General features: G+C 36.0%; 1 long non-coding RNA gene across 1 annotated transcript; it reads left to right on the top strand.

Annotated features, from left to right (window-relative positions):
• Nucleotides 1-79,557: 79,557 nt before the first annotated feature.
• On the top strand, nucleotides 79,558-137,114 carry LOC112652716 (uncharacterized). Its single transcript, XR_004815098.2, has 4 exons — nucleotides 79,558-79,876; nucleotides 90,437-90,498; nucleotides 126,990-127,078; nucleotides 130,486-137,114. It is a non-coding gene; the product is annotated as an uncharacterized LOC112652716 (long non-coding RNA).
• Nucleotides 137,115-144,179: the final 7,065 nt, after the last annotated feature.

Raw genomic sequence — 144,179 nt, 5'->3', positions numbered from 1 at the left:
GTCCCTGAAGCTAAGAAAGCAATTCTATGCCCCAATCCCCGTTGAAAGTGCAAAATAATTCATATCACCTAAACATAAGAAACAGAAAAAAGATCGAAATTGCATCTGAGATAAAGCTATTGTAAGAAAAAAGGCCAAGAAGCAGAAGAAGGTCCCTCTAGACAATGAGGACTCATGACAAAAATGTGTCCATAAAACAGGAGAAAATTATAACCTGCCAAAGCAAAAAATGTACATAATTCAGTTATACAGGGAAGAGGCACTTTAGTTAAGGCTGCTGCAATGAGAGAGAGATTAGGCCCTGTTCTGATCTCCACTCCATTCAATCAAAGGGCCAAAGAGATTTTAAGAGTTGTGATCGGGAGGGGTCTCAGGTTATCTACATTTGCTAATCGTCTTACCCACAGAAAAGTAAACTTTCTCTTTTCTTCATGATAGGAGGCAGGTTTATAACTTGGAGCAAGGTAGCCACTGGAATTAGGCTCCTACCCTCCTACAGAAATTGGGACTTAGGGCCACTATATTCCTTGATGGCATATTTCAATGGGATGACTTTCAATTCTTTGAAAAAGACAGACCCGGGTTATAAAATTGGGAAGACGATTTTAAAAGAGCGAATAAATGACAATGATTTGTTTTCAAAAGTAAATGCTCTAAAAACAGAGAAAGAAGGGACCTCTGTGGACAGAGGCCATTTGGGTTCTGTAAGGGCCAGGATGGGATGGATGTCAGAAGTCTTGGGGTAAAATGAAGCCCGGGTACATTTTAGTCCGGCTGAGGGGAATGTAAAAGTCCTCTCAGTGACACCTGATGCTGTGTGGAGGCTAGCTACCATTTCTGATGAGGAAGAATGGGGAAGCTGCCTCACCTAGGCTTCCTGATTCTGGATCGAGCAGCACTGATCCCACCTCCTAGCCTCCTGGTCACCTTCTCCTCTCAAGAACCATCTCCACCTCTAGAAGATGGTCTCCAATGGCTCTGAGGACTGCATCGAGAGAGTCAGGCCCCTTGCTACTCCCTCTCACAGAATATGGACCCTGGGCCCTGAGAGAATCTTCACTGAATTTCTTTCCATCCCACTCACTTCTACTGCCACTGAGAGTGGGTTCCCTCAAGAGGAAAGAAGTTCAGGCATCTCCCAAGGGAAAAGGGAGGGAGACTTGGTCACACACTCATCAAAGCTCTGCACATCTGTGGCTCCACCCCTTGGGCTGTTGCACACTCACTGCCCCCTTGAAATCCCTAGACTCCCACTCTGACCTGCCCCACACACTTCTTGGACCTAAGGGCTTCTCTCTCAAGATCTCACACTTTACCACCCACCCAACCTGGGGCTTCAGCCACACTGGTGAAAACTGGAGCTGGGGTGCTCACAGAGCCTGCTCACTATGCTCAGTTTCCATGCACAGACATGACACTCCTCACCTTCCCTGCTCCCCAGAGATAGATGCAGACACACACAGAACATCATGTGGAGCGTCAGATGTGTGTGTTGCAGCATCAGTGGTGAAAGGCAGGCTATTGCTCAAGAGACCAGGACTAGAGGGGCATCTGGGTCATTTGATAGGTTAAGAGTACAGATTCTGATTTTGGCTCTGGTTGTAATCTCGAGATCATGAGACAGAGCCCCTCGGGGCTCTGTGCTGGGTGTAGAGGCTGCTTAAGATTCTGTTTTAAAATATCTGATAATGCCACGTATCATAGGTAATGGGTAATGAATAAAATGTTTATGACCATCATTCCAATAATTTCTTTCTCAGAAAGGGAAGAAAAAAACATGGAGAATGATGGGAAAGGCTTTTTCCAAATGGCATCAATAAAAGCACCCTGGGAAGGATATAGGTGTGGAGAAGAAAGCAATACCAGAGAGTGAAGGTCTCTTGAAAAGATATGATTACCCACATTCAATAGTGAAGGGATTTCAGGAAAGGAAGAATTGAAAAGAAAGTGACAAAAAAAGAGAGATACTATTATATACAAACAGCTCATAGATTCCATAAAGAAAAGTTCCAAACTATTTCTCTGAACCAAATATAACATTTATGTCACAACCCAACAAATGCTGCTCCAGAGAGAAAATAAAGTCTTATAAGACATGTAACTGTCAATGAAATAAATGCTAAAAATGATATTGGCAGAAAAAAATCCCAAGGCACTTTGCAATAATCCACTCATCACAGCCAATTGTAGTTTATTCTGAGAACACAGCTGTGAAACTCTGTTAGTATAACCCATTACATAAGAACAAAACTGTACTGTCACCTCCATACATATAAACAAAACATTTGACAAAAGTCATAACCATTCATGTTAAAATCACTTCCAAAAAATGTACACAGATATTCCTCAGTCCAACAGACATCTTATTTCACAAGGAAATATTAGTGTCTTTCCCACTAAACTCTAGAGCAAGAAAAAAATCATCCCACATCTCTTCTAATGTTCAAAACCATCACCATTTAGAGTAGAAAACATAGATAGAAAACAAGATAAGCACTGCTAAATAAGAGGTAAACAAATCTCTCCTAGGAGTTGATATGATCACATATGTGGAAGACCCAAGAGAATCAATTACAAAACAGTGCACCAAAAAGAGAATTTAGTATATAGATGTTTTAAAATTAATACCTAAAGTCAAACCTCTGCATATATGGGAAAAATGGCTTGATATTATACCAGAAGAAGATATCTATTTATGGTAACAAAAAGAAAAATCAAACACCTACGCAGGAACTTAATATGGAATATGGAAATATGAAAAATATATATATGTTGGTTATTTGAATCCAATGACAATCCTGGAAAAATATGTATGTGCGTTTATTGTAATATGAATAATAGCAAAGGATTTGAAACAGCTTGAATAACCCATAAGAGGAATCTAGGTAAATGATATCGCATAACCATCAGTGGGATGCTTTGCAGCCATACAAAAAATAAAGAATATCTCTTTACTAGTATTTCTAACAGTATCTAAGATAAATTGTTATGTTTTTAAAAAAAGTAAAGTCAAATATAAATAAGATGCTACTCTTTCATATAAGAAACATAAATCTAAAATGTAAATTAAAATAAAAATATATAGGGGTATAGAGTGGAAGCATAGTTACATTTAAGATATTTAAAAAAATATTTTGTTTTGTTGATTAGGCTTTGGATCCATGTAAATATTTCACGCAAATATAAAACAATTCATTTTCAAAATCTAAAATATAGATCTATATAAAATAATAAATTATGTTAATAAGAAACTACTATAACCTAGATGGCAATAAAATGCATAAATGAAATTCACAAATAACTTTAAAACACAGTAATTTGACAAATATTCCTAATAAAATAAACCTTGAAAAAATAAACTATAATAATAATGAATTTTTTCTTAATTATGTTGTTGAAGATTGTAGCTGTTTTGTTATATTAAAGCTGTTATATGAATGTTGTAGATTAAGCAATGAGTAATTATACCAAAATGTCAGCTTTTTATTCACAGGAGAAAGGTGACACTAATATAAGAGCTCTTGTAAAAACTTGTATTATGAGCTTGAATTAGAATTACTTTTATAAATGCATTATGCATTTTATTTTTCATAAACCACACTGATTTCTTAATTCTGACCATGGGAAATGTTCACCAGTACCCAGGTTACAGTATCTAAACTTCCCAGAAGCTATCAGAGACTGAGAATTTCCAGGACTTGGGCTACAATCGTAGAAAAGCCAAAAAATACCACATTGTTTCAGAAAGTAAGGAAGCTTTCAAAGACCCCTGGATCATGTCAAAGGATTTCTATGGAGCCAACTGAGAAAAGCTCCTACAGGCAACAGTTGGAAAATTGCACATCAATATGAATAAAGAATGCAACAGATGAATATACTTCAAATATATTTAAATCCATCATTGATACAAGGAGAGAGGAAAAAATGCCCTCATTGCCTAACTCTGTAGGAAGCTAGAGAACCAACTTAACTTTCTTTGAAAACTCATATATAGGCCATGAATTAAACATATATGCTACTCTGCTGTGTGAACAACACCTCAGAGTAACCAATAGTTAATGACGAACATTCCATTTTTTACATAGAGTTGTTCTGGGTTATAATGGACATGGGATGGATAATTAGAATATTACCATTTAAAAGCATCTAATAATCGTAGAGATTTTGGCATCTTCCAGCAACAAGAGAGATAGTGGAAGGGAGGGAAAGAGGAGAGGAGGAAGGAAGGAAGGAAAAAGAAGAAAGAAGAGGAATACTAGGAGAAAGCCCTGCTAAATACTCAATCTGAATGTGATCATGTGACAATAAGTTCATGGAAATGTAGAGATTAGAGGAAAATATTAAATGACAAAATGATAATAAAGTTAGCAAAATGAAGATTATCAAAAAATTCTTGAGGACAATCAAACCAATTTTTTCAGTAAACTAATTTCTAGTTAAAAGAGACCAAGAAGACCTATCAAGTGACTATAGCATTTGGACCTTGTTTGCATTCCTATTCAAACAAGGAACTGTAAAAAAATGTTTATGCGACATTTGGGAAAATCTTAATATTAGTTAAATATTTGATTATTTAAAAATATTATCAATTATTTATGACTGATAATGTTATGTGCTTCTGTGTGCGGGGACTCTTTATCTCCTAGAGATACATGTCAAGATATATCCTTTTATAAAAAAATATTGCTTGATATCTGGGATTCCCTTAAAAAGGGAATTTTCCAGAAGTGAAAGAGGGTTTTGAGTATAGAATAGAAGAAATAGTGTTACCATCAACTGATAATCATTGAAAGTTGGCTGATGGGTAAATGGATATTCATTCTGTTAATACTTTGATTTTTTTAAAAGATTATTTATTTATTTATTTATTTATTTATTTATTTATTTACTTATGAGAGTGAGAGAGAGAGAGAGGCAGAGACACAGGAGGAGGGAGAAGCAGGTTCCATGCCGGGAGCCTGACATGAGACTCGATCCCAGGACTCCAGGATCACGCCCTGGACCAAAGGCAGGCACTAAACCTCTGAGCCACCCAGGGATCCCAATACTTTGATTTTTATATAATATTTTAACTTTGTATCACAAAGGTGAAAATAATTATTTTACCAGAATTAGAATAATATTTGTCATTTGAAAGTAATATTTATTTATTTAGTACTATGATTTAGAAAAATCAACAAAAATTATCATCAGTTGAAATAATTACTAAGGAGAGAAGCAAACTATCTTTTGAGCACCAGCAATGGACAAGTCATGTGACTTCACATGTTATCGTAGTTATTATATGTATTATTGCCATGAGATTGTCATATTTTAAAACATTTTACAGGATGGGAACAAAGTATTGGAAGTTTGTGAATCAGCTGGATACAAACCACACGGATTTGAAGTCTATTTTATTATCTAGGGCCAGAGAACAACCTCTCCATAGACGTTGCTCCTGCCCTTCTTTACATCATCTGATGTTTGTGTCTTATGTTTGAAATGCCATTGAATTTAAAAGTTCACATAAACTCATGTTTCTAAATACATAGAGACTTCTATTTTGAATAATTTTGCTCATCAAATAATCTTTGACTATTAGAATCATCTCAAAATTTTATTTCCAGGAAAACATTCAAAAAAATATAATTCATGTTTAAAATGTTCCCAGTAAAAGACAGCAAAACCATAGGGACAGGAACTTACACACACACATACTCTTGGCATAAGCATAAATTGACAAAATCAAACATTACGAAGAATATATTGTTGCTACCAATTAGATATGACAATGTGCATGGCCTTCAACTGCAGATTTCTAGTTGCTCGTGCATATCCCATCTATGCGTACAGACAAGGATTGCATGTACAAGAACGTTCATAGTTGTGCTATTTGCAATGAGAAAACTTTGAAATATTATCCATGAATAGGATAAATGATTTGATTTATTCAATTCAAGAATATGGAGGAATGAAAACTAACTTGATTCATGTGATTAATAAAAACAAACCTACAAATTACTATTCATACACACATTACAGAAGTATATGTGCAAAAAGATACAATTTTCATAGGTTTTTAGAGATTATTTCTTAATTTATTTGAGAGAAAGTGCAAGAAATGGGGGGGCAGAGGAAGATAGAAAGAGAGAGAATCCTCAAACAGAGTCCCCACTGAGCACAGAGCCTATAAGGGGCTCCATCCTGGGACCCAGAAATCATGACCTGAACTGAAATCAAGAGTTCAATGCTAACCTGTTGAGCAACTAGTTGTCCCTCACAGATTTTTAAATCCACACAATTAGTACCTGATGCTTTTATAGCTACCTATATATGAAAATGTGCAAACAATAATGAGAAAGAAATATATTCCCACTTGAACACGGGCAAACTGGTGAGATGTAAAAGGTAATAAAATCAAGGATGGATTAAAAGAGATATTTTAATGGCATCTCTAATATTTTATAGACATATTTATTGATGTATAATTCATATGCTCTAAAAATTCACCTGTCTAAAGTGTACAATTCTATGATTTAAAAAATATTTATGGAATTATGCAACAAGCACTATAATTTAAGTTTAGAGACTTTTCATCATTCTAAAAAGAAACTTTATACACATTTTAGCAATAATACTTTATTATTAAAATCAAAATGATATGAAGCCAAACATGGTAAAATAGGTCATGCATGTGTTATGCTTTGGGATGTTGTGTTTATTATTCTTTGCATCATTTGCATGTTAAAATGCTTTCATCTAAAGCAAATCAATACAAATCACACAGATGGGATAGATGTAAAGTTTTGGTCCTCAAGGCTACTACAAGGCTAAGGGAGAAGTTGATAGGAATAGGCTCTTTTTCTTCACTCTGTCCTCATAATCTATAATCCCTCTCACTGTACAACTAGAGTCAGATACCTGAACAGCTTCAGGGCCAATTCCAGCGTCAAGCCCTGAAACATAAGTATTAGACATAATATAATTTCAAAACTTTGTTAAATTTATTTTTTTCCAATATACGTGCAAGAATGAATTCTAAGACTAAAGAAAAACTTGACTTTTTATTAGGCTTAAAACTGCATTTAGTCATATAATTAGCCTACGGCATGATTTTTTTATTTCAGTTTGTTTCTAACCCTTCGACCTGTTTTTGCAAAAATGTAGGCTCAGGAGTGGCCCATGATCAATGGAATTACAATGTCAATTATTCATTGGGTTCATCAATAATAATGTTGGAGTATATTATCTCTGGGGACACTTCTATCAGTCTCTGGATTATGTCTACTCACAGAGCCCAACAAACACTCCTTTCATGAGAAGCTTGAGAATTACTTTGGTGAAGCTCATAACGTAGTTGGGTTGTGCTCTAATGATCTGGAGTTATCATAGAAGGCATTGCATTTCAGTTGGCCTTTCTGGTTTTCAGGGATAATAGACACCAAAAGCCAGAAGGAACAATATTGATACAACTCTACCACAGGATGGATTCAGAATTATCTGACCATTATAATTGTTGATGCTAACTAATACATTATTGTGCCTCAACATCAAAAAAGATAGAAATAATCTAATGTCCTTCCCGACAGGTATAAGTATGAAAATTCCAACATTATTTTGAACCAATGTAACAGTCACCTAATTCCTACACCTTTGCCTTTACCGTCATCAATTCGTGAATAGAAGAGGGCTTAAGCACTCTTCTGGAAACATGTATATGTTTCCACATATATTGTTAATATCCCCACTAGATTTCTCAGAATTATGGCAATTTTACAAGAAAAATAAACTCTAAGGGTGTTGAGACAGTAATTTTGATCTTGCACTTATTATAGGAGCAGGGTGTTCCCAAGGAGGTCTAGCAGTCAGGGTGGAGCTTTGTAAAGTTCGGGCGATATGTGAACCTTTGACAAGTACAACTTGATGGTATTCTAGATAAGATCCTTGCTTGTTTCTTAGTTTTTAAGTTCAGCATTATAATACATATCATAGTAACCAAATAAATCCATCTACTGTCTTGTTGGGCCATAAAATTAAGAACAATTTTGATAGGAAAGAGCATATTAAATCCTTCGACTTTCTCCTCTTTTCTAAAATAATAAACCCAAATCAATACTATATGACAGTTTCCAAGGAAATGAGCTCCATCTTCTAAAATGAATTCATGGGTCTTGATTAAAAATAAGCAATCATTTTTAAATGTAAATATTTCTAAGCAAAAGTACAAATTACAATATATTTTTATAAGTTTAATCACATCATTGCTACAAAATGCAGCTCTTGCCAGATGTAGTCTTTTTATGGTTCATATCAGTAGAGCTTTAGGAACATAATGGGTAGTTTTGTAACTAATGAATGTCTATTTTTTTCTACTAAAATAAGCCAAAAACTCTAGAAATGCCTTTACTCCCTAAAATCTTGCAAGGAAGTACAGTTTCCCTCTCTCAGCACTGAAATTATATGACTATATTGGTTTTCCATTGCTGCTGTAAGGAACTATCACAAACAAACTTAGTGACTAAGCATGATACATGTTTTTTTTTAAAGATTTTATTATTTATTTAAGAGAGAGCATGAGCAGGGTTGGGTAGCTGAGGGGGATGGAGAAGCAGATTCCCTGCTGAGCACAGAGCCCAACTTGAGACTCCCGTCCTGAGTTGGACCTTGAGATCATGACAAGATCCTGGGATAGAGGACCCTGGGTCCTGGAATAAAGGCAGATGCTTAAGCACCCAGGCATTCCAGCATGACATATATTATCTGATAGTTCTATAGGCTAGAAGTTTGGATTTCCTTTATTATTTTCCTACCTCATGATTCAGAGGCTGAAATCCAGCTGTGGGCTCACCTGAACTCATATCTAGAGCTTGTAGGGAAGAGTGTGCTTCTAGGCCCATTCAGGTCATTGGCAATATCTATTGCTATGTTTGGGAAAGCGGAAATCCCCATGTCCCTGATGGGTTTTTCCATGAACTTTCTTAAGATTGCCTGGAATCCACATTACACTGTATTCTCTGTCTTTAAACCAACAACAATATTTCTGCATTAATAAAAGAGAGGGTAAGAACCCTATGACCCTCCTAAGAGGTACAGAAAAAAACATTAGACTAAGTACAACATCCATTCTTGAAAAATCCCTCAACAAAGTAGGGAGAGAGGGACCATCCCTCAACATCATAAAGGCCATATCTGAAAAACCCACAGCTAACATCATCCTCAATGGGGAAAAACTGAGAGCTTTTCCTCTACATTAGGAACAAGACAGGTGTGTCCACTCTCACCATTGTTATTTAACATGGTACTTGATGTCCTAGCTTCAGCAATCAGACAAAAAAAAAAATAAAAGGCATCCAAACTGTCAAGGAAGAAGTCAAACTTTCACTATTTGTAGACATGAAACTCTATGTAGAAAAACCAGAAGACTCCACCAAAGAGTTGCTAGAACTGATACATAAATTCAGCAAATTTGTAGAACAAATTAATTCTATGTATGGAAATCTGTTGCATTTCTATATGCCAACAATGAAGCAGCAGAAAGAGAAATCAAGGAATCAATTCCATTTACAATCATACCAAAAACCATAGATACCAAGGAATAACTTAACCAAAGAGGTAAATGATGTGTACACTAAAAACTATGAACACTTATTTAAAAAATTAAAGAAGACACAAAGAAGTGGGAAAAAAATTCATGGTCATGGATTGGAACAAAAAATATTGTTAAGATGTCTATATTGCCCCAAGCAAACTACACTTTTAATGCAATCCCTATCAAAATACCAATAGCATCTTTCACAGAGCTAGAACATTCTTAAAATTTGTGTGCAACCACAAAAGACCCCAAATAGCCAAAGCAACCTGGAAAAAAGAGAAGGAAAGAAAACCCGGAGGCATCACAATTCCAGACTACAAGACTGCAGTCAACTGGCACAAAACAGACACATCAATCAATGGAACAGAATAGAAAACCCAGAAATGGACCCACAACTATATGATCAACTCATCTTTGACAAAGGAGGAAAGAGTATCCAATGGAAAAAAAGTCTCTTAAACAAGTGGTGTTGGGATAACTGGGCAGCAAGATGCAGAGGAATGAAGCTGGACCACTTCCTTGTACCATACACAAAACTGAATTCAAGAGACCTCATTCTTTGGGTCTCTCTGACTTCCTCAGCTATATATTCTGTCTCCACCTGGAGAAAGTTCTTTGTTATGGCTCTTATGGTTATATTTGGTCAATGCAGATAATCTAAAATAATACCTTTTTTCATGAAGACCATAACCACTTCAGCAAAGTCTCTTTTCTTATGCAATGTTGCATATTTACAGGTTCCAGGGATTAGGACATGAATATCTTTGAGGTGGGAAGAGGGACGTTTTTCTGCCTACTGTGGTGGCTTTGGGCTCTAGGACACAATTTCAGTCACAGGGATCTTAATGGCTAAGCATTCCAGACGTTATAAATTTTCTGCAGAGCAAAAACAATCAAATAGCACAACAACCGCTACTATAGTTCCCTTAGTCAGAACCTTAAGGTGGGAGACAATCCCAACATATTGCAACATGCACATCATAATATATGATACCTAGATTGTGTCTTCTAGAGGTCACAATATTTTGGGCAGGAAGAAGCACGGAGGAAACTTAAATGTATATTACTAAGTGAAAGAAGCCTATCTTAAAAAAAAAAAAAAACTACATAGTGCATGATTCTAATTATATGGGCTTTGGTAAAGGAAAAAGTACAGAGACAGTGTAAAAAAAAAACTGGTGGGGCAGCCCGGGTAGCTCAGCTGTTTGGCACCTGCCTTCAGCCCAGGGTGGGATCCTGGAGACCCGGGATCGAGTCCCACGTCGGGCTCCCTGCATGGAGCCCGTTTTTCCTTCTGCCTGTGTCTCTGCCTCTCTCTGTTTCCCATGAATAAATGAATAAAATCTTTAAAAAATATGTTATATTGGGTAAATGCGGTGCTCTTAGTTATATGCATTTCTAAATTTTGAGCCCCCCGCCCTTAAATTAAAAATGCAATGCTTGCAAAGACTTGAGATTTTGGAAGTAACATATACACAATTAGATATGTTGCTCTCATAGATTTACTGAATGATTACCAGAGTTTTGAGACTTGATAGAATTTGAAAATAGAGAAGTTTCTTTATTTAACCTGAAATGCATTCGGCATCAAACATCCCACTGTCAGATTTAGAGGACCCAATGTTGCATAGGAAGTCTGAGGCAGAATAGGATATGTGTGGATCCTATGGTAAGTCATGACACAAGACTCATAAAAATAGTCCCCTAAAGCTTTATTCTGAAACTAGGCTCTCAGGAAAGTAATTATTCTTCTTTTGACACATAGCTCACGGATTGGTAGCCTAAGTGAAGAATGAATATCTAAACACTAGGGAAAAGGTAGCTATGTGATCTGAGTTGTCTGTCATGAAATAGACACTATCTCTGTACCTCACACAAAAATAAGATACAACCATTGTTTACAAATCAAGTGTAGGTGGCAATATGCCAAACCAGCTCCTGGAGCTTTGAGTTGCGTGAATACCTTGCTCAGTCTGTCAGTATACATACTCTGGCTAAGATGCCACTTCTCTCTTAATCAGCATCCAAATCCTCCTATGACCAGTTAACTTAATGTTGAAGCTAATTTGCATATCAGTCTGTAAGATACAACCCAAGCTGGCAGTGACCTGTCACATCTTTCTCTGCTTCAGCCTGGGAAGGCTTGAGAGGACAGTGGAATGAAGAAATTCTCCAAGATTAAAGAATTTGAAATTGTACATTTATTTTCAACTCATAATGGAGATAAGAGGTGACCTAATGTAAAGATTTAGGCTGATTTATTGGCAGTTTCTAAAAAGCACTATGATTTTCTGTAATTGCCCTTTATAGAATATTCTATCCAAAAAGAGCAAACATACATTCTTCCCAAGCACATACAGAACATTCACCAAGGTAGACCGTATTCTGACCCATGAGACATAAATGTAAAAGGATAGAGTTGTGAAAATATACACTCAGGCCTTACTGCACTGAAATTAGAAACCAATAACAGAAATATTGCTGTAAAATGATCAGCACTCACCTAGCATATAACGTGAGTACAACATTTGACATATGAATCAAAGACAATGTCTTGAGGAATTTTTAAAATACCATCTATACAAATCTGTAGGATGAAACAAATAGGAAATTTTAAAAAGCTTAAAAGAAATTAAAAGCATCAAATATATATATTAGAAAGTTAAAACTACTAAAGTCAATAATTGAATCTTCAGTTTTAGAAGACTTGGAAGGATAAGTGATATAAGGCTAAAGTAAGTAAAAGGAAATAAATAATAAAAATTAGAGCAGAAATCAATGTAATTCAAAACAGAAAATAATAGAGAAAATCAACAACGAATGACTACTTCTTTGAAAAGGTCAATAATGTTAATAAAAGTTTAGTTTGACTAAATGAGAAATAAAAGAGAAGACACAGAGAACCAGAATCGCATAAATTAAAGAGGAGTCCTCAATTTAATTAACTATAAATATTAAAATAATAATATATTAATACTATGAAAAACTTGTGCCCTGGAATTTGATAATTTAGGAAAAAAAATAAGTAAGAGCAATCCTTGAGAGGCACAAACACCAAAGCTTGTAATAGGAGAAATTGATAATCTAAATATATCTCTTTCTATTACAGACTTCGGATTAAAACTAAATAATCTTTCAAAAAATAAATTTCTGGGTATAGATAGATTATTGGTGAATTCTTCTTTAAAGAAGAAACGATTGAAGAATTCTTTTCAATCTCTTCCAAAAAAATAGAAGCAAAAGAAGCACTAATTCATTCTAAAAGACTAATGTTCCCCAAATGTTAGCTATTACTTCATATTACAAGATATGAAGATCAAGGTAAAGGTATTATAAGAGAGGAATATTACCAATGAATATTTCTCATTAACATAGTTGCAAAAATATTCAACGAAATCTGAGCAAACCCAAATATATAAAACAAGGCAAACTTGTTTTACCACAGACAAACTTTGAAAACTAGTCATAACTATCACATTAACAAAGCTAAAGAGTAAAAATCATATGAATGTATCAAATTATGAAGAAAAGACATTTGAATAGCCTAATACCTATATATGATTAAAGCTAGGAATAGATGGGAATTTCCTGGACTTGAACAAGAACATCAACAAAAATATACACAGTTAAAATCATGTTTAATGGTGAAGGATTGAAGGGTTTACACATAAATGAGGAATATAAATAAAGATGTCCTCGCCCATCACTTCTATTCAGCATTGTATTGGAAGTTTTAAGTAGGGTAATAAAACAAAAAAGGAGGTAGGTATATACCGATTAAAATAAAAGAAAACCTTCTTTATTGTTGATGACATTGTAATGTAGTGAATTCCAAAGAGCAGACAAAAATCTCCTGAACTCATAATGATAACAAAGTGAGTATGCACAAAGTATACAATAAATATTCATGAGTCTATATTGATATACATAAATTATTAAGTAAATAAGCACATGGGGAATAGAGACAAAATTCCTTTGCAGAAGAATTCTAAATTATTTATGCTGATACAACACACTCAAGATGGAGCTCAACTCCCCACTACACGTAGTGACTTCCTTCTACAAAGTAAAGTATGAACAGGGGAATAATAGAGTAAATTTATAATTGAAAAACTGGTAAGAACTACCGTTAGTCATGTAACCAAGGCTACGTCAACAATGAAAATCATGTTGATGATATGATATGATGAAAATGATGCTTTATCTCTGGGGTTTTCCTCTCCCAAATCCATATTACTAGTCTACTCATGAGAAAAGCTTCCAAAAAATCCTAACTGAGAAATATTCTATAAAATACCCAAATAGTACTCCTCAAAATCGTCAAGGTCATTATAAGCAAGGAAAGTGTGAGAAACTGTCACAGCCAAGAGGAGCCTAGGAAGAATGACAACCCAGTGGAATACGGAAACTGGATGGTATCCCGAAACAGCACTAAGGATATCTGAATAACATATGGGCTTTCACAAATACTAACTTACCAGTATTGGTTCATCAATTGTAGCAAATATACCAGAATACTTTAAACAACCGGGGAATTCATTTCATTTATATAATTTTCTCAAAAAATAAAATAATAAGTTTTGGAAGATATATATTTATTTATAATATATTACACACTAAATGCTCTACACACTAAATGCTATATTTATATATACATATAAATATATATACATATATAATAACAAATATAAAGTGTTAGGACTTTTCTCTGTATGTTTTATTTTACATGAGTGTTAATAGAACATTATAAGCTGTTAGATAATAGTTGGAGAAAGTGGGAGTGTGATACATGGAAATGCTGTACTAGCTTGCTCGTCTTTCAGAAAAATCTTTAAATGTTCTAAATTTTTTTAAAGTGATTATTTAAAGAGTGACAGCACATGCCTATGATTTATTCCATTTACTATGTATAATATACAAAATATAGATATTTTAAAAGCATGTCATGCAAATAATTGTGTTGTTCTTGTGCATGAAATTCAAAGGCCCATTTATTTATATGTAATTCAGTGACTATGTGACTGTAGTTGTTAAACTGTCTTTAATTTTGCACCATGCAGCTAAATTTTCCTAGTCAGGAAAATAATAATTCAAAATATAGATGTCTGTATCTGCAAGAGCTGTGATATTCCAGTCATGATTTGTCTATCCACACTAACAGGTAAACTGTCTTTGTTTCTTTGTTCCTTTGTTTACATGTAACTTCTTATCATAGATAACCTCTATCATTTATATAAACAAAATCCTAAAAACAACTTAATAAAATCAATATATTTTAAAAATCTTATGTAGTTTTGAGAACAGAGGCATTACTACAAACTATAGGCTCTCAATTTTCTCCACCAGGCATCCTTTTGATCAAATTGTTTAAACAACTAGGGAATTCATTTCATTTTTATTTTTTATTATTATTTTTTTATTTTTTATTTTTTATTTTTAAAGATTTTATTTATTTATTCATGATAGTCACACAGAGAGAGACAGAGAGGCAGAGACACAGGCAGAGGGAGAAGCAGGCTCCATGCACCGGGAGCCCGACGTGGGATTCGATCCCGGGTCTCCAGGATCACGCCCCGGGCCAAAGGCAGGCGCCAAACCGCTGCGCCACCCAGGGATCCCTCATTTCATTTTTATAATTTTCTCAAAAAATAAAATAATCAGCTTTGGAGGATATATAAAATATATAATATATATTATGTTATATAATATATATATATATATGTTATATAATATATATATATATATATATATTTATAATGACAAATATAAAGTGTTAGGACTTTTCCCTGTATGTTTTATTTTACTTGAGTGTTAATAGAACATTATAAGCTGGTTTGAACAAATGCAGAAAAAAGATCGTTAATGCTGTGAATCCAGAAGCAGTAGTATCAATTTGGGTAGAGACAATCTGATAGAAGTTTCATAAATAAGAATTAAATTAAAATTGATTTTGAGGATTTATTTTGGGGGAGGCAGAGTGTAACGATTCCGAGGACAAAATAGGAAATATACATATATGGTTCCAATTCTAGAGTCTAATAAAACCAAAAATAAATGCTAATAAAACAATATGATAAAAAATCAGAGTGAAGACATGGAGGGTGTCATGTATACGTAGGCAGAACAGTGAAGTCAGAGTTGAGTCTGCGGGAACAGAGCATCTCTCTGGGACAATTTAATCTTATGTGAAGGCTTAAAGAATGAGTTGAAATTAGCATGGCAATGGAGGAAAATAATGTCCTAAGGCAATAGAATCCTATGTCTGTAACCCTGAGGTGGGTCCATCCCTCTATCTGCAAATCAGGAGCAGTAGAGTGAGGTGGGTGGCTAGTGCACGCTGAGCTGATCAGGCTATCACGGGCTATAGGACTCGTGAATCTGATGTAGGGCAACTAACATTTTTCAGCAAAGAGGAGGCACAGAGAGCATTCAGAGGATTTTGCAGAACTCAAGATTATAAACAACGATTATAGATAGGCCACAACAGGGTCATGGCAAAGGGGACTGTAGGAATTGTGCGGGGATGAGAGACTGTTATAAAAGAAGCCTAATTGGTAGTATTTGATTAGGTAGGAGGTTGAGAGAGATGTAAATTGAGCACGTTTCAAAATAAACTCCCAGATGTCTGGTTTAAATCATTGATCAGATCATCATGGCTGTTACTAATATATGGAACACAGGCAGAGATGGGTATTTGGGGTAGAAAGTCAAGTGCCCCCTGGGGACATTTTCATGAGACACATTATAGCATCAAGAAAGTGATAGCATAATAAGATCTGTTTCTTAAAACAGCAAATAAAGCTCAGGATAGGATTTGGGAGTCCTCCTTCTGGCAATAGTATATGAAGTCACCAGAGTTAAGTGATATTGACCCTACTAAAGGCAGAATAAGAAAAGTAGAGGCATAGGTCTCATTTCTGTAAAAGTCAACATTGTTATTTGCTCACTAAGAAGGAGGACATGGGTGGGGAGGCAGAGAAGGAGCAAGTAAATGAGTAGAAGAACGTAGAGGAGGCTGTTCCACCATGAAAGGCAGAGAGGAAGATACTTAAAAATAGTTTGGTAGGGACACAGTGTGGCCATGTTAAAAAAAAAACAAAAACGGTATGCTACGTGGTTAAGTAAGAAGATGTATTGAAACCATGCCTCTCAGATTTAGTAAAAGAAACCCACTAATATCAGCAAAAGAAATTTTATTGGCATATTGAGACATTCTAGAAGCACAGACAATTTGGAAGGCAATAAAAGGGTCTTAAGAGGAGACATAATGGGGCACTTGGCTGTTTCGTGACTATGAGGGTATGACATAGGGTGGCAATTTGAAGGAAAGATGTGATGGATGAAAAACTTTACAGGAGGCACACAAGCACATGCACATATTTATTTATTTATTTGTATGTTTATTTTTACATCCACTTATTTAAATGATCTACTGATATGAGGGAAAATAATTAAGAGATGTTAACAGGGAGCATAGAGATGCTGTATAAGGGAATGAGTGTTAATTCGTCAGGACTTCCCTGATTTTTTTGTCATTGTATTAATTCAAACGAATGAGCCGGAGTCTCTCAATGTCAGTATTATTGGCTCTGGGGGCCAGACAAGGCCTTGGTACAGGATGCTTGCTCCTGTCTGTTGAATGTTTAGCAGCAACTCTGATCTCTACACACTAAATGCTAATAGCACCACCCCCAGTGATGACAACCAAAAATATCTCCAGACATGGCAAATCTACCCTGGGTGAGGGCACAGTTCACCCTATTTGGGTCACCCCTGACCTAAACTAAAGAATACCTTTCAAAACAAAATTCTGATAGAGTTCTCTACCTTTGAAATGCAATTCTGAATATGTTTTACTTATAAGTAGTGTCTAAAACCTGAAAGGAGCACCCATTTTAATATATATATATATCTTATTTGGGAATGTTTTGAGACCTGAATTCTAATAAAATGAAATATTTTTGAAAGTTAACCTAGTACTTTATATTAGTTAGAGCTTGCAACTCACTTTAGAACGTTTTTACTGTGTGGAAACTACGGTCATCCTCGGAGAAACCTAATTTAGAGGTTCGCGTTCAAGTTATGTATATATACAGCCTCAGGAAAAACACGGGGTGAGAGATAGGGCCTATCTTCTGGAATTTAATGTTACCTATGGAAATGAGACTATCCAGTATAATTTGAAGGAAAGAGGATTATAGCCTTAAAGTAGTACTTTGGAAGAAATAAAGAATTCCGAATGAGTAGATCTTTTAACACTCACAGGTGATGTTTCCCACAAAATATCCATCATAGATCCTGTCAAATTCTTTATCAAAAAAAAAAATGAGTAGGTATACTATTATTGAAAATGTTATTTAAAAGAAACATTTCTTTCCAAAGATATAAACATTTGCCTCACTCTTGACCTAATATTCTCTTTTTAGTTAGCAGATTCCTCTAAATCAAGAGTCCTTAGTTATTTTGTGTGACATGGATCCCTTCAGCAGTTCTTTAAAGCAGAATGGGCTCCCTCTTGAAATGTATGAATTCATTTAAATCTGTTAATAGATCACAAAATAATTAATTATATTAAAATACAGGTTCAAAATGTTTACATAAGATACTCATAAGTAACCTATAAATGAAGTGAAAATAGTGGCAGATATAATAATATCTTTATCTCAAAGCAGAGATTACATATATGCTATCTGGCAACCTATACAATATCTAATATGACAATATTTGTGGTCTCTGTTTGTTACAAAGCCAAAGGATCTGCCATTACTATGGTTTCCCTCTGTAAGTGAAGGAAGTACTAAAATTCATTCAGAGGTTACTTAAAATTAAGATTTTTTTTTTCCAAAGTGAGTTCATCTCCACCTAATTTTTTTTTTAATTTTTTTTATTTATTTTATTTATTTATGATAGGCATACAGTGAGAGAGAGAGGCAGAGACATAGGCAGAGGGAGAAGCAGGCTCCATGCACCTGGAGCCCGACGTGGGACTCGATCCCAGGTCTCCAGGATCGCGCCCTGGGCCAAAGGCAGGCGCCAAACCACTGCGCCACCCAGGGATCCCATCTCCACCTAATTTTATCCTTTGATTATCGGGGTTCATTGGAAAACCAGATACTTCAAGATGGCATGTCTATGCTTCTCAGAAAAATTGTATTAAATATTATAAAAATTATAAAAATTGTATTATTACTGTTTCCATAGTTTAACAGTAGAATGGAAATATAAAATTGACTCTATAACACTCTTATTAATGATTACATTGAAAGACTCTTCAGCCTTGTTCTTTTTTTTTTTTTTTTTCAGCCTTGTTCTAATTAGATCCCAGACGTGTGCCAGACTGTGCTGTTCAGTGATGAAAACAACTATACATTTGCTGCTTGCTTGCAGTGGAGCCTTAGGAGTAGTCACAAAATCAGCTTAAACTTACTTGTGAAAAGGATTATAATAATTTTGTAGTCCCGTTGTGTTTTTTTTTAATTTAAATTCAATTAGCCATTGTTCTCTTATGATTTCAACATTTCAATAATCTCCACTCATTTTATTATACTCATTCAATTTTCAATATCATTCACTTGTATTTCATGATAGAAAAAAATTGTAGATGGTCTGTCATCAGAATTTCCTGGTGTTATAAAGTGCTTTGGCAGGTTTTCTCAACTTCATTTGTCAGGCTCCTTCATCTAAATACTCTTCCTCAAGTCTAATGAACAGATTTGTTTCTCTTCAAGAGTTCCCATCTCTGGAAGGACCCACCATCCATCCCATTGCATGACTCAGAATACTGAGGCCCTCTCTTTTATCCCTTATCCGGGTAAGCTTTGGTGCCCAATGACCTTACCACAAAAATACATTTCTTTAATCTACTTGCTTGTCCTTATCACCACTGTTAAGTGACTCTAGCAGAGCCTGTTACTTGTCCTCTGCTATGTTTTTAACTTTTTTGGTAGAGACAGAATTTTTAGCTGTACAGATAAATGTTCATAAGGAGACGGTGAATTCCTTAGAGTTTGATCTGGACATGAGATTAAAATTGGTGCAATATGTTCTAAGGAAAAGTGATGTGTGCAACCCATAGGCCATGTATACCAAAAATGCCCTGTGCTCCTTCTTCTCTTGTCCGTGTCTTGCTTACTGGAAGGAAGAGAAGAGTGATGAATCACTTTGGGCAGCATAGACAAGAACAGTTTAGAAAAGACATAGACACGGAGCATTGCATCTTTATTTAATATAGCTATTTTAATGTTCTCTGTGTACTGTACTGTGTCGACACAGACAGATGTTGGTTAGTCCTCCTCCTTGAACAGGTGATTAAGTCCACACTCCCAACTATTCCACTGTCTGGAGCTTTCACACTCCAGGCCACTATGCACCTGCCTAGCTGACTCAGGGCCAGGTACCAGACAACTAGGGACAGACTTTATATTTCAGAACCTACTGAAATTATTCAATTCATCCAATCCACAGGGATCCCCTGATACCGAGCTAACACTACTCCATGTGCTATATCTACGTTACCTCTCACATGTCCAGGGTGCTGGCCTTGCCCCCGCATGTAACCTTCTGTGTTGTCCTCCTTGGCAGACCTCTTATTTAAAGCTGTAAATAGGAAAGAACCTTGCCTTTCATCTATCCAAATGTCATTGTGTTGCTTCTCAATATCAAAAGATACTTGAAATCATATAAAACATCTTTACACTTTGGAACCTGATACTTTGGGTTATAACTCCCTTTGACTATTTTATGCTCTGACCCTTACACGCATGAGAAGTGGGCTTCTATCGTGTTTCAGTGCTGTTTGCGTTTTGATCTTTGTTAAAGGGGCTGACAATATATTAAGTACTATACGCTAGTAAGCATAAGTTTGGCTTCCAAAGTAATTTAAGGCCCCAGAAACTTTGAACCTGTAATTAAAATTACTGAGTAGTTGGCATTAAAACAGAGAGATTATCTTGGAATATCTGAGTAGTCCCAATGTAATCACATGAATCCTGTGATGATTAATTTTATTTCTCAAGTTGGCTAGTCTCTGATGCCAGATGTTTGGTAGCATAGATGTTGCTGTGAGGGAATTTTGTATATGTAATCAGTAGACTTTCAGTCAGAGAAAGACAAATACAGTATGATTTCATTCCTATGTGGGATTTAAAAAAACAAAACAGATGTATGTAAGGGAAAGGAAAAAAAAAGGGGTGGGGACAGAGAGCGGGAAGCAAACCATAAAAGGAACCATAAACTATACAGAACAAAGTGAGGGGTGTTGGAGGGGAGGTAGGTGGGGTTATGGGCTGGATGGGTGATGGGCATTAAGGAGGACACCTGTGATGACCACTGGGTGTTATATGTAAGTACTGATGAATCACTAAATCCTATTCCTGAAACTGATATTACCCTATAGGTTAACTAATTCGAATTAAAAAAAAAAAAAAACAAACTTGAAACATAAAAATGTAAATGAAATTACATTTTATAAATATAAAAAATCAGTTGACTTTAAGGATATTAGTCTTGCTCATGTCGGTGAGCCTTATTTAATTGGTTGCAGGCCGTAGGATTACAAGTTTCTCAGGAAAGAAGGAGTTCTTTCTCATGGGTATAATAAAGAAACTCTACCTGAGTTTCCAGTGTTCTAACCTGCCCTATGAATATCAGACTCAAGACTGCAACTTCAATTTCTAACTAAGTTTCCGGCCTGCCAGCTAGTCCTACAGATTTCCGACTTATGAACCTTCTGATCATGTGACCCTGTGAGCCAATTCCTCAAAACTTCTCTTCTTCTCTCCTTCTCTCTTTCCCTAATGTAAAATATAAAATAAAATGTAACATAATATAATTAACAGAGCACAGCACAACATGATGTCATAATATAACGATATAACATAATGCAACATGACAAAGCCCTGCAACGTATTGTGGTGTGATGTTATATGATGTAATGTAACATGATGTAAATTCTGTGTTTCTGGAAGACCCTAGCTAACACATGCATTTCAAAGCAGGGCTGAAGGGAAATCAGAGAGATTAGAGCACAAGAATTTGAGCCTCTACATAAAAGATTTGTATTGCTTTGGCATCATGTTTATGAAATAGTATAAATTAATGAAAAAGAGTGTAGTACTTGTAAAGCAATTTCAATTACATATGTCAATATTTCCCAACATTTTAAATAAAATGTTAGTGTCTTGAAATATAATCACATATATTTTGAGAAAAAACTATCTGCAGATGTCAAAAGTTCTTTTTCCTCTGTTATTTAACTGTGAGGCTGGAATTTAAAATAGTTGAAACTAGAAAAGCAGCATTTTTTGAACTTGCAAGCCGTGTTTTTATTTAATAGTATAAACTAAAAAAAATTAAAAAAATTAAAAAAAGAATATAAACTGTGTCCCCCCCCTTTGTTTTTATGAGGTTTTCAGTTAAGCTCTTATAAAATAAGTATCCATAGCTAGAATGACTCATCGATGTCTCAATGCATCCTGGTCAGCCTTGTCTTGAATGTAATACGAGCAAAATTACTAATAGCATTCCTCTAACTTTCAGAAGTGCCCCAATTTTTCCAAAAAAACAAACCCATGGTCATTATTCTTATCATGCAAAAAAGTCTCAGGGCAGCCCTGGAGGTGCAGCCGTTTGGGGCCGCCTGCAGCCCAGGGTGTGATCCTGGAGACCCGGGATCGAGTCCCACGTTGAGCTCCCTGCATGGAGCCTGCTTCTCCCTCTGCCTGTGTCTCTGCCTCCTTCTCTGTGTCTTTCATGAATAAATAAATAAAATCTTAAAAAAAGTCTACTCACTGTGTATTTATACACACATTTATGTGTTATTGTATGTATGACTCTAGATAAGGAAAGGCAAATGGAATGTATGTACATATGTTCCCAAGAGAACCTCAGAATACTAATTTGAACAGAGATGAAGACACTAACTTCATGCTGTTGCAAGGAATGCAAGGTCAGAGCTAGTATAGTTTGACCGTTAACTAAAATACAGCCTATATTTGTATCTAATTTGGAGAAATAAAGCATCCCAGCTAGATAGGCGGGTAAATAAGTAAGTGGATGGATGGATGGATGGGTGGATGGATGGATAGATGGAAGGATCGATAGATGCCTGGATAAAAGGAGGGAGGGGGAAAGAGATCACAGAATGCAGATATAAACCTAAATAACAGGATCCCTATGATTTCTAAACATTGAGTTCACCAACTGTTTTACATTAAAACCAAGCTAAATTCCAGAACATAATCTTGTCAATTCCATCTACTACTGACAAATATTAGTGATGGTTTATTGTCACTTTTGTCTCAGCCATCTAGTTGTTATTCTTCAAGTACTGATATGTTTTGCTGAGTTTTGAGAGATTTCACAAAAATTATTTATTCCATCATTTCTTAAAAGGGCAGATGCGATGACAAGAATGAAAGGAGTAATAACAAGCCTAGGACAAGGATCACATTGAAAGTAAAATAAATTAAATTGATGAAAAAAATGATTAAATGTACCCATGTGACTGAAACAAATTATAGAGTAGGAAGGATGTTGAGGGACAAGAAATAAATAATATCCAAGGTAGAATGTGCTGTGAGTACGTCATTGACAATGATTATCAAGACAAATATATGATGAAAAGGAAGACATAAAATAAGGGGGAACAAAGAACACTTTATAACTAGGCATGAGCCCTAGACTTTTATCAAACAAAGCAAAACAAAATCTTAGTTACCTTTTAAAGCAAAGGAGCCAAAAATAAAAAAATAATAATAATAAAAATAAAAAATAAAATAAAATAAATAAAATAAAGCAAAGGAGCAAGAGGAGACATAGCATTGCAGACTTGCTCCAGATGGATTTAGAGGTGTAAAACTTAATTGTAATCCACACAATTTCCCTGTTTTGGTGGTAAAGACAAATGCCATGACCATTAAGGGACCCCAGCAGCATTAGAGACGTTATTAAAGAGGCTATTGTGGGGGCAGAGAATTGAACAAACATTTAGCATGAATAAAATTGATTCACTCTGGGAAAATATAAGTAAAAGAATGAATATCACAGAGATTAAATATTATTGTTTAAAGCCTTGGAGGAGCTTACTTTTGGAAACTGAGGCTTCATCTTTCTTGTGGCTCAGTTCCTATGTATGTCTCAGGTGATGGATGGGGAAAGAAAGAACAGCACCTCGGAGGTTTTGGTGGGTGAAATCTAGAAGAGCTCTGTCGTGTAGATCCATATTTCAATGGCCAGAACTCAGTTACAAGATCACATTCAGTTGAAGGGTTGAAGGGATATGTGGTCTACCCGAGTGCCCAGAGCTGAGAGAAATCAGGTGTTAGGGACACATACTCCTAAATAGGTGCTGACGCCATTTTAAAATGTATGTTTGACAATAAAGTTGTTTAGAAGAAAGTATTTAACCTTCACTTCTCTTTGGTTTCGTCTGGACATTCACTGTTAGATACAGCTGGTCTTAAAACATCATAAAAACATCTGCTGTTAACATCTGTAACTTGGGGGAATTCATTGAGGTTTGCTTTTAAGCTATGATAATGCTTAAATCTGGTCAGCGTTTCCATGATACATGAAAAAGGGGGTAGTCTCAGTTTTATAGTTTAAGTTTCAATATATCAAATATGCTGCTTTTATTATTGAAGCTCCATGTCCTTTACTTTTTCTACTTCATCTGTCAAACAGTATTATTAGTCTTTTATATCAAAATGCTATTAAACTGTCCGGTTTTTATAGCTGTCCATTATTTATGTAAATAGATATTACATCACATATTCTAATACTTATGCTATAGTGTGTATAAATCTTCTTAAATTCACTGTGGATTATTCAAATATAGTTAGTAAAATAATATGAATTATTCACTTAGTCTCACGTTTAATTGGATGTGATTTTGCTAGTAATTTTGTCATTCATTTAATGCTCTGTATATTTATTTGATGTATCTCAGTCCATTTTATTTTATATGTTTACTTTGAAACATTTTTACCAGCGTATTTTTGTGTGCCTCATCTAAGCGCCGTTTATAGTAAGTTAAGCTCTATTTTTGTCTTTCCCTTTACTAAGACTATGTAATGTATTATATAGTTAAATAGATGTTATTATTACTGTTTCTGTTTTATTTACCATATCTCCATTTTATTTCAGTTTATCTTATGGTTCAGTAGCTATTTTCATATTTTAGTTCCATATTTTTAACGAAAACCTTATTTTTGTTTGAATTTATCTCTATTTCAAAATGCTAATGGTTTTCTTCATTTTAATATTTCTATCCGTGTTATATAGGAAAGCAAAGTACTATGATTTCTTACACAACATGGAATCTGATATACTGTTTGCTATTTCTCTTTATTCTCCAATCCCTGTTCTCTTACCTTTCTGGTCTACATTAATTTACTTGGGTGAATTGAGCCATTCAATATATGTATCATATTTTGACAAAAAGTGGCCTCTCGGGGTAGGTAAATTTTTTTCCCCCATGTTTGCACAATTCTTTTACACTTAATTTTGTCCATTGACTTTAATGCACATAAGTTTTTATTTGTTCCAAATTTCCCATTTTAAATTAATTACTTTTGTTATTTATGAGTGAATGGAGAGATTGTTATAATACATTTTTCTCACTGGCGTATTCATTAATTGTCTCCAAATTGCTCGTAAAGCCGTTTACCAGACATCTTCATGCATCTGACAAGTGACAGTCAGGATTTGAACCTAGGAGCTGGGGCTCCAGAGCCTATTCCTGCCGCCCCTGAGCTGTGTGGCCACATTAACTGGCGATATACCAAAATGGTTTTGTGGTCTTTATACATGAACAATATCTTACGTACATATCAAAAGTTAGGTAAAACATATTCTATATCAATGCCCTTTAATGTAGAGCACATATCTAAGATACACTTTTTTTTTCCTATGTTGTTAAAAAAATGACAAAACAAAAATTCCCTGGCTGTTTTTGTTTTGTTTTGGTTTGGTTTTCGAGGAGGAGGAGGAGGAGGGTAAGAACTTTTCAGAGTAGGACTCTTCATTGTTCCATTCACATGCATTGATTATTTTTCATATACCTAAATTATTTTCCTAGCTTTTATTTATTTATTTATTTATTTATTTATTTATTTATTTAGAGAGCAAGCATGCCCAAGCAGGACAGAGGGGCAGAGGGAGAAAGAGAGAGAGAGGATCTTAAGCAGGCTCCATGCTCAGCATGGAGCCCGACATAGGGCTGTATCTCATGACCCTAAGAATATGACCTGAGCTGAAATCAAGAGTCCATGCCTAACCATCAGAGCCACCCAGGTGTCCCTAAATTAATTATTCTTACTGCAGAGTCTGCTCTTGCCAATGACAGTGTGGATGAAGTGTCCTTTGTTTCTTTATTGTCAGGTGGGCACTTGACGTTGCCATGCACATTTTAATAGGAAGTTACTGATGCCACTTATATGGTTGTTGGCCCAGGAGTATTTTATACATTTTACAGAATTAAATTAATAGATTATTCCATACATCACCGGGTGTTCATCACAACTTGTACACTCCTTAATCCCCATTCTCTATTCCGTGCATCACTCCACTCACCTCGTCTCCTGACCGTCAGTTTGTTCTCAACAGGTAAGAGTCTATTTCTTGGTTTGCCTTGCTCTCTCTCTTTTTCCTTTCCCTTCACTGATTTGTTTTGTTTCTTCGACATATGAGCGAAATTATATAGTGTCTGTCTTTCTCAGCTGACTTATTTCACTTAGCATAGTACCCCCTACTCTATCCATGTTGTAAATGGCAAGATTTCACTCTTTTTAGTGTATGAGTACTATTCCGCTGATTTATCCATTCATTAATTGATAGGAAGTTGGGCTGTTTCCATAAATTGTCTACTGTTGATAATGTTTCTATATATATCAGGGTGTATGTATCCCTTTGAATTATTACTTTTGTATTCTTTTTTTTTATAATTTTTATTTATTTATGATAGTCAGAGAGAGAGAGAGAGAGGCAGAGACATAGACAGAGGGAGAAGCAGGCTCCATGCACCGGGAGCCCAACGTGGGATTCGATCCCGGGTCTCCAGGATCGCGCCCTGGGCCAAAGGCAGGCGCTAAACCGCTGCACCACCCAGGGATCCCTACTTTTGTATTCTTTGGATAAATATCTAATAATGCAATTGTTGGATCATAAGATAGGTCTATTTTTAACTTTCTGAGAAATCTCTATACTCTTTTCCACAGTGGCTGCACTAGCCTGCATTCCCATCAACAATTCAAGGGGGTTGCCCTCTCTCCACATCTTCAACAACACCTGCTGTTTCTTGTGTTGTTGACTTTAGTCATTCTGACAGATGTGAGGCGATATCTCATTGTAGTTTTGATTTATATTTCCCTGATGATCAGTGATGTTGAGCATCTTTTCATGGGCCTGTTGGGTATCTGTATGTTTTCTTTGGAAAAAATGTCTAGTCATGTCTTCAGCACATTTGGCAAAAATGTAAATTCTCTAAAATGATAGTTCTGGCTCTCATTTCCCTTTATTTTTGAAAAAAAATGTAGAGATGACTGTCTAGCACAGACTTTTATTTGTTCATTTACTTATTCTATCACCCAGTAGTTATTATATGTTTGTCCTACTTGCTTTAGAAATGCACAAATAGGCATTGTTCCTGGTCTCTCAAGGGCGATTTTACCAAGCGTTCACAAAATATTTTAAAATTAATGAGAGAGATAGAAAGTAATAAGAATCCTCAGAGTATAGTAGTACTTAAAGTGGGAATTTAGAACAACTGAATGGAACAGGAAAATCCTATTTTTAGAGATAATCCCTAAGTTTACCTCTAGTACTTAAATTGAATTTAGATATATGTCAATATCAAAATAAGACATTTCAAGTTAAGGGTTGGTGGCAATGGAAATTCTGTTTCACACTCTTATATTTTATCATTTCTTTCTTTATTCACTGTGTTTCACTCTAGAGATACACAGCCAAAACAGACACAGAATTTGTGTGCCTAAGATTTTAAGTAAGATAATCTGTATATATATATTTTTTTCTTTTTAAAGTTTGTAAACTCATTTCCTGCCAGGGCATTCCATACTCTGATGTTCCCAGTAATCCCAAAATATCCTGAGAAAAACAAACTGAGACTCTCCTAGCAAATAACCTTGAAAAATGTCTTTCATAATCAACGGGTTTATCCCAGATGGGCAATTATTGTCTCCCTAGTCTATTTGGTAATGAAGACTAATGTGTACTTTGATTTTATGTTGTTGTTGTTTTTTATCATTGCCTATTAAAAAAAATATATGTAAGCAAATATTTTATGTCACTGTGACATTATTTCGGGCCTACCTTATATCTGAAACATAAATGTTATTAGTTTTATATGACATTTTGATAGCAATAATTCAAGGGTTAATGACAGTGAAAAATGTAACAATATAATTCATTCTCAGAGCAATATAGAAGTATTATTAAGTGACTGTTAAAAACACATTTGTATAATTCCATTGGTAAAAAAAAAATGTTGATGATCAAACCTTAGGGAAAACTAGACAGTTTCCATAGTAAGTAGTTCTGTGGAAACAAATTTAAAATACATACACTTTGTTCTACTGGGATTTTGAATAACTCAACAAAATATTTCAGAAGAAGCCACAAGTGTGTTAAGAAAGGAAACTAGTGCATGGTAGATGCCAGACTAATCAAGGAAAACAGTGCTAGAGCATATGTTGTTTTCTCTGTAGAAAAATCCAAATGGGACATTCTGATGATTGAGGCTGAAATTAATTTTATAGGCATTAACATTTGTGGGTGTTTCACACATGCAAGTACAGAACATTTCCCTTGATGGTAGAACAAAATGTGGGCATCAAGAGGAACATAAATTGAAACTCACAGCTCTTTAAATCAAGAGTTTTACATCAGCCTTGATTTGGCTATTCTCACAAAATTTATACAAAACTCATTGGTTAAAGTAATGGTTGGTATTTTTAAACTAAATGAATACTAACTGGTTGTCAGTATTGCTCAACCATTTATTTAACCTTAAGAAGTGTCCTATCAGGGATCCCTGGGTGGCGCAGCGGTTTGGCGCCTGCCTTTGGCCCAGGGCGCGATCCTGGAGACCCGGGATCGAATCCCACATCGGGCTCCCGGTGCATGGAGCCTGCTTCTCCCTCTGCCTGTGTCTCTGCCTCTCTCTCTCTCTCTCTGTAACTATCATAAATAAATAAAAATTAAAAAAAATTTTAAAAAAAGAAGTGTCCTATCAGTTTTGTTTGTTCTTAAGAAGCATAATATTGGCATACCTACAGAAAATCTGCTTTCTATTCTTCACATTTATGAGTTGTTTGGTAAAAGTAAAATATGGACCTATATTTAAATTTAATCCACATATTTAAGAAGTGAAACATCTAAGAATCTTAATTAATAGTCACTGAGGTTTAGAGAATGAGTAGTATGGTGATCAGTGACCACATCACTGAAAATATGTAAAGGTTAAGTTGTAAGTTATTTTGTGCAGCCGTGATCTGTGTTCCTCAAGTATCCAGCCAGCCATTCATTGATTTAGGTCATCCATCCTAGTGTTTTTTTTTTTTTTAATATTTCATATTTTTGCCTTTTCTCTTGTCTTATTTCTTTTTTTTTAAGACTATTTACTTACCCATAAGAGACACAGAGAGAGGCAGAGACACAGACAGAGGGAGAAGCAGGCTCCTTTCAGGGAGTCCAATGTGGGACTTGATCCCAGGACCCTGGGATCACACTCCGAGCCAAAGGCAGACACTCAACCATTGAGCCATTGAGGTATCCCTCTCTTGTCTTATTTCATCTTTCTCTTTATCTTATTCTCATTTATTCCTTTTATTGGGATTATTATTTACATCAAATTTTTACATCTACTTGCTAAAAAGTTATGCATTGTTATTAATAATTTATTTAGCCCATAAATTTTAATGGGCATGCTTAGCATATCAAATGAAATCTTCACTTTTAGCAAACATAGATCATATCATCTGACTTAGAATGCTTTATCTTAGCTATTTTCCCATAATATGTATGTTATTGTATTGTATTGATGCATTTATTTGTATTTTCCCTTTATATATTATTGTCTAATACTGCCAATGTTTGCTTAGAATTTGCAACATACTTACCACTGCTTTGTTCATTATTTCTTCTATAACTCAGAACTTTATGCCTGAGGAAGAATATTTTGAAATGTTTTTGATTAGGCTCTATTTTGGGAAAACTTTCCATTTTTTTTCCAATTCCATTTATACATTATTTATATGAAAATACAAAGGACTGAGAATAAGGAAAATATGAATAGAAAATAGAAAATAACAGTTCCTATCAGAAGTAAGATAACAATAATAAGTACAGTGTAAGAAAAATATGGATCATTAAAATAGAGTCCAAAAACAATCAACAATGTATAACAACCTGTTTTTAACAAAGATATCATTGCAGCTGAAGGGGGAAACAATACATAGTTCTGGGCTATTTGATGATCCATGTAACTTGAGATGGATTATATGTCTAAATGTGAAAGGTAAAACAATATACTTTCAGATAAAATTAGAGGGAAATATGTATATGGATTCGAGTTAAATAACTGTCTCATAAACATGATAGTATGAAGTCCCTAGCGCTGCCACAAGAATGACCATAAATATAATGTCCCCAAACAACACAAATACATATCTCACAAATCTGGAGGACAGAAGTCTTAAAATCAAGATTTAGTCAGGATTTCATTTCTGAACACACTAGGAAAGCATTTGTTTTCTTGAATTTTTCCCCGTTCTAGGGTCACATTCATTACTTGGGTGAAGGCAGCTTCGTCCATCTTCAATGTCAGCACTATAGAATTGTTAAGTCTCTCTCTCTCTTCTCTGTCCTCTTGATTCCCTCTTCTAAGGACACTTATGAATACATTGGGCTCATACCACACAATCCAGAATAATCTCCGTATCTCGAGATCCCTAACTTTATCAACTTAATCACTCCTGAAAATGCTTTTTGGCCCCATATGGGGACAAATTCATAGATTCAGGAAATTTGTCTATGGCTATTTTGGGGGATGACTTCTGGTCCTGAGAGATTCATGTCCATCTACACATGAGCATTTAGCCATGCTGACATTCTGAAAAGTCTTAACCCATCATAGCATCAATTCATAGTCTAAGATTTCACTTAGTTTCTAGCAGCTCAAAAACCTCAAGTCTTGTCATCCAAATCAGGTGTGAATGAGACCAATATGATTGTCCCTGGAGCAAAATTCTGCTCCATTTGTGGCTGTAAAACTAGAAAATATATCAACTGGCTCCAAAATACAATGGGGGGACGGGTATAGTACAATAGTTATAGACAATGCCCTTTAAAAAATGAAAATAATAGAAGGAAAAAAGGAGTCGTTTATCAAGCAATTTTGAAATCAGACGAGGATTATGTTCCAAGGTCTAGGAATCATTCTCTGTGGTTCATAGTCCCATCATCTAGCTCACACTTCCATGCTGGGAAACATCCTTCCTTTTTCAGGAAGAATATTATGAGGTTACATATGATAAAAAATGTTTTGAGCTTATTTCCCTCATGTAGAAATTTGAGGCTCTTACAGCCTTCTTTTATTTTATGTTCCTTCTGTCCTTTTTAGTCCACAATGGCAGTATCTCTGTTGGTGAAACATTTGCAATAACTTTCTGGGTTTCCTGTGTATTTCAGAGGAATTCATTTGTTTAGACAAAAGGTTCCTCTATTAATCTTTCCCAGATAATTCTATCTCTATTTCTGGTTTCTGCGCTAATATGGCTAAGGAGATCCATAAATCATATGTTTAGTTTATTAAAAACATGCTTTATGACTGAAAAACCTGATCCTCCCAGGCACTAGCCAAAGGCTGTCCAACTACATCCTTAACTTTCTCTATAGAGCATTCTTCTTGACAGTGAATCTCCTAATTTTAGCATTTTTAAAAATTTGTATAAACTGTGAATTTTCATAATCAGCAAGTCTGGCTTTTTTTTTTTTTTTTTTTTACTGTACTGTTCTTTCCTCCTTTCCTATATAAGCAACATTTTACAGGTAAGCAGCAAAAAGAAACTAGACCAGACATTCAACCCTTTATTCGGAAATCTCAGCAAAATATCAAAGTTCCACTTTGATGGTGGAACCGCTTGCAGGTTTCCCCTCTTACTAGCTAGTCTCGTAAGATTTCTTCCACGGTGTCAGAAGGATTCCTTCTCATCCAATTTCTGATAAAGTGTTCCTCATTTCTTTCTGAACCTTCTCCAACTGCTTTTTTTCTTCTTTTTTTAAGATTTATTTGTTTCGAGAGAGAGAGACAGAGAGAGAGAGAGAGAGAGCACAAGTTGGAGGGGCAGAGGAAGAGAGAGAGGATCTCAAGCAGACTCTGTACTGAGGGCAGAGTCCAAAGCAGGGTTTGATCTCAAGACCCTGAGATCACGACCTGAGCCACAACCAAGAGTTAGACAGTTAACCAACTGGGCCGCCCAGCTGCCCCTCCAGCGGTTATTTTAATGTCCATATTCCTACCGAATAGTCAGTTCATGATGGTTTATGTGTTCTCTAGACAATGTAGTTTTTTCTCTGCCATGCTCCTCATTTTCTGAGTTCTCACTAAGCAAAGTTCTTAATATCCATATTTATTAACCCTCTGTTCAAGGCAAACTAACCTCTTTCTATTCGGCTTCTCAAAATTCTTCATGCCCTACCTTTTACTCAATCCCAAAGCAAATTGTGAATTTGGAGGTGTTCGCTACAGTGGCACCCCACATCTGGATACCCAAAATATATATTTGTTTCCTACTCCTGCTTAACAAATCACCACAAATGCAGGAGCTTAAATTACACAGATTTATCATTTTACCCCTATGGAAGTCAGAAGGTCTATAATGAGTCTGTGAGCAGGGTTGCCATCTTTCCAGAGGCATCAGGGAGAAGCAGCTACTTAGCATTTTCCAGTTTCTGCAGGCCTCTTGCAACTTTGACTCATGGCCCCTTCCTCCATCAAAGATGACAATGTAATTTCTTCAGGACTCTCCCTTCTCCTGTGTCATCTTTTCTGACTCATATTAGGTCTTCCCCTTAAGAAGATGTTTGTGATTACATTGGACCCATCCAGATACCCCCAAGATAACCTTCACCTCTCAAGACTTTTAAATTAATCTGCTAAGTCTTTTTTGCTAAGTAAGATATTTATTGTTTACAGGGTAGGATGTAGTTTGTGTGTGTGTGTGTGTTTGCTTGTGTGAATGGATTGGGCATTTTTCTACCCAGAGCACAGTCTAATTATTAAAAATTATTATGAGCTAGAAAGGACAGATTCATTCCAATTCATTAAATTGAGAATTTCTACTAATCAAATGCATCATAAAGTCAATGAAAAATAAAGAAAAACAGGCAGGGTGACACCTTGAAAAGGATTCAGAGTCACTATACGTAAAGAACTCTCACAGGTTAATAAGAAAGTAATATTTAAAAATGACCAAAGTCCTGGATAAATCATTCATAAAAAGAATATTTTTAAAACAGAAATACATAACAATGAATCAAAATTATTGGGGATTAGGGAAATACAATTCCATGTTGAGATAACATTATACACCCACAAATTTAGCTAAAATTTAGTTATTTGATTGTCAGTATGCAGTCTGGGGCTTGCATATTTTTATGGGGGTGGAGAGGTGGGGGATCTTCCACTATTTAAAATTTGTTCACCACAGACTTTTTCACTAGCTTTGCTTCTTAAAAATACTGCAATAAAATATTATTTTGCTGATCACTGATGTTTTTGGACCACTTGAGTGCCCTTATATCACTTAAGTCCACTCTTATCTCAAGTGCAAAAACAGACAAAAATCTATCGATAATGATAGAGGTCAGAATACTGGTTACCTTCCCTTATGTTCATCTGTTGTGTTTATTAAATTTCACATATGAATAAAATTATATGGTTTTTGTCTTTCTCTGACTTATTTCACTTAGCATAATACTTTCTCCAACCTCATTGTTACAAATGGCAAGATTTCATCCTTTCTGATGGCTCAGTAATATTCCATTGTATATATACCACATGTCCTTTATCCGTTCAATAGTCGATGGGCATCTGGGCTAACATAAGATAGAAACAGAGAGAGAGCCAAACCATAGGGGAGTCTTAACTACAGGGAGCAAACATACGATTGTTGGAGGGGAGGTGGGTGTGGGACAGGGTAACTGGGTGATGGGCGTTAGGGAGGGCATGTGATGTGATGAGCACAGTTGTCATATACAACTGATAAATCACTAAATTCTACCTCTGGAACTAATACACTATATGTTAACTAAATTGAATTAAAAAAATGAAAAAAAAATGCTGGTTACCATTTAGGAAGGTGGCATTGATCAAGAATATGTATGGGGCGGGGGGGCTTTGAGTGCTATTTAATTATTGTGAACATTGGTTGGTGGGTGTATAACTATGTAAAAACTCATCAAACTATACGATCTGTACATTACACTGTCTGTCAATGCAATTGTTAAGAATCTGGATATGTAAAAAAAATGGTTTTTCAAAATGTGTCCTACTGTCTTGATATCCCTTTTTTTATTTTCAGTAACTCATTCTGTACCTCCAAATAAGTTATTCTAAACTTTCATGTCTCTCATCAGGGGATAAACTTATATTATTAGAGGGATCCCTGGGTGGCTCAGTGGTAGAGCATCTGCCTTTGGCCCAGGGCGTGACCCCAGGGTCCTGGGATCGAGTCCCACATTGAGCTCCCTGCGTGGAGCCTGCTTCTCCCTCTGCCTGTGTCTCTGCCTCTCTTTCTGTGTCTTTCACAAATAAATAGATAAGATCTTTTAAAAAAACTTATATTCTTAGAGTGCTTTTATATTGTGAATTTAGATTTTGGTAATCATAATTCTGTGGGAAGTGGTTTCTATTAGATTACAGAACCTGTATGGACTCTATAGTTTGTTTCATGCTCTCAGCTTCTTGAAAAGCCATAAAAGCTCAACTCAAATTTTCTTGTGGTAAAAACCGACTTCACTTAGTGCTCCTTTTGCTTTGTTGTATTATTAATCCATCCTCCTTAGTTCTTGGTCTCTGATAAATTCTTTTTTTCTTTATACTTTATCATCTCATTTGAAAAATATTAAAACAAAAACATTCATATCCATCTGTTATGAACAATTGCAAGGAGATCCGATCATGATCTCCAGGATCACTCCCTAAATTCAAAGGCTGAAAATTCTAATCCCTAAAACCTAGGAATGGGATTTCACTTAGGAATAGAGTCTTCAGAGAAATCATTAAGGACAGATAGGGCCATGTGGGAGGACCCATACCTGAAATGATTCATAACCCTATAAGAAGAAGAAAAGATACCAGGGATGCGTACACATAGATAGGAGGTTATCCGAGGACACAGCAAAAAGACAGGTATCTACCAACTACTGAAAGAGGCCTCAGGAGAAACCGGTCATGCCGCCATATTGATCTTGAACTTCCAGATTGCGGAACTGTGAGAAATATATTTCTATTCCTTAAACCACCCAATCTGTGTGATCGTGTTGTGTCAGGCTTAGAAAATTAATACACCATTATTCTTTGGTCTTTTTTTGAGGGGAAGAAGGTATATTTTAACTACTGTAGTGCAGGATTATATAAAATTATGAAATCTCCATTTTGAAAATATATGTTTAAAATATAAAATCTGGGGGCACCTGGCTGGCTCAGTGGTTGAGCATCTGCCTTAGGCTCAGGTTGTGACCCCGGGGTCCTGAGATCAAGTCCCACATCGGGCTCCCCATAAGGAGCCCGCTTCTCCCTCTGCCTGTGTCTCTGCCTCTCTGTGTGTCTCATGAATAAATAAATAAAATCTTTAATTAAAAAATTATAAAAAAGGAAAATATATAATCTAAGTCGACATATGGATTTGGGGTTTAGTTTGAATTTTTATGTTTGACTGAAAAATCTGAGTAGACCATTGTTCAAATGGTTTTTGTAGAACTTTGTCTCAGACTGTTTGGGATCTATCAGGATTTTGCTTTTTCAAACCTTTGAGTTTTTAAACTTTGAGTATCTCTTTACTTATTTCAATTCTGCCCTTGAATAAGTCAATTATTTTGTGAGTTTTCTTGTTTTCTTTTACAGCTATATGCAGCTATACTCCTGAAAATATTCCATATATATTCCTGAAAAAGTTTATATTTTCTGAAAGAGTGAGCAATGAATAAACTCTGACAGAAAAATAGGCCAACCAAAATCTCTGTGACTTTGTAAACAAAGCAATTTATCCCTTAAGACAACAGCAAAGTCTAAAATGTTGTAAAGTACTAATGAAGACTTTCTTTGGTAAACGTATTAAGTTCATCTTCAAACTTTTGGTAAAGGTAGCTTGATGAAAATGTATGCAAAGGAAGCTGGAATAAGCCAAATGTGACAAATACACAAAGATTCTTACGTCAATGTGGCAAGCACTTGGACCATGTGCGTGAAGAGGGAGACAGTGAGCTGGAGGGCTGTGATGAATAACCCTGCGTCTCTGCTGTACTCAGCATTGTTAATATGTGTGCAGTCAGTTGCTATCACTAGGTGGTTCAAATTATTAACATGCTAGAAAATAATAAAAATCATTATGCAGCATGTCTTCTGCATTATATTGACATCACCCCCATCTGTCATTTATATATGAAAAAATCTGCATCACAGAGTCACATGTTTGAACAGAACAGAATGCAAAAGCTTTCAGAATCCAGCAAGTAACCATCAGCATCCAATAACCTTGTCCTTCCATCGCTTCCCCCAGCCGCAGGCTATGAAGGCTAGATCTGTCTTCGGCATTATCTCGAGAAACAGTTTTACCAAATGCACAAGAGTATCCACCTCCTAAGCCTTTGATAAATATTTCTTTGCCACTAGCTGTGTGAATTGGTAAGCACTTCTTACAACTCCTATATCAGGAAAGATAACACAAGCAACTGTAACAACCTCCACACTTCCAGTGGATTAATATGTAAAAGTTTATTTCTTATGCTCTTAAAATTTCAAAATAGAAGCTTGGGGCCAATGTGAGGGTGAATCATTTCTGCTTTACAAACTCAGATAGGGACCCATCGGACAGATACTGTTCCATCTTTGTACATGACTCTAAAAACAACTTGGCATTATTAGTATTCAGCTTCCAAGAAAGACAAGACAAAATGGGAAAGGCACACTCGCTTTGGATCATTTCAGCCTTGAAATGAAAGCCTCTACTTTCACTCACATTTCTTTGGCAAGGATTAGTCAAGTGGTCCCATCCCTGTTCTATGAAGTATAGTCTCTTGCAGGAATGCCACTTCCAAAATCACATTTATATGAAATGGAATGGGAAAAATTTTCTTTCCTTTAAAAGAAATCAGCTAACATTCCTACAGTTGTGCTTGAGGATTCTAGAGAATCATTGAAAACCTTCAGTAATTGTTTTCTGATTACGTTCAACATAAATAAGAGTTTATTTTTCACTTTACGGAAAGTAAAATGGCTAAGAACATGAACTGTGAAACCAGACAGCCTGTGTGAAGCCTCAATGGGCCCCTTTCAATCTCCTTACCAAAAAGAATACAAAACAAAGCAAAACAAGACATCTATGCATAGGGCTTTCGGTGGTCAAACCTAACAAACTTTCAAAGAAGAAATGACAGCTATTCTAATCTCCTCCAGGTAATAAAAGATAAAGCAGTACTTCTCTACTCATTTTACAGGAGCATTATCCTGATACTAAAAAGCCGAGGATGACAAGGAAATATAACTAGAGAATAATAATTTTCTTAAACAGGGGGATCCCTGGGTGGCGCAGCGGTTTGGTGCCTGCCTTTGGCCCAGGGCGCGATCCTGGAGACCCGGGATCGAATCCCACATCGGGCTCCCGGTGCATGGAGCCTGCTTCTCCCTCTGCCTGTGTCTCTGCCTCTCTCTCTCTCACTGTGTGCCTATCATAAATAAATTAAAAAAAATTAAAAAAAAATAATTTTCTTAAACATAGATACAATCACCCTTACAAAATATTAGCTATTTGAACTAGTGATACATATAAAGGGAAGATAGAAAGAAAAGAAAAGAAACAAAAGAAAAAAAAGAACAGAAAAGAGAAGAGAAGAGAAGAGAAGAGAAGAGGAGAAGAGAAGAGAAGAGAAAAGAAAAGAAAGAAAAGAAGAAAAGAAAAGAAACGAAAAGAAAAGAGGAAAAGAAAAGAAAAGAAAAGAAAAGAAAAGAAAAGAAAAGAAAAGAAAAAAGAAAAAAAGAAGATAAGAGAAATGGAAGAAAGGAAGGAAGGAAGGAAGGGAAGAAAAAAGAAAAAGAAAAGAAAGAAAGAAAGAAGAAAGAAAGAAAGAAAGAAAGAAAGAAAGAAAGAAGAAAGAAAAGAAAGAAAAAAGAAAGAAAAAAGAAAGAAAGAAAAGAATGGAGAAAAATAAAGAAGGAGAGAAGGAGCAGAATGGTGATTGTTGGGGGTTGGGGAAGGGGTCACGGCTGGCTATTGTTGAATGGGAACAGAGTTTGAGTTTTGCAGGATAAAAAGTTCTATAAATGGATGCTAATGATAGTTATACAGTAGTATGAATATATGTACTTAATACCACTGAAGTGTGTACACTAAAAAATAGCTAGGGCAGTATATTTTATGAAAAATATATGAAAAGATAATAACTAAGTGTAATTCATCACAGAAATGCAAATATGGTTCAATAATTGATTATCAGGGAATATGGTTAATCATATTAATTTATTAAATTAATCTGATATACACCTATTACATTAATAAGTCAATTATTATATTATTTAATATTAATTAATTTTATATTAATGTATACCTATTACATTTTATATATGTATATTTTTTTCTTTATTCATCTGTCACTGGATACTTAGGTTCTTTCCTTATTTTGGCTACTGTGAATAATGAACATGGAAGTGCATATATCACTTGGAGATAGTGATTTCATTTCCTTGGGATATATACCCAAAAATAGAATTGCTAAATTACATGATATACCGTAAATGTATGTAAGTTTTATTTGTTGATTATACCTTAACACATCTGGAAAAAAGAAAAAGAAAAGAAAGCTATTAAGAAATCTTTAAAAAGCTGAGTGAAGTCAGTCAGTCGGGGAAGGACAAACATTATATGTTCTCATTCATTTGGGGAATATAAATAATAGTGAAAGGGAATAGAGGGGAAGGGAGAAGAAATGTGTGGGAAATATCAGAAAGGGAGACAGAACAGGAGAGAGTCCTAACTCTGGGAAACGAACTAGGGGTGGTGGAAGGGGAGGAGGGCGGGGGGATGGGGGTGACTGTGTGACGGGCACTGAGGGGGGCACTTGACGGGATGAGCACTGGGTGTTATTCTGTATGTTGGCAAATTGAACACCAATAAAAAATAAATTTATTAAAAAAAAGAAATCTTAAAAAATATATACATGTATGTAAGAATCATGTTGGTAGGGCAAGGTTGTATATTACGCGCTATGTGACAGTGGTCATATTAGGACAGCAGTTGATATGAATGAATGGTTTAATTTTTTAATTACCTTTCATGTAGGTCTTTTGTTGTTTAATCTGAGCCCCAATTTTTTTCTAGGTGCTTGTTTCTGTTTTTATTGTTTAAGTTATAAAGTTCTCAGCCAGGTTTCTTATGAAGCAACAGTAAATACAGTGTATGTTGATGGAAAAATATAAATCTTTTGGTCAACAGAATCTAAATATGTGTATTAGCCTCACGGCTGTCCCGCCTCAACATTCTTCCAGTCTCCTCATTCCTGACGCTAGAACTACGTCCATATTTCTAAGTGTCATAGCAGTATCCTACTTTCTGCTACTAAAATCTGTATTTGTTTCCTATCGCTACCATAACAAATGACCACAGATTTGGCTTAAAAACAACAGAAATCTATCCTCTCACTTTTCTGGAGACAAGATCCTAAACCAAGATGTTGCAAGGACACAGTCCTTCTGGAAGCTTTAGGGGAGATTCCATCCCTTGCCTGCTTCTGGGTTCTGGTGGATGCTCACATACCTGGGTTCATGGTCACATCACTCAAATCTCCGCCTCTGTCTTTACAAAGATTCCTCCTCTGTGAGTGTCAGTAGCCCAGACTCTGCATTTGGGACCAATCGTGATGATTCAGGGGAGACTCCTCCTCTCAAGGTCTTTTACTTAGTCACATTTTTTTTCCCCACATGAAATAATATTTACCTCTTTCCTTATCAGGCAATATTCACCAGTTTTGAAAATTAGGATGCTAATATATCTGTCGGCTACCTTTCAGCTTGCTATGATATGTATATTTACACAGTGTAAATGAAAATTAATTAATATAATTTGCTTTTTGCAATGAATCCCTCACCGTATGTATTTTTATACATTTTTCCTATACATTTTTCCTATAACTAACTGCAAGTTAGTTTTAAAAAATGAATCTAAACAGGACACAACAAATGTTGAAGCGGATGTGGAGAAAGGGGAAACCTCTTGCACTGTGGGTGGGAATGCAAGCTGGTGCAGCCGCTCTGGAAACAGTGTGGAGGTTCCTCAAGAAGTTAAAAATAAAGCTACCCTATAATCCAGCAATTACACTACTGGGTATTTACCCAAAAGACACAGATGTAGTGAAACAATGGGACACCTGCACCCCAATGTTCACAGCAGCAATGTCCACAATCCCAAACTGTGAGAGGAGCCACGATGTCCTTCGACAGATGAATGGATAAAGAAGATGTGGTCTATGTATACAATGGAATATGACTCAACCATCGGAGAGGATGAATACCCACCATGTGCTTCGACATGGATGGAACTGGAGAGTATGATGCTGAGTGAAGTAAGTCCATCGGAGAAGGACAGTCATCACATGGTCTCACTCATACGTGAAAGATAAGAATAGTGTGAAAGGGACTATAGGGGAAAGGAGGGGAACTGAATGGGAAAAATTAGAGAGGGAGACAAACCATGAGGGACTCCTAACTCTGGGAAATAAAGGGTTGCCCCCCAGATGGGTTGGGAGGAAGGGGTAACTGGGTAACAGGCATTAAGGAGGGCAGGTGATGGGATGAGCACTGGTTGTTATACTAGTTGGTGGCAAATTGAATTTAAAGAAAAAAAAAAAGAAAAATGAATCTACATTTATAAAAATACATTGTTGTGTTGGATTGTGATTAATTGAAATTTGAAGCCACTTTGCCAACCTCAACATTTTATTATCAGTTTGGGGAATGATTGCTTCACTGTTGACTTCATCATGAAATCCAATGATTTTCCTCTGCGCTCTTTTAGGAACTGAAACTATTTACAGTCACTGCTCTTTTGCCACCATAAGCAGCGATTCTTTACTACTTGCCAAGGTATGCTCCTGCCTGAATGGACCGCCGAGCTTCTTCTCCACATCTGATACTCTTCTCCATGTAGCATTTTGTCACTTCCCAGAGGCACAGTGCAAGCAATTTATTTTTCTTTGAAACTCTCATTCTAAGAGAATCCAAAATCTTGTCACAAGTTGAAGGCAAAGGGCAGAAGGATGCTTCAAAAGTGAGAGGTGAGCCAGGGGGCAATACAGCAGAGTGAGGGAGCAGAGACTTTGAAGTCAGGCAGACCATTAGCCATGGATCCTTGGGCACACACAGAACTCTCATGAGCTTCAATTTCCAGAACTGTGAAATCCGTGTAATTATCCAGGCAATGCATGTGGTTTCTATGAAGGTGATCACATTCCACACGCATGTGTTAATGTTGCTTATCTAACATTACTGAGCTCAGGTGTATGAATAGCCTAGCACAAGGCCTAGCATGAGATTTTTAAAAATTTCATTTTATCAATTTATTTCTAGCACCATTGAGATATAATTGACGTATGGCACTGTATAAGTTTAAGGTGCACAGTGTACTGACTTACTATATTGTGAGATGATGACTACAATATGCTTAATTAACACCCATCATCTCACACAGGTAGAAAACAAATAAAAAAAAGAAAAAGAAAGAAAAAAGAGGTTTTTTTTTCTTTTTTTTTCCCCTTGTGGTGAGAACTCTCAGGCTCTAGTCTCTTAACCCCTTTCAACTATACCGTGTAGCCGTTAACTACGGTTATCATGTTGTGCATTATATCCCCAGGATTTCTTTTATTTCTCTTATAATTTATATCAAAGTTTGTACATTTGATCATCTTTACTCAGAGCTGGGGAGTAGGGGGATTGGATGAGGAAGACTTTTTTTTTTTTTTTTTTTTTTTTTTTAGCAATAGCTACTATTTTATTAGCTATGGGACAGGATATTCTCCATTACGTCATGACAGGTTGCAGTAAAAATGCCCAAATCTCAGGCACATAGCAAAATAAAGGTTTTATTTTTTCATGTAGCAAGCCCAGTGTGGAGTTCTGGGGTAGTTTCTGCTCACAGAGTTCATGCTGGGGCTTCGGGGACCCAGCTAGTTGGAACATGAGACTCAAAACCACCCACAGGTCATTTGCAGTAGGATGATAAGAGCTTGTCTTGTGATATGGTGACTTGTTTTCTGGATTTTAAAATCTCTACCTTAAAATTACTCGTATTACTCCCAATCTGGGAGTATATCCAAGTTCAAAGAGCATCAGAAAGTACAATTTAATCACATCCCCGGGAGAGAACAAGAATATTTGTATGATGCTTTCATAATTATTTCCATGCATATGAATAAAGGACCCAGCAATTGGGAATGCTTTTTCACTAATCAAATCCTAAATGTAAAATAGGAAAATACTGAAGTAGAAATAATGCAGTGGGATTTACAAGAATGTGACAATGGCAACTTTATGAAATGTGTGAAATGCGCTATAGTTCTCCAACTTCATCTCAATCCATGGGGAGATCTGACCAGAAATAAACACACCCACGTGATGAAAAGATACCAGGTTATAAGTGTTAAAATAAAAATTTCCACAGACACTCTACTGATCTAGTGGGCACTCTTCAGCAATTCATGAGTTGGTCAAGACCCAGTGTATCATGTAGAAAAGAGCTCCAGGTGAGCTGTACAAAATGAAAGATTTGTATGGACCAAAGTGAGCAGGGATAAGGAAGTTATATTTAGGCATTTGCTGATTGGCCAAAGCAGAGTTACTTGCCTTATATGGAACAAAGGGGAATCTGGGAGCTGGATCAGATCACCTGCGCTGAGCTAGCAAGCGCTGATTTATTGACCTATGCCTTCCTCTTCCGAGAGCCAAGCACAGAAACAGTCAAGTTTTGGTTTGCTGACACAGGGCCTAACGTGAGCGAGTCCATCTTGAGCCTAATCTGGTTAACTTAACATAATGCACAGGGAGCAACTTGAGAAACGAGTATCTGGCGCTCAAACTCAAAGGAACCAAATAAAAAAATATTTATGGAACAATTAATATGTGTCAGACACTGTCCTAGCGTGGCCTGGGCATGGTAGTGAATTAAACACACAAAGCCCAGGTGTGATCACACTACAGGTCATTTGTTAACGTTGGTTATTTTATTTAATATCAAAAGAGAGAGAGAAAAAGGGGGAGAGAGAGAGAGAATGTGGCTTTTTGTGATATGGACGAGGCATCCCGAACTACTTCCATGAGATTTTTCCCATGAGTGAAAGGATACAGGGTAGATCCAAGATGCTGACCTGTGACTCTGTGACTCTTCTATGACCACATCCCGGGGGGGCTCACTGAGGTGTGCCCTGCGGGGAGACAGCCTTCCCACCAGTGACCTCGACAGGAGATACACAGACAAGCATCAGCCCTAGGACCAGGCTTCCGGGGATCAAGTGTGGACACAACTACCACACGCTGGGACACCTCTGACAAGTCACTTTACCAATCTCCAGCTTTGGGGACTGGCAAGTGTGGCTCATTGATGACATGAGTGAAGTCTTCCTCGAAGCCTACTGTTCATGGTCTAACGACCAATACGTGGTCTGATACGTGTGAGAGCACTGAGCACAGTGCCTGGCATAAAATATTAGTGCATCTCCCTTTTGGGTGTTTGGGAATCGCAGAGGAATATGTAAAGTAACAGACTTCTCATCCATAAATAAGGTCAACAGGAGCTTCTATCACTTCCTCCTCAACATCACCATAAAGGAAAATTTCCATTGAACGTAGGGGTGAGGGTCTGGTCACAGTTCGTTGTTAATCACCAGTAAAAGTTGAAAACTTCTCAGAGATTCTCTTGCGACCCTGAACATTTCTTTTCGAGATTAAAGCCAGTTCCCAGTCTTTCAGCAGTAGTTGGATTGATGCTCCCTTAAATTTTTTCATCAGCTTATTTTGCATTATGTGTATTAATTGCCTTTTTTGTTTATTGCAATATCTGCCCAGCGAGAATATAAGCCCCAGGAGGGCAGAAATGTTATCTTGTTTTCTTCTGTGTACCCTGCACCTGGACTACTGTCTGATACATATATGTTAGGTCATATTTTTAATTTCACGAATCAGTGAGTGAATTAATCTTTCTGCTTATCAGCCTTTTATGGAGATGACCTCCTGGTAAAGATTCTACCTGTAAAAATCTGATTTGAAAATTTCCCAAAATCTATCAGACTGTTTAATTTTCGGCGATGATAGTTCTTCCTTCTTTTTAAGTGATGGATTGCCACCGATGCCAATTATATTTTCACAAAGAGAAGAAGCTGGATGTACAGGGAATTTACTTTGAGTTGGATTTCTAAAAGTAACTGTTTATACTTGAGTTTTATTTGGTTTCCCTCCAAGGGGAGGGGTATAATAAAGTATATTTTAAAAATTCGGTTCATATAAGGTAAAATTCACACACAGTGAAGTGGAACTTATTTTAGATGTAAAGTTCTGACAAATGTATAAAATCGGGAACTGCCACCATCATGAAAATGTAGCATATCTCCATCACCCCAAGGTACTGTGTATCCCAGTCATTCAGATTCCTCTTCCCACACCTACCCTGCAACCACCTTGAACCTCAAAACAGTTCTCATAGTTTTGTCTTTTAGTATGTCATGTAAATCCAATCAAACAATATGTAAATTACGTTTGGATTCTGATTCTCTTTTGAACTTCCAAGTGGATTCAGGATTCTCTATTGAAAAAATGTTGTGTGTGTGTGTGTGTGTTTATATCTATATGTGTACGTGTGTCTATGCACACATGAGAGAGAGCACAAACACGTAAGATGAGAAAAATACCAACGTATTGCACATGTTTTTATATTGTTGTGATGACATTTGTTTTTTGTCATGAGTGTTTGATCCTTTTCCACATGGTTCCCTTGTAAATCATCCTTTATTACATGATTTAACAATTCATGACTAAAATATTTGAGGTAGAGACCTGAGTATGACAAATATAATTTTTAAAAATATTTTTTCTTTCTGTATATATACACACACACACACACACACACACACATAAACAAGCAAACAAGAACTAAGCAATATCCTCTATCCACCTCCCCCCCTACCTGCACATATCAACTCCTTCCCATGGTTTTTGGTTTCAGTAGAAGCATTCTTCCTAAGTCACAAAAACTTGACTTTTTTTATTTTAATATTTTATTTATTTATTTGAGGGCGAGAGAGAGCATGAGCAGGGAGGATTGAGAGAAGCAGACTCCCCAGTGAGCATGGAGCCCAATGCGGGGCTGGATCCCAGAACCCTGAGATAACGACCTGAGCCAAAGACAGATGTCTACCCGACTGAGCCTCCCAGGGGCCCCAACTATTTTTTTCTTTTGATCAATATTGACACTTGTCTCTCTCATGACTGATATTTTACCTTTCATTAATTATTTACTAATATAGCATTTCTTTGGAGAAAACTGTATCCAGATTTCCAAAGCTAGTTTTCTACACATCAATTCCTTGCAGACAAATAATTCACTTGTTTTCTCAGACTATGGAAATAAAATAAAAATGCATTTTCTTTGGAATCTGTGCTTTCCTGCTTAATGAGATTGCTCTGCAAATCAAGTGATAAAACGAGAAATAAGTCAAATTAGGAATCATTGTGCAATTACAGAGTGTCATTTTCTCTGCCACTATCCTAACTCTCCCTTGTTCTGCTCCAGATTCATGCCTTGCCTCTTAGTTTTTATCTTTTTAAAACACAGTTCTAATCCTATTATTGCCCTGCTAAATTTTTCTTGATAGTCTCTCACCATTGACCTGACTAAACCCAGATTTCTTATCCTGACACTTAAACCCTTCTGTAAGATGGTTCTAAAAAATATTCTTTGTTTTATCTTCCCACTTCATCCCTGCATATCTTTACGCTCTCATTATACTGCATTTTGTAGTATTTGCATATTTGTAGAATGAACCCAAACTAACTTTGTCTTCATTTAAAAGATCCTAGCACATTTGTAATGCAAAGTAAATATTAATTTCCTTCAACTAACTAGGAAAGGAAGTAGGCAATATCAAATCTACAATTTTAAGAGGCTTTTGAGTTAAGAAATAAGGAAATAATAACTATACTATTATCTTTACTTAGTTATTATAAATTACACTTGGATTGGGGTGAATTTTATTAAGCATCTTCTCTACACCAAAGTTGTGTTTTGTAAGTGATTATTGTAACAAAAATTATTACAATATGATAAAGTTAGTATTTTATGGATTGAATGTAAATTATAATCACTTTGGTAGCAAATTGTAAAAACTTCTCTGTGACCATGAATTTATCAAAATTGATTTAAAAATTAGAGGGAGATTGGAAACCAGGTAAATTATGCAAAGAATATTTGTTGACAGTTAATAGCTGAAGTCTAAATCCTTAAAATCTAGGCAAAGCTGTTACCAAAAATTCCTCTACCATGATAACTTTTAAAAGATGAAATCTAATGAACCCCTTTTTCTCTCTCATACATTGGTTTATACACAAAACTCACATGCGTGAAAATTTTGTAGATGGGATTGAGGGTTGTGTGAAGATTTTTAAGCATCTATATATGCGTTGTGGATTCACAAACTTTGGAATCCACTCAAAATACTGGGCTGAGTCCTCAAACTCTAGCTCCTGAAATCAAGAAACCCTTAACTGATAACATATGTCATATAATAAATTTCATAATCATTGATTGGAAACAGGTCTAGATATTATGCTGAAACTAAAGAACATATAGATGATGAGCCATAATTTCAGAAAATAAACGTAGGCATATTTCAAGTGAGTGAAAATACCTAATTTAGAAAGATCTGTATCTTCTCTAATGATTTCCATCGCCCTTTGCAAAATTATAAATGCTCATTGGCTGGTGTGTCTGTGGTTAAACTAAAAGATTGCTTCTCTGAATAACTTCACTGATTGGTTGTGAACATAAATTAAATATAAAGAGAGGAAAATATATGTGGTTAAGACTTCTGTTTTTTTTTTTTTTTTCTAAAGGTTTTATTTATTTATTTGACAGAGAAAGAAAGAGAGAATACAAGCAGGTGGAGCAGGAGAGGGAAAAGCAGCCTCCCGGGGAGCAGGGAGTCGGATGCAAGACTCGATCCCAGGACCCCCAGGATCATGACCTGAGGCAACGGCAGATGCTTAACTCACTGAGCCACCCAGGTGCCCCTGTGATTAAGATTTTTTGATTAAGGTACATGCTAAATATCTGTCCATGATTTATTTTTTTGTTTTTCTAAATTTGTTTATTGGAAGTTATATTTTTATATCATTTTGATATATAGCGACACATACTCTTATGTTTGTATATATGTGTAGATATGTATCAATATGCATAATTTCATGACAGTTGTTAGTGCTGCTTTAGTATCTTCAATTTGATTAGTCTACTAAAGACCAAGGAGCCGTCATTCTGAAGCAATGAACAATAAAATACATTTATATTTCACTTCCTCATGGCAGGTTTACTTGATGTTATGCTAATTCACCAGCTAATAACAAATTGGATACTTATTTCTGTTAAATTTTACTGATGTCCATGATATATAAGCAGCCAACACTATCTTTTTTTCACTTTAATATCCTTGTGTTTAGATATTTATATGGGGCGGCATGGGTTAATGGTTTTAACTCGTGAAAGCTAGGGTCTAATTACCCAAGTTCAATAGTGGTTTCACCACTTCCGAGCTGTATGATCACTAACAAGATACTTAAACCTTCTGTGTTTAATTTTTTTTCATATATAAAATGAAGCTAACAATCTGACAGTATGAGATCTAAGTAAGTTAATATTTACAATATACTTAGATCAGTAACAGTAGGCAGTATTATATAAATATTTGTTAAATGAAATAAAATTATCCATTTTATTTCTTGTGGGTACTTAAGAAATTGAAGTTTTTCCATCACCCCCTGTCATATAATTTTATGAGATTATATTTTTTCCAACTCCTTTGCTTATCCTTTTACTAGACTATAAGTTCATTTCTAATCATCCCATTTATACAAAAAATCTTTCCTATATTTAGAGATGGAAGACCTGTTTTTTTTTTTTTTTTTTTTATTTGGGGGATAGTACTTAGTATTTATTTTTGTACCTATGAGAGAGAGAAAAAGAGACAGACAGACTTTTAACCCTAAAGTATCTGTAATACTATTGGTAGATATTTATTGATATCCGATCTGATATTTGCACCAGGGAGAGAGAAATGATAAATAAAGACATGGTCTATGCTTTTAAAGAGCTTACATTGTAAAGTTTTTATATAATCTAATCAATACTGAGGCATCAAAACAAATAACATTCCAATAATTGCTAAATCAACTTGATCTTCTCTCTATTACTATTTAATGCATCACTTCATAGACTGATTTTTTTTAAATCAGGAACAAAAATGCACACTATCATTTTTTTTTTCAAAAGAATCATTTAAAAACCAATGTACCATTATATGACTCCACAGAAAGGGAATATAGCTTAATAATAAAAAAAGGAGCAACATGCATCAAGAATAAAAGGCAATATTTCACAGAAATAAAGTTGCAATTAGTAAGTGTCAATTTATCAAAATGCCAATTTTAAAATAAATATGGAGGGATGCCTGGGTGGCTCAGCGGCTGAACATTTGCCTTTGGCACAAGTGTCATCCTGGAGTCCTGGGGATCGAGTCCCACATCAGGATCCCGCAGGGAGCCTGCTTCTCCTTTTGCCTGTGTCTCTGCCTCTCTCTCTCTGTCTCCCTCTCTCTCTGTGTCTTTCGTGAATAAATAAATAAAATCTTTGAAAAAAGTATGGAACTTTAAACGGAAAAGACAGAAAACATAGTTAAAGTGTTGATTAGGGCTTTTTGATATATCACCTATTCTAAAAAAAATACCTCTTCTATTTTACACTGTTAGTTAGACAGTAGATGGGAACTCCACAATTACAAAGCAATGTTTACAAAACACAAAAACATTGTAATAAATTACAAATTTATTCATTAGATACCAATGAATAAATGATAAACTTTGATGGGAAAGGAAAAAAAAAATCCAAAATTGTGAGATCAGAGAAGGAAAGTGGGACCTGAAGTTGAAGATGAAGAGGTAGGTTAGTGTGCTTACAGAGCAATTAGTGCAAACAAAAGACCTCACGTAGTGCCCTGGCACTAAGGAAAGATGAGGAGCAGGACACAATGGCTACAGTTTCCATTTGCCCCTCGCACACCATTTTCTTCCTGTCTGTTCTCAGCCTAAAGAGAACACTGTTGGCCTAGAAGCACTAAACCTGTACTCACAGCTACAATACTTCTGTTCAGTCCCACTTTCTGAGCAAACGAACAAGGTGAATAAGCTTGAAATGGAGGGATCTAGACAAAAACAATCAATACTTCAGAGAACAAAGGGAAACAAAACTTCCATCATTACATTTAGTGTGTATGAAAATGTTTATGCATAAATTAAAACTGGACGTTTTGACATAATACAATCAGAACAATTAGGAGATCTAGGAAATTGAGACTTTGTTTATTGAAGTTTTACAAGTCCATTTTAAGCATCATAATGTAATATCAAGGTAATTATCGAGAGTGCCAAGAATACCTCCACTGCCACCAGCAAATAAAGGAATCAAAATAAAAATGGCAGCAGACTTTTCAATAGGAACACTGGATACTAGAAAACAACAAAACAGTGCCTTCACATCTTTGAAGAATACATTATTTAATGTAGAATAGGAATCCCAGAATATTAATTGATTATAAGAGCATCATGAAAGTATTTGCTTCCAGGAAGGGACTCCGACAATGTCCTTCCTGGATTTCCTTTCATGAGGACTGAATTTGCTCCAGCAAAATGAGAGAGTAGCTTAAGAAGAGAGATGTTCAGAGTAAGTGGAGTGAGCATGAGAAAGTAGAAGAGGAAGCCCCACTGTGCCCTCCATGACACTGGCCTTAATGAACAGAGGAAGCCGCTAACATTCTGGGCTTGATAGAATGGAGAGCAGCGTAGAGAGGAACTTGCCTTATAGCTTTAAGTAATGGAGATGCTGATATTAAGGACACTATTGAGAAAAAAAAAAAAAACATTATATGCGTGACACTTTAGTTTACAAATTATAAAATGTGTCAAGTGGAAACATGTTTAGCGAATAAAGATTGTGCTTAAAGTTTTTATGTATTGAATATACTTTCATTACCAGAAAACAGAGGAAAGTCTTAATATGAGCATATTAGCCAAATAATTTAGCACAATACCATGTATTTTAGTCTCACAAAACAGGAGGAGGAAATGCAAGTGATATGAACAATAACTAGAATATAAAATGATCTTATTAGCTTGAATTGGCCTTTAATTATGGTTCAGTTCACATTGTTTTGAAACACTGGAATAACGCAAACAAATTATAAGGGGAAAATGGGGAAAGAGCAGTGAGTGAAAGTGTTTGTATTGCTTACCTATGACTTTCTGACCTTTAAGATGTTGAGGGTTATTATTTTTAAATGCTTGGGAGAGAAATAACAAAAAAACACAAAAGCATTTCTAGCGTCAGTGCCGTCAGGAAAGATCAGTAAAATTATGCACGCTTCTCATCTACATTGGTAGAGAAGAGAAGAACCCTGAGTTGAGTCACCCTAGTCCTTATGGACGTTAATCCATAATAGTGGAAGATCAAGAGCATATTTATAATGGACTGCAGTCATTTTATGTTTAATGGGATATTCAGATTCATACAGATTCGTCTTTCCAAAGCATAACAGGAAACAGAAACACTTCTGGTTGTTTCAATACATGTTAATCATATGTCAAAACTCTACTCTAGTGATAGCTGTTACTAGGCAGCGCTTGCTCGGGTTTGTTTCCATGTAATCATCTTACTTATTACAATATTCCGGTGCAAGTAGAGATTACTTGGAAGAAGATTGTTCTTGTATGACTAAAGTTCTTATTAAGCACTTTTCCCCCTGTTTAAAATTCGAAGTCTTGTACCTACGCGGGATTAGGAAATGTCTATATCCCCTGGATGTCTTCATTATAATCGAATTGAAAACGACCCACTCATTTTAGTCATAATAACTTCTGTCATCACATTCTCTTTCATCACCGTTTCTTGACTAATAACTACAGGGAGATTAGGAGTTGAACAAAAAATAAAGGATTTATAGGATAATGATTTCAGTCTGAATAAAAAGGCTGACAGCAAAGTCACTTGGATGTCATCACAATAAAAACAAACAGGTATTTGTTGCCTCATGCATTTTCTGTTAAAGTTTCAAAAATTTCTACACACTTAGGAGCTTAAATGGCCACATGTATTGTCTAAGAATCACCTTGAGTCTTCTGCTGAGGTCTTCTGGGGTCTTCCGGGTCTTCTGCTGAGGTCTCACCAAGAAGAAGTGAATGTGTTGGTCAGACCTCTGGTCTTCTTTAAGACTGAGGCATCTCTTCTGAACTCCTTCAAGTAGTTGGCTGAATTTATTTATTTGAAGCTGTAGAACTGAAGTTCTGTCATTTTGTGGGCTCCCGGCCAGGGTTTGTTCTCAGCTCCTATAAGTTGCCTTCGACCCTAGTCATAAATCCCTCTCAAAACATGACTGCTTGTGGGGCACGTGGGTTGGCTCAGTTGGTTAGCCCCACATCAGGCTCCCTGCTCCGTGGGAACCCTGCTTCTCCCTCTCCCTCTCCCTCTCCCTCTGCTGCTCCCCTACTTGTGCTCTCTCTCTCTCTTTCTCTGTCAAATAAATAAATAAAATCTTTAAAAAATGATAGCTTATGTTTTTATACCTAGAAGGAGAATCCCACTGGCTTTAAATTTCTCTACTCAATCTCCTAAATTGGAGTCTTATCCAAGGGAGTGAAAGTCCCAGATTTCACTGGGATGTTTATATGAGACACAGGGAGTCTTAGGAGCCACCTTAGAAATTTGTCCAACAAACATATCCGAACGTCAACAATATTTCAGTAATTAAGAACTGTATTGATACTTTATTAATGGCCTTAGTAATTCTCAAAACTGGTATCTACTCAAATAAAATGTTAAACTTCAAAATATAGCAACAGTCAATTAAAGTAGACTTTCCGATAATGTAGCCAGAGTAAGATATTTTTAATATTTTTCAGGAGATTCTAATATGCAACCAGGGTCAATAGCCACTTCCTTAAATACAAAAAGCATGAGCATCTGTGTTAATATAGCCTACATGTTCCCATGTGTCTTAGGTTTGCTTTATTTTTTAAATGCATCTGCCTTTTTTTTTTTTTTAGTTTTTATTTAAATTCCAGTTAGTTTACATATAGGGTAATATTAGTTTCAGGAGTAGAATTTAGTGATTATCACTTACATGTAACACCCACTGCTCATTACAAGTGCCCTCATCCATCACTCATTCAGCTCATCTCCCCATTCACTTGCCCCCCAGCTACCCTGTTTGTTCTCTATAGTTAAGAGACTCTTACTGTTTCCCTCTTCCTTTTTTCTTTCCCTTTGTATATCTGTTTTGTTTCTTAAATTTCACATATAAGTAAACCATATGGCATTTTGGCTTCTACCTATCTGGAATTTAAAAGTGTCTTTATCTGAGGCAAACTGTTTGTTTGATAGAAAATTAGCACACGGCCCAGTGTATCTTAAGAATGAATCATATATTCATTGGATAAATAGTAAAAGGATATTATTTAATTTATGGGAAGATATTAGCATGTAGTAAAAGCCAATGGAATAGATAATAGGAAGAGGAAGAAGAGAAAGAGGCAAAGAAAATTATTAAAGTGCGTGCGTGTGTGTATGCACACACACACACTTGTTATAATATTGAGCACACCCAGCATAAGGTAAAGTCAGAATAATTAAATGACTAATTACTAGTTTTAACAGAAGAAGACAATGACATTTTGAGAAATTTACATATTGTTAGGATCTTCTAATTAAAAAAAAAAGTAGAAGGGTATTCAATCTAAAAGTCTCAAAGCCCATGGTTCATTGATGCAAAGAAGCCCTCTGTTAACATTACATTAAATGAGAAATTCCTTTCTAGTCTTGCACATTTAGGTGCGGTTTGTATTTTATTGCTCAGTTTCTATCGCTAGCTGCGATTTTATGGGGAAAACAACCTAATTTTACTCTTCTGCTGTGGACTTTATAGTATTAATGAAATGGTATATTTGGAGTGTGGATTTAAAACAGTCTGAGTCCATGAATGGAAAGCAGAAGACGTAAATTTTTTATATTTCAGAAAATATAGCATTTTATGTTTCAGGAAATATAGCATTTCATGTTTCAGAATGTATAACAGGGAAATGAAAATACCTTTAAGCTCATCGACTGCTTGATATTTAAGTTTCAGGAGATATCACTGCAGAATTTATAAATTTAAATTCTACACGAATTGAAATGGTAATCTCAGGGGCATGTGTATGTAGAGATGGTAATTATCTCACAAAAAATAGGTACCCTGTTTTGCCTTTAATTTAGGAAGTATTTAGATTTGGGTGTATCTCTTTATTGTCTCCAGAGAGATTCTTAAATATTGCTGCTTCAGAATAAAAAGCATATAAGAATCCTTTGGAGGTACTGGACTCTGGAGTGAAATTCTGGAGTGGCTCTCCAACTATGTCCCACTTTTTAGTGTCTGATGCCTGAGTATACGATGCTGAGTAATTTATAGAATCAGAGAGAGTCTCAAGTATGACAACAGCTCCTACTGGTGATAGTAAATATACATGCTCATGTTGGGGGTTACCAAGCAAATAGAAAAACGTGTCTAGCAAAATTCCTGGAACATCATTGTAAGCACTCCCTAAGTCAAAATCATTTTAGTCATTTAAAATTGTATACATTATAGGCTATTTAAGACTTTTATAATATTTATTTCATTTGCCATATAACTTACACATTGTTTTGTAGTATTGAGAAGTAGTTGAATGTGATTGGTTAACATAAAGAAGATGTCAATTTAATGCAATATTTGCATTGATTCATATCTTATTTTTCCCAATTCATTAAGGTTTCACATCATAAAGTAACATCAGGTGGATTCAGAAAACACCAAACAACTAAATGCAAACAACAGCAGTAGAATTCAGACACTTACATGTCCATTCACCTTGTATTCCTTCTTCGGTGCCCAGTTGACCTCAAGCTTTGTGTGAATGAATCTATACCATTTTTGTGCATTTTGTGCTTTTTTTTACCCCCATGATTCAGAAATCTCAAGTAATTTCACCTGTTCTTTAAAGGTTATGTCCTTTTATATTATAGTGTTTATTTATTAAGAAGTTAACATGTTTCTCTATTAATTTTATTAGGGTTGTTTTATTTTTCTTAGTGCTCTTGTTACAAATTTGCATTTATTCTATAACGGCCTTCCCCTAAATCAAATTTCCTCCTATAAACCCTCTTCTTTGTAGGGTAAGTTTTGCTGAATACAACACCTACAGAAACATTTACATTGCATTGTCTCTATTTATGCCTTGTTATATATCGGATAAATAATTATCCAGTAGAAAACACAATGTGGCTTTATGATGGAGCAAATGAAAATCAAATATCTGAATACTCAATATTCATATGCAAGTTACCAACTTTATACTCAACCTATTTCACTTACTAAATGTTTTTCAAAACCCAATCTGCACCGGCCTCTGTATTAAGTGCTAGGATTATTTTTTTTAAAGGAGTTGGATTTATCACCTGCCATTGTGAAATTTATATTCTAGCTAGGGAGATAGCAAGAAAGATAGGAAACTGTAGCACAATACAATAAGGAGATCTTAGTAGCGGTACAGTGGATTTGATGGGGCATAAGAGAGTAATGCAATTATCATTTCTGAATTGAATATAGCAAATCCACACTAGCTAGTTTTATTAGGGAAGAGATTTATTAAACGACATTAAATCACATGCAAATTTTCAAGGAAATACAAAAGAATCAAGTTTGGCAGGTGCTCAGCCAGGAATGTTGTTTAAATTGCATCACAGGACTATCACCATGAAGAATTTTTGCTGCTTCTTCTGGGCATAGACACCATCAATTTCATCATTCAGGTTGGGCCCAGAATATTATACCATTACTGCCACATTCATCCAGATAAACTTAGAGATTTGTCTCTACATGGCAGTAGTTTCTGAACAGAATTTCCGTGAAGAAGTGCCTAGTTGAAGTATTAGACAAGTAAAGTTCTGGTTTCTACTCTTGAGAGTCATGAAACCACATGAGTTAAATTTTGTCTAGGGAAAATGTATATGGAATGCTGGTCAACCAATTACATTGACAGTTATCCAATACTGCCCACCTCTTCACTTGCCAACATAACTCATCTAAACAGATTAAACAGACACAAGACAGCAGCAATGACAACAACACCATAAAAAACTGCAGTGTTAGGGCAGCCTGGGTGGCTCCTCGGTTTAGCACGACCTTCGGCCCAGGGCGTGATCCTGGAGTCCCAGGATGGAGTCCCACATCAGGCTCCCTGTATGGAGCCTGCTTCTCCCTCTGCCTGTATCTCTGCCTCTCTCTCTGTCTCTCTCTCTGTGTCTCTCATGAATAAATAAATATAAAAAAAATAAATAAAGAGCAATGTTAGAATGTTCTGAATCAATTGAGAATTATCTAGTTGTGAAAAAAATGAAAGCATGCTTATATTGTGTTCAAAATATACAGGAAAGAGGCAGAAGTCAGTTTAAATACATACACACATATATTATACGGACAAGGAAATAACATCTTCAGCGAGCATTTAGCACCCTCATCTTAGGGTGTAATAACACTTTTCTACCTTTGTCTAGTTTTACCTACCTCCACAGTTTGCTGTACAACTCCTTTAACTTCTACCTCATAGACGTGATGAGAGTTTGTGAAGCATTCTAGGGATTGTAGGTTCATATGCACCACACAGCACCCACATGTAGAGCAATCATTTGGTATCTAGATCTACGGATACATCACAATCTACAGATTGTGCTATGGTCTCAATGTTTGTGTCTCCCAAAATTCAGATGCTGAAATTCTAATGCCCCTATGTGATGGAGACTTTGGGAGGTAATTAAGTCATGAGGGTGGAGCTCTCATGAATGGGGTTAGTGCCTTAAAAAAGAGACCCCCACCCAACAGAGTTTTCCAGTCCTTCTACACTGAGAGGATACAGTGAGAAGGTACCAACTATGAACCAGAAAGAAGGTTCTGCACTTATTCTTGAAATTCCCGACCTCAAGAACTATGAAAAATAAAATTTTGTTGCTTATGAGCTAACCAGTCTGTATTATTTTGTTATAGCAGCTTGAACAGACTCTACAGTAGATAGAAATGACATAATTGATAGGTAATAGGTAGAGGCTTATAGTGTTAGTAGCAAAGATGCCAAAATGTCAGTCTGAACTTGTTAGTCAATAAAATGTTTTGCTGTTCCTTTTGTGGAATTATTTCTTTTGAGAAAACCTAAGATTTCTAATTCAGAAGAGACCATAATTGGGCAAATGTGAAGTAAAAAAAATATGTATGTTTTAATGTATATATATGTATATACACACATGTATACACATACACACATACATTAGGCACATATAGACGCCTTTCATCAAATAAAATATTTTGGGGAACCATCCATACACTCTGGCTGTCAGAGTAACTATGTCCGTGAAGCATATTTCTTTCTGGTTCAGAACATCCACCGTATCATGTGGGACATGACCTCAAACTTATAAGGTTTCAAAACCTATTTTTCAGTTTCGTAATAAACCCAGCTTCTTGTAGGTGACACAGCATAAACCAAGATCAGCAAATCTCAAGGAAATGATCTGTTTCCATCGTTCTTCACCACAAAATAAATACTTTAGAAATACTAAAAGTTAGGCATAAAAATGTGTGGTGAATATGGCATTTTGGTGGCTTCATGAGTGGCATCATAAACGAATACATCATGAAGAGGGAAGACAAAAATCAAATTGCAATGCAATTTGGTGAGCATGTTGTGCCTTCTATGAAGGACAGGATCCGATGGAGTCAACTGGCCCCATTAGCTCTTGGTACCAGGATACAGCATCTAGTTTCACTTTAGCTGTTGCCAATATTGAGCTCTCACCAGGACTGGTACCCAGATCACTAATTGAGGCAGGAAAATTATATCGATGAGCATGTGACACCAGGGTCATTTGGTTTGTCCATCCATTTCAAAAGCAGTAAAGATGGGGGAAAAGACTAATTCCACAGGGTAGATCATGTTACTGATCTAATTTTTGAAGGCTTCATGTATGAAAGAAAGCTTCGGATAGATGCCTTATTTTTTTTTCTAAGAATGTACTTTTAACTAATCTAATAATAGCTTTTGTTAAAAATTCCTAACTATTGACAAAACCATCAATCTTCTTCCACAAACTTCCATAAATCTTTACCTCAGATTGTCTTTGCTTCCAGGAGAAGAAGACAAGTAAGTTTTATCCAATGCAAAATGAAATCATCTCCTCCATCCTCTCTCCAAGTGTGATTACCTCTACTGCAATTTTATGTCCCAAGATTCACTTCCAACTGTGTCACCAAATAATGCAAAAGTATCTTAGGCCTGTAACCATATTTTTTAAAATATTCATTCTCAGTTAAATGGTCATAGAAAACTTCCAAGAACCTAAAGATGTGAGCTTTGGCAATGGGACATCCTGGCAGCAGTAAGTACATGAGAAAGGTGAACTACGTGCTCATGTTACTTAATTTTGCCTATATAGGTAACTGGCTTTGCCCCACAAAAAAAGATTGAGTAGTCCCCCCCTTACCCAGGGGTATGAAGTAATCCACCCATCCTAGAGGACATCCCCTGGCAAATTCCTTTAGAGAATGCCTTCCCTAGGTGTGATGGGACTTGGTGATTGTAACAGCACAGTACATTGATCCCTAGTGAGGGTTGAGGCAATGGCTGGTTCCCACCTGCTTCCATACCTTTACAGCACTGAGTTATTTCAGCAGAGGGCCCCAGCCTGCCATATGAGGTAAAAGGCCCTCCTGGTTAATCATCTCCTTTATTATTATTTATTTATTTATTTATTTATTTATTTATTTAGATTTTATTTATTTATTCATGAGAGACACAAAGAGAGGCAGAAACACAGGCAGAGGGAGAAGCAGGCTCCCTGTGGGAAGTCTGATGGGGGACTTAATCCCAGGACCCTGGGATCATGCCCTGAGCCAAAGGCAGATGCTCAACTGCTGAGCCACCCAGGTTCCCGCATCTCCATGTATTTAAACCCGGGATAGTGCTTGAGTTCATTCAGCCAAGGTGAACTCGGAGATGGAACTTCCATTCAGTGGCATGCCCTTTTGCCCAACATGCACATAATGATCCCTGAAAAGTGACCCCCCAACCACAGTCTATTGAATGAGTGTATCCCTACTGGTACTCACTTCTCTAACCCCCTCATGGTGGCAGCCTGGTTTGTGCAATGACAGGGAGATCCTTGGGTTAGGCCAGTAGCAGTGTCTGCACAAACCAAAGTCTATTTTGGAACCCTCATGTGGAAGGAAGGGGCCAATATAATCAATTTGCCAATACTCACCAGTTTGAATTTTGGTGGGTGGCCCCAGATTTCTTTGGCAGTTGCCTTGGTCATTGTTTAGAATACACAAGGCATATTGTTACTGTATTGACCAGGTCACTGTATTTCCTTTAAGATTTTATTTATTTATTCATGAGAGACACACACACACACAGAGGCAGAGACACAGGCAGAGGGAGAAGCAGGCTCCATGTGGAAACCCAATGCAGGACTCAATCCTGGGACTCCAGGATCACGCCCTGGGCCAAAGGCAGGTGATCAACCGCTGAGCTACCCGGCGTCCCCAGGTCACTGTATTTCAAGAGCAATCCTGCATCCTTGGTAATGCTCCATCCCACCCTTCAGAGGCCACCCTTCTTATGCAAACAATTTCTAGGGCTTGAAACCAAGCTTCCAGTTTGCTAGAGGGTGTCAGTGCCTTATGAGCCAGAACTTGGAAGGCAGTGAGAACTGCCTCAGGTTGTTGCAGACAAATCCAAATGTCTTTCTACCAATCCTGACCCCACAGGGGCTAATTCATGATCATCTACTCCTTGGCTCCCCATTATCCAAGTCATAGGGTTAATCTCTTTACAATAGCCTGACTTTCAGTGTAAAGTATTAATGAGGAAGTCATCTTGACATAAGTGTTAGGTTCCAGTGGACTTAATTTATTGCATATTTAGATCAAAACTCCATTTCTCATTTGAACTAAGTCCTCACTCTAATCATTCAACTACCATAGTATTTTCTATCCCAAGGGTTAGCTTTAGTTCATGGAATTTATAAAGTAATCTCCACAGTTATCTGGATTTTTTCTTTCTCCAGTGAATTGCTTCCCCCAGGAATATCCCAAAAGCATATCACCTATTCAGTAGACATTCAGTGCATAGTTTTATTGCTGTTGGAGTCTATTTCTTCAAAGGTTCCCAATTCTCCCTTTCTTCAAATGACTCTGCCTTTGAGAATGAAGTGGGTCTGGAAAAGAAATGAAAGATTATTGTCATTATCAAGACAACTCAAATTTCAGTCAGAGTTGTTTTCTTTGCTAAGTAGATCAAGTATTACTTTGTGGGTTATTCACACATTTATGAATTAGGAACCTAATGATCTATTATCTACCACCAAAGATTCCAGTGGGGGTTGACCTGATTTGGACGCCATTCTCACCTGCCTTTGAAGGTTAACTGCTATCATCTCAATTCAACAGGTAAAAATCCTCTGTTCTTACTGAAGGAAGGATTCTTGTTTCAACTGAAACAGATTTTATAGAAAACAATCACAGTGGCCAATCATAAAGATGCCACTACTCCTCTTACCAATAAATGTATCCATCTTAAGGTTAAAATAGGATCTCCTGGATTTGTTTAAGAGGCACTTTTTTTTTAATAAATTTTATTTATTTATTCATGAGAGACACAGAGAGAGAGAGAGAGGCAGAGACACAGGCAGAGGGAGGAGCAGCCTCCATGCAGGGAGCCCGACGTGGGACTCAATCCCAGGTCTCCAGGATCATGCCCTAGGCTGAAGGCGGTGCCAAACTGTTGAGCCACCAGAGCTGCCCCAAGAGGCATATTTGGGGATTTCATAACATTACAATTTCCCTAAGTATTTAAATTCCTTCTTTTCCTTCCAGCAAGTAATTTTTGTCTTTCAACTTCATTTATAGAAACGGCCACAGTTGAGTAGAGATTTCAGTTAATCAACCAAGCAAACAATTAGAACATCTGCCTGTGTATTAAACTAGCAGATTGTAATCTTAATCTCTGTTAAATGTGCTTGTTTTAGGTCAGATGCCCCAGAAGCAGAGTCTGAGATGGGAACTTATGAATATTTGATTTATTAAAGGAGTACTTTTAGAGAAAATGGTAATTAAACGAGGTAAACAAGATAAGAAAAGGCAAGAAGCTATAAAAAGATGATTTTAAGTAAAATCTAGAATTGTTCAGATATAATCAACTTGCTAACATGTGTCTTGTAAGTGTCTGCAAGTGTACAGGTTGTTGGGAGGTCAGGTATTTTTTGTTTGTTTGTTGTTGTCTTTTGTTTGTTTATTTTATTTTTATTTATGTATTTTTTTTTTTTTTTTTTTTTTTTGCAAGCAGGTCAGACCATTCAAGCAACAGACCATTCAAGACCATTCAACTGCATGAGCCTTGGTGAGAGGGAGTCCACACTCATGAGTGTCGGCATGGACTTGATCTCTGTCACCTATGTATTCCATTACACAATCTGTAAGGTAGCTGAGGAAAGACATGCATAAATCTTGAGCCTCTTATATCTTGGCCAAATAATTCTGCCCATTTTTTTTCAGTGTATTTTTCACAGTAGATGCTTTCTGGAAGATATCAAACACCCACTATTGGTATATTGTGCCATAGGTCTGTCTGTGTGATTCTTTTCTAAACATCTGGTCCCAGTTTTAAATCTTGCTTCTTCCAGGACCAGCCAGGCAAACCATTTGAAAATGCACATGAATCCATGTGTATCCTTAACTGAGGACAGTTTCTCTCCACGTCAAGTGAATGACCAGATGCGGTACTAAAAGCCCATCCTCTGGAGAATAATCTACTTCTCATTGGCTCTCACACCATATCTATGCATTTCTGTAGCATAGCAGAAGACCATTTTCAGCTCACACCAACATACAAGCTAATTCATCCAGGAACCAAATCTAGTAATTTTATTCTATCCTTAGAGCACATAAAGAATATTCCATGAGTCTATAGTTATGGCAACAGTGTTGGTATGACAGTGATGACTGACATGAGTATTTGGACCACCTGTTTAATGCAGATGACGTATTCCCGGTACCAAACGTACAACTATCATCTTAGGATGGATGCTCTCATGCCTACTCAACAATTGGAAAATGTAGTGAATCTGAAAGCAAATAGCTCATGATAGGAAGCTCAAGTCACAAGGTCATTTGCAAGCCATGGCCAGTTAGTCTCTACCAACTCTTATTAACATGCCAGGGGCTGATTTTGAATGGCGTGTAGTTTTCTGTTGCAGATGGTAACAATTCTATGGCTTTGCATTAAAACCCCTTTTCGGTGCCTTGCTGGGAGCACTACACAGAATTATTTTCTGCTATGGATATGTCTATTCCCGTGGTATCTGATGAGCCATATGGCCGAAGTGACATTCTGCTTGCACTTGCACTGGACTCTACTCAAAACCTACAGACATTCGTGTCACTTGATAAAAAGATCTAAGTGTATTTCCAAGTGTAGAATATAGGGCCTCCAAACTGCAGGATCTGATATGTTTGTACTTATTTTTTAGTGGTAAGGAGTTTAATCACAGGTACTTTTTCTTGGAGGTGACGTCTGTGGCGTGCACTGGAACTCTAGAATGCTAAGATGTTCCCCAAGATGACAAGCTTTTAAAACTTTGTAAATCTTATCTCTAATCTTCTACAGTGCACATCTCTCCCCGAGATATCCAGAGCATGAGTTCTGATTAACACATCAGAATCACTAGAATAGACCAAGGGTGATACTTCACAGAATTTCCAGATTTCAGCTCTCTTTAGAGTCTGTTGTGGCAGAGAGCTAGAAAAATAGCAGAGTCCTAGGGCAACGCATAAATATATCCCGCCCTCCAAATGAGATGACTGTGAACTGCTTTCTGCCCCTTTCTACTCAGAAATGGAAAAGAGTGCACAGACTAGGTCAAAAGCTGCATAACACATATCAGACACATTGGTAATCTATCTCAGTAAAAATGTCACATCAGCATAGGAGCTGCGATTGGAGCTGCTCCTTCCTTAAGGTGAGGAAGACCACTGGTCACTTTCCATGGGGCCAGACTGGTGTGTGAGAGGAAACACCATCCCTGCAGTCCTGGGGACAGTGTTTTCTCTGAGATTTCACCTAGGATATGACATAGCTTTCTATTTACTCAGTCACCCAGGCTCACGTGGACCAACCTGCATGGAGCATTTCTTATCACTCAGTAAAGAGGCTTTGCTCTGGATTCCTAAGGAACCCTAAGAGCCAGTGGGTTTGCAGGCCTCACATACTGGATCCTTTATGGTATTCTCAATGATCTGAACCTTTGTATGTCTTTTTTTTTTTTAAACATTTTATTGATTTATTGATGAGACACACACAGGCAGAAGGAGAAGCAGGCTCCTTGTGGTGGTGGTGTGGGGGGGAGCCCAATGCGGGGCTTGATCCCAGGACCCCAGGATCACACCTTGAGCCAAAGGCAGAGGCTCAACCACTGAGCCACCCAGGCGTCCCTGTAAGTCTTCTTTCATATTCTAATGTAGCCCTCCTTACTTAAATATTTCATTTTTGTCAAACTCCCAAGAACCACTCCAGCACTTTATCAACACTGTCCTCCAAGGCTTTCCCAGCCCATCAAATGCTATATTTTTAGAGAGTGCTTTATTTTAACAAAGGTTTTCTTTTCCAGCTTTATATTTCACCTTCCTTATCCAGCTTCCTCAGGATCCACTCTTAGGCATGTTCTCTTTGTTTCTGCTCATACCCATTTGCCAGGTTCAATACGTAGATACATGATATCACTCCTCTCTTGATAAGCCCAGCTTTTCCTTAGTTAGATCTTTATGGGAAAACAAAAACAAAACAAACAAAACCTAAACTTATTGGTAAATCATAAAACACCTAAAAGAAAACATAGGGCAGAAGCTTCTTGACATTAGTGACATTGGCAATGATTTTTTTTTAGATTTTGAATATGACACCAAACAATGGAAACAAAGGCAAAAATAAATAAATGGGGCTACACCAAACTTCTGCTTTCTGCTCAGCAAAAGAAACAGTATAATGAAAAGGCAACATATGGAATGGGAGAAAACACTTGCAAACCATATATCTGATAAGGGGTTAATATCCAAAATACATAAGTAACTAATGCAGCTTAACAGCAATAATGATAATAACAATCGTAATAATAATAATGTAATTAAAGAGGATCAGAGGATTTGAAAAGACATTTTTCCAAAGAAGACATTCATGAAAATGTGCTCAACATGACTAATCATCAGGGATATGCAAATCAAAACCACAACAAGATACCACTTCACACCTGTTAGAATAGTTGTTATAAATAAATGTCAAGAGATAAGAAGTGCTGGTGAGGATGTAGAGAAAGGGTAGCCCTGTGTGCTGTGGGTGGGAACAAAAATTAGAACAACTACTATGGAAAGCGGTATGGAGTTTCTTTAAAGATATAATAGGACTACCACATGATCCATCAATCCCACTCCTGACTACATAACCAAAGGAAATAAATCCACCATATGGGACATCAGATCTCCACAATTAAGCCATCTTATTACTGGAAGTTTGTATCCTTTGACAGTATCTCCCCATTTCCTCCACTTCCCAATCACTGGTAACCACTAGTCTACTTTGTTTCAAGGAGTTTGGCTTCTGTAGATGTTGTATATGAGATCCTAGAACAATTGTTTGACTTATTTCACTTATCATAAAGCTCTCAAAGTCCATCTACACTGTCACAAATGGCAAGGTTTTCTTCATTTTGAGATTTTGAGCATTCTGTCAATAAATCACATTATGTTATTATTTGAATAATTTATTCAATTAGCCAACAGATAGTACGTCGTTAGTTTCAGATGTAGAGTTCAATGATTCATCAGTTGCATAGAACACCCATCACATCATGGGCCCTGTTTAATGCCCATCACCCAGTTACCCCTTCCCCCCAACACCTCCTCTCCAGCAACTCTGTTTGTTTCCTAGAGTTAAGAGTCTCTCATGGTTTATCTCCCTCTCTGATGACTTCAGTCATTCAGTCCCCCCCCTTTCCCCTATAAGCCTCTGCAGTATTTCTTATATTCCACATATGAGTGAAACCATATGATAATTGTCTTTCTCTGATTGACTTATTTCGCTCGTCATCATACCCTCCAGTTCCATCCACGCTGATGTAAATAGTTTAAGTATTCACCCTTTTCTGATGGCTAATAGTCCATTGACTTTAATACTTTGCTTTAAATTCATGATGAATTGAATGGAGCCTGTCGGTATCTCTCTTCAGCATATCCACAGTGATCTGCCATAGCCCCATGATTCCACAGTCGCCATAATTGCTAGCTCCACTCTATCTTTCAAATGCCACATTACGTAAGCCACTGCAGGGAGTTTTTGCTCTTGTTTCTCCTTGGTCACAGTTGAAAATTCTAGCAATTGCATTGTAATCACATACTTAGAATTATCGATATGTTCCTGACCATCAGTGATGAGATCCTTATTACCAACCACTTGAAAGGTAACCAAGTTCTGGAAATCTGAACTGTGTCTCTGTTTCCTGGACCTCTCCGTGTAGCCATTGATTTAGGTTGGGTTCCTTAGAAGCAGAACCTGAGTTGGGATTTCTGTACATGTAATTTATTGACGGAATGCTCAAGTGAGAAAAGTGAAATAGGAAAGGGGGAAGGATAAGCAAGGATGAGGTGTTGGGTGAGATGCAGCTTTAGGTTTCTTCTGCAGCAAGGGTTAGAGTGAAAATGACACCATATTCTATTCCAACTTGACACAAAGGGTGAAAACTTTTTCCCCAGTCTGTACTATGTCATAGCTAAGGCCTGAGGGGTAAAGTATTTAATTCCTGAGAGAATTGAGTTTGTGGCACTGTCTTTCAGAGAATTTTGAGGATTTTGGCCAGCAACATAGGCAGTTTCCTACTTCACTAAAGTCAATATCTTGTCTAATATAAAATTATGGTTTTCTCCCCGGTTAAGCTTATGTAGGATTTATAAATTTCACACACACAGTTCATGTTTTGTTTTTTAGTGCACACACAGAGATACACACCCACAGATACATATAGAAAAATAAACCTTCCGATTCTTCTTTTTTTGTAAATAAGCTGACTTTTCTTGGGTTTAACTTTGCAATGGGACCCCAAAGGTAAATGCTGATCTGACTCTTATTATAGGATCAGGAAAAAAATGAGACCTAGGGGATAGTAAAATGAAGATATTTGGATTCTCCTTGCAAGTTACCTGCAGCGAATGTCATGAGTTAGTTCAACATTCTGAAGCAATGCAGAAATGACTCCATCAAATGGTTCCTAGGATATACACACAGAACAGCTTTGGCTGGCAAAATATGATCAGTGGGGTTTTTGGGTTTGAGTCCCAGGAATCGTTTTAGTCTCATCTTTCCTAATAAATGACTGAACTTTCATGTAGTAAATTCAACGAGGCAAGGAACTGAACTGATCTAACTTGGCAACCCAAAGGAGCAAATCCTTAGTGTGAATTTTGAATATGTAAATATTATATCTGAAAGGGGTAAGATTCTTTCAGGAGAGAGGTAGTCTCTATGCCTTTGACTTTTTTTTTAACTCAAAATTCAAGTGATTCCATTCTTTTTATTTAGCTCCTCTGTATAGTTAGAGGCAACTGGAACAACTCTTAGTCGTTTCTTTTTTAATTCCCAAGGTTTACATCCATCCCAAGGTTTGCATAGGTTGTTATGCTGATGACACATGTGCCACATTTCTATTTCTATTGTCAGGGAGCACGGACATTAAAACTCCATTACTAATACCAGACTCTGGACTCAGCCACTAATATTTTGCCACTATTGAATCTGGAAGCTGAATATCCCTGTTGCTTCTCCATCAGGATGGCACCTCTACGTGACCTAATTTTGCAGGTTCACTAACTTATGAATTAGGTATATTTAATTGGCATAGTTATAAAAGAGACAGGAAAAATGAATTATAGGTCCCAGTCTTGCAAAATCATGCTCACATAATTTGAAATTCTCTAAAATGTGGGGAAGGTGTTCAAAAAGGTTCACTGACTAAATAAAGAGCATGCTAAATGACCAATATGTTGAAAATCTAATCAGCATTAGGAAGTACCTAAAAGATGAATGCATCCTATGAAATTCTTACCCATATATAAGTGGAATATCAGGCAGCAGGTATAAGAGGGGGGAAGGAATAGTATATGAGAAGAGACAAAATAAAAGTCAGAACATTAGGAATGTTGTATAAAGGCCTAATTATGGCAAGGCCGATTGGGAGAGGTTAACAAGAACAAAGGATCAGGCTGGATAAGCAAGCAACGACTACATCAGGAGAGGCTTTCTGAGCCTTGTCAAAGCAATGAAGATACCAAGAGCTATGAGATATCTGAGATTTTACCTTAATTTGTCAACTGTTAAGGGTCATGGATGCCTCTAGAAGAGAACACAAGATTTCTGGGATAGACGTAAATGACTGCTTAACATCCACGGCAATGAGCCATCAGAGTTATCAGAATTTCTACTCTGCTCTCGTGAGAATGCACTGTTTTTACAGATCTTTTTTAAGAAGCCCCAAACACCCTGCCCATAGAGTGTGTTGAATTATAGGCAATAAATGGTGAGTTGGAGGCCAAAATGTTTATGTTGGGCAGTCAGCTTTCTTTCTTTCACTCTAGGAAGACATTATCTTTATTTAACCAGACGGGAAGCACACCTGGTCTTTGCTTCAAAAGGAGCCATTATCTCTACCTACCAACGTTGTTCACTTTACAGCTCTTTTTGAAAAGAGTGAAGGACAAAGGGCAATCAGTGCATCTACGTGGAAGATATACACACATGTGAGAGACCCAGGTAGACTCACTGAGTACTTCCTGCTTGAAGATACTTGATCGATAGATCTTCTTTTTTTGTCTTTTTCTAAATTTACTGTCGAATATGAAGAATGATTTGAAAATAATCTTTCTTGAATAAAGTGAAAGGGTGTTTTAGAGGACAAATATAAAAAAAGAAGAAGCAACAGTTGCATATTGGATCGAGAAAGAGGAAGTACAGAACTGTAGAGAAATAAGAATATAGATAAAATGATAACCTAATATTTTACCTAGACATATGGTTATTTGTATAATGATTTCACACAATTAAATCCTTTTCCCATATATATGCTCTCTATGTAAATACTAGTGGATACTAACCACAAGTACAGAGAACTATTTATAACAGGGTAAAAGATAATAGGGATGCCTGGGTGGCTCAGTGATTGAGCGTCTTCCTTTGGCTCAGGGCATGATCCCCGGTTAGGGGTTCGAGTCCCACATCGGGTTCTCTGTGAGGAGCCTGCTTCTCCCTCTGTCTGTCTCTGCCTCTCTCTCTGTGTCTCTCGTGAATAAATAAATAAATAAATCTTTTTAAAAAAGTAATAAACATACACATAATAACACATAACTGGAAACCATATTTCTGTAAACAACCCTATTTTATATATTGATATACATATATATTTATAAATGTGAATATTTATATGTATATGTATGTGTGCATACACACACGTTCCAAATCTATATTTAGTTGATTCCAAATGGGAAATTAAATCTTGCTACTACTGAGTTGAATACTGGACAAAAGACTTTATTTCTCTGTGTATGAAGCTTTCAACTGAACCGTGCATCTTCCGTAACATGCAAGTCTACCCGGAGCATAGCTATTTTTTTTTTTAATTTATTTTTTATTGGTGTTCAATTTACTAACATACAGAATAACCCCCAGTGCCCGTCACCCATTCACTCCCACCCCCCGCCCTCCTCCCCTTCTACCACCCCTAGTTCGTTTCCCAGAGTTAGCAGTCTTTACGTTCTGTCTCCCTTTCTGATATTTCCCACACATTTCTTCTCCCTTCCCTTATATTCCCTTTCACTATTATTTATATTCCCCAAATGAATGAGAACATATAATGTTTGTCCTTCTCCGACTGACTTACTTCACTCAGCATAATACCCTCCAGTTCCATCCACGTTGAAGCAAATGGTGGGTATTTGTCATTTCTAATAGCTGAGTAATATTCCATTGTATACATAGACCACAGCTTCTTTATCCATTCATCTTTCGATGGACACCGAGGCTCCTTCCACAGTTTGGCTATCGTGGCCATTGCTGCTATAAACATCGGGGTGCAGGTGTCCCGGCGTTTCATTGCATTTGTATCTTTGGGGTAAATCCCCAACAGTGCAATTGCTGGGCCGTAGGGCAGCTCTATTTTTAACTCTTTGAGGAACCTCCACACAGTTGTCCAGAGTGGCTGCACCAGTTCACATTCCCACCAACACTGTAAGAGGGTTCCCTTTTCTCGCATCCTCTCCAACATTTGTTGTTTCCTGCCTTGTTAATTTTCCCCATTCTCACTGGTGTGAGGTGGGATCTCATTGTGGTTTGGATTTGTATTTCCCTGATGGCAAGTGATGCGGAGCATTTTCTCATATGCGTGTTGGCCATGTCTATGTCTTCCTCTGTGAGATTTCTGTTCATGTCTTTCGCCCATTTCATGATTGGACTGTCTGTTTCTTTGGTGTTGAGTTTAATAAGTTCTTTATAGATCTTGGAAACTAGCCCTTTATCTGATATGTCATTTGCAAATATCTTCTCCCATTCTGTAGGTTGTCTTTGAGTTTTGTTGACTGTATCCTTTGCTGTGCAAAAGCTTCTTATCTTGATGAAGTCCCAATAGTTCATTTTTGCTTTTGTTTCTTTTGCCTTCGTGGAGAAACATAGCTATTTTTAAGGTGGAGGGAATCAAGAAACCCAGACTGGAGACATTCAACTCTTTCTTTGGCATAGTAATATTTTGGCGAGGAAATTGTAATTGTCAGTTACACCCAAGACTACCGACTTTATGATCTAGAACCAGAAATAAAGGAAATGTGTGTTATCTAGCATTTTAAATTGAGTCATGGTTACATCTTTAGCTGAAACAGCTTTCTAAAACCCTGAGTTGTGTTCTCTAGTTATTTCCACAATCACAGCCTGAAGCTCTGGCTATCACTTTCTCTGTGAGGCTGATCTCTACTCTTTTCTTTGCCTTTTTAAAAATCTTTTTATATTATTCTTACTCTCCTCCTTCTCTATGATTTCTCTAGGGATGATTATCTTCTGCATTAAGCACATAGGTCTTTTATGGGCTCCATAGGCAAGCTGAAACTGTCCTAGTCGCATATACATGAGTATGTATCTCAAGTATTCCACTTTTCCCAAAGGTTTGGAGGCTCAGTAAGTGTATTTTTTTTTTAATCAGAGGGTGCTTTTTTGTCTCTATTGTTGCTGCTTCTGCCTCATTTCTTTTGCTAATGAAGGATGTATCACATTACCATCATAAATGCTTCAAAATGCCAACCCCTGTTATAAACCTTTAAATATTTTCTACTTCTGTTAGTACAGAAGTAAAAATACTTCTGTAATAACTTCTACTTCTGTAAATACTTCTACTTCTGTAATGCCAACCCCTGTTATAAACCTTTAAATATTTTCTACTTCTGTTAGTACAGAAGTAAAAATACTTCTGTAATAACTTCTACTTCTGTAAATACTTCTACTTCTGTAATAACACATCAGGATTCGTACAGATATTTAAAACCCATGTGCTTTTCTTTAAATTCCATTTCGGATTATCTGTCCACCAAGAGTACATGGAATTTTATTCTTAATACATCTATAATGCTTCAAAATAAAAACTTTGCTCCCATTAAGCAGTACAGTTGCCCTTAATATTTACTTTGACAATATACACTTATGACATTTATAATTTACTTGAGTCTTTTTTTTCTGTTGCCTTGATGACATATCACGTTACTATTTGCATAATTTGATTTCCTTTCAGAAATACTGTGATACTTTTCATATGTTGCATTTCCAAAAAAAGCATATTTATTCTGTCTGCTTGGTTTGGCACCAAGAATAAGACTTTTGAAAATTAATATCCTGAATGATAATACTTGAATAAGATGAAATGTAGAGGATCCTACTATTAATTTATTGGGGCTGATGATGTGACAAGGCTGTACTTGTTAATTAGACTTCAGAAAAGTTTTATTTTCAAATTTTAATGACTATAATATATAAGCCCGAGGTGCATATTTTCAATCTCGAGATTCCGTTCCCAGGAAACCAATAGGAAATGATTTTTTTCTGGTCCGCAAATGATCTTCAGCCACTCAAATATTTCCACACTGTAACCTCCCTGCAATTGCCTTTTACCAATGCCTGCGCCTGAGCAGGAGGGAACATCTATGTGACCTCGGTGGCCTCAAGCGCTGAGCCCACACGCACAAAGTTATCCATTAGGTTACATAATTTAATTGGGCCTGACTCTTGGCTCCATTGCCTTTTTGTCCTCTAGCTTTTTTTTGTTTTTTTTTCCTCATTTTTTTCAAACCTGACACACGCTTAACTAGAGTCAGAAATAAAAAATCCCTCTTAACATCCCACGAGAAAGCCCTATTTCTTTTTCCTACACATAAATATTTTGCTCCCTAAACACCAGGCCTTAGGAGGCATCATGATATTATAATATGTGTTCTAGCCCATTTCCATTCCAGGCGTCTGCAGCATGGCCCATCTTATCAGGGTCTAGCTGTGTAGCTGGGGGTCAGTTTGGGGAGCTAGTCACTCTTAAAACATTTGCTGAAACTCCTTAAGATACTCATACTCTCAGAGATTGTACTGACTGAAGGGAGCCCTAGAAATAAACAGAGTTCTGAAGATCAAAAGAAGGAATTGTTAATGATAAATAATCAGGGGAGGGACACTTGGATGGTTCAGTGGTTGGCATTTGCCTTAAGCCCAGGCCATGACCCCAGGATCCGAGATTGAGTCCCACATCAGGCTCCTTGCAGGGAGCCTCCCTCTGCCTGGTCTCTGCCTTTCTCTCTCTCTCTCTGTCTCTCATGAATAAATAAATAAAATCTTAAAACAAACAAACAAACAAACAAACAAACAAACGGAAAGGACAAACAGTGACACTACAGAGTAGAAGCCCTTCTATTTGAGCCCGGTAAGCACTAACTTAATTTCAAAAGTTAAATAAAGTGGAAAATTAAAAATGATATGTAGATACTTTAAACATTTCATTTAAGCTTTAAACTTATAATTGTATATTTATTCAGTGACGATTTTCCATGGAGTCAAAGCCCTTCCTCTGGAAGAGACTGTAAAAAATTACCTTAAATAATTATAATAAAAAATACACTATTGACCCAGACAGGTGTGATGACACAACTGATTTTTGATAAGCCAACAACACAGTTGGTGAAAACAAAGGTGTACACCTGGTTACAGGGAGTAGGATACCAGCATAAGTGTCCAGTGAGCCATGGGCATTTTTGAGCATTTTTCTTTTCTATTTTTTTTTCATTTTATTACAGTCTTTATCATAGTAAAAAAAATATGAAATCTACTTCTTAACAGATTTTTAAGTGTACAGTAGAGTATTGTTAACTACCGGCTACAATGTTGTACAGTGGATCTCTAGACCTTATTCATTCTGCGTAACTATGGCTTTATACCCAGTGACCAGCAGCTCCCCATTACCCCAGCCCCCTGTCCCTGGAAATCATCATTGTACTCTCTGTTTTTGTGAGTTTGACTATGTTATATATTCCATATAAATGCAAGCATGGTGTATTTATGCTTTGAAAGTGCTTATTTCCCTTAGCATAATGTCTTCCTGTTTCATTCATGTTGTCGCATATGGCAAGATTTTCATCATTTTTAAGGTTAAATGTATCTCAGTTTCTTTATCCATGCATCCATTGATGGACACTTACATTTTTTTCCATACCTTGGTTATTGTGAATGATACTGCCAGTGAAATCAGGATGTTAAAGAGATACATGCACTCCCATCTGAGTGTTTTTCAAAGAGAGAATGGAAAATGTTAGTAATTCCAGTTGGGAAGAGATAGCCTAAGAGATGTTTTCCTAAATTATTTAAAATATACTGTTTAGTACCCAGAGGATCTCACAGTTTACCCCAAGAAAGACTTTGCTCCATGAAGTATTTCCACATGTTACTTCTAAAGTTTTATTTTATTTTATTTTATTTTTTAAGATTTTATTTATTTATCCAGATGAGACACAGAGACAGAGGCAGAGACACAGGCAGAGGGAGAAGCAGGCTCCATGCAGGGAGCCCGACGTGGGACTCGATCCTGGGACTCCAGGATCAGCCCCTGGGCCAAAGGCAGGTGCTAAACCACTGATCCACCCAGCTGTCCCACTACTATAGTTTTAAAATGACTTAAGTGGCCAGAAGAATATTATAGAAGAAACTACTTTGGGGAGCCCCTAAACAGAACAATATGAAAATACCTTTGATGTGGAATGAGTTATTTTGGTTTAAACAAATGCTCAACAACATAATACAAAATGTAAAAAAAATAAAAATAAAAAAAATAAATAGAAGTGATTTAATAAATGAAGATTTGGGTCTACACAACTCTATTTCAGTGTTGCCTTGGTCACCTTGCTGACAGAGGCAGCCCCGGTCACTTTCCTCGGCTTATTGCCTGGTAGCTACATGGGCCTCCAGGCCATTCCTGATGGAGGAAGCATGTCTTTGTTAATGTTCCTCCACTCAGCATTGCTCCCTACCCCCAACACATGGCTTCCTGTTCACTACATATTTGGTCTTTGCTCTAAGGAAATTAGAAATTTTCCTCCTTACCATTTTATACATACAGATAGTGCTTAATTCTAGCTAGCATGTTCTGTGTAGGTTCCTTTTCTTTCCTGTCCCTCACTACCATTCGATTAGCGCAGCCTCTTCCCAGTGCTGTGAACAAATTTTAGCACACGATGGACCACAGCTGATTATGCATGATTGGTTTCTCTCAAATGTTCTTTTTTAAAAAAAAATATTCTCTGTAATTACATTAATGAGATAATAATTATTATGATCATTATTCAATTTTAAATAATTATTTAAAAAAGATGATAAGGATTATCTCCTGCCTAAAGTGTTCCAATAGCCTTCTCGTTCTTTGAAATTTTTGAGTCGGGAACACTCAGTTTACTTTTCTAACTCTTTCAGATCAAATAAACTGCTCAGTTTTCCAAGGAAAGAATGTGAAAGAGGGGATAAAGGCCAGGAGTGTCTTTCCAACCGAGTGAATTTCATAGGAAAAGCAAAACAGAATAAAACAAAAACATGAAGAGGGAGCAATTAGACCTTTGGATCATGTCTTCCATGATGCCTTTAGAAGTTTTCTGTTTCAATATTTTTGTTGTTGTTTTGTGTTGTTCCCACCACCTCCCATCTAAACTCCGCTCCTCAAAGGTTAAAAAGCACTCAACGAGGACAGAATTCCAGTTTCTGATACCGTAGTGACTTTCTTGGGACGTACGCGTTAGCAGCCCTAAAGACATCCAAGAGCCTTAAGGGATAGAGGGCCGGCCCTATCACTATTCAGTGCTGAGAGGAGGCCTAGCAGATAATTGGGCACCTTGGACATTGGAAGATGCATATTCCATACCAGGGAGCTCTGCGAAAGCACCTATACAAAGCTGACGTTTAGCAAACTTAGATGAGATTTTCCAAAATAAGAGTGTCTGAATACAGTGTAAGTAGCCCGAAAGAAAATTTTAAATCCAGCTTGTTTTTTCACTCAGGTGTCTTAATATCAAGTGTGAAATTTTCATCCTAAGATCCTGCTAAGAATTTCTGGTCTCTGGGTTTTGGACTAAGGCTTCCTGCAGGTACTAAATACACTCATATGCAGTCAGTAGCCATTTCTAGAACATTCCTGGTCCCCTGGTACAGATAGGCTCTCTCAACAGAGGATACGGTTGCCTGTTCAACTAGAAATGTATCTCTTGTGATGGGATCCATGTTTTCCAAGTTGTGGAAAGACCAAGAAAAATCTTACCTAACATTGAAATAGGTTGTCTAATTTAAGCGCAAAACTCGGCCCCTCAGGCCCTAAATAATTTCACTAAAAACTGTGGCACCCCACAGTCTGGGCCCACCTTTTTTGTACCTAAACCTCTGGCTCCCTTTTGCTGCTGCTTCTGTGATTAGGCATCTAGTGATGACGAATAGTTCACTCAAGACCCAGCCACCTTCCATGATGACGATCAACAGTGGAGAGCTGACGCTGCTGAGAGTGAGGGCCCTGGGTTCAAGAGGTCAGATACGGTTTTCGTGGAGAGAGAGATCTGTCTTAAATCTGCTGGATTTCATCTTTAGTTCATGGACTGTTGCTAAGAGCGTGGTTTCAACGTAAGCCTATCGTGTTGCCTGTAGTGGAATATTAAAGACACGCATCCTGAGCAACCGCTTCTGGAAACAAATACAATCACTTTACCACACAGTCAATCTTTATGTTATTATACAAATGTCCAATAGTAAAGAGCCAAATTGGAAGGAAGCGCCTGGAATTAAGTGATCAAGGAGGCTTTGTCATCATTGCTTCTCCCCCCTGCTGGATAGACATATGCTTGACCTCACGTTGGAATGATGACATCAGGATACAATGGGACTGGAGGATTTATTTTCAAGGCCTTGGGATGTCCGGGTGGCTCAGTGGTTGAGCATCTGCCTTTAGCTCAGGGCGTGACCCCGGGGTCCTGGGATGGAGTCCCACATCGGGCTCCCTGCATGGAACCTGCTTCTCCCTTTGCCTGTGTCTCTGACTCTCTCTGTGTGTATCTCATGAACAAATAAATAAAATCTTTAAAAAAATTATTTTCAAGGCCTCTTATCCAAGCTGAGGGTACTGCATCATTGTCCTGCTCTCTACCTCGACTCTTGTGTCACCAGATTTTACAAGTAACATTCATTTACTCAAGATTTTGATTTTTCAGAGTGTGATTATATCACAGTTTACAAACTCACTGGTGATTTTCCACAACCAGTTACTGCTTCATGCCTTCAGTAGTTCTATTGTTGTTTTAATTGTTGTTGCTGGGTTTTTGTATTTGGGGCTTTTTTACCCCCTTTTCTGGTCATCTTTCTCCTGATCTTCTCTAGATGTGTCTTCCTACCACCGTACAGGGGGTATCAGTATGCTACTTTGTATTTATTATTATTATTATTATTATTATTATTATTATTATTATTATATTTTTAAGTAGGCTCCATACCCAGTTTGGAGCCCAAAGGGGCTTGAACCCATGACCCTAAAATAAAGCCCTGAGTTGAGGTCAAGAGTCAGACACTTAACCAACTAAAGCCCCAGATACCCCTATTATTTTATTTTTAAAAAGCAAATTTAACTGCCTTTGGTTTATACCTGTCCTTAATATGTATACACAGTGGAGGCTCACTGAAGTGCTGTGGTTTTGTTTTGTTTTTTGCTTCATTTTGTTTTGTTTTCTGAATAAAGAAGCAGTTCTTTCCCTCTGGCAAAGTATGTTAAATTTTTTCTTACTGTATTTTTCTCTTGAAATTCTTATTCCAGGAACAATACTGGTATGGAGACTCATAATGATTAATTGCTGATTCACAGGGAAAGCTGAAAATCCCTCTTTGAAAGTTGTATTGCAGGGGCACCTGGGTGGACCAGTGGGTTGATCACCTGCCTTCAGCTCAGGTCATGATCCGGGGTCCTGGGGTCCAGCCCCGCATCAGGTTCCCTGGTCGGAGGGGAGTCTGCTTCTCTCTCTCTCCCTCTGCCTCTTACCTGGCTTGTGTGGGCTTTCTCTGTCTCTCTCTCTCTCTTTCTCTCTCCCTCTCTTTGAAATAAATAAATAAGATCTTAAAAAAATAAAGCTGTATTGCAGTTACTGACTATAACTTCTGACTTAAACAAAATAGCAAATGGTTTTAAGAATACAGAAATATTTCAGGGCACTTGGGTGGCTCAGTTGGTTGGCACAGGCTTATTGAAATCAGCTCAGGTCATGATCTCAGGGTCATGGGATCAAGCCATGGGGCAGGCTCCACTATGAGTGTGGCTCCTGCTTAGGAGTCTCTTTCTCTCTCCCTCTGCCCCTTTCACACTCAAGCTCTCTATCTCTTTCTCTCTGTCTCAAAACACACAAACAAAAAAAAAAGAAAAACAAAAACAGAACATACCGGAAATATTTCATATTCTCTGTTAATAAATGTTGTTTACTGAAGCTATTTGAATAGATTCCTTAAAATGTTAGAGGATCCTACTCCTTGAGGTTTATCGATGTTCTGCTTATCTATTCTGTGAGTACAACTAAAATAACCCAGCAGTCCGTAAGAGACCTGATTACACAGGCCCTTAAACACTTGTAATTATGTTGAGAAAATATCAGAAATTTTTCTTTAGTAATTCAGAAGCTCTGCTGCCTATTTCCAACATTTGTAAGCTCGGAGAATGGTAATGGGAAGTGAGGAAGTTTCTATTCTAGTTGAATTTCGTTGCAATATGGTTGAAGGTGAGCTAGGAACAAGGATCTGAGAGAGAGAAGTGCAGAGAAGCGCCATACAGGTTTTTTTTTTTTTTTTTTTTTTTTTTTTATGAGTCTCTTTAAAGCTGCATGAGAGGTCGCTTTCATTTGCTTATTGTTGCCTTGTTTCTTTTATCTTCTTTCTCTTCTTTATCCCTTTTCATCCTTATATCTGAAGTGGCATTTAGCTAACGCAAGGAAAATTATACTGTTGGCATGAAAGGAAAAGAAAGGCAGACATTTTCCTATTCAAGTTCTAATTCGCAAATATGCATGAACTTGGAAATAAAAAAGATGCAAATATACATTCTTATTCCTCTAAGTTTATGTTCCTTTCCTGTCGCTCATCCTATACATTCATTTAGAGAAACAGTTACTGGTATATTCCAGTTTATATAGCCATTCTAAGAATAATTTAACCCATCAATAAAGATTTAAATCAAAAAGGTTGTGTTTTTTTTTTCCCCTTAATTATGTGGAACATGTCAAAAATAAAAGTTTGCTCCATTTTTTTTTTTTTTTAATGAATTAGTCAATAAACTCAGACAAAACCAGTTTGGGTTCCTATAGATCTTGAGAAAATCACTATCACACTAGCAAGGTGAACCTATGCAAAGTAGGAAGCCTTCGGCGTGTGAAATACTTTCATATTTTCACTTGAGAAGCGTAGTTAGCGTTCAATGCCTATTTGTTTTGCTATAATAAAGAAATATTTTGTTACTGCAAAATATCAAATAGAAGAAAAACACCTGAGAGCCCAATCAACTATGGAAAGTTGCAGTGACTGTGGTCAAGCTTCGTCTTGATGACAGAACTACTGCTGTTTCTCCACCTCGACTAATGGCCCAGGCTGTTGCTTTCAGGTGCCAACAGCTGCCAGCCCTGGGCTGGCCGGGGCAGGTGCACCTGCAGGCTTGGTGGCTGTGGCTGGGACAACACGGCCACCTGCCAGCATCGGCTCGCTCTGTCACAGCTGGTCAGGTGTATGGGTTTTCAGTCTGTCTCCAGCCTTGCCTTGTTCCTTCCTGCAGAGCTCGTTAGCTCTTTGCCTCCATCTAGGACAAACTAGTTTGCTGATCCCACACTTCCTGGGGATTTCCTCTTTGTTTTTAATGGACTTTTGACCTTCAGTATCTCATTTAATCAGTTTTGTCTCAATCCAGAGCCGAAGCCACATGCGTCCCATACACTATCCTTGTGGTTAAAACCCCCTGTCTCAGGCGGTGCTTTGTGCTTGTCATCCCCTTGCTGAACTCCTCCTGCAGTCCTATGCGGTGACTCTGGCCTATCACCCCCTTAGAGAGGGTCTTTATTCAGGCTGTTTTCATTGTTATTATCTTTTTTTAACCTCGGGTAGTGATGGCTCGCAGCTTTCTCTCCCTGGACTCCAAACCAGTCTTGGTAGACCTTTCACACTCAGTGAAGATAAGCTTCCCACGTTCTAGGCTGTCTTTAAAAAAAAATTTCAACATGTTCTTTCTGTGTCACAGGGCATTACCTGAAATCAGTGGGGCAAGTTCTCATCGTGATTCCTGCCCATTACCTGCTTCAACTGAATGGAGTGTTACTGAGAATGCTTATTTCCCATTTAATGGATTTAGCTCTGTCTCTAGGCTCCACTGAGCACTGTGGATGAGACTATAGTGACATTATTATTATTATTATTATTATTAATTATTTTGTAACCCATTTATTGACATAGAATTCACATACCATAAAATTCACCCATTTGAAGGGTAAATTCAATAATTTTTCATATATTCATAGAGCTGTGTAAGCATTACCACAGTTATAAAACATTGTCATCATCACCCCCTCCCAAAATCATCCTACGCCCATGTCCTGCTTCTCTCAACCCCACCCTGCAGCCAACCATTAATGTCATCATCAGCATTTTTTATTTTCTGTGTTTTTTATTACCCCTGTCCTAGTAGGTGTCAAGGGATAACTCATAATGGTTTTGATTTGTGTCTATTGACTAATGATGTTGAGCATCTTTTCATGTGCTTGTTGGTTATTTGTATGTCACATTGGGAGACATGTCTGACCAATTCCTTTGGTTTGTGTTTTTACCAGTGAATTATGTTTTTTTTAAATATATTCTAGGTATAAGTCCCTTATCAGACATATTATTCACGCATATTTTCTCTCATTCTGTGGGTTGCCTCTTCACTTTGTTTATGGCATTTTTTTGAGACATAAAAGTTCAAATTTGGTTAAGTCCAATTTATGTATTCTTTTTTTCCCCTTTTCTGTTGCTTGTGTTATCGGTGTTCATAGTGATTCATGATGAAGATTGAAGAGCTTCATTGTGCCTTCTTTGCCTCAGTGTTAACTTCCAATTAAAAGCAATCCTGAAGCAGTTGAAATAAATAAAAAGCCAAATTCAGTGCTCAGTAGGGGTTCATGGTGCTTTTTTTTCTCCTTTTAATTTGTGGTGTATGATCTTAAGCATTTGAGAGTCTAAACATGTATGTCTTCTTCCAGAGCATCAATTTTACCTGAAATCTGAAGGCAGATTCTAAAACTCGTTAGCACAGGAAAATAGTGCAAGATATCTGTAAATTATTTCTTATCCCAGAAGTAAACATTACCTTCTTTATGCATAATACCCATTGAGACAGCTTAATCTCTCAACTGCTGCAGCTGGATTATTTTATGATATCTCTGATTTCTCCCCACATATACAGATTTTACTTTTTAGTATATTACAGTTTCTTACTTATTTTTTTTGAGGGACAAAATAAGTCATGCATTCTTAAGCTTATTTTATAAGAAAGATCAAGGCTGTGCCTCCTCTCCTCCAGCATGGCTGATTCTGCTGAGTTGCTCAATCTGCACCACCAGACATGGGTTTTTTGCAAGATAAGGCAATGAGGAAACACCTGCTTCCAGACTCAACACCCAGCAGCAACAGATATTTTGGAGCACATTCACCACACTGTGCAAAATTGAACTTTCCCTTTCCTTTTTCCAGTGGCTACTTTCCCCACACACATATCCTATATCTCATTGTGCGGACTTCTAACATCTCTCCCGCTCAAGCCTAGAGCCTGGCTGCTAGAACAATCAAGTCTTTGGCCTACCAGGATCTCCTTCCTCAAAATTTTGATTGCAAAATTGAAGCAAATGATATCTTTTATAATTTTTCATTCAAAGTGACTGTTTCCTCAGCCCAGATCAGAAAGTGACAGTGCTGATGGGCATCCTGGGAGCTGTGAAGAATGACATTACACAGCATGCAAGGTATGATTTTGTCCGCTACCTGCTATTTACATGTACACGACCAAATGACTGTATTTCAACAAAGCTGCTTTATCTCCTACATTTCCTCTTCTTTTTAAGTCTTCAGCCAGGTCTGACTGCATTTGCTACCCTATAGAAGGAAGCCTTTCCTACCTCCTGCTAGAATGTTTGTCTTGGATAAATGCTTCAGGTCACGTGAAGGTTTTGGATGGAAGTATTTATTTCTAGTCTCAGGTCCTGCTTAAATATGGGAGTATGGTGGTTCCCTTTGGGAGAACTAAACTTGCATGAAACACAGAGCTTACAGTCACTCCTGTGCATATATGAGTCTGTGGCTCTGTGAGGGAAGTGGCACGATACTTCAGTGGAGAGACGAGCTGGGAAAAAATTGCTATTTTATGTAACAGTGAAAAATGATATTTCTATCTCACACTTCATACAGAAACCAGTGCCATGCGGATTATGACTTGCATCTTAGGAACTAAGGCTTCAAATATTTGATAGAAAATACATGTAAATTCTTTAGATTTTGGGAAAGAGAAGGATGAGACACAAATATTATTAAGTATAAAATAAATGACTAATGAAATTTGACTCTATTCAAACTGAGTCTCTTTTCATCAAGCATAACATAAAATAGATGGAAGAAAAGTTATAATGAAGGGACATATATTCATGATACAAAAACCAACAAAGGGCTAGTCAGTCTAATATATAAGGAACTTGGGAGTGGCTCAATGGTTGAGCATCTGCCTTTGGTTCAGGGAGTGATCCTGGGGTCCTTGGATCGAGTCCCACGTCGGGCTCCCTGCATGGAGCCTGCTTCTCCCTCTGCCTGTGTCTTTGCCTCTCTCTCTGTGTCTCTCAGGAATAAATAAGTAAAATCTTTAAAAATATATATATACAAGAAACTATAAACTAATAAAAACTGACAAACTATCCTGTGAATTAGATTTTTATTCATGGTCTGAGGTTCTAAAAGTAGCTGAAGATTGGGACTGCAGTTGCCAGATTAAGACTATAAAAATACTCAGTTAAATTTGAAATTTATTTTATTTTATTTTAGAGAGTGTGAGCGAGGAGGGGCAAAGGGAGAGGAAGAGAGAGAATCTTAAGCAGACTCCTTTGGAGCCCGACACGGGGCCTCATCTCCCGACCCCAAGATCACAACATGAGTCAAAATCAGAAGTTAGATGCTTAACCAACTGAGCAACCCAGGTGCCCCTAAATTTGAATTTCAGATATATGGCTAAATTTTTTTTTGCATCAATATCTTACAAATATTATATAGGATATAATTACTCTAAAATAAATCATTGATTATCTGAAATTTTAATTTAACTGGATGTCCTGTACCTTAACTGGAAATTTGACTTCTCAGATTTGTTTTCAGAATGATAAAAAGCCTACCCTGGGGCACCTAAGTGGCTCAGATGGTTAAGTGTCTGCCTTTAGCTCAGGCCAAGATCTCAGGGTCCTGGGATCGAGCCCACATCAGGCTCCCTGCACAGTGGGGTGTCTGCTGAAACTTTTAAAAAGAAGCCCACCCAAAGGAAAGTCTCTCCTCAAGGCCTAAGAAAACTAATGCATTATATGATTAGATTTACTTTATTGTTAAATGTACTATTACATAAATACAGATATTATAAAATAAAAATTATTGTGCGTTATAATATACTACCATGGATGGGTACGTGAATGGTCTTGAGAAGGTTAAAATCCATTTAGGGAAATCTCAGAATTCCCATTTATTAAATGAAAGAATTATATTATGTTATTATAGGAGCTCACCTATCTCTAAAGTGTGATTTTATGAAGCTCCACTCTTGCTGATTTAAATTAAATCTGAGGATGAATGGCGTATACCGTATATGATTACCGATCTGTGGTAATATTACGGTTTCAGGTCACATCTCTTGGCTCCCCACTTAAACCCAGTGCCCCACGATTACTCCCTGCAACTATATTAATGCTCTTGAGGTAGCCCTTTCTCATTAAAATAGTGACACACTGAAATGCATAGTAGATCAGATCTTTGTCATATAAACTACCAAGAAGTAACGTAAAATAAGATAGCTGCATTATTCCCGGTGCTGAGTTGAAGTGTTCTGTATTCTAATAAAATGGGAAAGAATGACAAGTGACCTGTCAGAGAACAGAATTCATTTTACAGGGTTTGCAAATGAAGCAGCAGAACGCGAGAATGTACCTCATCAGCAAGTTAGTGACCACTTCGCTAATATCATCACTCCTCATATTTCAGCTGGAATTTTTAAACCATAAATAGAATGAAAGTCGACTGACTAGAAATAAAATATCCAAATATACATTCTCTAGAACATGTTCTATTTCAGTGTTTTATTTGTATTCAGGCAGATTAAAATGGAAATGATGTGAGGCACAGAATTCATCATTTACTTCGGTTTCAGTGACTCGGCCATTTATCCTGAGACTCACCGGCAGCGCCCCCTCCTCACTTCTTTTTCCTTTAAATTCCTCACGGTTCTCCCTTGCTGTAAAGTGGAGAGACAGACCGAATCAATCCAGCTGCATTCTAGGAGGCTGTGACAGTTTCTGCAAAGATGTTGGACACATCTTGGAATAAGAATGTCTGCGTGTGTAAGAAAAACACTCCTACTTTTTTCTTTCATCAGTTTCTTTTCAACGATTTATCTGTTTGAGAGTGAGAAAGAGAGAGCACAAGCACATGCACCAGCACAGGGGAGGGCAGAGGGAGAGAGAATCTCAAGCAGGCTTCCCTCGGGTGCAGAGGCCCACATAGGGCTCGATCCCAGAACCCATGGGATCATGACTTGAGTCGAAATCTAGAGTCCACTACTTAACCAGCTGAGTCCCCCAGATGCCCCTCTTTCACCAATTTTATTTATTTTTTAAAGATTGTATTTATTTATTCATGAGAGATGCAGAGAGAGAGAGAGAGAGAGAGACAGAGACACAGGCAGAGGGAGAAGCAGGTTCCCTGCGGGGAGCACGATGTGGGACTCGATCCCGGTACCCCAGGGTCATGACCTGGGCCGAGGGCAGACACTCAACCACTGAGCCACCCAGGCATCTCATTTCACCAGTTTTAATAACAATCCCTAAACCAGAAAACCTAAAATAAAAGTTTATTTTTTTAAAAGACTTTATGTATTTATTTGATAGAGAGAGAAAGAGAGAGTGCAATGAGGGGGAGCTGCAGAGACAGAGGGAGAAGCAGGCTCCCTGGTGAGCTGGGAGTCAGACCCAGGCTGGATCCCAGGACCCTGAAGTCATGACCTGAGCGGAAGGCAGATGCTTAACTGACTGAGCCATCCAGATCTCCCATAAATTAAGAGTTAATTTAAATTTAAATTTTGTCTAAATTAAATTAAATGAAATCCAGAATAAAGGTGCATTGTACCCATGAGAAAGAGAATATATTGAGTCAGAGAAGAAACTATGATTACATCAATTTTGAAGCATTTTTTTCCTACTGTTCAAAGTATTATACAAGAAGCCAAGAAAATGCATTAAACTGAAACATGGCATAGTTTTGATAATTTACACAGAGCTATCTTGAGACAATTAAATAATTGGTGTCTCTAATTTTTAAGATGTCCAAATTATTAACTTCTTTTATTCCTGCCATTGAGATATAATCACATATCAGAGGTTATTAAAGAATGGAGGACAGATTAAAATTATATCAATTGTCTCAAAAGTTCATGTTTCAAATTCTACTTATTTTATGACTATATTTAAAATATAAACTTTTTTTTAATTTTTATTTATTTATGATAGTCACAGAGAGAGAGAGAGAGGCAGAGACACAGGCAGAGGGAGAAGCAGGCTCCATGCTGTGGGACTCGATCCCGGGACTCCAGGATCACGCCCTGGGCCAAAGGCAGGCGCCAAACCGCTGCGCCACCCAGGGATCCCTAAAATATAAACTTTTGCTACTTAAGCGAGTACACGCATACACTCCTCATTTACCAATTATTATCATTAATCATCTTCTCACTTCATATATTTACACATACATGTATGTATAAAGTCAGGAAAAACATACAAAATCACAGTTCCTTTCATCTGTTTTCCCTGTTTTCTCTCCATTACTCTGTTCTCCTGGGGCACAGCACGATTCTGTTTTCTAATGAGCATTCATATATGCATATTTATAAAACATATATAGTATTTCTACACAAATGCTTAAATCTCCATTGCTGTGGTTTATATATTAATTTTTTCTTTAGAATTGGATATTATGTGCTTACCTTATACCCTTGCTAATACAGATACAGACAGATAGATGGATATGCACACACAGACATGAAGATGAAGGTAGAGGTGTAGGTGCAGAGGTAAATGTGTGCATAGATGTAGGTGTATAGGGATGTGTTTTTTTAATATGTCCAGTATTATGACATATATTCATGATAGAAGTCTGATTTATTCATTTCCTCTTGATTTACAGTTGTATTAATTTCAATAATATAAAATTGAAATTAATAATTTATACATTATGTTGCAATAAGATGTTATATATTATTGCATCATGTCATTATTATATGTTATATAATGAATATAACATGATATATAATGATATATTATAAAATTTAATGTAATATTATATATACACAGCCATACATTTGCCAAATATGTCCTGGCACACTCATCCTAGTGTGATCCTGGGTAATGAAGAGGCACCATGAGATGGTGACCAAGAACATGGGCTTCTTCTGGGAGCTCCTGGGTGACTTGGTCGATTGGGCCACCAACTCTTGGTTTCGGCTTAGGTTGTGATCTTGGAGTTTAGGAGAAAGAAAGAAAGAAAGAAAGAAAGAAAGAAAGAAAGAAAGAAACAAACAAACAAACAAACAAACAAACAAACAAACAAACAAGGGCTTCTGATCCCAATCAGAATTATTTAATTCCTGGCATAAAGACATTGATGAGATAATCTTAAGGAGATAAAGAAGTTGACTAAGGGTGGCTCAGTGGTTGAGCATCTGCCTTGGGCTCAGGTTGTCATCCCAGGGTCCTGAGATCAAGTCCTGCATCAGGCTCCCTGCAGGGAGTCTGCTTCTCCCCCTATCTCTCTGCCCCTCTCTGTATGTCTCATAAACAAACAAATAAATAAAATATTTAAAAAATTGGCTAATCCTAATTATTAGCTATTTGAGGAATGCAAGTTAACTTCACAATAGAAATCCTTTCAATGCATTTTATATTTTTTAATTTTTTAAAAATATTTTACTTATTTTTTGAGAAAGAAAGTGAGCGAGCACAAGCACGGGGAAGAGCAGAGGCAGAGGGAGAAGCAGACTCCTCACTGAGCATAAAACTGAGGGTGATGCAGGGCTTGATCCCAGGGCTCTGAGATCAGGACCTGAGCTGAACTTAACCAACTGAGAACACCCAGGCACCCTTGTTCAATGCATTTTAATCTGAGGTAATGTATTATAATTTCCATAAATTAAACAAAATAAATACAATTCAATAATCATTTATCATAATAACCCTTAACAAGCTCAGGATAGGATTAAAAAAAATCCTTAACTTGATAAATTATATTTACTGGTACTTTGTCAAAAACAAACCATAAAGCTGAAATGTTAAAAGTATATTTTTAAGCATGTCAAGCCAACCTGCTATTACTACTTCCATATAGCATTCTAAAGGAAATATAGATGCCAGTGCAAAAATTAGAAAATAAGCAAAAAACTTATTAAAAAGGAAGACATTAAATTTTCATAATTTGAAAATTATTTGGTGATTTTCCAAATGGTAAACCTAATGAAAGAGATTTTATAGTTAAAGTAAATTTTTGAAAATCAGCAAAACTTATGTATATCAAATGTAAATAAGATGAATATACAAAATCTCGTTGTATTTTTGTAAGATATAAAAAATACCCAGTACCAAGGAATACATCTAGCAAAAGGTGTTCTGTCCTTTATGTCATAAAATTATAAAACTTTAGTGAAAGACATAGACAGTGATTAGAAAAACATTCCATGTTCTTGGACAGGAAAACTCAGATCATTTTTAATAATGCTCTAATGACATACAATTTCATACTGGGAGTGATAGAAGATAGAATATCCTACTTTTGCTCAAAATCGAGTGTCACATAGTCTACTCTCAACTGTCAGGAAAACACAATAATAAGGCTCTTTCAAGTGCATGAGGTTACCAGAGAACTAAAGTGAAAATAGCTGGAATCCATGTTAATCAAAGATGTGTGGACAGACTTTTTATCTAAAGCTTATTCAGCTCCCCACAAATATAAAAACATTTGTTTCATTTTGTGTTTAATAAACTTGAAATTATAGATACAGATATAAATTTTATCAGTCTGTATCAAGAAAAGTTTTAGGACAAGCAGCTTCAAAGGCTTCCAGTCGAAAAACAGTGAACTATTCAAAATTGAACATAACAATAACACAATGTGAAAACATTCAAGGAATTTCATTACCTCTATATTAATCTTTTGTGCAAATTGTACGACCATCATAATATATGTTTGAACATTGATTTTTTTTAAATTATGAATGCAAGCTTAAACATGATACATTTAACATGGCTAAGTCAACCCGGTCTGTTTATTAAGTCACTCAATTTTTCTTTTAGGATTTACTTATTTGTTTATTTTATTTTTTTATTTTATTTTTTTAGAGAGAGAAAGCAAGTGCAAATGGGAAGAGGGGCAGATGCAGAGGGAAAGAATTCTCAAGCAGACTCCCCACAGAGCATGGAGCCCCACGCTGGACTCCATCCCAAAACCCTGAGATCATGATCTGAGCCAAAATCAAGAGTCTGCCGCCTAACCAACTGAACCACCCAGGCACTCTTTTACTCGATTGTTTTTATTCAGCATTCACTTCTTTGGTGTCAAATTAATGGTGACCGCTACCCGTCACAGTGCATACTGAATGCATCCTTATTTATTGACTAGCAGAATGACATCAGATGGCGCTGGAAACTGTAAATGTTGGAATCCACTTTCTGATTTCACTTTCTAGTTTGACCAAAAATACGGTTTTTGCTTGTTTTTTAGCTTCACTTCCAAGCCAAATCACTCACACATTCATCTATTTCTCTATATATGCAACACTGTGTCCTGTGGCATTACCTCATTCTTTATCCTCTCTCCTGATGTTAGCACCCCAGATTCACATACAAACTGGCATGGAAAAGAAAGAGACAAAACCGATTAGGAAGTTTTGAAAAAAAAAATGTGTGCATGTATTGTAAATTTCAGACTTAGAAGTGATCGTCTGAAAGGTCAGTAGACTTCTTAAAAGTCAATTTTATAGTTGCATGTTGGGTGGCAAACTTCTTACAGGGGTAGCATCATGATGATTGACCATCTGACCTCTCATAAATTTTAGAGTTGTTAAAAGGGAACCCAATAAATTAATCCTACACCAATCAGACCAGTGTGTCAAAAATAAGTAGTACATTAGGGACACCTGGGTGGCTCAGTCAATTAGGTATCAGACTCTTGGTTTCAGCTCAGGTCATGATCTCTGAATTGTGGGATCCAGCCCCATGTCAGGCTCTCTGCTCATCATGCAGTCTCCTTGAGACTCTCTCCCTCCCCCCCTGCCCTTCTCTCTGCTCACATGGATGCTCTCTCTTTAAAATAAATAGTTGAAATCCTTAAAAAAAAAAAAAAAAAAAGAAAAGAAAAGAAAAAGACTCATTGATAAATATAAGTCCATTGGTAGAAACAAAGAAGCAGTGATCATAGGTTCAGAAGCAATTCCATGGGCCAATATTGATGGCCAACATTAATTTGAGAACAGGAAGAAAAAAAAGTCCACGTTGCACATTGCATTCGGGAATTTTATGGCACAAGGCATGAATAAGATGAAAGCACTGATCATATGCAAAAATGCACCATCACTGATCGTATTTCCTGTAGTATTTATGACGTCATCATGGGAGAGTTGCACAGCCAGTCATCAGGGTCTTCAACGCAAAAGCCAGACTAGGAAAAAAAAAAAAAAAAAAAAAGCCAGACTAGAAGTAGAGAAAATCAGTAGTTGGCTCTATTTCCATATCTAATATCTGTTAAAAAATAATAATATTCTGCTGTCTCTGGCTATTTCTTTCTCTTAGTTTTCAGTCTCTTGGCTCTCTTTAAAAACTTTGATAGAGTTGATCCTGATCTATTAACTCTTCTATGGAATCTTCAGTTTAGAAGGCATCTGGAAAGGCTGTTTGATCTAGTTTCCTTGTAATGGTATCTCCTTAAGTGCCTAGACATTGGGGGTCACCTCTGATGGAGGAAAGAAGGGGAAAAAAGAAAGGAAAAGAAACATTTGGCTTTGCTACTACTCCAATCCATACTCCTTTTGCAAGCTTTATCAATTTAAACTTTGCAAATCTGGGCAAATGGTAATTTCTAGCTCTAATTTCTTCACTGTAAAGTGGGATATTAGCTGTCCTTTGTACTTCTTATAGGGAGTTACTTGAAAAAAAAAAAGATAATTCCCTCTTTGATAGCTTTTGGGATTTTTACGGTAAGGTAAAATCTCATCGTGTTAGCTTTTACTCTTCATTTTATGTTTCTCCTTCAAGGAAATGTAGAATGGAAAGATTCATAGATTAATTATTTTTCAAGTCATTGAAGAGAGCTGCTAGATATCTCTTAAGTCGAACTCCATCCTAATTCTTTAAGCTAAACCTTCCAAACTATGGAATGAATAACTTTATTAAAGTGTTTTGGGTGGTTCACGGACATAGAACTAAGTATAACTTAGATTAATGATTGAGGGTAATTTTTGTTTATGACCTTTTACTAGTTTTACCAGTGATTTAGAATAATATATTTTTCTTTCCTTTCTTTCTTCTTTCTTTCTTTCTTTCTTTCTTTCTTTCTTTCTTCTTTCTTTCTTTCTTTCTTTCTCTTTCTTTCTTTCTTCTTTCTTTCTTCTCTTTCTTTCTTCTTTTTTTTTTTGCAAATGCCTTTAATATTTTTTTACATGTGTAGGTACAGAAACAATCATCAACTTGGTATCCTTGCGATAAATCTTGGAAGCGTTGCTTATACAAAGTTTACTACCCACTGTCCTAATCTTTTACCAAAAATAATTGTTTCATTGTAATCAATAGAGGTTTTGTTTTGAATTTTGAAACATCTGTATAATTATCTACCTTTATACAAAAAAAATTTAAATTATAAAGAATCACACTGGAGACATATTTCTTTCCCAAAGAGGCTGAAGCAGAAAAAAAAAAAAAAAAAAAAAAAACCAAATGTTACTAGGAAGCTGGGGTTTTAGCCACTAAACCAAAAAACAAAAAAGTGTCTTCTAGAAATAGGAAAAAAAAATATAGCACAGTGTCAGCCAAGAGAAGAAAAAGTTCAAGTTAGAGGACACGACCCTTTTTAACACATCTTTTTTCTTGACTTAGCTACTGCCGGAAAACATGCTTTTGTGTCCATATCCTACACATCCATTCGATGTCATTCCCTTTCTGAATTGAAAGTCTGACAGTAGCCTTCCCAGCAACAGAGCAAGGTCCTAAGAGTTGTTATTTCTATATGAAGTTTTATAATTAATAGGGGATAACACGTAGTTGCCACAACTGAGTCAATATATTATTTTTCGATTTGGCCTCACTTCACCCCTAGGACTTTGGAGCTCTGGGTTTCAGCAGACTATTCCGTACCCACCATTAACTGTAGGTCTCACATCTTGTTTCTTCTTCGCCCCGGCCATCTTCAAACACAGGTATTCTTCTCCGAATACATACAACCTAAATGTTTAACAAATTTATTTTTGGATACTAAGGTGGCTGAGTGGTTGAGCATCTGCCTTAGGCTCAGGGTGTGACCCGAGGGTCCTGAGATCGAGTCCTGCATCGGGCTCCCCTCATGGAGCCTGCCACTCCCTCTGCCTGTGTCTCTGTCTCTCTCTCTCTGTGACTCGCATGAGTAACTAAATAAAATCTTTAAAAAATATTTTTTCTTTGAAGCCTTTTAAGCATTGCATTACTTTCTCTTATATTTATACTGTAGAGAAAATTTTGGTATGTGACTGATTTTTCATTGCTTCTGTATGATATGTTTTTGATTTTTTGGCTAGTTGAATACCTAGTCAAAAATTACCTAATGTTTTTTAGGAGTTATCTTTGAATATTCATATTTTACAGTGTATGTTAGAGAGGAACAACATTTCTAACCAAACATTCTCAAATGCAGCATATTCTTTTCTGTGTGATTCATTTAATGTTTTTCACTTCCCATCTAGGGGCACAATTTATCTTTTTTAGTAATCGTCTTTTTTCATGATTACATATATATTATCATAATTATATATAATCATATTTTCTTTTCTATAAGAATTAATTGTATTTATATCAAGCTTTATCTCCACGTTCGAGATTTGATTTTCCACTATATCTATTCTGTTCCTTACCGTTCTTAAATCTTTAGGACTTCTGGGATTAATGTCCCTGGTTACTGAACCTGTTTCCGGAGGCCTGCTACCGACCATCTATGCCATTCTGATAATTATTAGCTCTCATCCCTCCTCTCATTTGACACTTTTCTTTATTAACTAGGTCCACCGTGGGCGCTGCTGTGGGGAACTTCCTGCTGTTCTTCAGTGACACTTTATCCCAGGGTAGGTTTTGGGCCTCCTACCTAGATGTATTTTGTGCTGTGTTTTGCTGGTTCTGTGTGTGTATCCTCGTTCCCTCCTTTTAGATTTAATCTCACTCATGACCTGGCACAGTTTGTGGAGATTGCCTCTTGCTCTGATACTGTGCTGGTGACCCGGGACAGGCAGGGAGACCTGCTTATTCCATTGAGGAAGTCATATTTCCCTGACACCATGCCTTTGCTTTGGTTTGTTTGTTTCATGTGACGTGGAGGTGGAAGGGTGAGGAATTTCACCGGGTCATTGACACATTAATCCATCTTCACGACAAACCCAACCATCTACTCACTTAGAGGGACGTTCATGGCATATAATCTATAGCTATAGCATTGGGTGTAAAATTTCTGGCTCATTTTTGTGTGTGTATACCTCGTTTCTCTTGATTGTCGGCGACAAACTATTTCTACTATTCCACTACCAGCAGAGGAAAAGGTGAGCGTGATTATACAGCTTGCTCTCCATTTATCTTTCTTCTCCCCACTGAGAATAATATTTCGGAATATTAGTGGGAATTCTCAAAACGTTCCAAGTTATTGATTGCAAGATTGGTAAAAGGTGATAGGGTTAGATGCCTCAAAACTTGTGTTAATTCTCTCAAATCCATACAATTTTATTTTTCTCCTTATGTTTTAGAAATAAAGTTTTTCCATTTTTTTCTTGTTTAATTTTAGCAGTGAGATTTTTTTTCCCTTTTAAAACATATTTTTAATGTATTTTTGCTTTTCTTTTCATTTTATCAAATACTAGGGGCTACAACTTTATCCCAGAACTGTTTTTATTTAAAATGTCTTTTCAGGGATCCCTGGGTGGCGCAGCGGTTTAGCGCCTGCCTTTGCCCCAGGGCGCGATCCTGGAGACCCGGGATCGAATCCCACATCGGGCTCCTGGTGCATGGAGCCTGCTTCTCCCTCTGCCTGTGTCTCTGCCTCTCTCTCTCTCTCTCTATCACTGTGTGCCTATCATAAAAAAAAAAAAAAAAAAAGTGTTTTCAAAAAAAAAAATGAGTCTTCAGAACGAATTTTGCAGTGATACAGCAAAATTGCTTCTAAGAACTTGTGTTGGCCTATATTTTAAAGCCTTTAATAACCAACTTTAATAAAAAAATAAAGTAGACCATAATAGAAAACATGCATTGATTTTCCAAATGTCACTATGTACTCTACGTACACATTACTCTTTTGAGCGTGCTTCATGTGTTTTCAACCTTGTGAAAGCTTGTCAGAAATGTAATTTATTCACATGTTCTCCCCCAGTTGATAGGCTCTCTCTACTGTTATATTTGACCATCAAGTTAAATTTAATGTGTAACTCATTCTGTCAGCCATCAGCTTATCAATCTATATTTTGTGAAACAAATTGATGTTAAAAGAATAGTTAAATGCTTATTCTTAAATGAATTTTTTAAAAGTTTATTTTAAAATGTCTTCAAATTTTGTTCCTACTAAATATAATATATACTTTTTAGGTTTCTTTTTGCTATAATCTGAATAAAAAAATAAGTAAAACAAGTTTTTTTTTTCCAGTATAGATGAATTACATATGTGTTTTACTATTATTGCTTTTATTTCTAAATAGCACATATTCATTTACCAGAGAGAATCTTATTATCTTATATTCTTTAAGTGAAAGCATCACATAAGATAAGATAAGATAGATTGGTTGCACATTAACATAATTTGTTTATTGGAAAATTAAATCAAAATTTCAAATATTGTACAAGCAAAAGAGGCATTCTCTGTAAGGTTATTTTAATGGTATAAATTCCTCAGCAAAAGGGTGAATATATCTATATATAGTAATAATCATACTAATATGGTGTTAATGTTATTAATATCAATATTGTTAATAGCAATATTAATATTTGAACAAGAACTAACCTTTCTGGTGAGTAAAGCTTCTATTTGAATATATGCATTGGATGAAAATTTAATTTTCAATTTTATAAATTTAAAGGTATAAAATTTTCCCCATTGCTGATTGGTAAGATAATATTTTATCTTCTTTGTCCCACCTTTACTATGTGGGTTTTTTTTTTGTTGTTTATTTGTTCATTCTATAAAATACATTAATGAAACAGGAGCTACAAATTAATGGAAGTAGATAGAATTCATGGATTTTTTTTTGGAGGGGGGGATTTCATAGATATGGTTTAAGGCTATGTAGGTGCTGGAAAATAAAGACCTCCAGGAACTGTCTGAGAATCCTTTGCAAATATATTAGACAAAGGTGTAAGATTTTTCCAAGAACTAGTCCACTGGCAATGACCACTTCCAATTAATTCCCCAAGAGGGGTGTGCAGAGATCAAAACCAAGCAAAGCTATGTATTACTGATGGTTGTGAGGATAAGAAATAATACATAGAAACCAATTGCTACAAAGTATGGACACAGCAAATTTACTATTCTAATAGTTTATGTTTATAAATATACAGCTCAGACCAGAAAGTTGGGCTACCAAATATTTAATGCATAAGGTAAAAACAAACATATACTGACAATATAATTGAAGGTAAGTTTTTAAATATTGAAAGATAAATTAAACAATAATTTTGCAACAATGATACAAAGAAAACAAAATATTACTGTGAGCAAGAAATGAATTTTTACACTTGAAAAAACATCCTGTATGAGTGTGGGAATTTAACTTCTTCCTAATAAATGTACATCTAAGTCTGGAAAAAAAATAGCAAACTGCTTCTGAAGATCTTGTGGAAATAGAAATAAACTAAGAATAGTGAGAAAAAGTAATAATAGCTATATTATGGAGTAAAAGAAGGAGAAGAAATGGAGGAAATAGAGGAAGAAGAATGTCATGAGGGGCACTGGCCCCAAAAGAGATCACTCTACACTACAAATTGTTTATTTAAATGTGCAATCTGACATAAAACTCAATAGAAGAACATGAAAACTCTAAAAATAGATATAGCTACAGATGGAAATATGTGATTTCAAATCAATAGAGATAAGATGATTTGTGACAAATCTCCTTAATTAAAAAAAAATCTTGAAACCCTTCCTCATGTCTTTTGCCGAAACAAACTTGATTTTGATTCACATTTAAATGGAATTATTGAATATCAAAATTATAAATAATGGAAGAAATCTGTGAGTGCATTTAAAAATATGTATAGTTTTAGAGTTCTGGAGGATTTTATAACAAAATCTCCAGAAGTCTTAAAAATAAGAGCAGATACATCTGCTATATAAATACAAAATATTTTGCATGGCAAAATTCAAACTCCTCATTAACAAATCAAAAATATGTCAAACTAGGATGAAAACAGATGCATATGTTTAATAGGAGAATAATTAATTTCTTTAACCTAGAAACAGTACAAAACAATAAAGTAATGCATGATAGAAAAAGACAATATGAGCAGTTATTAGGAGAAAAAATATCTTCTTAAACATATGAACAGATATAATAAAATAAATGTAATAAGTATTTTTCAGTTATTGGTAAAGGTCAAAAAGCACACAGTCCTGGTGGAGATTTGGAGAAATATAATGTCATGAGACTAAAATTACTATCAAGGGCAGTTTGACAATATACACCAATTTAAATTGCTTACCATTAATTACAATATTTTAATTCATATGAATTATCCTACAGACATACTCAGATATGTGAAGGATCGCATAAGTATATGCAGCATTGATTTTAATATTGTTGGTGATGATGGTATTGGTAAATGGAAAGGTAAATTGATAGGTGATTTTTCTAAGTCATTATTTATCTGTGAAATAAAACACAAAAGGCATAAAAAAAAAGAGTAAGTCAACACCTTGTGCATTGATAAGATATACTTTTTAGCCTTTATTGTCAATGGCTAACAACTGTAAAGGGTCAGGGTGATATAAGTGATTCATGGCTTTTTATGCAAAAACCAAAAGAGAGAGCTAGTTGGAGGCTAAACCTCATAGGAGCTCCACTCCCAAAGATCTCATTTCTGATATCATCACAGAGGGCATAAAGGCTTCAACACGTGAATTTGGGGAGGACATATTCAGTCCATAATAATCACTAGTATGGTTGAAAGATATTCATAAAATTAATAGTGTTTGCTTACCGCTGAGAGAACTTAGTAGTTGGCAGTGGTCATGGGAGGAAAATATGTGACTCATTATATATTCTTTGGTATAATTGGAATTATGTACAATGTGTATACCATGAGTATACAAACTATTATTGGTGCTAAAAATAACAACAGCAATAATAATAAATAATTTCAAAATGATGTGAATTAAAAGAATCAAAAAGAAGACAGGCTCCTAAAAATTCATAAATGGAACCATTTCACCAAAATATGGTTTTAAATTCCTAGCCATCTCAGGTACAAGTGCTCAGACCTTGTATAAGCACCTGACCCCAGCCAAACCATGTGCACTCACAGATTCATGGTGTTCTCTCAAAATGTTTCAACGGGCATATTTTCCAATACAACAGTACTCCTTACCCATGACTTCTCTTCCCTCAGTTTTAGTTACCAGTCTTCAACTGAGGTCCAGACACAGATGGTCCTCCTTCTGACAAATAGGTCAACGGTAACCTCCCCCTATATCACAATGCCTACGTCACTCCCTCACTTCATCTCATCATGTTGGCATTTCGTCGTCTCACATCATCGTCAGAAGAAGGGAAAATACGGTACAATAAGATATTTTGAGATACACAGGCCACACCCACAAAACCTTTATTATACCATATTTGTATGATTGTTCTGTTTTATTATTAGTTATTTTTGTTACTCTTACAGTGCCTACTTATGAATTAAAGTTTATCATAGGTATGTATATATTTAGAAAAAATCTATCTATCTATGTAATCTATTGTCTATCATGTATCATATTATTATCATACTATCTGTGGTTTCAGGCATCCCTTGGGGGTCTTGGAATGTATTCTCCATTGATAACAGGGAGCTGCTGTATTTATTCCAGAATACCAAGGAGGCAAGGGAAGCAGAGTAGAGAAAGAGAGATACAGTGCAGATTCATGGGAGAAGTAGAGAGGAGAATGGGGACGTAGGGCTACGCCCCAGCTATCAGCATTTCAGTTCCAGCCTCTAGATCTTTGACAGAACAAGAAGACCCAACTCCCTGGTGCTGAGACCCCTTCCTCTCTGATGACAAATAAACTCCTTCTTTTGATAGTTAGCTCCAGAGGATTTTTCTTTCTTGTAAGCAACAAATGCATCCCAACTAGTACATATTTTACAAACCATATGACTACCGCTGGTATGAAATGTTAATCCTATGTTAGGATACTGGAGAGAAATAAGGAAAATTGACACTTGAGATAATAATAGAATAAGATTTATACCTGCTTATTTTTGAAAATCCTAGGACAATTATCACTCTTCTATCTAATTATGTCTTTTTATTGGCATGCTCTATTACACTTGCTAACTGACAAGCTTCTCAAGTACAAAATCCATGTTCAAGCTGTTTTTACGTGACACATATACCTATTAGGATTGCACTGCGTGGATAAATATAAGCACTTTAATACATATATAAAATGAACAAATATTTCTCTAATAATATATTGATTTCATGAAGATGAATTGTTTTTAGTGATGCAGGGGGGGGAAAAACAGCCTGTAAATAAGCAGAAATGCTTTCCTTTGTGGATTTGTGTGAATATCTAATTTAATTAATTTATCACTGCACTTCATTCTAACGGATCAATATATTTATATTGTATTTTCCAGAAAATATCCTGACTCACAATGTATATTTAGAAAATACAAAGTTGTTATTTAATATTTATGGATCATTTCAAAATCCTACATACTGCAAATAAAAATATACTTATTCATCAAGACTGGCTCATAATTGCAAGATGATTAATAATAAATAGTTTCATGGGAAAATGTGTTTCAACCATTGCTTTGTAGCATAGTATTTCCTAGCTTGGACTATTCCAGCTTAATGTCTCTCATAAAGGTATTTGGCATGGTCTTTGCCTCTAAGTGAGACATGGAAAAAAAAAAATGGTTTATTCGTCCCTGGTGTTCAAAGAAGTTTTTTTTTTTTTTTTTTTTTTTAAATGGGGGTTGCAAAAATTTCCCAGAGCTGAAATGTTATATGAGAAATAAGACAAATGTAGTTGTGATGTGAGATGCCCTGGACAGGAATTAAGATCAAAGTCACCTCCAAAGATGTAAGATTCAGGCTATGTGAAGAGCTGACTAAGGATTTCTTGAGATTCTACATTATTTTTATCCATATAATGATCTTGGCACAGCCATAAATCTATCATTACTATCCCTTGACCTGTACTAAAAATGAAATATTGCTTCTTAGGATATAAAATGTCAATGTCACATTTGAATGTCTAAATGAAGCAGAAAAGGAGTCATACGGCCCAGCTTTTACAAAAATTGAAATTCTAGGATGAAGTTTTTAGTGTTTTTCTTTCTTTCCTCTTCTTCTTCTTCTTTCTTTTTTTTTTTTAATTTTGTCTTGTTTCTTGTAAGTTGTTTGCGTGTACATGGAACCCTGTGATGGACTGTACCAATAAGTCATATGCAGAGATATTGTACTAGATGGATAAAAAGAGTGCTGATAAACTGACTCTACGTATCCTAAACAAATGATAGAATTTATATGATCCTTGACATCGACAGTCTCAAGTATATTAAAATATCCGATGTTGAATTTATAATTCTTGGATCATAAATTTCTGTATCTATTCAAATAAAACTCATATCACTGCTACACTAGGTTATCTTCCAGCTAATAGGTTTCTTCATGGAAGTTTCATAGTCAGTTACTATTTTTTAAAAAGCTATTATGTGGTCATGACATTTTTTTCATAGCAGTGCTTCTATACAGAGAAGGTTGAAAGTAAACTATGTTAAAATGCTTTGTGTTTTAAAAATGCCTTTGCCTTTAGGGAGTATCACCTGGGTGGGTCAGTTGGTTAAGTGACCTCTTAATTTCAGCTCAGGTCATGCATGATCTCAGGGTCTTGAGATCAAGCCCCACAAAGGGCTGTGTGCTCAGTATAGAGTCTGTCGAGGATTGTTTCTTTCCTTCCTCTGCCCCTCTTTCCACTTACTCTCACTGTGTCTCTTACAGAAAATCTCTAAATAAAGAAATAAACGCCTTTAAAAAATGCCTTCAAGAGAAATAACCATCAGAATTTGATAGCTTTATATGTAAATACATTTACGGTACAGTATTAATTTATTAAAGTAATGCATACGTATTCGTATTAGGCATTATAGTAAATATATTTATATCAATAAATTCAACTGAACATTTTAATTTTGGATGTGCAAAATGAAGTCTGTTTCCTATTAGCAAGTCACTGATTTTTGTTTTTGTTGTGTGTATATATATGTGTATGTGTGTATTCAGCCTTTCCCTAAGTCTTTCTAAAAGACTATTATTTTAGTAATAAGAAAAGTAATACCACATAATGAGCAACACACACACACACAAATGCATTATCAATTTTTATAGTGATGTAAATGAGTATAACAAGATATACCTGGCAACCAAGAGTGCTATCATTCCATTGATGGTTGCACATTTTTTGTCCAATGTTGACACTCACCTGAACTACACATGAGTGGAGTTCAAAAGTTCCCTTCCGGGGATGGCCCGGTGCCTCAGTGGTTGAGGGTCAGCCTTAGGCTCAGGGTGTGATCCTGGGGTCTGGGGATTGAGTCTCACATCAGGCTCTCTATGGGGAGCTTGCTTCTCCCTCTACCTATGTCTCTGCCTCTCTTTGTCTCTCAGGAATAAATAAATAAATCTTTAGAAAAAAAAAAAAAGTTCCCTTCTGTCCTTCCTCTTCCTCACACAACCCAGTTAGCCCAACAGCACTGGGTAGTTCATGCTAATCTAGAGTCCTTCTAGTAAGAAGTAAGGTATTCATCTTTGGAGTAATTGAGTAATAAAAATTAGAATAGAAAAACAATTACCTTGAATACAATTTACTAGAAAATATTTTATTTTATATATTTAAAGATTTGTTTATTTATTTTAGAGAGAGAGTGTGACCGCACATGAGTGGGGAGGGGCAGAGGGAGAGGGAGAGAATCTCAAGCAGATTCCCCACTGAGCACAGGGCCTGATGTGGGGCTTGATCCCACAACCCAGAGATCATGAGCTCAGCAGAAATCAAGAGTCAGAGGCTTAGCTTAAACCACTGGGCCACCCAGATGCCCCAATAGGAAAATATTTTAAGTTATACAAAACCACTTTTCATTTTCTACTATCAGCATGAGAAACGTAATTCTTTTCATCTCGTAATTGAAATTGAATTTCTTTGAAATTGAAAGCATAACAGTCTTCCTAGAAAGTGCATTATGTTTAGTGACACATGCAAAACCGTGAGGGAGGGCCTTCACCTGGTGTTTTCACAAGCCCTACAGGGTATTGGGATTCACAATGAAGGGAGGAAATCCCGTCTTTAGGATACTATCTTGGGTTAGGTTGTCCACAAAGAAGCTGCATTAGTATGAATGATAGACCATTAGGATCATCATCAGCTCAGGGCTTGTAAGAAGTGCCAGTTCTCAGGTCTCCCTTCCAGACCTACTGAATCTGGGACCAGCAACCCATGACCCCGGAACCTGTGTTTAACAGTCTCACCAGGTGACTCTTGTTCTCTGAAATCAGACCCTGGGATCAAGGTCCAAGTGCAAGAGATTTTTAAAGGAAGTTCCATCAGGAGAAATGAATAGAGTGTGTTAAACAGAATCAAGAAAAGAAAGACAGAGGCAAGGGCCCAATTTTATGTGAGGTCTCAGCCTTAGCCTGGCCCTGGACTGGACTTGAGTAGGAATTACAGTTTATGGGTAACTCTTCTAGATTTTCTTAGAAGGTGTTGCTGTAGGAACAAGTTAGGGGCAGACTGGGCAAGACAGGGAAGGATAAGGGAAAGGCCCTGGGGTCAGGCTCCTACCCATCCCAAGAAAACAGAGGTAAGACAGTAAAAACAATAAATAAATAAATAAATAAATAAATAAATAAATAAATAAAAAAAAAAAAAATAAACCTGGCTCCCTAGTTTCAAAATGTTAGGGAGTGTCCCCCTTGTAATGGTGACTAAGTAATCACAGAAATCCCAGATGTAGAGAAATGTTATAGAGGAGATATTAACCTGAGAGAAGGGAGCCCCTTGTTTGGACTCATGAGATTTACAAAAAGCCATCCCCTTTGTTATTATGAGGGTTCCAAGTCCACCATGTTTGTTCTAAATATCCACCCTGATAGTGACAGGAAATGGACCAAGGTCCCCGGCCAGTTTCCTATAAAAGACAAACCCTACACACCCCCAGTGGCAACGCTGTGGGGACCCCTCTCGCTCCTGAGAGCTTTCTCTGCGTCTCTGCTTAATAAACATCTATAGCTTTGCTCACTCTCCGTTGTCCACGAGATTCATTCTTCGACCCCGGGAGACAAGAACCCAGCTCTCCCGTATCAGTTGACCCTTCCCTTCTGCTCGGGCACCCTCTCTGCTCTTTGAATCTTGGTGAGGCAGCTCCAGTGGCCCATGAGCAGCCCTCTGAAGAAGGATGCAGCATGAAGCTGTTGGAAGTCAAGCATCCAGAACTGGAGGTATGAGTGTGCAGACAGTTGAAAGCAGTCCAAGGGGACTGGGGTGGAAGAAAAAAATGTGCTTGGCTTAGAAATATAGAGTTTTGTTTTTGCTTTCATTTTTTTGGTTTTTGCTTTAAAAAAAAAAATAGAGGGCTTTGATTCAAATCCTCAGCGTGCCTTATTGCTTGCTTTTTAATACTGAGTAAATCATGCAGATATCTCAACCTAAGGCCCCGTGTTACAACTTACTGTAAAGTTGGAGTACAAATTTTACAGGAATTTTAGAAACTTCAGTAAGATAATGCATAGCCAAGGATGAAGCAGATAGACTCATGCTGTGTAGGTACGGATGAAACAGTGGGACTGAAACAGTTAAAATAATTTTGTTTCTTTTGGAGGGTCTCTAAATTATTTGCATCTATTAACTTATATGATTTAAGAGCAGCCCTGTGAAGTAGGCTGGAAATATTTGTCAAACATCAGAAAGCCCAGTTCAGTACATGTTTAATTGAAAACAATCCCTAATGAGCCATGATGTGAACCTCCATATATTTATTTATATCAATTCTATATTTAAATTATTCTTCTATGGTCAATTAGTAATCTTTCAAATGTAATGGAAATGTAGTCATGAGAGATATAAATATATGTTCTACTAGGAATTTGCATTTTTGGGGAAACCACTATGAGTAACAGCTCAACATCACAGAACTGCCTGTTCTTGCTCTTCACAGAATATTTTTTTGTTTTATCTACATGAGAGGATATTGTGAGATGTGTTTCATGAAAATAAATGTACTTTAGTTTCATCAAAGATAATTCTACTCCTTTGAGTATGCAAGAAAAATTACATGTCTTGAAGTTACTATTATGAAGTTATGATTCTATAGCTTTTATAGAAATATTAGATGTAGGATTTTTTTTTCTTATTCATAGATTATAAAATACAGTGTGTTCTTAAATTTGCTGAAAGTCATAGCATTTTACGATACATAAAATAATATGTCAGTTTTGAAGTCGTTTGATGGCTTTATATACATTACTTTATGACAGAAACCAGTAAAAACAAAGCAAAAGAAAAGAAAAATCCCAATGGAAAAATCTGCCACAATCTTGCTCTCATAATCTGCAAAATGGCAATCTCACGTAGTCTACGTAATCGAAATTAATGTCTGACTTACTCAATATCTAACAGCCACAAAAATAATAACCCGTAAGCCACGCGATACTGATAATAAATGTCATTTTATATCAAATAGCAATCACATGAGTTTTAATATAATAACAAATTGAAAGAAGTAAGAATTGTTTTTATCATTTATTTAGTCTAAAATTCCATATACATTGAATCAGTTCTAAGTGTAATTGGCCAATAACACCGCATAACTAGATTTTAGAAATAATAGCCAACAGTGGTTTTTAAATCAAACATTCACATATGTATATGGGAATCTGTGGTGCCATTACCCATTTTGTGCTCCTAAGGACCCATTACAAACACCAGTTTAGGATTTGTGTACACATTTATGTGGGTACTTTTGAAAATTGGCTTCCCTTGATACTCTAATAAGCAGCATAACTCAGAGCAATACCTTGAAGAGTGGGGATGAAGTGGTGTGTGCTGACTCTACCCCATACATTATTTAGCAATTTTTTTTTTTTAATCTCCATCCATAAAGTCAGCCTGCCCAAGGCAAATGACTAGGACCTAAAACTATCCTTTCAGGAGCAAAGAGCTAAGGACACATATGTGATTTTTTTTTTCTTTCTTTAGTACACACGTATATTCTGTTATTCGTCAGCATTAAGGCTGATCTATTTTAAGTTTGAGTCTTCAAAGTTAGGGCAAGAGATTTTATACCACAGGAGTCTAGTACCGGATTAATGGCTAATACGAGGCCTTATTTTCTTCTTGGACATCTTTTTTTCCATATAAATTGTATTTTCACGTACAGTATTAATTTTGTCGATTTTATAAAGAATTAATGTGTTATTTCAATTTAACCATTCTCAGGATTTAAAAAAGCCTTATACATCAACTTCTTCTTTACCTAATCCTGTACCTGCTAAGTGAAATAATACCGGAGGATTTTTCTTGGGGTGCATGAACTACTATTTAAGAGAATCGTTTCTTTAAAGCAAACCTGTCTTTCCTTAAGAGACTCCCTATTCTTCACCACCACATTTTATCAAAATCCACCTTTAATTTGAGCTATATTGCAAGTGGAATATGCTAGCTTACTTCTTTTTTTTTTTAAGATTTTAATTATCTGACAAAGAGAGAGACAGAGAGAGCACAAGAAGGGGGAGCGGCTGGCAGAGGGAGAGGGAGAAGCAGACTCCTCGCTGAGCAGGGGGCCCAATGTGGGGCTGGATCCAGGACCCTGGGATCGTGACCTGAGCCAAAGGGAGACCCTTACCTGGCTGAGCCACCAAAGTGCCCCATATGCTGGCTTATGTCTTACTTCATTTGCTACTTTGACATCTTTGTCATGCCACAAAACTCTTCATTAGAGTTGAAAAGTCACTTTCTCTCACTCACTTCGGATATAATGATCACCTTAAAGATAAATAGATATGGTTATTGACCTAATTAATTTGAATATGAAGGTCATGATAGACACATGTGGTTTCAATTTACTCAACCATGGTGGGGACTGTTCATCTTGCCATCATCTTTTCCCGGGTATGGAGGAGAGCTATGGCTGGGTTGGCACTCTGCGGCTTGCTCGGGCTAAGGGAATATGATCAGAATTGATGTATACTGGGGCACCTGGGGGCTCAGCAGTTGAGCATCTCCCTTCAGCTCAGGGCGTGATCCTGGGGTCCTGGGATCGAGTCCCCCATCGGGCTCCCTGCAGGGAGCCTGCTTCTCCTTCTGCCTGTGTCTCTGCCTCTCCCTCTGTGTATCTCTCATGAATAAATAAATAAAAAATCTTAGTATACATCAATTCTTCTTTTTTAAGATTTTTTATGGAAAACAGTATACATCATTCTTTTTGTTGCTGTTGTTTTCCATTCTAGATTCTCCCATAAGACCCAGGGCTCACTCTTTCTTTAAAAATGATCACTGAATGCAGGATCCCATGGAAGACTTTGAGTAGGCCCTTTGGGGCAGAAGAGTCACAACTGGAAAAGTCTCTGCTTTTTTCGTTGCCATGTAGATGGCTACTCATGATACCAATCAGACTATGATAAGAGCAAGAACTAAACCTTGGTTTCTTTAGCTGCTAAATTTGGCGATTTTTTTGCCAAAAAATCGGAGGTGGGGGGGGTGCTTGCTTTTGCTTTTAGCACTGGAGCAGAATCTATCCTATCCTCATTAGTAGAGATATATGTGGTAAGTTCTATATTAAAAAGTTTCCTTTGTTTTCCCTCTTTACTATTTTTTTTCTTTATTTCAAGGATCTTTGGATTTTAAAACAGGATTTTAATGTCACCCATCTGTCCCTTTCATCTTTATTCATATTTTATTCTCATCTCCAAATAATCAACCATTTTATTTTATTTTAAATATTTTATTTATTTATTTATTTGAGAGGGAGCACATGTGCCAGCGTGACCAGAAGGAGGAGCAGAGAGGAAAGAGAGGGGGGGGAAAGAATCTTGAGCAGACTCTGCACTGAGCGTGGAGCCTGACATGGTGCTCAATCTCAGGACCCTGAGATCATGATCTAAACCAAAACCAAGAGTCTGACACCTAACCCACTGAGCCACCTGAGTGCCCCGATAATCAACCATTTTAATTATTATCTTAAAAAAAATACCTTGTAATGAAGAAATCACACATCTTGATTGCTGTAACTGTAAGAAAATGACTAATTTTGCCTGAATACTGCTAAAAGTTGATATCTTTAAAATCGAACTTCCCAAATACTGACATTCTCCATTTACCTAAATCACCACCAATATAAATGGCACAGCTATCTGAGAAGTAGCTTTTGCTGAAAGTCTAGCGCCATTTGCCTTCCTCTATCATACATCAGTCTTACAAAATTTCTCTCAAGTTTTCAAATCTTTCACCTCTCCTGTATCTGTCGCAATCACTAGAGTATATTGCCCCTCACCTGGGCTACCACAATAAGCTCTGTGATATTCTTGTCCTGAAGTGATTTCCTGTCCTCTTTCCCTGCGAATATGTACAAATAGTTGGATGATCCTCATGCGAAAAGTAAGTTGTTTACTTTCAGTAAGAAGCTCAACAAATTCTTCCACATTTTTCTTCAAAGTACCTTCTAGCTTCTACCCTCTGCACCCATAATTCATTTGCTCAAAAAGGAAAATGAGAAGGAAGGAAGGAAGGAAGGAAGGCTACATCAACACCATGTCCTCTCTCCACCTCTAAACTCTGCAATTGCCCTCGTCTTACCCTTTACCTTCTCTTAAACCTAAAGCAGCTTCCCTCCTCTCACAAGGAGGTAACCCTGGCTCTGTGCCCTGGAGTATTGCATCAACTCTTATCATTTAAAGAAACGTAGTTCCTTACATAATTCTTTTAGTTTTCCTAAGTCTTGAGCTATCCCCTGCAGCATACAAATACACTCAAACCCTTATCCACCGGGCTTTTCATCCCTCTCTCATTTCTCAACAAAGCATCTTAGATGATATTGTCTACATGCTCTGTCTATAACCCCTCAACCCCATTCACTACCCACCCTTCCAATTTGGTCTCCATGGATACATTCAATCAAAAATTAGTTTTGGGTATTTCCCTTCCTTAATATTTGTCACTCTCTCATTAGCATGTGACACTGTCAATGGCTTTCTCCTTCTTGAAATAATCTCCTTTTCATCACTAGAACCCAACATTCTTCACTTGTCTGTTGTGCCTTATGGGCGATTTCCTTTTCCAAGGCCTTAACCACCATCTGAGTGATAACGCCATGCCCAATCACCAGGCAAAATCCTTCTTCAAGCTCCAGACTTAAGGACTTCACTGATAGTTCATAGAACTGATCGTTGATGAAGCCTGTTCACTGCCTAGAGACCTGCACAAACACATCTGTAATGAAACCGTGTTAGGTTTATTAACTTGCTGAAGCAAGGAAAGGCATACACCATGGAACACCAGGAGGCCTCCCAAAAAGGGGGAGGTAGGGAAGACTACTCCAAAGAAACAGGATTATTAGAGTCTGTCATGGGCTTGTGCAAGTAGAGAATGGCCAGATTTTGTGAACTGTAGTTGCCGGAACAGTCAGCAATTTTATATTTGGAGGCCAAGAAATTCTCCTCTTTAATTTGTATGTCTCGGGTCTTACCTTGGAAAGGACGGGTCTAAACAAACAGATGGACAGACAGACAAAACAGGAAAAAGTCTTAAATGTGTTTGAACTTAGTTTGTGATGTACATCATGGCCTGCCTGGAGGAAAGTCTCTATCTTATGAGTCAGGAAACATTTCTGTCTGAACTGTGTTCCCGCTCGCCAAGTCACAACCCACTTGTCCGTGGGTCCAATATTCAGTTCATTACTTTAACTCTCCATGTGGTTATCATGAAGATTTTCCACATTTTAATTCTTTTCAAAGCAAAAAAAAAACAAAAACCATAATATCCTTTTCTACGGATTTGATTCATAAAGGGTACTCCTATCCACTGAATGGTTAGAAGCATAACATTTTCCTAGTAGTTGATTCTTTATTTTCTTCTTTCTAATGGGCATTTTATCAATACATCTTTCATGCCTAATTCCAAAATAGATCTCAAATTTTTCACCTTTCAAAGTGCCACTGACTCTATCCTATTCCAAGCCTCGATTGCTCAACTCCGTGTACACCAGAGGCTTATGAACTAGAAAATCCAACCGGTCACTTTTATGCTTTTGTAGCCAGTGCTTTCATCTAATTAAACTAAAACCAACAGCTCTTTAAGTAGACCAAGGGCAGGCTCTGGTTCCCTGGAGCTCGCCTATCTGTGCAAGCTCCCTTCCCGCACTCTCCTTATTTACTTCTATGCTTTAGCCCTAGGGCCCCTCTTTCGATTCCTAGGAAATGCCAAACTCTTTTTTTTTTTTTTTTGGAAATGCCAAACTCTTAAATAATGACTGCATTTTTCTGTCTTTCCCTGGCTTGATCTGCTCTGGAAACCCTCCTTGTACCACTGCATAAGCTCTTTAATGGCTGCTTTCTTTGCCTTTTTAGATTCCCATTTAAAGGTAATTTTCTCAGAAAACTCTTGCAGGAAGAACCTTTCTCATTAGATAAGCTCTACTGGTTAATCTTGAACATGAATTCAAATAGCAATTACCTACTTGTTTACTTGTAGTTTTGTGTTGAGGGTACAGAGAAGGTCATCATCTTCTCTAAATCCTAACATTATAGGGAAGCAAGGATCATTTTTTTTTTTTTTTTTTACTAAGTGCATAAACACAGTACTTACAATAGTATTTATCACAAAGTAGTTTTCAGTAAATATTAGTTGTATATATACACACACATATAACAGTTATTATTACATGTAAAAATACAACAAATTAATAATACTAGTTCATGAAGTTATTAAACAATGTAATTAGAATCCTACTTTAAGTCTCTGAGTCCATGACTAATCATATTTCTATTTTAACACATGGACTCTTCAAATCACTGATTTTCCAAATGACCATAATTAATATATTCTACTCATATGGCAGTTTCCATCTTAGGTTTGCTTAAAAGGAGATATTTCTTTAAAAATGTAATAGTATGTTCAGTCTTTTCACCTTGGTTTCTCCAGTTCTTTTATTTGCAAATACTCCACAAGTAATTTACTTTAGTCAAATATGAAGAGGTGACTTTGAGATTCCCCTGATTTTAGGGAATTCTAGAAACTACTGTGATTTCTTGCAGAATATTTTTATTTTTTTTATTTATTTATTTTTTTTTGAATATTTTTATTTTGATACAGTAATTTCTCCTATTTTTAAACTTCTCTGCTCTAGAAAATGTTAAAATATGTTATATGTATGTTAAAGGTATTATAAAATATTTTATGCATAAAATACATAATAAATATTAAAATCAACTAAATGCCACCAAATCTAAAAAAAATAAAATACTACACTACAGTTCGGACCCAGTCTGTGGCATGCTATGTTTATATCCCTTACACTTGCCACTCTCAAGAAAGAATCTTAATTTATTGTTCATTTTTAAAAAATTACTATAAGTCTTTATACCTCTCCCAATACACAAATTCCTGTCAATTTAATCTTTTACCAGTTGGAAATGAGAAAAAGTTATAATTGTAAACATATCAGATTTCTCTTGATTTCCTTTTATTCTGCCTTACACATTGGCCCATTATTTTGTGAGCTCATCTAGTGAGTCAGTAACAACCAATGGCTAGCAAGGCACACCAGCAATTTTAATTATCTAGCGTTTTCTAGAGTCAGGATACTGAGGTAAGTCACAGGCCTACCATCCTGTGGTAGGCACTTTTTTGTCAGATGCGTCATTGCTCTACATTGTAAGTAACCACCTTTTCAACTTCCATAGCCTATCACTGGAACTAATATCACATATTTCTGTTTGCTGTAGCAAATCCACATGATTACCTATCTCTTTCACTTGAGGGAAAGCAAACAAGCCCCTGAGGGTAATAAACATTTATTTCCTTTGATGAGGCTAGATGAAGTTGGGTGCAACAAGGAAAATCCACAAATATGATCAATATCCTTGAAAATAAAATTTGCCTCAAAATATATTTTGTCTGTGATTCGTATCTAAGATAAATTTATTTTGATTCACATTATACGTTAATTTTGTTCTTTATGAATATATTTTCTTTTAATAGGTACTGTTGGCAGTTTCTTCATGTTAATCTACAAGCTAACTTATCTGTTTTAGTTGTATCTTTTTTAATTTTGATTTGCAGTAAGACTATTTTTATATAAAGACGTAAAATTTGTCACTTTTAAGAGTCTTCTGGTCTTTATTAAAATTATTGTTTCTTGTTCCTATTTTTATGATCTTTTACTTTTGGGGGGCACTTGGGTGGCTCAGTCAGCTAACCATCTGCCTTTGGCTCAGGTCATGATCGTTGGTTCCTGGGGTCAAGCTCCATGGTGGGCTCCTTGCTCAACTCGCCCCTCTCTCCACCCCCTGGGGCTCATGCACACACTCTCTCTCTTTCTCTCTCTCAAATAAATAAAACCTTAAAAAAATTTTACTTTTTTAAATATGCATGTTACCATTTATTTTATTTTATTTTCTATAATTTCACTATCTGGAACCTGAGGACCTCGTTGCCTCAGTGGTATTTCTGTTGGCTCCCCTCCTTTTGTTTTGTAATTTTCCATTGTGATCTCATGTTCAATTGAGTTCAGTTAATGGAACCTGTAAGCTGGACTTTACTCCTCAGAGAGAATTGCATTTTTTAATGACAAGTACTAAGTTTGATACATCCTCTGGACTATGTTCTGTTAACGATGTTTTCCTGAATCTGAGGCTAATAGTTCATAAAAATTCAAAAATTAGCTATGTTAGAGAGTATTTTTGTGATTAAAATTCTCAGGGTGCCTTTTTGTCAGACCAGAACTTGTTTCTTTGCTATCATCCTGGTTTTTGCACCTAATTCTTAATAGGATTGAACTTTTGGCTCTGTGGCTGCTGTTAGTGGAGTTTTTCTTTCCAAATACTAACATTGTTATAGTTCATGTCTTCTTTCATTCCCTTGGGATAAACTTTAAAAATGTTATTCTCTAGTCTACTGAAATTAGTGAATTCCTTTAGGAGCTGGAACTTTTATTTCAGCTTGCAAGTCTAGTTTATTCCTCCTCTTTGCTTTTTGAATCTTGGTTGTTGCTCTTTTTTTAATGTAAGAAAATAATTAATTTTTTTGTACTTACAGTGATTTTCTGTTTAATTTTGTAGTGAGAAGTTTTTGCTTTTTAGCATGCAGGATTTCCAGAAACAGAATTTTTGCTATTCATTTCCTAACATAAGAGATTGAAATAATTGTAAGATATCACAGTCAAAAGGTCCTCAAAAATTAATTGGAATAAATTTTCTTTTAGTGCCAGACTTTGTCCTATAATGCAGCTGCTAAGTAATTATCTGTCATTTGCTTAAAAACCATGAGAGACCTCCTATTCCATGGTAGAGTATAAATGTTTCATTTTTTCCTCTATTAAGGCTTAATTTTTATCCCATTAAGTTATAACATTGAGCATCTTATTGCTTTTTTTGTTCTTTGTAAAAATGAAATTCCTTCAAATTTGAAGTCAACTTTCATGTCCACTCACTATCCTATCATTTGCAAAAACAAAATAAAACAAAACAATCAAAATCATATAAACATAAGTCCCCAGTGTATTGTGTACTTAAGAAAAAGGATCAACACTACTCGAATTTGTGATGTATGGTTTGGACCTGATCACCAAATCTTCCTGGGGACCGGGAATGTTGTAAAACTGTTGACTCAAAAAATACCACAAAAAGCAAAAATTCACATTCTAGAATCCCATTTGAAACATTTTAAAAAGCACTTTAAAATAGACCTTGTAAAACATAGTCTCTTAAGGAAAACTCAAAAATAACATATGAGTCTTGTATATTTTGCTAAGGTAAGCAAACCACAGCCCAGATGAAATGGCGAGATAGAGGAACTCCTTGAAAATGGACCATCCCCAGGGAAAAGTCCTGCAGAGAGAAATGGAGAACTGTCAGTAGGAGAGGCAAGAAGGATTCTAACTGACATTTCAGAGCACAGAAAAAGTGGATTTATAGAATAACCTTAAGAAAGCCATAGAAATGCAAAATAATATACACTCGTTTCTCTGGAGAGGTGCTCTCCGTAAGAGAAGGCTATGGCATTTAAGCTGTATGTGCAAGTTATACACCTTCAGGAATTCATAAAGCAAAATTAATCCTAATATAAAATAGGGCAAAGATGAATAGATAACAAGGAATATATTTTAACAGGTAGGGAGTCTTGTAATTTTTGTTACTTTTTTTGAAAAAATAATACTCAGATGTAACCTTGCCCATGGATATTTATAGAGTGTCTATTGGCTCTCATTCGAGGTCTTGCTCTTCGCTACCCTGGATTCAGTTCACTTCAGTAAATTTCACAGGTGGTTCACACAGTATTTTAAAAGATCTATCAGGATGTAAGTTTGAATTTTTCAGATGTCTTATCAAATGCTGAGTATAGTGTGATAAATTTACAATGCTTTTGTTTTTCATTTTCTAGGGGTACTAAATAAGTATTGGTATACAAAAATATTATATGGAATACATTTCTTTGTTTTAAGGTTTTATTTATTTATTCATAAGAGACCAAGAGAGAGGCAGAGACACAGGCAAAGGGAGAAGTAAGCTCCCTGTGGGGAGCCTGAGGTGGGACTTGATCCTAGGACCCCGGGGTCATGACCTGAACCCAAGGCAGAGGCTCAACCACTGAGCCTCCCAGGTGCCCCTATGGAATGCATTTCTTAAGTACTGTGTACATACTTAAGATTCCTCTGCTCCCCCCACTCTCACCCCCTGTAAGGAACATACAACATCTGGTAGAAAGCAAAGTATTTTAAACTATGTTGTGAGAAAATAAAATCATGTATACAATTTAATAGATTGATCTGAGCTCTATTCCCGGGGCATTTTCTTATTTTTGAATTCAGCTTGTAATAAAAGAATATATGTTCCTTGAAATTACTTTTTCTTTAATGACATCCACAATATCTGAAGTGATCCTCCAGTCCTTTCTGGTTTAAATAGCTGTAAAGAATATTACATTAAAAAAATCAGACAAATTCATCATGTATCAAAATTATGGGTTACTAGGGAATTTCTTAGTGAACTATTCATATGGATAATGAAAGGCGACTCCATTACTGTTGCAGCTTCTGTGTCTTAGTCTTACATCTCTTTACTTGAATTCTCTATTTTTTCCTTCTAGACTATATCATATGGGTTTAGCTGTCATTAAATGAGCACTTGTGACTGAATGTATTCTCATTACTTTGATTTAGCTCTTAAAATAAATGAATTAACAGGTTTTTCTGATGGTCTATGTTCATATACTGGCCAGTTCTTATCAAGTAAGATCTTAGTGTTAGAAATTCCACTTAGTTTGGGAAATTTTTCATGTTTTATTTTCCTCTTGGAGATTCATAATGCATTTTATTATATCAAAACAGTGAGAACCTGTGTCCTAAAGATGTATATTTTAAAAACTTATTTAATTCAGCGTTTCTGAATTTATTTGCATTGGTAAACATACTGCTTAATCCTCTAAAGTTTTCTAAACACAACTTGGGAAATGTTGCTACATTGCAACAACAAAACTATATAATTTTAAGAAAGTGCTCATTAAGTTAATACATATATAAACTTGTAGATATTTTAGTGAATGTGTTATGCATTAATGCATATATTCAATAATACATTAAGACGTGCATTTTTAATATATAATCTCATGAAAACACTTATAATTGATATGATAGGAGACACAAAAATAAAACCAATATAAAATCTACCCTTTCATTAATTAAAAAAAAATTATATGTCATAAGTGCAGATCTATATCTTATCAAGACATTTTGGGCCTCTCTCCTCATGAAGCTTATAATATCTATGGCAAGTTAGTAAATAAATAACTATATCATAAAACACCATAAATATACTTGACTGTTGAACTTAATTTGTTCTGTGGGTTCAGAAATTACATTTTTTAAAGATTTTATTTATCTATTTATGAGAAACACAGAGAGAGAGAGGCAGAGACACAGGCAGAGGGAGAGGGAGACCATGCTCCATGCAGGGAGCCCGATGTGGGACTCGATCCCAGCACTCCAGGATCACACTCTGAGCCAAAAGGCAGATGCTCAACTGCTGAACCACCCACATGCCCCAGAAATTACATTTTAATACAAAGAAACACCATATTGGAGACCAAAATAAAGCTTGGAACTAAGTAGTATATTAGCTATATAGGGAAACAACACATGTGAAGAGCCGACTATGGAAAAGAGAGGAACTGGAAGAAAACTATATGGACAAAAGCATAGTTTGGTTCATGATAAAGCTGGAGAGGTGATAGCAATGAGAATATTCAGGATACCCATGGTCAAATTGAGAATTTCTGAACTTAAGAGAAACTGGGAAAATAATCACAATGTTTTCAGTTAAGGATCTACATTTTCTAATTTAAAGCATTTTCTTTATTAATTAAAAAATAAATTTGAAGAAGGCAAAATGAATATGGGGAATCTGATGAAGTCTGTTCTGTAATTGACTGGACTAGAGAGAATGATAAGGGGTTGGTTTCATGGAGTCAATGATTGGTCTCCAAACATTGATGAGATCTAAGTATCAAATATAGAGAGATGGATACTTAATATATTACTATACATTTATATATCAAGTATATCTTTATATATTCTTACTTGAATATATATAAATATATACATATATTTATAAATATTTTTCTCAGGAAGGGGTATATAAACATGATTTAATTTCCTGAATTGAGTAACTGGTTTATACAATATACTAACAAAAGAAACACCAGACAATAATTAAGTTCGATGAATAATTTCAATATTTCATGTCAGTTTCTGGTTTTAATCTAGTTAGTAAGTGTCAAAGTCTTCCAGTTTCTCAAGCATACATGGTAACATGAAGAATCTTGAAATTGAAAAAAAAAAAAAAAAAAAAAAAAGAATCTTGAAATTGTCCTTGACCCATCTTTCTTCTTACGCCTACATCAGAACTAATACTTCAATCTGCAATACGCAATATTAGCATCCTAATACTTATCAGCACTTCCACTGCTAAAACCCTTTTCTGAGGCATTTCATTCCTTAAATTATTTCAATAGCACTCCATCTGGCCTATTTTCTCTCCTGATCTCTTCAAACCTAAAGATCAACCAGAAATTTATCTTTGTTAAAATGTAAACAATTCTTGCCATACCTCTCCTCAACCCTGCTGAAAGCTTCTCATCTTACTCATATAGATCGGGTCGCACATGGGGCCTCCCTGCATGGAGCCTGCTTCTCCCTCTGCCTGTGTCTCTGCCTCTCTCTGTGTGTCTCTCATGAGTAAATAAATAAAATCTTTAAGGAAAAAAAAAAAAAAAGAACCCAAACCACTTATAATGGATGTATAAGGCCCTACTAGTCAGGTCCCCCATTACTCCTTTAACTTTACTATTTTATTTTCTTCTATATTCTTTGCTCATCCTTCATCTTCACCTTGCTAACACAGGCACATTGCAAGGGAGCTTGCAATTTCTCAAACAGACTGTCATATGTCTGCCTCAGGGTCTTTGCACTTTTATCTTTTGATTGACCTGGCCTTCCCCCAAGGAGCCTCAACACTACTTGTTTTACTTGTAACACATTGGCCACTACATCTAAAATTTCAATTATCACCCAAATATTGTCACCCTTTCCTCAGCTAATATGATGTTATTAATAAAAAATAAACATATTAATGAGTTTTGGTCTGTTCCACTCTTCAAAATAATGCTTTAACTATATAAGACAGAATTTTGCTTAGTTGTTTTTCTTTCTGTTTTGTTCATTATTTTTCCCCCTTTGTGTATAGTAATCATTCAATACACAGTTATTTAATGGATAGGTGGATGGATGGATGGATGACTATCCTGACATCGGTCTGCAACAAGACATCAAAAAAATTGTGAAGTTTGCATATTGGAATGGAAGCTTGAAGCTTAGAAGACAGTCTTTGCTGGACATATATGTTTGGCTCTTCTAAGCATAGTAATGCAGGTTAGAAACGTGGTAGAAAATATGCATTTCTAGAAAGAGTGTTTAGAATTAGAAAGAGGAAAAGGGTATCTTTCTTTCTGTGTAACTTGTAACTTCTATGTATGTAGAAACAATGGTGTATAGGACAGGAAACCAGGATTAAGGATATAAAAGGAAATTCAAGTTTGTGTGATGTCACGGAAGCCAAGGAAAGAAAGTTAATACCAACCAATCAAGTAAACAAGTAAGAAAACCAAAGTGTCATCAGAGGTATAATGACTGGTAAATAAGGATTAAGAGATATTTACTGGATTTAATTGATAGAGGCCACCAGTGATTCGTGAAAACTAAATAAACAAAATGAAATAAAATAAAATAGAAACCATGGCATAGTAAGGAAGAAAGATGAAAAGGGAACATAAATGAGAAATAAATTAATACATGGATAGTGCAAATGCAGAGAAGTCAGGAGAATATTGATAATGAACAGCAGAGTTAAGGTGGTAATTGGATAAAAATGAAGCATAAGAGGAAAATATTTTTAAAAGCATTTTTATGATAGGTTAACTTGAGTTTGAGTATCAGTATAAATATAATTGATCCAACATGATTGATCCAATATAAATATAATTGATCCAGGAGAGAGAATATGAGAGAGAGATGTTGAGCAAACAGAAGAAAGGACAATTCTTGGGCAATGTTTCTGTAAGGAAGGATGTGATCAGATTTCAAAAGGAGACGTGCAGGAAAGGAAGAAAACAAGTGTGAATGTAGGCTTATTTATATAGATCTGGTGGTGGGAAGCTGTGGAGATTGCCATTTGAATGTATCTACTTAATTGAGAGAATTGGACAAGTTAGAGCATGGTAAAGTTCTAAGTAGAGTATCTCAGATTTCAAAATATTTTTGTACCTAAAGGAGAAGAAGTAAGTTGTTTGGAGAAATAGAGTGAATCTGTGGAACAGAAATGGATGCCCAATCAAGATTATCCACCCTGAATGATAATGATTTTAACTTGTTCCCTTGATTTTTTTTTTGCTACTGCTCTTAGCAAGTTTGGTGTTGTAAGCATATGCCTCCATCGAATTGAAAGACAGACTGATATGCTATGTTATTGTACCTGGATTATGTTTCTGGTTTACATATAAGTTGCTGATCAATGTTTTCCATGGAAAGAAAATAACATTATACATAGAAAACGTTGTGAAGTGAGTTATTCACGTAATTCTCCCAGAGTTTTGAATGTTGACTATTTCTATGTCCTGCGGGAACATGCATATTTATAGTAGGTAGATGTAAATTTAAAACCTGTAGATTTGAAGTTTACTTCACAGGCCAGTCTTCTTTAGTCTCGATGCAATAAAAAGGATCAGCCACCTCCAAACTGGCAAAAGTCTACCAGAGAAATGCCAGAAAACAATGAAAGAAAGAACTATAATTCAAATATTTCTGAGATGTTTAAGATTTATTTATAAGTGCATTTCTGCATTCACATCTACTATAGAGATAACACTGAAAGAGAGCTTCCTTTAATTTTTCATATATATCCAATAACTTTACATAATCTTATTTAAAATGTTTTGGTAAAAATGGATTTGGGGTCAAAGAATTCTCAGAATGTTCTTAAGTATAAAACAATAAGCTCTAATAATCATGCAAAGTCAGTTCCTTACTAAAGCCAAAGGAGTGTTGTCAGATAAAATAGAGGATCCATATTTAAATTTGCATTACAGATAAACAATGAATATATATTTTTTTATAAATATACCTCATAGAATATTTGGACCATACTTTTACTAAAAAGGGGATACATTATCTGAAGTCAAATTTAACTCAATGTCCTGGGTTGTTATTTTGCTAAATTTGTGAATACTATACCAAAGAAATACTCACTATACTATAGATTATTTGTATTAGATTTCAGTGGATACACACACACACACACACACACACACTGCAATTGTTCTTTTATGTGAATCATTAATTTGCTTACAATGGGTTCAATATAGCAAACACTGTCGATACCCCACCTATATATCTTTAACAAATCCCTCTGCATGACAAAAGCTTCTTACTTCAAACACCTCTTACTCTGACAGGGCTTTTGCATATGACCACGGTAACTCTCTTAGTTCAGTGTGAGTCAGAGGGGTGTGTGTGTGTGTATGTGTGTGTGTGTGTGTGTGTGTGAAAGAGAGAGAGAGAGAGAGAGAAGGAGGGAGAGAGAGAAGGAGGGAGAGAGGGAGGAAAGGAGGAAATGTTAGTAATAGCCCTGGAGAGAGCTCTTAATGGCAGAAAGTTGGTAGACCAGTAACCCAACATCCTTTTTCCAGTTGTCCATAGTGGTCACTGCACAGCCACAATGTTTTCCTTCCCTTTTCTTTTGGATCTCACTCTTTCTCTCTGAAATTTCAGGAATAAATAACCCAGTTCAAGGTTTTGCACTCAAATCTTCACTTCAGGATTTTTTCTGGGAACATCTAGACCAATTTTCCTTTTTAGAAACAAAACAAAACAACAGCTTTATTATGGTTAGATTTATACTTTCCACTGGGGTCCTGAGTGGCTGAGTTGGTTAAATGTCCTCCTTCAGCTAAGGTCATGATCCCAGGGTCCTGGGATTGAGTTCCAAGTCAGGCTGCCTGCTTGGCAGGGAGTCTACTTCTCCTTCTGCCCCCTCCCCACCCCCTGTCCCCACTAATGCTTACTCTCTCTCTCTCTTTCTCTCTTTCTCAAATAAATAAATGAAATCTAACAAACAAACAGATACCCACAAACTTCTCCACTAAGGAATATTCCAGAATAATGGCTCCCATCATGTCTGAGAGTGAGGATCTGGGACCTGTTAAGGGTGAGAATTTATAACACCTGCTATGTGTTAGGTGTTAGGTGAGTTCCAGAAACCCATTGCATAAAACGCACTCCTGCTTCCAACTAACTCTTGTGTAGTTAACCCAGAACCAGGATCTATAGCCACTGCTCTAAGACCTGTTGCCACTAGCATAGACGAGTCCCTATTTGGTATGCCTGGGATGCCTCAGTGGTTGAGTGTCTGCCTCCAGCTCAGAACCTGGTCCCAGAGTTCTGGGATCAAGTCCCACATCAGGCTCCTAGTGGAGCCTGCTTCTCCCTCTGCCTGTCTTTCTGCCTCTCTCTCTCTCTTTCTCTCTCTCTCTCTCACACACACAGCTCTGTCTCTCTCTTTCTGTGTCTCTCATGAATAAATTAAAAAAATATTTAAAAAATAAATAAAAATAAATAAATTTCTCTTAACTAATTTGTGCAGAAAGCAACCTAATATAGTAGGAACACCGGTCTCCAGAATATGATGCTAGCTTTGACTCTAAAAAAACAGTTTTTTTTAGTTTCTGTTAATTTTCTCTTCTGATTCTTTTCCTGACTAGGTAAATCCAAAGAAAATAGGATATGTTGTCACATGCTTCTTACATTTAATTCTAAGAAATGTTATGTGCTCTTTTAGCTTGGAAATTATTTCAGAAAATCATTAAAACTTCAGTGCCAATTTCTTCCCCAGATGTGCATCATTTAAATTATCATTATCAAGGGAGCTCTATGTAATATGTTTGCTTATTAGAGAAGTATGTAAATCAGATTACAGGTAGAAGATTTTTAAATATTCTATAATTTATTACATAAATTATAATTTAATTACAAATAATTTAAATATGACAGAGTGTGGGTCTTTACAATGTTTCAAGACCAATAAAAGGAAACATATAAATTTGTTTATATTCATTGAAAATATTTGCTATCTTTCAAAGTTTTTAATAAAGTTAGGGATACTTATCTATCTAATGTTCAAATTAAAAAATAAATATTTGCAGAGTTTGGATAATTCATTTAAAAGTAGTTTTTTCCATGTTCTTAATAAGCTTCTGTAAGGATTTACACTTTTAGACAATATACTATCTTTTTACAAAAAGGAAAATTTGAGACCTAAGAAAGCATCAAACAAAATGGTTTAAAAAACATGACTATTAGTTACTCTGAGCTTATTTCTTTATTCCTCAACTGATTTTGTACATTGCTTTGAAGTGCCATTGATTTTATGCTAATTTTAATTATCATTATTCAACAGTGTGATTTTAAACTCCCATAATGAAAAAAAAAGAGAAGAAATTCATAAAGCACAAGCATAGCTTATGAGTCTCTCAGGATGGCTTTAATATTTTGCACAAATAAGTTAAGAAGAATAACTTCAGTTTTATCAAATTTTCTGTGACTTTATGACCTTAAGTACATCATGTAAAGCCAGAGTCTTTTGATTCAGACTCTCTTTTGCCATCTGCCAATCATAATATCATGTCCCTTCAGCCAAATATTCAATATTTCATTTCTTGAGAATCATCAACTGTTCTATTACACAGATGGGAAAACCAAGGTCTAGGATGGCTGGGTTGCTTTCTCAATGTTATAAGGAATATCAATTTTCAGAATTAAGGTAAGGACTGGAACTATGCATTCCATTTCTATTATTATCTTACTGCTGTCAGTGACATAGAAGAGGTTTAGGATTTTATAAGTTCCTTCAGAGATAAATTCTAAGTAAGTATTATTGTGAGTTCATGTTTGAGCTTGGTAATTAAATTCATGGTGAACTTTAGGAATATATATATTTTATAGCATTATTGTCCAGGAAATTGTTTGAGAGAGCATAATGATCCCTTAACCAAATTTCAGATAACTTGGATTCAGTTTTCACCTCCTTCCATATTAGTTAAATAAATTTTTTAATTTAATAATGTTCCACCCATACCACAAAGTAACTATACATATCAAAACAAATCATATGCTTGGAAATTCACTGGAAATTTTGAATTCTTCATTTGTATTTTTAAACTAATTAAGCTCTTTAAATTTTTTTTTGTTTGCAGTTCTTTGCAGCTTTTTACTTGCTTGGGCTAATTAAATGTTGAGAAGATAACAACTAGAGGCTCATTCTATTATTAGAGAAAGGATCTGTTTTCCTGTTAATACAAGAAAAGATCCTAGATCTCATTGCTACACACAACAACAGTAAAAATAATTGTTCATTTTTCATTATGTTGTATTGTGCATGTAAATTAGTTGGTTCATTGCCTATTACTTAAGAGATACATAGATACTATTGGTTGTTTTAATATTAGTCAAAGGAGGAAGAAAAGAAGAATAAACTGAAGAGTTTGATGGAACATCCATACAGTAGAACCTTCAACTCTGAATATAGAGTCTTAGTATGTTAACTTTTGGTTCCCAGCTATGTGCAAATAAAGAATATGCAATGGAGTTAAGGACAGAGGAATAAGATTTTGGTTAAAGCACTCTTTCTGCAAATGTATGACAGTGCCAAAATGTGAAGTATTTTAAAGATTGCAATAAGGAGATTGGACATCACAACAAAATGAATTTAGGGGAGAGACATGGAGTAGATTCTTTGACATAATGGCACTTGATGAGTGCCTTAACTAAGGAAATTTAAGAAGAGATGGAAAAGAAACAATGGAATCATCTAATGTATTCATGAATAAATGCATAATTTTAAAAATGAGTGGACAATGGTAAAAAAATAACAAAATCTCATTCTTTCTTCTACAGTATTATTAATTATTCGGGGAGTTGCAAATAGCATTGAAGAATTTTAAATAGTCGAGAAACCTGAAAATGTTACCTAACATAGGTTGATGGTTGAGAGAATATTGCAATGAATTTTAAGAGTATTTAAGCTTTTGCTCTCATGTTTGGCCAGTGATATTCTGATTTAACCCTGGAGTAAATCATACTCTCTACTATGGGCTTGAAAGAGTGGAAAAACATAATTTTGCTTGAGCTTTCCAAGAATAGTGGGGTTTTTTGGTTTGTTTGTTTGTTTTTAAGAATAGTGGTTTGCATTTGCTACTTTAGTCTGGTGAAGGGCTGGGAATACGGAGAGCTTGACTGCTAAATCACTTTAGTGACTCTTGCTTTCCAGCTGCCTAGGGAAAATATGACAGAGAGAGTCGTATTCCAAGCTACTCCATCCACAGACGTTCTTGAATTAGTAGCAGGCTCTGTATGACATTAATCTATACTGACCTGGCAAAGAAGCAATACAGTATTAATTATATGTTATTTAAGATACTATTATTATTATCATCATCATTATTATTAACCTTGTTCTTCATCCACATCGAATCACATTCTTCGAATTAAGTAATTGTGTGCAAAATGCTTGACCTTAAACAGATTAAACACAGCAATTTATAGCATGGTATCCGATTTTCTGGTCAACTGAAATCCAGTTTAACATGACATTTTAAGAAATCTCTTTTTTAAAAAAATATTTAAATTAGTCCTCTGTGCGTACGCGTGTATTTCTACATTTACAACTAAAAGAATAGCTCATTCTCAATATTATATATTCCGTATGATTAGAACATGGTATTTTCCGAAGAGCTTGCTGATCTAGAAAACCGAGGAATTTTTTTCCTGTCACATAATAATCAGGGTTTTCTTTTTTAATGGACTGTCATTGGTTTGTGTGGCTTTTACTGATTTTTACTTGATCATTTTTGGGGGGTCATTAGTAGAAATGGAGACATAACAAGATAATTACATTAACAAAATGAATGTTATTTCATTCCTATCATTGGTATATACCATTTCTAAGCATGCTTGAAACTGTCTTTGTTTCAATTTACTGAAAGGATGTTTAGATGAACAACTAAGAGGAAATTCTTTGGCCTAAGACTTCAGTTGGAAACTGACCTTGTAGCTCATCATCCCAGGTTTGTAAAATGTGGAATGAGGGAGAAATCCTACTACAAACACATGAGGATTAAATGAGCTGATCTGCCCACAACATATGGAGGTGACACCTTACATGTAAAATGTCAAGAAACGAAAAATCATTATATAAGATGCCTGAATATTAACTGTTATGTGATTGAAAATACTGGGTGGCTTATTCCTAGGACTCTTTCACATTAGATTTTATGCCAAGTGCAAAAGATGTTGAAGGACCAAAAGCCTGCATAAGATTTTTGGCCCTTAACCATTTCTCCCCTCTCTTGCAAAGCCCAGTTTGACCAACTAATGCTGAAACCACAGCCTCGGTCCAGCAGATCCTGTATAATGAGGAACCTTCACGTTCTCTATTCCTCTTGAAATCTGAACAGCTACGTAGGCTCCCCAGTCTACACACATGGCAGAGTTTCGGGCTTTCTGCTCCCAGAACTGTCATTTTGAGCTCTTCTCATCCTGCAATATATTTAATAAAGATTTGAACTAATGGTTACCACACATGTCGATGAGTTCTCTTCTGTCCAATTTCCCAGGACAGCGTTCTTCCAATTACCCAGTTGCAATTTTTCTGGGTAACAGATACAAGACGCTCAAGTACTATCAGAGAGATCCGTATCTTCCTTACTGCATGTTGGGCCAACCACATACTTCTGAACAATAGAGTGAGGAAAGGTGATTTTATTTATTATTTTATTACTTTATTTTCACAGGATTGAAAACTCTTCAACTCCTTAGTCATTCATTATTATATAAATGATAGAGATACCCTTCTTATACAGAGATGTGTTTCTCCATCCTTCACTAGGATAACGGTTCTCACTCTGGCATGGCTCAGTTGGATGGTTTCTTAGGCACAAAGCTTCTGTTTCGGTATTTTGGGGTTGAGACTAAAAATTTCCATTTATAACAAGTTCCCAGGCAGTGCTGATGTTTCAGGGATCATACTTAGAACCACAATTCTTGAATAGTTTTTATTCCAGGGCAATAAACTAAGTCAACTAAGCTACAAGGATTTTAGAATGTTTTCCTTCTCTTAACAAACAACTTTATTGAGGTATAATTGACATACAAAGAGCTGTACATATGTACTGTGTACATTGATGAGCTGGGGATGAGTGTTACCTTGTCTCCATCACCTGAATCTATGCCATAAACATCTATCGCCTCTAAAACTTTCCTTCCACCTTCTTTCTTCTTTCCCTTCTTTCTCCCTTCTTGTTTTTCTCCACTGCTGCTTCCTTCTTCTCCTCCCTCCTCCTATTATTATTATTATTGCTATTATTGTAATACATTTTTTTTATAAATTTTTATTTATTTATGATAGTCACAGAGAGAGAGAGAGAGAGAGAGAGAGAGAGAGGCAGAGACACAGGCAGAGGGAGAAGTAGGCTCCATGCACCGGGAGCCCGACGTGGGAGTCGATCCAGGGTCTCCAGGATCACGCCCCGGGCCAAAGGCAGGCGCCAAACTGCTGCGCCACCCGGGGATCCCTATTGTAATACATTTTTAAATATTTTTTATTTATTGATTCATGAGAGACACACAGAAAGAAGCAGAGACACAGGCAGAGGGAGAAGCAGGCTCCCTGCAGGGAGCCCAATGTGGGACTCAATCCCAGGACCCTGGGGGTCACATGCTGAGCCAAAGGCAGATGCTCAACTGCTGAGCCACCCAGGTGCTCCTGTTATAACACTTAATATAAAATCTATACTTACAGCAAATTTCTAAGCACACAATATAATAAAAATTTAAGTATAGGCATTCTGCCGTACAGTAAATCTCTAGGACTTATTTCCCTTGCATAACTGAAACTTTGTGCATTTTTGCACTTTTTCCGGAAAGCTTAGTTCCACAGAGAATATGTACTTTATTTCTGTTCTATAGCAGGGCAGTAGTTCTAAGATTGAGAATATTTACAAGTGGTTTGCATGTCCAAAAGAGGCTGAAAGAGCAAATATTTTGAATAGATACATTACTTGAATTTATCTACCTTATTATATAAGATAGTGCAGAGGATTTTAAAATTAGTTGATAATAACTGTTTTTCCCATGTGATTTTACATTAAAGTACCTTGATTTTAGGTATAAACTCTTTTTAAGCTAGAAATCCCATTATTTTTTTTAAATCAAAATTAGGTAAATGCCAATAATTTGCAAAATAAAACTATAGTCTTTTCTGAAGGCAAACTAATGCTGATGTTATGATGGAAAGGTAAGTTATATTGAATAAATTAACTTCTTAAAATACGATTAAACCCTCCGATGAGTAAGTAGTATATCAGATGTAAAACCATTTTCTTGATATCTAAGTCATTTCTGGGTCACCGAGGCTAATTTGTGTTCTGTATTTTTGTATCTCTGCTCTTTTAAATAACCTCTATGAGATTGCACCTCCATTGTTGCATATGAAATATGCAGCCACAACTCTCATTAGCTAAATGAGGCTAAGTCTTGCTCACCTTGCGAGTATGCAGCTACATATTCTTAGTGAAAATAGTTAGTCATGCATTTTGCATGAGCTGTTGCCCATTCCTTACACATCCTGCTCTGTACTTAAAGATGAATAAATAGCCTTTATCCTCATGAACATTTTATAAGACAAACATCTATGATTACATTATTTAGTTTAGTTCTCTTTTGCTGTTATACACAATATGAATATTCCATTTCCTAATGGACTTCATGCTAACCTTTCTGTCAGGGTATGCCTCCCAAAACTACTCAACAGTGAAAATCAACACAGTATTTTTTTTCCTAGATGTCTAATTAGAAGGTTCTCCAAGACCATCTTATTTTTATAGATAAGGAAGCCAAGCTACATAGAGATTAACTGATATATTTGCTCAACAGCATGCAGCTGTAGTCATACTCCTTCCAGCATCTAGTGTCCTACCACAGGATTTTTCCCACTCCACTGACTGAGATGGGACTATTTATTTATTTAACCTAGGGGGAAAAAAAAAAAACATGTAGTAGTTCTGTTAGTTGGCAACAAATAAAACTTGAGCATTTTTTTTTTTTGCTATTCTATCCTGTAGAATATACTAATAAACGTGGCAATTTTAATGATGTATAAATTGTCATTCCATGATCCCTTACACAAAGAAGTTGTAAATAAATAAGTTTTGAATAGGCCAAACACAATAGAATTTTAATTCCAGAAAAAAAAAAAAAAAACAATCATTGCTCCATATTACGAAAATGTTTGAAAGGAATTGTGTTATAAGAGTATATCCAAAGATCAGGGATCCCTGGGTGGCGCAGCGGTTTGGCGCCTGCCTTTGGCCCAGGGCGCGATCCTGGAGACCCGGGATCGAATCCCACATCGGGCTCCCGGTGCATGGAGCCTGCTTCTCCCTCTGCCTGTGTCTCTGCCTCTCTCTCTCTCTGTGACTATCATGAATAAATTAATAAAATCTTTAAAAAAAAAAAAAAAAAAAAAGAGTATATCCAAAGATCAAATTCTATAAATCAGCTTTTACAGACTTTTTTTTAAGTGTTCTATTATTTATTAAACAGAAATGAAGTTCTTTGCTTCTTCATCAATTCTCACAACTGTCCTGCATAGGATTTATTATTAATATGATTTTACATAAGACTACACTAAATTTAGTTCTCTTTGCATCCTATAGCTGGGAAAACATGACAGTAAAATTTGTAGCCAAGTCTGTCTGACTCAAAGCCACATTTTATTATTATTATTATTGTTGTTGCTATTATTACTGCGTGTGGGTGTTTCCCGAGTAGGCTTCAGAATGTGGTCAGGTAGAGAACTGATTAGTAGGACTAAATTTCAGAATGCAGAGCACACTTAACAATCTCTTCCGTTCCATCAAGATATGGAGAAGGACAAACATTATATGGTCTCATTCATTTGGGGAATATAAATAATAGTGAAAGAGAATAGAGGGGAAGGGAGAAGAAATGGGTAGGAAATATCAGAAAGGGAGACAGAACATGGAAGACTCCTAACTCTGGGAAATGAACTAGGGGTGGTGGAAGGGGAGGAGAGCGGGGGGTGGGGGCAACTGGGTGGAGGGCACTGAGGGGGGCACTTGACGGGATGAGCACTGGGTGTTATGCTATATGTTGGCAAATTGAACTCCAATAAAAAATAAATTAAAAAGAAAAGATATGTGATCTCTCTAAAGGATTAGCTAGATGTAGTTAATACTGAAATCATGTGAATTTGTGTCTACAGTTATTGTCCATTATGTGTTTTCTCCAGTTCAAATATTTAAAAGGAATTAGGTTATTATTAAAATTTTTTGTTATATTTCCCTGGTACGTATGCCTCTTAAGAGTTGCTAAGTTTCTATTGTCATGTCATCATTGGCCAAAATGACTTACCTCTTGTTGGCATTCTTGAGACATATGGATATATTCCCTATGTTCAATTTTTGGAATTTACTTCTGCTTCAAATGGTTTATTGGACAATGATTAGTTATATGTTTATATCTGCTCTTGTGTTAGTTCACTTTCATCTCCTATCCAATGATAAGACATATTTCACATAAATCATCCTTTTCTTTCACAGTAGAGGAGGGTTTGTGAGGTTTCACAGTTCATCCTTACGTAGAATGCCAAGCCTTTCCAGAAGCTCCACTATGGTAGGCTCTCAATTCCAACTATCTCCTTGGTGTTGATAGACAACCACATCTCTTTTCCTATATAGCCTTTGACTTCTAGTTCTGCAGCCTCCAGAAATCACATTCGGCTAAGATATCCTCCTGTCTACCTTGCCAACTGTATATATGTTTAGAGGATTTACTATTCTGGCTCTACCTTTTTTCTCTTCATTTTTATCAACTATTTAGTTTTCTTTGTTTCCTGTTTATTTACACTTACATTTACATGTATGTGCGTGCACCTGTGTGGGTGCATATGTAGGTATGTGTGATTATCTCTGTTACCACTACACGTATTTCCACATTAATCTATGACTTATTTGACTCACTGTCCTTCCAGATCTCTTTATGCATTGACTTTGTGTTCAGCTCAGGTTCATTTCTGAAAGAAATTATTATATTTCCCTTACTTTGTTTTGAACTGTGGCTTTATTGTACTTGTATTTAGACTGATTTATTACTTCTTATTAAAGGGAGGGCAGTTATCATCAAGGATTTGGGCATTCTTTCCATAATGTAGAATTTCTTGCTGGCAACTGCCTTCATTGGAAATGACTGCATTTCCAAGCTATCATGGCATCTAGGTGAGGCCACAGGATAGAATACCGGACAATAAAATGTGACAGAAATTATTTGTTTCACTCTTGGACTGAAATATACCTTGGAATTTTCTATCTCTTCTTCCATCTACTCATTGGATGTGGAGATCTGTGGTGAATCAGATAAAAGTAGATTCGCAACATAGAAGAATCTGGATTCCTGAACAATCTCATGATAAATTTGGGATAGAAATTCCTGAATGAAATAAAGGTGAAAGGAGAAAAAAAATGAGTGGGAAATATCAGAAAGGGAGACAGAATATGAGAGACTCTAACTCTGGGAAACGAACAAGGGCTAGTAGAAAGGGAGGTGGGCGGTGGGTGGGGATGATTGGGTGACGGACACTGAGTGGGGCACTTGATGGATGAGCACTGGGTGTTATTCTAGATGTTGGCAAATTGAACACCAATAAAAATAAATAAATAAATAAAAATAACTAAAAAAATAAAGAAATTCCTGCATGGGGTTGTGTGGAAAAATGTGTTTTTATTGTATCAAAATATTAAGAATCCAAGGATTATTTGTGCAGATTTTTTGGGAACAACTTCAAATATTTCAAATTATTTGAACCTATGATGACACTTTAAAATTATTTTTTGGTTTTATAGGATTTGAGAAGAATAAATAGGAATTTTCATATTTCATATCACTGATCATCTGTACTAACCCTCTAGCTCTATTATTCTGGTCATTGTTGCCTTGCATTTTTAATTCTTGAGTGTTTTCCATCACTGACTTATTTTTTCTTCTGTCTGACTCAAGATTCAGGCCTTTTGCTCTTAGGTCATTCTATTCTCCTTTCATGAGATATCACTTCTAAATTCATGTTTTCAAATCTTAAATATCTATATTTTATTTCAGCCTTGTAACCTAGGGTTACTGTGAACATTTTCTGTCACCCAATCATTGGGCCTCAACATTCTATTTTTGAAGGTTTTTTGAATCCACCTACTTGATTCCTTTCCATCTGTGCAATGAAACCTATGAATATATTCATCATGCATTATTGTAATTTTTACTTAACATTTATATTCTTTCTGACTATATATGTGTTTTAGGGTAGGGCTCTAGGCTATCTTCACCAGTCAACTACATTGTCTCAACTCAATAGGAGGTCAGTAATTATTTGTTAAGTGAATGAATGAATGAATGAATGAATGAATGCATTTTGACTGTCACTACTCTTTTCAAGGCCCATCTTCTGTTTTGACTGAACGTGACAGATTATACAAGAGTCTACAAATATCCATTAACTCTTCCTGAAGAAACCATGTTGGCCATGTAAGTTGTTAGTGAACCTGGACAGGAGAACCATAGTCACACTCCATCAGAGGTTTTAAGAGAAATGTGTGGTCAAGTTGTGTGTAAAGCTGTGCTCTTTTTCCTTTGTCTCCATACTGGCTGTATTCCAGATAGAAGCAATTTCATCAGCTTGAAACTGGGAAACAATATGAGACAAGTCCATGACAAAAAATGTAGCATGAGAGAAATAAATTGCTGCAAACCAGTGAAATTTAGGGGATCATTTGTAGTCTCATCATGAGTATCCTATGCTGACAGAGACGTGGGTTAATATATTTACTATTTCTTCTCACTTTGATCTTACTCTGTTCCTATTCTAGTTTAATTTATCTCCCTCTCCTTCTCATTTGATTTATTTTTGTTATAATTAAGTATAAAATAGAAAATGCCCATTGTACCAACCATTTAAAAATAATATGCTAAAAAGAATAAGAACAAAGTGTCTTATGACTCTCATTAAAATAATTTCTTCAGAGCTTTTGAAACATTGTTGAATTAAGATGATAAAATGGGATTAATATTTAAAAAGTAAAAAAAAATGTTAAATGATAATAGAAAATGAACATAGCATTAATTTTAAAAATTGAGCATATGTTCCTGAGACAGATTCAGTGCTGAGCTCCTGTCTATTTCACAGCAGCATATTATTCATCAGTTCATGAAAGCACTAGCCCTGCCATGGACCTATCACTTCTAATATGTTAAGAATATTGAACTGACTCCATGTTCAGCTTGGGAGCATTCAGGTGCATCTACATGTCATAGTACGTGATGTGCAAGAAATATATTCATAAGTACTCTCTTTTACTCTATGTACTTAGCAAACTATTAAATTTAACTCATTTTCCCTCACACAAACATGGACATAGAAAACTTATGATTACTATACAATGAAACGTGTCATCCTTTGATAAACTTTCCTAAAAAAAATGGTTTGCCATAGTCTTCTGCCTTGAAATATTATTATTTTCATTTTGTGCTTTAGAAATTCCCAATTAGCAAGAGTGATGGGAAATTTACTCTTAAACAAATGATCATCTGGAAAAATAAAATATAATGTATGTGTATATATGTGTTTACATATACATACTGCATGCTTGTACATACACATGTATATGCATATACATATTACATATATGTGTATATGGGTGTAACACATAGGTGTGTAATGTCTACGTATGTATATGTGTAATATATGGGGTGTATATACATATATGTATTGCATTTCTTAAAAATCTAATATTTAAGTAGTACCTGAGCTCCTAGAAAGAAATTTGAAACTGGAAAAGCATTAGGGAGAATTTTGCAGCTACTCTGAATATTTCTTAATGTTTTTATTTTTATGTTTTTTTTTAGAAGATTTTTTTTAATTGGTGTTCAATGTTTTTTGATTTGAATGCCATATTTTACAAAATATGATAGCACCATTATAAATTGCACCAACTTTTCTTATTCTACTAATAAGAAAACATACTCACAATGAAATAGTGACACAAAGTTTTTCCTGATTATCTTTACAGTCCATCATGGATGGATATGAACTGCCTTCATATGAAACACCTTGTAATAGTGTAAGCCCTTACTTAATTTCACAGCATGTGACAAGTGATCCTTTTGTAACCCAGCTTTATTTATATATGTGTATTTTCTATTTTTAGGCTCCACAAAGCACTCAGTTTGTGTTTTACAATAAAGTAAAGAATTGCAGTCTTTCCTCCAGCCGTAAATATTTATTCCTGTAATGTCAAATTTATGCCACTATCTTTGAATGCAATGACCCTCTCTTCTAGTTCCCTGCTAGAGATAAATGAAAGTCACTCTAAGTTTTATTTTCAAGCCATACTGTAATCTTTGTGAAGACTTTAGAGGTAATTAATGCCGCATGTGTGGTGCCAACAACAGAAATGAGTTAATTGTAAAGACAACGACTTGAACATCTATAAATGTATTTGTAAGTACTCAGGAAATGGCATCTTTGTTAGAACTTCCTCATGGCTGATGGAGATAAGATGGGATACATAGACTTTCCCCCATTCCCAAAGTATTCAAATAGAAAAAAAAAAGTCTTCGTGCATTGATCAAATAAGATGTGTTAAAAAAATAGAATGACTGTAAGAATTTTTTCCTGTATTTCTTTTGAAAATATCTCCCAGGGAATCGAGTACAAGAATTCTACTAGGTCCTATCATTTAATTTAGCTCCATTGTTTGTAACTTAGCATCACCTGTATTCGCTAAAAATTCAAGTCCCGTGAAAATTAAAGTTCCTGAAAAATCTGAAAGCCTCCTTTTAAAAGGAGGAAACAAAACATCCTTCTGAGACTATGACAAACTGAAGTAGGGTTATTATTATTTTGAATGTTTCTTTAGTTAAGCATGAAGGTGAAACAAAAGTACCCAAAAGGGAAAATAGTATATCTGTTTTGGGTACATGCCTATTATCCTTTGACAGCATCACATTTTGAAATAGGAACTTTTAAAATAATCTGTAGGAAAAGGGCAAAATGATCCCTCTGGTCATTCAGATAGCATTCAAAAGACCGTGTGTCAAAAGAAACTTCAGCTGTTTTCGTTTGTACTGAATTATTTAATTACTGAAAGGAGGAAAGACTGAACTAATAATCCTGAAATGCAGCAGGAGTGTTAGCTTTTCTAGTTGCTTTTCTAAAAGCCTAGCAAAAAAAAAAAAGTAAATATGTGTTACAGTATAAAAAAATAGTGTGTGTGTTTCTCTAGGTCTAATTAAGCAGTGACTCTCTAACTTTGCTCCTAAGGAATTTGTAAGCTGTTTATATTCCCCAAATATTACAGAAAGAGGAGGCTTGAAGCTCAGTAGCAGAAAAAATGAATCCCCAGAGTAAAGCATTTCTACGAAAAGGGAGAACGGGGCTATTAAGGCAGCAATAGCAGCTGTCCACTACACCTTAACAAATGCCGCAAGACGTCTTTAGTCAATTCTCTACTGATGGACACTTTTTCTTTTGTTTTTCCAATTATGCACAACAACCTTCGGGTACTTATATTTTCTTTTGAATCACTTTTAAAACTCAAATTGCTAAGTTACAGATAATGAACATTTTAAGGCTTTTTATGTATATTATAATGTTTCCTCCCCCAAATGGTGAAACATTTTCTCATCATTTCAGAACTGTGTCCCCATGGGTTCTATTGTTTGCATTTGTTAGGGTTCAGTATAAGATAAATAAAGAGGTTTCAAAATAAATACATAAATAAAGAGGTCTCAAAATGCCATAGCTTAAATAAGGCAGAGTTTTATTTTTCTCTCACGTTAAGAGCTGATGGGTTGATGGGGGTGGTGCTGTTGTTCTCATTATATGGCTTCCCCTCGAAGCTCAAGATGATGTTCCATTTCTTCCCATTTCCCAGGCATCTGGAAGAAAGAAAAAGGAAGTGAGGAGGAAAAACATTAACTTATCAGATCATGACCCATAGACATCACTTCTGCTTGCTTTAATCATCATCACTAGTTATACCAGCACACCCAGCAGTAGGGGATGCAAAAATACAGATTCCAGCTGGTGTCCATATGCTGAGATAATATACAAGATGTTTAATCCGAAACATCTTAGAATTCAAATGTTAACTTCTTCTCATACAGGTTTTATATAAAATGTATTTATCTACCATATATATTCTGGTTAAAGTATTTTACAATTTGCCTTTTATAGTTTTGTTTACATAATCTCTCCATATTGAAATTCTTTGTTGTTAACAGTGTGGTTCAGCTGAACAATATATGAGTGTATCTATATATTTTATTGTTGAGTATATCTTTAGAATTAATACTTAGAAATTCTACATTTTCTTCAATACTCTGAAAGTGCTCAATTCTTTTTTTTAACGCTCAATTATTCTTAAAGCACTTTTGTAATTTGAAATTTTTGCATTTCAGTATTGACTAGTGGACTTTGTTTTGACTAGGAAAAGAGCTAAAGATATAATTTTCTTTTTTCTTTTAATGAACTTTTCTATTTGACCTAACAAATTACTGAGTAAGTAGTGTATGCTGGTGTAAACTGACTAGATAGATAGATAGACCAATAGAGAGTTATCTACATCTATTTTGCTGCTCTGTAAATCTAATCTATGTCTACCTATTAACAATATCTATCTATCATCTGTTTATCTATATATCGTGTCTATCTACCTATAAAGATGGAGTAGATTTTTAAAGATTTGTTATTGTAATCCGAGGATCTATTTCTACACAAAACAGTTTTTTCAAAAGGATTACCACCTGGTTATTATTCCACGTAAATTTTATTTCTTTTAAGTTTTCGTTTACATTATTCAGTTCAAACTTTCAAAATTTACAATTTAATTATTTCTTGCATTTGATGAAGACATTTAGTATGGGAGGAAGGATGATTTCTTAACACTAATGGGTCAATTTAGGAAAATACCATGTGCCATCATTTATTCAAGCCATCTTCTATATCTCACAGTAAAACTGTTGCAAAGTAAGACATGCAAGTTATAGAGATTTTAGTATTGAAATACAAGGAATTCCAGAAGTGATAGAATAATATACAGATTGATATTAATTTGGTTCTAATCCATATGTTTCTCCTTACTTAAAAATTCAATCAGCTTTCCCATTGTATTTCTATCTTGACAATGGACAACCAACTGGTCAAATGTCACTGATAGTATTTCTGTGGAAGATATTAGGTTAGGCTAACCCATAGAAAGTTGTATATGTATCATATGTATCTTCTATATTCCCATGAGGGTGATTTATCTATTCCACTAACAGCCAATTTGTGGTAATAATAATAATAATAATACTTTTCCTAAAGTGGCAGCTCCCTCATGTACTACTAATTTAACGGTCCAATAGAGAAAACTCAGGAAAGAAGTATTTTTGGAGTTAGACTCACTTGTGCTCTTCTCTAGCAGAGACATAAATCAGCAAATCTAGACATTTACTGACCACGGCCAATATAATGTTTCTACCTCAGATCTCTCTCATGGCTTGTCAGCCCGCTATCATCTGAGACACTCAACAGTTGTCAAAGGAAAGCAATGGTCTTATATGGGGCTACTGGATCTGAGTATATTCAAAGTCATACCTGTAGATAAAATTATTGTCAAATGTTTAATGTGATTCAAGAACCTGAAACAAAATAAAGCAAAAGACAAAACTATTACAGCACATGCATACTACTTGAATACACCTAGTGGTAGAGACAAAACAAAAAATTTAAAACACTGTAAAATATAAAGTGCAATGCATTTAAGCAGTTAAAGAAAATTACATGTGAATAAGAAAAGGTTTGTGATATTAAAACAATACATTAAATAAATTAAAATTTAATAAATTATATATAATATATATAAATTAAAATTTAATAAACTTAATAAATTAAAAATAAGTTATTTAACAAACTGAAAAAATAGAACACTATTTAAAAATATTACTAGTCTAAGCTGCAAATTCTGGGAATTTTTTCAGCTCTCAAGGAAAACCAGAAAAAAAAACTTTAAAAAAATTAATGGGGCATATCATATATCTATGTCCTACAGATATGTGGGATAGCTCCATATAATTTTTTTTGATAGCTCCATATAATTTTGTGAATAAGTATACAAATATTATATATATCACATATTATATACACATATAAAATATATATAATGTATAGATACACACAATCTCAGTCTGTTCATAAATTAAACTTATAAATCTCATCTGTAAATTAATATTCATCAGTAAAGTCTTTTATAACTAATGCTTGAATAAATCAATAATCAAACACTTTCAAGAATATAACACTGACAAGTACTATGTGTTAAAGCGGAAAGGATTTAGCTACAATGATGCTCAGAATAAAACTCATAGTATCAACTTCAATATTAAATAAATTACAAGAAACTAAAACATTCTTTCAAAAAAAGGAACTAAGCATTCAGATAAAAAGGAGAGTCATACTAAAAAAACTAAATAGAGATCAAAAATAAAATTACTAAATTAATTATAAAATAAATTAAAATATAAAACCACACAAAACAAGATACTGAGTTTTGAAAGAAAAAACACAAAATGAATTAACAAAATTATTTGAAAAGGCACAATAGTAATTTTTAAAAATTATTTAGAATAATAATAAGGATGGAGCTGCAATAATAGATACGGAGAAGAGTACAATAATTATAGAGAAATACTTTTCTTCGCCACATGCAAATAAATTGTCCACCTCATTGAGTTGGCTGAAATTTGAGGGAAAAGTAAATCTAATAATAGTAATAATAATATTATCCAGAATTACAGATCTAGGTAAGTTATATCCTGCTCACAGGCACCAGCCTGAGTCTCTTCCCATCTGCTATTAGGATTCCCACACATCCAAAGGAGGAGAGTAATTTTCTGTATTTCCAAAAGGATGATCTGGCTTCATTCTTCTTTTTGACATAGAGAAGATCCAAAATTGAAACAGATCAAGTGTCTTAGAATAAATGTAAAATAACATTGAAAGAAGAGTGGGTAGGTTAACAACTGACAGGTCAATAACAGGCAAAATTCAGAAACGTTTTAAAACTAAGAAAGCTGTAAAAATGTTACTGTATCTGTACAACTTAAATCTTAGAAAATCACAAATCTATACACTTACAATTAATGTTAGACTACTGACTTGTGGAAGTCTTATAAGTTTTAGTAACTGTAGTAGTAATAATAGATCAGAAACTATAAATATTGTTTTCAAAGCCATTTCAAACACAGTAAATGAAGTTATAATAAAATTAGTTGTGAATGAATTCATAAGAAGTTTGGGTAAAACAAAAGCATATTCATAGATTACTCTTGATCTCTAGGTCAGGGATCAGGAAGCCTTTACTTCAAAGAACTACATAGTAAATTTGTGGGCCATACTGAGGCAATTATCCGAATTTGCATGAAAGCAGCCATAGGAAATTAAAAATGAACAAATGACCATGACTGTGTTCTATAAAATTTTATTTACAAAAATGGACATTATATGAACACCCTGCATAGTTTTTTGAATCCTGGTCTAGATTATCTACATGAAGTTGTAGGAGGAAAAGGGATCGATAGACTCAGAATTCATAAAATTTATGAAATTGACCAAAATTAATTCAAAGACATTGTTAGTTTTTTTTCTACCTGTACTCTTATTTAATTCTTGATAATATTTAATGATGTACAAAAGGAAAAAAATTACATTTTCCATTTTATTTTCATTTTACAAGTAAAGATTCTTAACTCATTAGATATGGAAATTTACTTTGGGCCACAGAACTATAGGTGATTGGCTTATATTTGAAATCAGATTGTATGAATCCACTATGGGTGATTAATGATGCCAAGTTATTAAAACCTCTGAGCATGGTCCCCCTCTAGCTCTGCAGGACAGTTTCAGAAGTGAAATGAAGATTCTTGACTTCACTTCAAAACATATGTCATAATTTAAATCCAAATCATTATTAAAACAAAGCTATTCATGCTAAAATACGCATTTGGGGGAATTATTTGAGAAAAGGAAATTCATTTTCCCAGGCAAGAGCTAGATATTAACAGAAAAATATAATCTTTTCATGTTTGGTAAATTTCTTTAGGATTTTAGGACTTAGGAAAGCTCAAACCTTTGGAGACTATTATTGACATAACTTAAAATGGACTCAATTTCTCTCTCAAGACATATATTCACAAATGTGTATGAAATAATTGAGTTTACCAATGATTATTAAAAAGACAGAAGCAATATCCCACAAGTAAGGATAAATGGTTCCTTTATTGACTCCATAAAGCAATTTTACTTCATGTACATGGAGCAAGTTTCATTGCTGTTGAGTTAGACTTCCTTTACAGTTCTAATATGTTATTAAATTTTTACAAGCTTTAAAAATATGAACTGTTATTGCTTACTTTGCTTTAGGCTAGCATAATTAACACCTGCATTTTAGTTCCACTTTAATTTTACTTATTAAACATTATTTGATGGTGTTCATTTGGCCTATGTGTTTTAAAATTGTGCTATGTGTAACTCAATTAAAAAGGAGTTCGAGAAGTCAGTAGTTTTATTATCTCCAAGGAAAACCTGTTCAGGGTGATTTATAAGGACTGCATGGTAAGGCCAGGATGAGAGCGTGTCATTAAATGCTTTAGGCCTAGAGATACTTGTAATGCTGAAAATAAAATAACTTCAACTTTGATTTTATTCTTAAATATGTTCTATTTTGACTACTCAACTGATTATTGCATGCTTTTGAAACAATTTGCCAAAGAGTCTTTCAGGTTATACTAGTATACAACCAGTAAACTGAAGCCATTTCCTTATGATTTTATGACAGCTCCAGACAGATCCTATTAATAGAAAATTTTCCTTATTTTGAGCTATATTTGTTTTCCTTTTTTTTGTACTTGTTGTCTATCATTTTTAGAACCTATAAAATATTTACTCTTCTTATTTTCAAATACTGGTACAGCAGTCCCCTAAATCTTGGCTTCTTGTCATTTATTTAAAGGTGATTTAGTGGCTCCTCATATAGCAAATTTCCTTTAGAAATAATGCAATTCTTTTAATTAACCTTTTAAAATGAGTGACCTCTATCCAACTGACCACCTTATTCTCATTAGGACAAAGTAGCAAAAATTATTTCTCATCTCCCTCAAAAGCTTCCCAAAACCGATCACCTTTCCAATTTTTAAGTTTTCCTCCCGTGCCCTTTAAAATAAATCATTGGTATTAAAGGTATGGGATTTTTTTTTTTTTAAAGGACATGTTTAACATAACTTCTCAATGTCAATGGCATCTCCAATTTCTGTTCAGTCATAAAAACTTTGCTGCCTGCTCCAAAATAAGGCCTATTGAAAATAATGCTGCTAATTCTGTATTTGACAGATTAAAGTATTGATATTTCTTTACAACAGACAGACCTGAGGCTCAGGATATTATGGCATGCTGTGGGCCAACACTGAGGCTGTGTGTTTGCTATGGCACAAGAAGTAACTAGAAAATAAGTCAGTAAACCAGTGGGGGGATAGATTGCATATGGCTTTAGGAGGCTTTGATGAAGAGTTTTGCCTCCACTATAAGTAAAATGAAAAAAAAAATCAAAAGATTTCAAGCTGGCAAATTGAATTTAAATGAAATATATATATAAAAAAGAAACCAACCAACTAAACCAACAAAAAAAACGGGCACTACAGATGGTACATGTTGAGATGAGCCCTGGGTGTTATACTATATGTTGGCAAATTGAATTTAAATACAATATTAAAACAAAAAGATTTCAAGCAAGTGTATGACTTATTTTATTTTAAAATGATCAATCTGGCACTGAAGTATGTCCAGGTGTGGGGGCCAGAGACCAGTTAAAAATGTATTACAATAATCCAAATAACTGAATATTATCTCTTGGACAAGAGTAGAAACAGTGAAAGAAACACAAGATACTTTTAATATTTGAGATGAGAGAAATTGTAGAGTATAGCAACACTTTTTAAGGGAGTTCAGCTGGAAAAAAAAAGGATCTGATAAAAGGGAGTAATAACCATAACTTGGAATTAATGCTGTGTTTTGTTTTGTATTTTGTCCTTAAAATGAGTTATAATGTAACATGGTATATGCAGATGGTGATGATTAGTGGAGAGGATGATGTTAATGATATAAACGAAAAACCTCAAAATTGCTAAAGTGATGACCTTGAAAAGGATATTAACAGCCTACCAGATGCTGAGAACTGGTCTAGACAATGAAGACATAACAGTAAAAAGACAAAGCCCCCATTATCTGTACCTCATACTTCAATGGAATGGTAAATTGAAGATAAAAAAAAAAAATAACTCAACCTTCTACATTACATTATCTTGGTTTAAAATGCCATAAAAATTAAGAAAGGATGATTTGAAATTATGCAAGTTTGCTTATTTATATAAGGTCCTCAGGAAAGGTATTACTGCCTAAGTGGAAGAGGAGGTGGGATCCAGTGGACGAGTAGGGGTGACTTTAGGTATGGGTGATCCATGCATTGAAATAGGAAAAGGAAAAAGAAAGGTAAAGACACAGTAGCTCTGATGGTGAAAGTGTATACAGATTTCCTTCTAATTGTTTCCATTACTTCAATAAAATAAAAATCAGCATTAAAAAGTTTGAGAAGTAAAATCCTTATAAGCAGAGAGGGATGATGCAAATTCATCAAGACTGGGTGAAGTGCTGGGAAGAAAAATCTGAGACCTAAGTACGAGAACATATTTACTTTTTCACATTGTTCCAGCTATTCAAGACCTTCGAATTATATGTAAATTTTAAAATCACTGTTCAATTTCTACACACACACACACACACACACACAAGCTATGATTTTGGATGTGATCATATTGAACCTACAGTTAAATTTGAGAACTACCATAATATCATCTTTCAATTCATTCCCATGGAATGTCTCTCCATTTATTTACATTTCTGTGCTTTTTCATCAATTTTTATACTTTTCATTGTATAATGCTTTCTCTTTCTTTGTTACATTGATTCCTATTTGACTCTTTCCAAAGCTGATGTGAATGTGATTTTTAAATATATATTATTTATTTATTTATTTAATAGATTTTTTCAATGCTAGTATATAAAGAGAAAATCGATTTTTGCTTTGTTTATTGATCTTTTATCTCCTGATCTTATAAAACTCATAAATTTTTATATTTTCCTTAGAATTTTCTGGGGAGCATGGATGGCTCCATCACTAAAGCACCTAGCTCTTGATTTCAGCTCAGGTCATGATCTCAGGGTCGTGGGATCAAACCTCATGTTGGGCTCCACACTCAGCGTGGAGTCTGCTTGGGATTCTCTCTCTATATATCCTCCTGCATCTCCTCCCTGCTTACGCTCTCTAACTAACTAACTAAATTATTTTAAAAGAAGAATTTTTTCTATACATGCTCATGTCCTCTGTGAATAACAGAAGTGTTGCCTTTCCTCTCCAATCTACCTGGGTTTCTTTCTTTTTATTGTCTTACTGCAGAGGACAGGAACTTCAGGATAAGACTGAAATGGAGAAACCGAGTATCCTAGCTTTTCCTCTAGTTTTAGTGAGAAAGTATTCAATAATCACCATCAAGTATGGTCGTAGGTGCTAATTCTTTTTTATACCATTTATCAGTTTAAAAAAAAAAAAGTTTCCTTATAGTCAGTTTGCTAAAAGATTTCCTAATGAATAATGAACGTTGAATGTTGTTGAATGCTTGATCTTCAACTTTAAGATGACTTTTTTTTAATTACATGGATAATGTTACATGTATTATGAATTACTTACATTGCTTGATTTTTAATGGGTGAATCAACCTTGCATTCATTATTTGAATAAACTTCTCATGATTGTGTTGTGTAGCACGGTATTTTATATTATAAAATGCTTTTAAGGGATTCTATGTCTATATATTTTTTACTATTTTATTTATTTATTCATCAGAGACACAGAGACATAGGCAGAGGGAGAAGCAGGCTCCATGAAAGGAGCCCGATGTGGGACTCGATCCTGGGACTCCAGGATCATGCCCTGGGCCAAAGACAGGTGCTCAACCATGATATAAAGGCATCTCTTTGTGAAGTAAGTCCCTTGTGAAGTCTGGTCTTAGGGTCAGTGTAATCTTGACAGCAGAATGATTTGTTCTATTTTCTGAACAAAATTTTGGGGAATGATTAGTGATTCCATCTGCAAATCAAGATTTTGTTGTTGCACTTACTGTACTGAAAAAAATTAATTGTGAGTTCAATTTTATATTCAATTTAATAGATACAGGGAAACACATTACCTATTCTTGAATGGGTGATGGAGTTTGTGTCTTTGAAGGCATTTTTCCATTTCATTTCTTTATAACATTTATTGACATAAAATTGCTCAGAATATCCTTATTGTCGTTTTACAATGATAGGAAATGAAGTGATGTTTCTCATATCATTTCGAATATCGATAATTATTTTTTCTTTTCTGTTTAAGATTTTAGATGTCTGGGCAGCCCAGGTGGCTCACTGGTTTAGTTCCACCTTCAGCCCAGGGCGTGACCCCGGGGTCCTGGGATCGAGTCCCATGTCAGGCCCCCTGCATGGAGCCTGCTTCTCCTTCTGCGTCTCTGCCTCTTTCTGTGTCTCTCATGAATAAATAAATAAAATCTTTGAAAAATTAAAAAAATATTTTAGATGTCTGCTATTATTTCTTTCCATCTGATTTATTTTAAAATATTCTTCTTTCTTCCTTAAGGTAGAAAATAAAACATCTGATACATATATTATTTTCTAATACAAGTATTTAATGCTATAATCCCCCAACACACTACTCTAGCTTCATTCCAGAAAATTGTATACATTTAATTTTTTTATTCTATTCAAAATATAATTTTCCTTAAAATTTATTCATTGAAATCTGTCATGTATAAATGTTTTGTTGATTCCTCAGATATATTTCTGCTATTATTCTCAAATTTATATTTATCTCCTCCTAAGAATATAGAATATACTTTTTAAATAATTTCAATTTTAAACAATTTACAGGGAATTGTTTTATGGTCCATAATATGGTCTACCTTATTTAACCTTTCTGTGTCTTTTTAGAAAAACATGTGTTCTGTCATTCTTAGGCAAAACGTTGCTCACAATCTGCCTATTTCCAATACCAACTGCGCAAAATGAGGCATTGAAATTTCCAACTATAATTGTACATCTATTTCCCCTTTAAGTTCTAGCACTTTGTTTCATGCTAAAATGTGTGAAATGAAATTTTCTTAAGAATGCCTCATTTTTTTTGTATATTTTTTATTGGAGTTCAATTTGCCAACATATAGTATAACACCCATTGCTCAACCCATCAAGTGCCCCCCTCAGTGTCCGTCACCCAGTCACCCCGTCCCCCCGCCCACCTCCCCTTCCAAAGAATGCCTCATTCTTAATAATGTTTCATAAATAATAATTTAGGAAACGTTGAGTTTAAACATTCAAAATAAGGCTGATAAAACTGAAAGCCAAGAAAAAAGAAGACATGTCAAGAGTATCCAGGCCACTCAGTATGTGGGATTAGCCACCCAGACTTTGGGGAGCAGTGATTCCCTCCATCTTTCCAAAGTGTGCCAGGCCTGTTGAGTACCAGAGCATAGAGATCATAGGATGATTCCTACTCTACTGAAGACCAGGTCGATGGCATCTGAGAACAGATCATTACCTGTGCTGAGTGGAAGCAAGAGTCTTAAATTCCTGTCTAGGATCCCTTCAGTAGGTACAATGTACTTTTTTACCACTTTTCCCCTTTGTTTCTTTATAGTTTCCACTTAAAGGAAATAAATAAGCAAGAGAGTTGTTGTCGTAATGGAACAGACTTTTGTTTGAAAATATGTATTGCTTTGCTAAAAAGAAACAATAAAATCTACAGATGTCCAACTCTAAGGAGAAATTCTCACTAGCAAACATTTCTGCCTATGATGGGATATGAGGAACTAGATTTACCATCTAGCCTTAACAACTAGGAAACCACATACATGTACCACATACAAACACGGGTTTTCAGGTTTGAAATAAAGAGAAAAGGATACTAGTTTGCAGGAGGAAGGAAACGTTTAGGATGAGCCCTAGGAGTGCCTGATTTGCTGCCTGGAAAGTTTCAGGATGCGATTGTTACAGGGAAAACATTCTCTATCAGAAGCAGGCAGTGATGCTGAGTGGAAGAGATCAACTTTGAAGATCAGAGAGGTCAACAAGGTTAGGATTTGTGGGACAGATTACCAACGTGGAGGCCGGAGCATACCCTGAAGAGACTCCCTTGTGTCCCTAGTAACGGACTCAGGTTCAGCAGCAAAAGGAAGGAAAGAACATAAGTCAGATTACACATTCTTTTTAGTTACTTAGTGGACGGTGATATTCTTAACCGGAAAAAAAAAAACATATTTCTGGAAGAAGAGAGAGTCCAGCAGAAGAGGATGAGTTAAGGTCATCTAAGTACTGAAAATCCTGTGGAATGTGTAGTGTAGAGAAAGGGTAGAACCCAGGAAAGAGACCTGAACTAGAAAATATGGTGCCAAAACTTTGGAAGTGGGTAAGAACTTCAAGGTGCAATACATTCAGGTAAGAGGAAGGAAGAAAAGACAAGAAAAATGTCCAAGAATGGGGCATTCTGTACAGCGAACACCAACCTTGAAATGTTTTAAACATGGCTTCGTGATTTGCAAAAGTTATGTTTTTCTTTTAAGCAGAGAAGAATAAAGAGACATTTTTTGCTAAATGGAGTTTTTCCTCAAAGCAGTATGTGCTCATCCTCAGCATGTCTACAAAGTCTGGCAGTGTGAGTTCATGAAAATTTGCCCTGGATTAAGCTGAACGTTCAGTATTTTTCCTCAGCTTACTGATATGCTTTAGTGAATCGCCCTTACTAAATCTTGTTTCCAAATTTCATTTTACAAAATTGTTTTTGCATATGCTTGAGAGTCGCCAGTTGCGTGACTTTGCATACGCCACTCTCCTACTCACACACACAGCCAGAGCATAATTATAACCTATTAACTTCTCATTTTTAACGTGTGTCAAATGTTGGTAAACAGCCAGCCTGGAGTGAGGCAGTGGGATGCCGACTTGTCATAAGCGACTCTTCCTTCAAAAGTCAAATACTTTGTAGGAAGCCCTGATAGAACATTGTCTGTCCATGGTGGGGCAATGCTACTTTGCTTTTGAAATTTTAAAGCAAAAGGATAGAGCAGAGCGATAGTTGTGCCTGTCTTTCCCAGAAGCATCGACTTGCACAATCAACTGTACATGAATGTAGCTTTGCAGGATCTAAGAATTCCAGGTAAGAGATTGTAGTACCTGGAGGAAGTACAGATTTTTTTTTTTTTTTAATATACATTAAGGGAAACAGGAAAGACAGATTCCCATTACCCCATCACTCCTCACCCAAGTGCAGGCAGCCTGATGCAGAGAGAGAGACACCTGCCCCCTGGGAGGAAGAGAGTAACCTGAGAATCTGGCTTCACCATGGACCTCAGGACTAGGCCACCCCCCACATCTAAGGTGACTCCTGTAAGGCTCCCATGCAACCAGGCTTCCAGGTACCTGAAGACTCCCAGAGCCCCAGGCAGACACCGGGCACCTGGTAGTCTAAAGAACCTAGCTCTGGTGATCCCAAGCCATGGCTCACTCCAGCACTGGCCAGCTCTTGTGTCCTAGGTGCTCCTGTGACCCCAGGCTCCTGGCAGGCTCCCCACACACCCAGGTTGCCAGACAAAGCCCCGTGCAAGTCTGATGAGAAAAGTAGGCTCTTGACCCACCTCAACCACAAGCTGACTCTTGCAGGTCAGGCCTCTTGCACACCCCAACACCTGGGCAGCTTCTGCAGTGTCAGCCTCAGGTCAGTCTCAGGCTCCCAGCCACCCCCTGCCAGATCACACCTACAGGCTCGCTTCTGAGGCTCCAGTAACAGGCCAACAATCATAGGCCCGTGTGGTCAGCTTATTTCAGGGCCAGACAGCCCCTGTGGTCCCAGCCTGCAGTCTGGCTCCTGGGAAACCAGGCTCCAGCCCTCTCCAGGACCAAACCATCCCCCACGGACCCAGACGCAAAGCCCATCCAAATTATATAACATTTTTATATATGTATTTTATATGCATTTTAGAAGTTTTTGCAATGCATATAATTCACCACGCGTTTATATTTATGATTTTTTCCAATGTATAAAGAAGACCAAATACTGATTGACTTCTAAATGAAACAAGAAAACTGGTCACATTTTATTGTTTTTCCATTTCAGTTTAGTAGAAAAGATGCATTATATTTAATTAATGTAATTCAAATCCTCCATTTAACACTGTGGTTGAGTTTCACCTCTTGACTTCAAATCCTAAAACCCCAGAGTCCTCAAAACATTCTATACCCTGAGATTATTTTGGATTAAGTTTCAACATACGTGTAGTGCATTGAATGGTGGTTCCTCAAAAGATACGTTCACATTCCAATCCCTGGAGGCTCTGACTGTGACGTTATTTGGATAAAGGCATTTTGCAGATATAATTAAAGACCTTGGGATGAATATATCCTGCATTGTCCTGGAGGATGGTGTACCCGAGGACAAGTATTCTCATAATAGACTGGAGGAGGAAAAGACGCAGACACATGGGAAAGGACCATGTGAAAATAGAGGCAGAAATTGGAGTTATGCAGCCACAAGCCAGGGAACTCCTAGAGCCACCAGAGGCTAGAAGAGGCAAGAAAAAATCCTCCCTTAGAGCTTTTGGAGGAAACATGATTCTGCTAATTGATTTTCAGCTACTGGCCTCCAGAACTCTAAGGAGAACACTTCTGCTCTTTTTGAATTGCAGAGTTGATGGAAATTATTACAACAGTCATAGGAAACTAATATCATAGCAAGGAAGAAAGTTTTCATTGCTTTTCTTTCATGCTTATCCTTGATGGACAAATTGCCTTAAATTTTTACTTCTAGTAATGTTAGATTAGGGAATGCAGAAGAACAAATCTTAGATCAACCTGAACAGTCGGGATGAATTATGGAACCAAGGTTTTTTTTTTTTTTAATTTTTTTTGGGGGAACCAAGGTATTTTGAGAGAAGGAAATGCAAAGAAATTGGCTATGTTTTAGGTAGCTTGTTCCAGGGAACATGGGTGAAAAAGAGCAAGAAGGTGCTGAGAGGTTAAATCAATGGGATAGAACTTTTGAGTGTGTCATATATAGAGACATAAAAATTGGAGTTCAGATGTTACCAAGTAAATGGACTCCTAGCAAACAACATATATTTTCAGATTGGGACTCGAAATGATACCCGTTAAAATAAAGATATTAGAAATAGTAAGTCTTTCTGGGAAACTACAGCCAAGATTCAAAATATGCCAAATGCTACAATGAAGTTGAAGTGATCAGGGATTGCTAAACTCTCTTATCTCTCACCTAAAGCAATCGTAAATATTCTCTGGAGAAAACATGATCCTTGGCTATTTTTTTCTTCCATTTTACTACAATTATTCATCAGTCAAAAATAATCAAGGATGTGAGATTACAAGATAAAAGAAGAAAGCAAAAGAAACGATAGAGACTAGAATTGACCTCAAAATGAA

This window comes from Canis lupus, chromosome 4 (genome assembly GCF_003254725.2).
Source record: "Canis lupus dingo isolate Sandy chromosome 4, ASM325472v2, whole genome shotgun sequence".
Lineage (NCBI taxonomy): Eukaryota > Metazoa > Chordata > Mammalia > Carnivora > Canidae > Canis > Canis lupus.
The sequence above is the reverse complement of the archived record's forward strand: the minus strand, read 5'-3'. Positions and strand labels throughout refer to the sequence as shown.